At 36.4% G+C, this 121,897-nt stretch overlaps 1 protein-coding gene and 1 pseudogene across 2 annotated transcripts; both read right to left on the bottom strand.

Moving 5' to 3' along the window:
- Positions 1-18,109: 18,109 nt before the first annotated feature.
- Positions 18,110-18,555, bottom strand: LOC132440328 (small ribosomal subunit protein uS10-like; annotated as a pseudogene).
- A 4,784-nt stretch (positions 18,556-23,339) lies between these two features.
- LRRC69 (leucine rich repeat containing 69) lies at positions 23,340-116,474 on the bottom strand. 2 transcript variants are annotated; one of them, XM_059994882.1, is made up of 8 exons: positions 116,292-116,474; positions 102,893-103,019; positions 101,281-101,353; positions 98,410-98,605; positions 95,659-95,730; positions 48,791-48,892; positions 42,641-42,820; positions 23,340-23,450 (listed from the first exon to the last, which is right to left on the bottom strand). In XM_059994882.1, exons 1-8 carry the CDS (start codon positions 116,472-116,474, stop codon positions 23,340-23,342), a joined length of 1,044 nt encoding a protein of 347 aa, XP_059850865.1. The 2 variants fall into 2 exon arrangements, with proteins under 2 accessions (XP_059850865.1, XP_059850866.1); XM_059994883.1 differs by lacking the exons at positions 95,659-95,730; positions 98,410-98,605; positions 101,281-101,353; positions 102,893-103,019.
- Positions 116,475-121,897: the final 5,423 nt, after the last annotated feature.

Genomic DNA, 121,897 nt, shown 5'->3' with positions numbered 1-121,897 from the left:
TGGATAAGCAACCAGCACATTGGTGAACAAAACTAAAATTCCATGCCAACTTTTCAAGGTCTTTGAGGGGAGGACTTAGATAAGTAGAGTACCAAGGACAATGTCTGGCATATGGGAAAAACACTGATAAATGTTAGTTGTTAGCGCCTATAAATTTCTTTCATTAGTTGCTAAGACGATTTGAATAATGTATTTCAATAGTTTTGAACTGACTTTTTAATATGCCTTAATGCATTGAAAGCATAAAGTAAGAAAACCATGTATGTCTTACTTCCTATCATTATTCAGTTAGAATGGAATATTTTCTTCTTCTGGGATGAACAATCTTATCCAGTTTATATTTTTTGTAAACCAGCCTACTTAGATTCCAAATAGAATAACAAAACAAATCTATTTCTATCTGCCTTGCTTGAAATCAAAATTCTGAATTGGACTATGACATTATTTATCCTCCCCCCAAAAATGGTCACATATCCCTGTTTAGTTTGAAGATCTGCATGTCAACTCCATTCTTCCTTTTCAGACTCTAACCTTCGTCATGTCCTCAAGGTGATCCTGAAATGCCTAAATTCTTGACTTTATCTTCTTGTATTTATACGTTCTACATTCTGAAAATGATTAACAAAAAAGCCATCCATATCCTGGGTCAAACAGATGAATTAGTTCTTCAACTGAATTACTGAAATGAGTTCAGAAGAATTCTGAAGCAGTGCATCCACCATGCTCAGCAAGAAAATTTGCATAAATCTCTTAGTGATATATGCCATGGTTATTGGTGGGAGTGTAAACTTAACATTATTGCTCTAGCAGTTATTAATCTAAATTAATTCTTTATGAGAGCCAGGAGAAATATTTTCATCTATAAACTGCTTTTAACAAATTGACTGGGGGTCTCAACTCAATCTATAAAAACAAGGTTTTACTGTACCTAGAAACTTAAAACTCGTGTGAAGTAAGAAGTGATGAATATGCTTCGTAGCACAAGTATTTATGCCTGTCAATTCTTTCAGCTGTCTATAGAGAAGGGATTACTTTTGGTGGACAGCCTATTAACCTGTACTTAAAAGAAAAACTCCACTTAATTAAATTTATACTCCAAAAGTCTCCAATCCAATGAACAGTCTTATTATTTGAAGCCAGTTTTAATTGGTTGCTTTAAAAATTACACTGGATGATCAGAATGTTTTCTGATACATCTCCATGGATTATTCATTCCCAAGGAAGTCCCAAGGATGAGGAAGAATTATACTTCAGGAGACTTAACATAATTAGGATTGTAAAACCAAGAACAATAGATTTTAAAATTCAAGGTCTAAACTTCACTTCTGGAATTGATTTCTGAGATTAGGAATAAGGTAGATTGTATGTATTATCTTTCTCACATTCTAATCAGCATCTTAAGCAGATAATGCCCAAAACAGTGAATGTAGTGAAAGTACCTATATCACATTCAGCAATAAAGCAATTTCTGAATCTGATGACCCATTTCATGTATAGGAGAAAAGAATTACTTTCATATCTAACCTCCATTCTCATGGACTAGAAGATCACTGTCAAATATTGACCAGCTGAAAGCAGAGAGATTATCAACTTATTCACAAGTCCAGAAAAGAAGAACCCCACCACAGAATATGCCTTTTACTTCTGGCAGTCCCAGGATAATCATCAGTTAAGGGGATGAAGGCAAGAAAGATGAAATACAATTCTTTTACTGTCAATCTTAAATCCTTTTGAAGAATCCTTTTCCTTTTGATGGTAATAATCAGATTGAAAATCAAAAGAAATAGAGAGATGCAAGAATGTAGCAGATGTAGAAGCCACGTAATACAGCAGAAAAATTGGAGGCCAAAAAATGTCAAAGAAGAATGTGTTTATGTGACTGAGTATATTATATGGTGATGTCATTACTACAATGGAGATACAATTCTCATTCTACAATGAGAATCTGAGACTCTATCACAAGAAGAAGGTGATGATTCATCCATGAGAAAAAATACAGAGAGACTAAAATAAAGAATTAGAGATGGAACACCATCAAATAGAGAGGAAAAAAAAGAAAGTTGAGGGCTTAGAAAAGTATGGAATTTAGCAATTAGAAAGCTGTTGAATGAGTTTGGGGAGAAAAGTTTTATTACCAGTTGCAGTTGTTTGAAGAGTAAATGGGTGATAAGAAAATAGGGTCTGCTCTTTGAAGAAGTATAACCAAATAGGGTAGAGAAGAAGCTTGAGGTTTTTTTGAGGTACAAATCTCTAATCACTTTTATAGATGGGAAAAAGACATGATAGTGAGAAAAACAGTGAAAATGAGACAGGGATTATGATAACAAATGGAGCAAGTCTGAAGAGAAGCAGGAAGCAAAAGGATAAAGGATACAGATCATAGGATCATCCTCTAAAAGGACAAATATATATTCCTCAGAAATGGAGGGGGAAATAGTGAAGGGAGAGAGTCCAAGATAGAAAGGGAGAAAATTGAGTGAGTTTTGTTAAACTGCCCCAAGTTAACTGAAATAATAGATAAGGTAATGTTGACAGATTTAGCAAATTAAAATACAGGAGACCTTAAATTTGCATTTCAGATAAATAAGAAATAATTTTTATTTTTAATATAGATATGCCCCATGCAATATTGGGGACATATTTATACAAAAAAATGTATATATTTATTGTGTACCAGAAATACAGATTTTTGTATGGGACATACTTATGCTAAGAAATCATTTATCTGAAACACAAATTTAAATGGGAATCCTGTGTTTTACCTAGCAATCCTAAATTAAGGTTTCCTCCTGTGAATAAAAATATTAGTAGGTATACCAAATAGACCCAGAGTTTCTTCACAGATATGAGTTTCCAAGAACACCTTTTAAAAAGTACTTTGTGATGACCTAGATGAGTGGGATGGGTGGCGTGGGGGTAGGAGGGAGGTCCAAGTGGGAGGGGATATATGTATACCTATAGCTGATTCACTTCATTGTACAACAGAAACAACATTGTAAAGCAACTATATGCCAATAAAAAAAAGTAATGGAAAGGAAACTGTATTATGTTTATGTTAAACTCACCCTACTGTTTTTCCATAGGCCCTCTTATTTTGATATAGACAACTTGATTGGAAATACATACCATCACAGAGCTCAGGTTGTAACCTATCACTAAGCTTGCTGTGTGACTAAAGGGGCCAGAGAAGCTGTCATACAATGTTTGAATTTCAGTTCTGCCACTTCTTAGATTTGTAATCTCCTACAAGTTTGATTGAGAGAAGGATTAAATTAAAGTACAAAGGTCATCACAGAGTTGACAAATTTTAGACATTGGTCTTGTGGTGTATGGTACTAGGAGTAGCAGCAGCAGTAGTAGTACTTAGTAGTTTGTTTTATTATAAGCGTGTGTATATTTTATATAATAGATAGTACTGTCAGAACTATTTGTAATAATGCTGATGATCAGTATTAGTCCAATTTCAGGCTAATATAAACAATAGTGCTTCCTGTATAACTTGTGTAGCTAATGGAGCTTCCTGCACTAACTTGGTGAAGCAACAGTGTCACCTAGTGGTTGTCAACAACGAACGATTACGAACACCTGGATAAAGGTTGCTAGGGCAAAATCTGCACAGAACTTAACGAATTTATGTCAGTGATGACTTTGATGGTAATTGATATTTTTCATAATATATTACATCAAAGTCGTCTCACTTTGCATTAAAATGATGCACACACTACCTACAGAAGAGTATTGGCTATCTGCTGCTTTTACCTACCTTCACCTAACAGTCTAACATACTTTGTTAAAGAAACAAATTCCTGCTGCCCAGGATGTTTTAATTATAAAATTACTCCTAGTTTTTGAACTTCTCACAGCATCTCCTAACTCTACTATTCCCTGAAAACCTCAGCAGAAGGGGAGGAGATGGTGGGGAGAACTGGAAATATGAAGCTTGAGGCCTACTTAATTACCAGCTTCAAATTTATTTTCCATCTATTCAGGTTAGAGGTTTCTCTTTTCTTTTGCATGCAGTCAAGAGGATCTATGATTTTCTTTGGGAAAAGAAAAGATGTTGCTTTTCTAAAACTCAAATTAAGATATAAATATTCAATCACAAATTTTGTTTCTATATTAGCTGGGGACCAGTGTCTACTTCAGTTATATTTTATAGCTTCTGTCCTGAGGGCCTCTCAAGGAGATAAGAGATTTATAGCTCTTAGGGTTATGTATGTAAGTAAAATTTTTAAGAAGTAATGAATAATGCAGCTTGTGATCACTTCCAAAAATGTCAAGAGAATTAAGAATCCAAAGTAGCCTTTGGGGGAGATTTTACTCTGACCCTACTTAATCTACTTCTTATATGAGACTATTATAGAAGTTCCAAACTAGAATCCCATGGACTAGTGGTCAACAGATGGTTAAACTAAGTAAACATTGCATTAAAACTGGTAATATATCAACTCAGATATGACTCAAGAGTTATTAATCAATGACTACTAGAAATATTTCCTGAGTTTGTGAGAAATACACACACACACACACACACACACACACACACACACACATTTCAAACATCCGTTAGGAATCATTCCTTTTAAAGAACCAAACTTTCTTAGATATACATTTTAAATCCCCAAAGATTCTTAATTATCAAAATATTTCTGTGGCTCCCAGACTTTTCACAGTTCTTTCTTCCCCAGACTCCATCCAAAAGCTTTCATAAATATTTCATGACTGACATTGTTTCACAATGTTCCTGGACTGGTGGGAATTATGACTTTCTCTTTTTCTCCTGATAAGAATGAGTAAAAATATTCACATGGATAATTTATTAGAAAGAACATGCCACAGTCCCTAAAACCAGTCCTAAACATGAGCAAAAATCCTGTAAGATTTCTTTCCATCTCCTCTAGTTGTTCCTTCTCCTCTTGATGGTTATTTTTAGGACTTAGGGGGACTGAGCTATCAATACCAGAAGTAGATAGCTTAGATACAATTCTATCATGCAGAAGTCCTAGGTATAGCAACAAGGCCAGAGCACTTCATCCCATAAAAACCTCCAACTCCAGCATACCTGGGAAACCACTTCACTAATTCATGTCACGTCTATTTGCAGGACATCAATGACTGCTACTAGAAGAAAAGCTAAATTTGAAGTAACAGGAGATATCACAGAATCCCCTTGAACTAATTTATGAGTTAGTCAAGGAAAAGAATGACATGCTCTCCTTGAATGTATGTACTGCTTATCTGAATATATCTGAGAAAACCAACTAGCAACACGATGACTGTTTGTCCATAACATGTGTATTTATTGAATAAGACTGTTTTCAATCATGGTCATTTACCATCTGAAAAAAATACAAGGTCTCATTCAGGTTTAGCTGTCTTATTTAAGAGCACCAAACACTTAAAAATTAACTTCTGAATTCCTTCATTAGAATTGAGAATGCGCCAGGTATTTTATGCAAATGAAAAGAAGGCAAAGATATGTGCCCTTCACTGCTAAGTCTCTCTGCAACATTTTCATAAATAATAGAGGAGCCACCCAATTTTAATAGATTAAAGAACTATGACATATACGTGTGTGTATACATACATATATAACTGCTTTAGTAATGACTTAATGATAAGCAACTATTCTACATAATCTATTACTTAATGATAAGCAACTATTCTACATAATCTATTACTTAAGGAATCTATAAGAATTTCCTAATACACAAACCAACTAATGAAGATTTGGGGAGCCACTATGAAAAAATAACAGGTTTAAAACTTTCAGCAAGAATTTTTAAATAAATTTATTATAAGGCCAACAGAGTTTATTAAAACCGATTAATTTATAAGCTAGTGACCTCCAAAATATATTCTTGACCAACATTCCACACCTATAAGGATGGTGGTCACACTGTGAAGAGAAAAAAACAAAAACAAAAAACAGGTACTCTGAAAATTTCAGAGAACTGAGAATTACAGCCATACCTCTTTTTATTGTGTTTCACTTTATCGCACTTCACAGGTATTGCATTTTTCACAAATCTATCAGCACCATTTTTTCTAATAGCATTTGCTCACTTCATGTCTCGGTGTCACAATTTGGTAATTCTTGCAATACTTCAAACTTTTTCATTATTATTATATTTGTCATGGTGATCAGTGATCTTTGATGTTACTGTAAGACTCACTGAAAGTTCAGGTGTTGGTTAGCATTTTTTAGCAATAAAGTATTTTTTAGTTAAGGCATGTACTTTTTTTTAGACATAATGCTATTGCACACTTAATAGACTATAGTCTGGTGTAAGCATAAATTGTGTTTGTTTTTTTATTGAGGTATAGCTGATGTACAATATACAAATTTCAGGTGTACAACTTAGTGATTCACAAGTTTGAAAGGTTATATTCTACTTATAGTTACTATAAAATATTGGCTATATTTCTTGTATTGTATTATATATTCTTTTAAATTATTTATCTTATATGTACATAGCAGTTTGTACCTCTTAATCCTCTACCCCTATTTTGCCCCTCCCCCATTCCCTCTCCCCACGGGTAACCACTAGTTTGTTCTCTATAACTGTCACTCTGTTTCTGTTTTGTTATATTCACTCACTTGCTTTATTTTTTAGATTCCACATATAAGTGATATACATTATTTGTCTTTCTCTGTCTGATTTATTTCACTAAGTTTAATACCCTTCATGTCCATCCATGTTGTTGCAAAGGGCAAAATTTTGTTCTTTTTTATGGCTGATTAGTATTCCATTGTATGTATATACTACATCTTCCTTATCCATTCATCTGTTGATGGACACTTAGGATGTTTCCATATCTTGGCAATTGTAAATAATGTTGCTATGGACATTGGGGTACATGTATCTTTTCAAATTAGTGTTTTTGTGTTTTTTTTTTTTTTTATAAATACCCAAGTGTAGAATTGCTGGGTCATATGATAGTTTAATTTTTTAGTTTTTTGAGAAACCTACATACTGTTTTCCATAATGGACACACCAAGTTACATTACCAACAACAGCATATGAGAATTCCCTTTTCTCCACATCCTTGCCAAAATTTCTTTGTGGTCTTTTTGATGATAGCCATTCTGACAGGTGTGAGGTCACCTGTGGTTTTAATTTTCATTTCTCTGATGATTAGTCATTTTGAGTATCCTTTCATGTGCCTGTTGGCCATCTGTATGTCTTCTTTGGAAAAATGTCTATTCAGGTCTTCTGCCCATTTTTTAATCAAGTTGTTTGTTTTTGATGTTGAGTTGTACAAGCTGTTTATATATTTTGGTTAACTCCTTATTAGTCATATCATTTGCAAATATTTTCTCCCATTCAACAGTTGTCTTTTTGTTTTGTCAATGGTTTCCTTTGCTGTGCAGAAGCTTATACGATTAGGTCCCATGTGTTTATTTTTGCTTTTATTTCCTTTGCTTTAGGAGACAGATGCAAAAAAATATTGCTATAATTTACATCAGAGAACCAAAAATTTTTGGTTCTCTGACATAAATTGTCTAGAACCAAAAATATCTCCAAGGTATGCCTATATGTATACCAGTTGAAGAGAAATTAAACTAAGTTAAATATGAAAATGAATTTCAGATTCACAGCAAAATTAAATCCATTCTTTTCATTGTCCCAGTCTTCTATATCTGCCATCTAATCTATTTGGAATAAGCAGATGTTTCTGAAAACTCAGATTTAGAATATCATCCTTAAGGGTGTTGGAGAAGAAAAGAGATAAAGGACAGAGTAAAGGAGGGTCACAGGGCTAAAAGGCAATAACTGCACTTAAGTGTTTAAAGAACAGCATTTGTGTAGCAGCAAGGAAATTAAAGAGATATGTTGTAGAAATTCTGGTTTTCTGGAAGACTCTATGGGCAAGTTACAGGCATAGTTGAAATAAAACACATTGAACTAAGCTAAGAGTTTAGGCTTTTCCACTGACACACTGTATGATTTTGAACAAGTTACTTTACCTTTTCAGGCTTCAGAAACATATTTGTTTGAAAAGCAAGATGTCAGGTTATATGCCCCTCTCCCATGTTTTCTGAGGGGAAAGCTGCCTACTGTTTTTCCACACTGTCTCTTCAGTGATCAACTTCTTTATTCCTTTTTCTCTTCACATTTCCTCTTCTTTCCTTCTGGGGCTCACTCTGCTTTACGGTGCTTCACAGTCCTCTTAATGAAAGGGTCAATCTGATGAGTCTTAACTAGGCTAAAATAAATTATTCTTTGTTTCAGATTTGCTTCTTCATCAGGCTCTCAAAAGCATACTAAAAAAGCAAAATTTAAATACAATCAGTCATGAAAGCATCTTGCAAATCCAGGGTATTCTCCAGCAACTTGGGAATATTCCCAATATACTTCAGCTCTCCCAATGAGCACTGAGCAGCATTCTTGGCTAGAGTTTTCACACCTTAATTTGTCAGTAATCACCAGGTTTAGAAATACATAGCCCTTCTTGGAACCACAGGACCAAAAATAATTTCAGGAGATCACCTCGTTCAATCATCTGTATTGTCTAAACGTTTTTCCCACTAGACAAATCAACATTTTGTATACATTGAAGCTACACAGAGTTGTATCATAAGCCTGCTAGGCATAGGCTGTGCCTGATATTTTATATAATACTTAGAGTCCTGTGAGTGTTAATTCAACAAGCACTAGCACCACAAAATAAACAAATTTAGCATGCCTGGCAACATCTTCACTACTTTCCCCCCTCCTTGTCACCTACTCAAGCATTCTGGCACTATGGTTTCCCCATGCCAAACCACTGTGATTTCCTTAGATGCTTCTGAAATTCAGCAAGACATGCTCAACTAGAACTGATCATGGGACATACACCCTGGAAAATATATCAGTACTAAGCAAATAGGAATCCCCTTAGCATTGTAAGAAAAATAGTACAGTGGAAAAATATTTTTCTAACAAATAATTCCTTTCATGAAATGAGAAGTTTGGAATTAGTGGTAAGATAACTGGTATCTGTTACATGAAAGATTCTCTCACTTTCTCTAAATACCTCTCTAAAAATATAATGTATCAGAATTCTAGTTCATAACACAGATCCTCATATGAACAAAAATACAAATAACATATTACGAACAGATTCACTTGGTTAGATAACCTCTGAAAGTGCTTAAGTTGAAAGAATTTAATTCCATGAATATTTCTATCAGGTAGGTACTCACATATACTTTTAAAATACATCCAGGACAGTTAAGATGGTGGAGGAGTAGGAGGATGTGGAATTCATCTCTTTCCATGGATGCATCAGGAATACACCTATAGATGCAACAATACCCACAGAACACTGGCTGAACACTAGCAGAAGACCTTGGACACGGGAAAGGACTATAAATATCCCTGCATAACTGGGCAGGACAAGAAAAAGAAAGGAGAAGGAGGAGGAGAGGAATTGGGATGGGACCTGCACCCTGGCACAGGGGAACTGAAGCAGAGGAGAGATTCCCGAATTTGAGGAAACCTCTTTCTGATAGGGAAATCGATTGAGAGAGAAGGGAGGCATTTGAGGCTGCTGGAAGAGGGTGAAGCAGCCAATCTGTGGCAGACGTGACAGAGTGAGAACTACACAGATGGTCTGTACCACAGCCCTATGTACCCTGGACTGGGATGTGTGTTCACAGGTGTGCAAGGGGGCTGGGAGCTGGAGAGTTGGGATTGGAGAACAGGCCCACGGTGAGAACTGCTGTTGGCTGTGGGGAGACAGACTGAGGGGATGGGAGGGAGGAAATCCATAGCAAGGAATGCCTATGGAGGCAGACTGGACTGCCATGGAAGCAGGCGCTACTGCCGAGTCCCACGCAGGGAGAAGAACCACTATTGTAGCCTCTCTCTCCCCACATGCCAGAGCCTGCATGGACAATAAAAGCAGCCCTCTCAGGGCTGGCCCTCACACGCCGGCTTCAGGGCAATAAAAACAGCCCCCTCAGGGCTGGTCCTCATGCACTTATGCCAGGAGCTAGAAAAGACCCTCACTAGGGCCATATCTCTTGTGCCTGTGGCCACCAGCTTCCCTGAATATTTGGTGCATCCCAGGGCTTCTGTGATCCAAGCAGTCATACCACCTCTGCACCCTGTTCTCACTGGGGTAGACCCAAGATCTCCAAGGCAGCCTCAGGACCAGACTCCTCTGGGTGGACCACACACTGAGGCGGGGATAAAACCAAAGCTGAACCCCAGGGATGGGGCGACTAAAGAAGGGGATCAAAAATCTTTCCATGAGCTTCACAAGCTGCAGATTAAATCCCCACAATCAACTAGGTAGACCCTGTGTCTACGTAATATCTGAGTAGACAGTGAGTGTTCCCACAAAAGAAAACAGTCTAGCTCTGGCAGCTGAGGACTTTGGAGGCAAGTACACGCAGGAATTGGGCCGGATCAGAGTCTGAATGGTCCCCACAGGGCCCACAGCAGGTCCAGAGACGAGCCTGGAGGCAGAGGAGGGCCTCTTGGGGAGGCAGAAGTGGGTTGTGGCTCACAGTGTATGCAAGGACACTTACAGCTGAGACTCAGGGAAACATAATTATTACTATTCTTTTTAATATGTGTTGACTCATTCTGCTGTTGGTTATGGCTTTTTTTGTTTGTTGTTTTACTTTTTTTATTTAGTCTTTTGGGATCTTTGTGTTTTGTAACATCGTTTTTATTTTTTTAATACATATTTCTATTTTTACTTTGCTTTTCTGTTCTGTGTTCTTTTCCCTTATTTTTTTCTTCTTCTTTTTCTTTAACTTATTTTTTATACTTCCATTTCTACTTTGCTTTTGTGTTGTTCTGCGTTTCTTCCCTTTTTTAAAATTTTAATCATTTTTATCAGTTTCTTCAGTTTCTGTGTTTTATTCTTCAGTGGGCACACTGCTTTGGTTCTGTTCTTAGGTTTTGTGTTTTTGATATTTTTTATTGCAATTGTTTGATTTCACTCTTGGGTTCTTCTGCTTGTCTGGTTGTTCTCTTGCTTTTTGTTTTATTTGGTCCTGTTTTTGTTTCTTTTGTATGTGTGTGTGTTTCCTTGTTTCTGTTTTTGTTTATTTGATTTTGTTTTTACCATTTGTCTGGGGATTGGTTTGTCATTTTTTTTTCTTTAATATTATACTTTTTAAATTTCTATTTCTACATTGCTTTTCTGTTGTTCGGTCTTCTTTCCCCTTTTTCTTTTTCTTTCTTTTCTTTAATCATTTTTCTCAGTTTGTTTTGTTTCTTTGCTTCATTCTTTAGTTGGCACTCTGCTTTGGTTTTGTTTTGTGGTTTTGTGTTTTCGTTAGTTTTCTTTTTAATTGTTTGATTTCATTCTTGGGTTCTTTTGTTTGTCTGTTGTTCTCTTGCTTTTTGTTTTATTTGATTCTCTTTTATTTCTTTTTTGTGTGTGCGTGTTTCCTCGTTTCTGTTTTTGTTTGTTCGATTTTACTTTTTACCATTTTTCTGGAGTTCTGTTAGTCTTTAAAAAAACATTTTTTTAATCCCCTTTATTGCCAGGACAAGCAAAATGTGAGGTCTTGGTTCCCCAACCAGAAGTCGGGCCCGAGGCTCTGGGGTGGGAGAACCAAGTCCAGGACATTGGACCACTAGAGAATTCCCAGCCCCAGGGAAAGAGCTCACATGGAGGCCACTATCTGACCCCAAGACCCAGCTCCACTGAACTGCCTGCAGCTCCCAGTGCTGGGCGCCTCACACCAAACAGCAAACAGGACAGGAACACAAACCCACCCATCAGCACACAGACGACCTAAAGTCACACTAAGCTCACAGACATCCCAAAACACAACCTGACAGGGCCCTGCTTATCAGAGGTAAAAGACTCAGTTCTACCCACCAGAATACAGGCACCAGTCCCTCCCATCGGGTAGCTTACACAAGCCACTGGACCAACCTCACCACCAGGGGCAGAGAACAGAAGCAAGAGGAATTACAACCCTGCAGCCTAGGGAAAGGAGACCTCAAATACTATAAATTAGACAAAATGAGAAGAGAGAGAAATATCTTGCAGGCAAAGAAGCAAGATAAAAACCCATAACACCAAATAAATGAAGAGGAAGTAGGCCAACTACCTGAAAAAGAATTCAGAGTAATGATAGTAAACATGATCTAATCTTGAAAATAGAATAGAGAAAATACAAGAAACATTTAAGAAGGACGTAAAGAAACTAAAGAGCAAACAAACAGTAATGAACAACACAATAACTTAAATTAAAAATAGTCTAGAAGGAATCAATAGCAGAATAACTGAGGAAAAAGACCGGATAAGTGAACTGGAAGACAGTATGGTGGAAATAACTGCCGCAGAGCGGAATAAAGAACAAAGAATGAAAAGAATGCAGCACAGACTCAGAAACCTCTGGGACATTAAGCACACCAGCATTCAAATTATAGGTGTCCCAGAAGGAGAAGATAAAAAGAAAGGGTCTGAGAAAATATTTGAAGAGATTATAGTCAAAAACTTCCCCAACATGGGAAAGGAAATAGTCAAGTCCAGAAAGTGCAGAGTCCCGTAAAGGATAAACCCAAGAGAAACATGCAGAGACACCCATTAATCAAACTAACAAACATTAAACACAGAAAAAATATTAAAAGGAGTAAGGGAAAAGCAACAAATAACATATAAGGGAATCCCTCTAAGGTTAACAGCTGATCTTTCAGCAGAAACTCTGTAGGTCAGAAGAGGGTGACAGGATATATTTAAAGTGATGAAAGGGAAAAACCTATAACCAAGATTACCCAGCAAGAATCTCATTCATATTTGATGAAAAAATCAAAAGCTTTATAGACAAGCAAAAGTTAAGAGAATTCAACACCACCAAACCAGCATTACAACAAATGCTACAGGAACTTCTCTAGGAAGGAAACACAAGAGAAGGAAAACACCTACAAAAACAAACCCAAGACAATTAAGAAAATGATAATACAAAAATACATATCAATAATGACCTTAAATGTAAAAGGACTAAATGCTCCAACCAAAAGATACAGACTGGCTGAATGGACAAAAAAAGATCCATATACATGCTGTCTACAAGAGACCCACATTGGACCTAGGGACATATACAGCCTGAAAGTGAGGGGATGGAAAAAGATATTCCAGGCAAATAGAAATCAAAAGAAAGCTGGAGCAGTAATTCTCATATCAGACAAAATACACTTTAAAATAAAGACTATTACAAGAGACAAGGAAGGACACTACCTAATGATCAAGGGATCAATCCAAGAAGAAGACATAACAATTGTAAATATTTATGCACCCAACATAGGAGAACCTCAATACATAAGGCAAATGATGACAGCCATAAAAAGGGAAATTGACTCTAACACAATAATAGTAGGGGACTTTAACACCCCTCTTACCCCAATGGACAGATCATCCAAAATGAAAATAACTAAGTAAACACAAGCTTTAAATGACACATTAGACCATATGGACTTAACAGATATTTATAGGACATACATCCAAAAACAATAGAATATACATTCTTCTCAAGTGCACATGAACATTCTCCAGGATAGATTACATCTTGGGTCACAAATCAACCCTCGTTAAATTTTTAAAAATTGAAATCATATCAAACATCTTTTCTGACCACAATGCTATGAGCCTAGATATCAGTTACAGGAAAAAAGAAACTGTAAAAAGTACAAACACACAAAGGCCAAACAATACTAAAATAACCAAGAGATCAATGAAGAAATCAAAGAAGAAATCAAAAAATACCAAGAAACAAATGATAATGAAAACGTAATGACACAAAACCTATGGGATGCAGCAAAAGCTAAGAGGGAAGTTTATAGCAATACAATACTACCTCAAGAAAAAAGAAAAATCTCAAATAAACAATCTAACCTTACACCTAAAGCAATTAGAGAAACAAGAACAAAAAAACCTTGAAGTTAGCAGAAGGAAAGAAATCATAAATATCAGATCAGAAATGAATGAAAAAGAAATGGATAAGATCAGAAATAAATGAAGGAAACAATAGCAAAGGTCAATAAAACTAAAAGCTGGTTCTTTGAGAAGATAAACAAAATTGATAAACCATTAGCCAGACTCATCAGGAAAAAAAGGGAAAAGACTCAAATCAACAGAATTAGAAATGAAAAAGGAGAAGTAAAAACTGACACCACAGAAATACAAAGGATCATGAGAGACTACTACAAGGAACTATATGCCAATAAAATGGACAACCTGGAAGAAATGGACAAATTCTTAGAAAAGTACAACCTTCCAAGACTGAACCAGGAGAATTAGAAAATATGAACAGGGCAATCACAAGCACTGAAACTGAAACTGTGATTTAAAATCTTCCAACAAAGAAAAGCCCAGGACAAGATGGCTTCACATGTGAATTACATCAAACATTTAAAGAAGAGCTAACACCTATCCTCTCAATATCTTCCAAAACATAGCAGAGGGAGGAACACTCCAAATGCATTCTGAGGCCACCATCGCCCTGATAACAAAACCAGATACAGATGTCACAAAAAAAAGAAAACTACAGACCAATATCACTGATGAACATAGATGCAAAAATCCCCAACAAAATACTAGCAAACAGAATCCAGCAGCACATTAAAACTATCATACACCATGATCAAGTGAGGATTATTCCAGGAATGCATGGATTCTTCAATACATGCAAATCAATCAATGTGATACACCAAATTAACAAATTGAAGGATAAAACCATATGATAATTTCAATAGATGCAGAAAAAGCTTTCAACAAAATTCAACACCAATTTATGATAAAAACTCTCCAGAAAGTGGGCAAAGAGGGAATGTACTTCAACATAATAAAGGCCATATATGAAAAACCCACAGCAAATATCATTCTCAATGGTGAAAAACTAAAAGCATTTCCTCTAAGATCAGGAACAAGTCAAGGGTGCCCACTCTTGCCACTTTATTGAACAGAGTTTTGGAAGTCCTGGCCACAGCAATCAGAGAAGAAAAAGAAATAAAAGGAATCCAAACTGGAAAAGAAGTAAAGCTGTATTGTTTGCAAATGACATGACACTATACATAGAAAATCCAAAAGATGCCACCAGAAAACTACTAGAGCTAATCAATGAATTTGATAAGGTAGCAGGATACAAAATTACTGCACAGAAATCTCATGCATTCCTATACACTAACAATGAAAAATCAGAAAGAAATTAAGGAAACACTCCCATTTACCATTGCAACAAAAAGAATGAAATACCTAGGAATAAAGTTACATAAGGAGGAAAAGAACTGTATGCAGAAAACTGTAAGACACTGATGAAAGAAATCAAAGGCAATACAAACAGATGGAGAGATATACCATATTCTTGGATTGGAAGAATCAATATTGTGAAAATGACTATACTACCCAAAGCAATCTACAGATTCAATGCAAGCCCTATAAAATTACCAATGGCACTTTTCACAGAACTAGAACAAAAAATTTCGCAATTTGTATGGAAACACAAAAGACCCCAAATAGCCAAAGCAATCCTGAGAAAAAAAACAGAGCTGGAGGAATCAGGCTCCCTGACTTCAGACTATACTACAAATTACAGTAATCAAGACAGTATGGTGCTGGCACAAAAACAGACATATATATCAATGGAAAAGGATAGAACTCCCAGAGATGAACCCACACACATATGGTCACCTTATCTTTGATAAAGGAGACAAGAATATAGAATGGAAAAAAGATAGCCTCTTCAATAAGTGGTGCTGGGAAAACTGGACAGCTATATGTAAAAGAATGAAATTAGAACACTTCCTAACACAATACACAAAAATAAACTCAAAATGGATTAAAGACCTAAATCTAAGGCCAGACCTTATAAAATATAAAACTTTTAGAGGAAAACATAGACAGAACACTCTATGACATAAATCACAGCAAGATCCTTTCTGACCCACTTCCTAGAGTAATGGAAATTTTAAAAAATGTAAACAAATGGGACTTAATGAAACTTAAAATCTTTTGTGCAGCTTAGGAAACCATAAACAAGATGAAAAGACAACCCTCAGAATGAGAGAAAATATTTGCAAAGGAATCAATGGACAAATGATTAATTGTTCAAATATACAAACAGCTCATGCAGCTCAATATCAAAAAAAAAACAAATAACCCAATCCAAAAATTGGCAGAAGACCTAAATAGACATTTCTCTAAAGAAGATACAGATTGCCAGCAAACACATGAAAAGATGCTTGGCATCACTAATCATTAGAGAAACACAAATCAAAACCACAAGGAGGTATCACCTCACACCAGTCAGAATGGCCATCATCAAAAAATGATGAGGGTGTGGAGAAAATCGAACCCTCTTGCATTGTTGGTGGGAATGTAAATTGATACAGCCACTATGGAGAACAGTATGGATGTTCCTTAAAAAACTAAAATTAGAACTATCATATGACCCAGCAATCCCACTACTGAGCATATACCCTGAGATACCATAATTCAAAAAATATACATGTACCACAATGTTCATTGTAGCACTATTTACAATAGCCAGGACATGGAAGCACCTAAATGTCCATCGACAGATGCATGGATAAAGAAGATGTGGCACATTTATACAACAGAATATTACTCAGCCATAAAAAGGAATGAAATTGAGTTATTTGTAGTGAGGTGGATGGGTCTAGAGACTGGCATACAGAGTGAAGTGTCAGAAAGAGAAAAACAAATACCGTATGCTAACACATATATATGTAATCTAAAAAAATGGTACTGTTGAACCTAGTGGCAAGGCATGAATAAAGACACAGAATCTAAAATCCTGCTTTCTGAAGCAGCTTTGCTCTTTTAGCTTTTGTAGCTCACTGATCCACCACCAACCCCCATGTTTACTTATAGTGTTGCCATCTTCACTCACTCCAATGCTGTACCTAGAAACCGGGCACATGTCCTGGACTCCCTTCCACCATAGGGGACTTCTCTGGACCCTCAGGACACCCACTGAGTGGGATGAGAATTATTTAAAAGTCTCCTCGTTAATCCTGGTGTGCCAGGTCTGGTCTAGGTCTCAAGGGCCCTCTTGAACTCCAATAGCTTCAATAACCTTCATGAGATATGGAGCCCTGTGGCCTACAGAAGGCTCCCAAAGTTCCAGCAGCAAGTGTGCAGAAAATCTGTACAAGGACTTTCTCTGTGCCAAGAAGCAAAACAATTCTTTAGCAAGTGCAGGAGACTTCCAGCCATTTATTATCTCACAGCTGCAGTCTAGAAAATAACCTACACAACAAGGATCATGCAAAGAGCTATTTTATGAAAAAATGCCAATGAAGGTTCCAAGTGTTTATTTTAGAGATTTTAGAAGACTTATTCAGCAAAAAAATTAAATCTACCTTCATTTAAAACTTTCTCAGTAATCTCCATTAACAAATATGATAGTATAAAAGAAAACAATGTTTTTCAACATAAATTTCAAAAAGAGCAAATATCCTTAATGGCTTATTGCTTTGATTATAGAAAAACAATTATCAGTGCTTTAGCTAGATCTATTGATTTTTTTTAATTAATTAATTAATTAATTAATTTAATTTTGGCTGCGTTAGGTCTTCATTGCTGCATGGGCTTTCTCTAGTTGTGGTAAGCGGGCGCCACTCTTCATTTTGGTGCACATGCTTCTCATTGCAGTGGCGTCTCTTGTTGTGGAGCATGGGCTCTAGGCTCCCCAGCTCTAGATTGCAGGCTCAGTAGTTGTGGCGCAGAGGCTTAGTTGCTCCATGGCATGTGGGATCTTCCTGGACCAGGGATCAAATCCATGTGCCCTGCACTGGCAGGTGGATTCTTAACCACTGTGCCACCAGGGAAGTCCCAAGATCTACTGATTCTTTACCCACTGGATTCAACTAACATCATTCTGAAAACTTGTTAGAGCTCTTCAGTAATTACATAGAGAAAATCTATCTTGGATTATGTAAACAAAGGAAACACAGAAATGTTAATAATCAGAAATTATTCTTGAATTATTACTAATCCTAATTTTTTTTCTCTTTGAAACTACTTCCTCACAACACAGATAATAACAATGTATAACAGTAAAAGAGACTTGAGTTTCTCTTTTTTACTTTTTTTTTTAACAACTGATTATCAATTTATTTAAAATGTTGATTTAAGCATCTGCAGTGGTGACTTCAACCTCGACTCCTGGCTCAATACTGATGGACGTGATCTGCTTGAAGATCTCAGAAGGACTGTGCAGGTCAATGAGTCACTCGTGGATCCTCAACTGCAAACGATCTCAAGTCTTAGAACCTTCACCACAAGGAGTTTTCCTTGTAGTTATTCTCAGAGTCTTGGTAGGCATCCGAACGATTCTTCTCCTTAGCGTCTCTGATCAGTTCAGCACATACCTTCTCCAAAGACTTCAACGTTGCGGTTAGTGAGGGTGATTCTAATCCAGTGAATCGCCACCTCTGGCTCCACGGCAGTCCGGTATCTGTAAAGCCATGGCTGTGGCATGGCTTCCTGACCAACTTGTTCCTCAGCGAGGGCAAACAGCGGTGAGTCAGGAGCATGAGTGGGTGGCCTGAGGCTCTGCTGCAGCAACGACCGCATCTTCCTCCAAGAGCTCTCCTGTGTCTTTATGAGGCAAATGTGAGTGAACCAAAAAACTTCCAGAGAAGAGAAAAAATGAAAAATATTAAATCCAAAAAATTCACTAAAAGTTAATGCTCCAATTTCTTCAATTTTACTTGAATAAATAAAGCTTGGTTGTAATTGTTAGAAAATAAAAATACTTTGCAGTGTTTCAGATTCCAACATTTTGGAAGGATTATAGATTGGCAAGAAGAGACCACAAACTCACATGCATACAGACACCCACATTTATGCAGAGTAAGATTAATTTCTGATTTAATTAAATAATGATTCAGAACACAGGGTTGTCCCACAGGGCAGAAGCAGATGCATCCTCCCCAGTCTAGTTCTCATGGTGACACTTGATGCATGACCATGCATCCAGCAACACTAAATCTCTTGATCTCAGAGTCATGCTTTCTCTTTAGCACACATTCAGTTATTTGATGCTTTCCAGCATCATCCTGAACTTTATGCCTTTCAAACACTCAATTGATTCCTATTCATTATACCCACAGGACTCATTCCCTCACTTGTTTCTGATTATTTATCAAATATTACTTTATCAGACACAGACTACCCTGTATAAAAAGTATTCTCATAATTTCTCTATCTCTCGAATCTTATTTTACTTCTCTTCAAAGTACATATCACCATATTATTTTCCTGGTTTTATGGTTTGCCTCCCCCACCCCATCAGAACATAAGCTTTCTGAAATCAGAGACCCTGTCAGTTTTGTTCATTGCTATGTCTTTAGAACAGAAAACAGTGCCTGGTAGACAGTAACCCCTCAATAAATATTTGCCTAATACATGAATAAATAATTTGTGAAGAAGAGAATCAACTCTATTTTGGATATATTGAAATTGAAGAGCTTGGAAACATGGGTTAAAAATGAAGAAAGATTTAGCAGCTACCCACCTAGGTGTGATAAATGAAGCTAAATGAAACTGATAAGAGTAGGTGAGTTCCTTCAGGTAAAGAAAAAGTACTAAGAGAGAATAAAATGGGACTAAGTAGAGAAATCTCATAGAACCCTTGTTTTTGAATGAAGGTATAGAAGAGAATTCAGTTAAAAGTATGGGGAAAAGGCCATCAGAGAAATAAAGAACGATCCTAAGGCATACAGTTCCAAGAGGCAGAAGATGGTCAATCAAGCCCAAACCTACAGAGAAGAACAGCCAGATAAGGAGCAGCTGGATTGGTAGGAAGTCACTGATGACCTCTGAAAGACCAGTTTTGGAATAGGGCAGAAACTAAGTCTCAGTGCCTTGAGATATGAAGAGGATGGGGTGAAAATGTGGAGGCAGAGAGTCAAGAGTCTCTTCATCTCCCCTGAGCTTCAAGAGTACCTGATATATTTGTTGAATAAATGAGTACATAGATAAATGAATACAGTTTTCTCCCCAGAATGAAGACAGCACATAAATTGCCGCTGAAGTCATGAGATTAAAATGGTAAACAAAACACTCTTTTCAACAACATAGGTTGTATAAAAATATTTCCCTAATCAAAATCAATTTTCTCAGTAGTTTTCCCTCAATAAACATACAGTTTATTCCTGTAACTCATTTTTAAGTGAGCTCCTATGACTTTCATTTGTACCTTGTTTTTTATTTTTGTTTAAAATGTATTCTTGGTTAATGGAGCCTTTAGAAATTTACCTCGAGGTCCCGACTCTGTCTCAGTGGGGACTGACCCTTGCTTTCTTTGGAATTGATAGCCTCTCAGCTGTGCTCCATTGATTTAGCTTCCCAGGTATGCCAGAGGCCACCCTGATGCATGAAGGAGTATGTCCTGAAGTGAACTAATAAAGGGCCTAGTTAAGAAGGTAACATGGTAATAAAATACATGTAAGAAGAGAAATCACTCAGCTTTCCACAAGAAGAACCACCAAATAGGTACATGAAGAAACATATTTCTAGTGGGGTTTAAACATAAATTATAATTAAATTTCTTGCTTTTCTGAACCCACAGCAAACTTATCTTAATCTGTCCCTGGGGTTCTCAAATAAGAGTGTGCATCAAAATCACCTGGAGGAGCTGTTCAACCACAGACTGTTGGGCCATACTCCCCCAGTTTCTGATTCAGTGGTCTGGGGTGGGGACAAATAATCTGCACTTCTAACAAGTTCTCAAGTGATGTGGATGATGCTGGACAGAACCACACTTCCAAAAACTACTGGTCTATGCAAACTGTATATATATTTTCATAAGAATTTTTCCCCTACTTTCCTGTTGTCCTTCAGAGAAAAAGAGTCTAATTCTCACCCCAGCACTACTTCCCTGGTTTCTGTCAGTTTCTCTTGTGGAAAAAAAATTTTAAAGCTTTAAAAGCAAGAACAAAGTGATGTTAGGAGTAACCAAGCCTGGGTTTTCAGCTTCTACTCATTTTTAAGTGGAATGAAGGTTTTATCTTAGTCAATAAGACGTTAGTGTCCCTTAGGAAAAAGAAGTGGTGGTATGACACTCCTGATTTCATATTACACTACAAAGCAAAAATAATTAAAACCTCATGGTATTGACAGAAAAACATACACACAGATCAGTGGAACAGAATTGAGAGTTCAGAAATAAACTCACACATAAATGGACAGTTAATTTACAACAAAGGAGCAAAGAACATACAATGGAGAAAGGATAGTTTTTCAATAAATGGTGTTGGGAAAATTGGACAGCCATATACAAAAAATGAAACTAGACCACTGTCTTACATCATACACAAAAATAAACATCAAGACTTGAATGTGAAACCTGAAACCATGAAACTCCTAGAAGAACACATAGGCAGCACACTCTTTGACACTGGTCTTAGCAACATCTTTCTGGATATGTCTCATCAGGCAAAGGAAAAAAAAGCAAAAATAAAAAGGACTACATCACACTCAAAACTTTTGCACAGCAAAGGAAACCATCAACACAATGAAAAGACAACCTCCAAATGGGAGAAGATATTTGCAAATCATATATCAAATAAGGCGTTAATATCCAAAATATATAAAGAACTCATAAAACAACAAAAACCCTGATTTAAAAATGGACAGAGGATCTGAATAGACATTTGTTCAAAGAAGACGTACAGATGACCAACAGGCACATGAAAAGATGTTCAATGTCACTAATTATTAGGGAAATGAAAATCAAAACCACAGTGAGATACCACCTCCCACCCATTAGAATGGATATTATCAAAAAGGCAAGAAACAAGTGTTGGCAAGGGTGTGGACAAAAGGGAACCTCCATGCACCGTTGGTGGGAATGTAAATTGGTGCATCTGCTATGGAAAACAGTATGGAGGTTCCTCAACAAATTAAAAATATGTATGTGTCACACCCAATCTTCCAATTTATCCCTCCCCATGCCTCTTACTCCCCAGTAACCATAAGTTTATTTTCTACATCTGTAACTCTACTTTGGTTTTGTAGATAAGTTCATTTGTAGCCTTTTTTGAGATTCCACATATAAGTAATATCATATGATATTCGTCTTTCGCTGTCTGACTTACTTCACTCAGTATGAGAATCTCTAGGTCCATACATGTTGCTGCAAATGGCATATATATACAGTAGATAACTAATAAGGACCTGCTGTATAGCACAGGGAACTCTACTCCGTACTCTGTAATGGCTTATGGGGAAAAGAATCTAAAAAAGAGTGGATATATGTCTATGTATAACAGATTCACTTTTCTGTATACCTGAAAATAACAGAACATTGTAAATCAATTATACCACAATAAATTTTTTTTAAAAAATTACAAATAGAACTATTACATGATCCAGCTCTTCTACTTCTGGGTATTCATCTGAAGAATATAAAAACACTGGTTTGAAAAGATATATACCCCCTATGCTCACTGCAGAATTATTTACAATAACATATATATATATATATATATATATATATATATATATATATATATATACTACTCAGTCATAAAATATAAGATGCAATCTTTCCATTTGCTACAACAATGATAGACCTTGAGCATATTATGCTAAGTGAAATAAGTCAGAGAAAGACAAATACCATATGATTTCACTCACATGTGGAATATAAAACAAGCAATAATAAAATAAAACAAGCAAAACAAAAACAAACACACAGATACAGAGAACATATTAGTGATTACCAGAAGGGAAGTGGGGTGGAAGAGGGTGAAATGGGTAAAGCGGGTTAACTGTATGGCAATGGATGGAAACTAAACTTTTGGTGGTGAGCACACAGCAGTGTATACAGAAGCTGAAATATAATGTTGTATACATGAAACTTAATGTTACAAACTGTTACCTTAATAAAAGAAAGAAAAAAAAGATGTTAGTGACACTTAGAAAATAAGAACTCAAATGAAATCATACAAATATAGTTGAACTATCTAGCACTAAAAAGTGATTCCTTTTCATTTGCAAAACATGCATAAAATAAACACTTGTCCTCATCAAAGTCCTTAATACTATTTAGAAATGGAGGGTGGTATTCATAAAATGACAGAAGAAAATAATACTCATTTTCCACATTGATCTTTATTTTTCCTTTTTTATTTTGTTTTTAAGTCAAAGAAGAAACAGCACACTTAGAGTCTAAACAATCTAAAGGTAGACTGTAATGCTTAAATTGGGACCTTCACAATTAAATTATTTTTCTTCCTTTACTCAAGGTACTGACAAAGAGAAGAGCATGGTATCCTAAGTAGGGCATAATCTGACTGTGCAGAGCTGATGCGGCAAGTCATGTGAGGCTCTAAATGAGCTTCTTACCTGCTCTACACTTGAGCAATTCCAAAGACATTAGGGTCACGTTGATTAAAACATTTGTAAGAACAAATTAATATTTGAAGTGGTACCAGCTGTAGATTTCTGCTTATTTTCCAGTTCTAAAAAGTAAAGATTAAAAATAAAATTAAGGCAGTACTCAATAAATATTTTTGAATAAAATAAATATTAACTATCTCAGAGATTTCAGAACATTGGTTTCTAAAGAACACACTAAAGTATTTATGCTTGATTTGCTCTTTTCCCACACACAAATAAACTTAACTAGCTAAGAAGGGCATACACAACACTAAACAAAATTCAATGATAAAAGATTATCTATGCTTTCATCCAAAGATATTATTACATTGCCTAGCTGTAAAGTGTTTGGGATGAAGGTGAAAAAATATACAGAATCCACACAAACCTGATTCTGATCTACAGGGATGTTAAGTTGATCAATCAGCAGAGACTAATTGAACACTCAGTAGACATCTCAGTTTTACCTGTCTAGCATCCATTTCTCATGGAAATTAATCTTGCTAATACTCTGTTCATTGTCTGCAATGTTCATTAAGATCTTCACTGGCTGGGTTTCAGGCAAGTTGACCAATATATGACTTAAGTTTTTGTACTTAAAATATCTCTGATCTTAACTTCTCAATGTACAAAAAAAAGACAGTCAAAAACCCTGTCAGCCAACTTAGTATACATGTCCTGACCACTATTTTGAAATAATGGCAACCTCAAAGCTTACTATTTATATGTTTTATAAACAACTTTTGAAGTTGTTTATAAACAACATAGCTCTCAGAGAGAGAATCCAAAACAGAGTCACAGTTTAATTTGTTGATAATGCTACTTAGTTTTATCATAACCCACTGGGCTATCATCATCACAATCCACAGTGAGAGATTTCATTATTGTTCTGTTCACTCTTCCATAAAAGAACTTTGAGGGCCTATTCAAAGGTTCAAGCACCTAAGCATAGTTATTAATCCATCCTTGAGAGAGTAATAACCTTTCAGCTCTGGTGATAAATCAATGGGGAGCCAAAGTCATACATCATATCACATTTACGCCCACCTCCAAAAGTGACTAGGAAGGGCTCAGAGAATACACGGCACTATTCTAACAAGTATTTTGGATGAAGGTGAAAAAATGGAATCTCTACAAATCTGACTTCTTTCCTAGAAGTTTATGTGATCAACCAGGAAACATTTACTGAAATTCCCAATGGGCATCTTGTTTTTGCCTGTCAGCATCCATTTCCCATCTGTCAGCACAAAAGCCCACCTTTTCCTTTAAGGAACTACCCATTCTCCAATTTCAGTGCAAATGTCATGAAAGAGAGAGGGCAACTGATCCCACCCCCCATCTCAAGACATAACCATGTAACTCAGGCCGAGTACATGACCCCAAACCAATAATCATCAGCCCCAAAGCTTTCCCTGAATCTACTGAGAGAAGGAAGCTCTTCCTCTACTACTAGAAGGCATACTTTAGGGAGCTCTCACCTGAGAGCAAAGCCAAGACGAAGGAAAGCAGGAGGACAAATTCTTGATGAAAAATTTGGATACCTGATCCAGCATGACTAAATATTTAGCCAGACCCATCCCTGGACCTTCTTCATTACTTGAATTAGTGTTCCATTTCTTTAACTTGCAACCAAGAGTTCTGAAAAATTACAAGCAACCAAAAACCTGCACCCTGTTAGACAAAGTGGCAAAGATACAAAGATATATAACAAACAATTCCTGCCTCTTAGAATCTTTCAGCATCTAGTTGGAAAGATAAGACATAAACACAAAAAATAACTAGAGGGCTTCCTTGGTAGCACAGTGGTTGAGAGTCTGCCTGCCGATGCAGGGGACACGGGTTCATGCCCCAGTCCAGGAAGATCCCACATGCCACGGAGTGGCTGTTCCCGTGAGCCATGGCCGCTGGGCCTGCACGTCCGGAGCCTGTGCTCCTCAACAGGAGAGGCCACAACAGTGAGAGGCCCACATACCACAAAAAACAAACAAACAAAACAAACAAAAAAATAACTAGAAACATAAGGCTCAATACAATGATAGGTTCTATATGAGTACAGAGAAAGGAGACACCACCACAAGCTGCATATTAAGCAAGACTTTACAATATAACAAAATGGTGAACTAGATGTTGAGGGATGTCCAGGATGTGGCTACCTGGAAAAGGTACGAAAGGACATTTAGAAAAGGTGAACTATGAGAGCAGTAATTCAAGAATGTGCTTTGGTAACTGGGGAAAAAATACAGTATAAACAATAAATGGATCATAAAATGTTGAGTCATGGGATATCAACAATAAACATATTAGTCCAGGGACAAAAAGAATTCATAAGTAGTTGTTCAATGATAGACACATTATGTATAATATTTCAGATCTACTTTATATGAGATCATATTGATTAATTAGATTATAATGGCTTAATGTTAAAATTGTGCTTGAAGAACTAGTGACAAAAGCCAAAACCTAAATGTGGCCTTTTCCTTTTCTGTATACATAGTAGATAACCCTCTCATCCAACAAGCTATTCTTGTCCACTACTGTAACCCATCTCATCTAGAACTAAAGGGCTATTAAAATAAACCATGCTACATGAACTTCACTCAACTTCTGTTTAAGAAACTAGGACAGAGGAGGTAAAAGACAAACATATACCAAGGAATTAAACGTGGCCATACAGCTATCAGATTTGCTTTGTCCAGTTTCTCCATGAGGTGAAAAGTTTATAATAGAAATTACTAAAGGCATTTTCTATTTCCACTGTGGTTTTAGCTATTTTCCCTTGGGTCATTAAGAAATTGTATGGGCAGTTTCCTTTGGCTCTTGTTGCAAGCAGAAACACAAAATGTCTGTGTCCCTCATTCTCCTACTTGAGGGTATTATTGTTTAGTTAATTAGAATACAATGTTTTATTAAACTTTTTTTAAATTTGTGGTACCAATCTGTATTTATAGTTGTCACATTCATGGTAATCTTTGTATAGGTTCAAACATTTTGACTGCTTCAAGCAGTCATTCACCAGTTACATTAATATTTTTTGAAACATCTTTATTGGAGTATAATTGCTTTACAAAGTTGTGTTTCTGCTGTACAACAAATGAATCAGCTACATGTATACATATATCCCCATATCTCCTCCCTCTTGCATCTCCCTCCCACCTTCCCTATCCCACCCCTCTAGGTGGTCACAAAGTACCGAGCTGAATTCCCTGTGCTATGTGGTTGCTTCCCACCAGCTATCTATTTTACATTTGGTAGTGTATATATGTCAATGCTACTCTCTCACTTCGTCCCAGCTTACCCTTCCCCTTCTCTGTGTCCTCAAGTCCATTCTCTACAACTGTGTCTTTATTCTTGTCCTGTCACTAGTTCTTCAGAACCATTTTTTTTTAAGATTCCATATATATGTGTTAGCATACGGTACTTGTTTTTCTCTTTCTGACTTACTTCACTCTGTAGGACAGACTCTAGGTCCATCCACCTCACTACAAATAACTCAATTTCGTTTCTTTTTATGGCTGAGTATTACTCCATTGTATATATGTGCTCAATTTCTTTATCCATTCATCTGTCGATAGACACTTAGGTTGCTTCCATATCCTGGCTATTGTAAATAGTGCTGCAATGAACATTGTGGTACATGACTCTTTGAATTATGGTTTTCTCAGGGTATATGTCAAGTAGTGGGAGTGCTGGGTCATATAGTAGTTCTATTTTTAGTTTTTTAAGGAACCTTCATACTGTTTGCCTTAGTGGCTTTATCAATTTACATTCTCACCAACAGTGCAAGAGGGTTCCCTTTTCTCCACACCCTCTACAGCATTTATTGTTTGTAGAGTTTTTTCATGATGGCCATTCTGACAGGTGTGAGATGATACCTCACTGTACTTTTGATTTGCATTTCTCTAATGATTAGTGATGCTGAGCATCCTTTCATGTGTTTGTTGGCAATCTGTATATCTTCTTTGGAGAAATGTCTATTTAGGTCTTCTGCCCATTTTTGGATTGGGTTGTTTGTTTTTCTGATATTGAGCTACATGGGCTGCTTGTAAATTTTAGAGATCAATCCTTTGTCAGTTGCTTCATTTGCAAATATTTTCTCCCATTCTGGGGGTTGTCTTTTCATCTTGTTTAAGGTTTCCTTTGCTGTGCAAAAGCTTTTAAGTTTCATTAGGTCCCATTTATTTATTTTTGTTTTTATTTCCATTTCTCTATGAGGTGGGTCAAAAAGGTTCCTGCTGTGATTTATGTCATAGAGTGTTCTGCCTATGTTTTCCTCTATGAGTTTTGTAGTGTCTGGCCTTACATTTAGGTTTTTAATCCATTTTGAGTTTATTTTTATGTATGGTGTTAGGGAATGTTCTAATTTCATTCTTTCACATGTAGCAGTCCAGTTTTCCCAGCATCACTTATTGAAGAGGCTGTCTTCTCTCCATTGAATATTCTTGTTTCCTTTATCAAAGATAAGGTGACCATATGTGTGTGGGTTATCTCTGGGCTTTCTATCCTGTTCCATTGATCTATATTTCTGTTTTTGTGCCAATACCATACTGTCTTGATTACTGTAGCTTTGCAGTATAGTCTTAAGTCCATGAGCCTGTTCCTCCAGCTTTGTTTTTCTTTCTCAAGATTGCTTTGGCTATTCAGGGTCATTTTTTTTTTTAAGAAGATGTTGGGAATAGGAATATATTTATTTATTTATTTATGCTGTGCTGGGTCTTCATTTCTGTGCGAGGGCTTTCTCTAGTTGTGGCAAGAGGGGGCCACTCTTCATCATGGTGCACGGGCCTCTCACTATTGCGGCCTTTCTTGTTGCAGAGCACAGGCTCCAGACGCACAGGCTCAGTAGTTGTATCTCACGGGCCTAGTTGCTGTGTGGCATGTGGGATCCTCCCAGACCAGGGCTCAAACCTGTGTCCCCTGCATTAGCAGGCAGATTCTCAACCACTGTGCCACCAGGGAAGTCCTCAGGGTCTTTTGTGTTTCCATAAAAATTGTGAAATTTTTTGATCTAGTTCTATGAGAAATGCCATTGGTAGTTTGATAGGGATTACACTAAATCTGTAGAATGCTTTGGGTAGTGTAGTCATTTTCACAATGTCGATTCTTCCATCCAAGAACATGGTATATCTCTCCATCTGTTTGTGTAATCTTTAATTTCTTTCATCAGTGTCTTATAGTTTTCTGCACACAGGTCTTTTGCCTCCTTAGGTAGGTTTATTCCCAGATATTTTATTCTTTTTGTTGCAATGGTAAATGGGAGTGTTTCCTTAATTTCTCTTTCATATTTTTCATCATTAGTGCATAGGAATGCATGAGATTTCTCTGCAGTGATTTTGTATTCTGCTTCTTTATCAAATTCATTGATCAGTCCTAGTAGTTTATGGTAGCATCTTTAGGAATCTCTGCATATAGTATCATGTCATCTGCAAACAGTGACAGTTTTACTTCTTTTTTTCTGATTTGGATTCCTTTTATTTCTTTTTCTTCTCTTATTGCCATAACTAAAACTTCCAAAGCTATGTTGAATAATAGTGGTGAGAGTGGGCAACCTTGTCTTGCTCCTGATCTTAGAGGAGATGGTTACCATTTTTCACCATGGAGAATGATGTTGGCTGGGAACATATTTTACCAAAGGCCATTATCAGCTTTGTATTGAATAGGAAACTTTGCATGTGATTATTCTCTAACTTAATAATTACTATTTCTGATATAATATCTCTCATGGCTATTAATTGTTTCCTGGAAATTTTACTGAGAAAAATGGACTCATCATAATTCCTTGGTAACATAGTTTTCCATCTAGAGTCATCGAACTCAATAATGTTATATGAGAAAAGAACGTCTCTAATACCTTATCTCTTGATACCCATTTAAGTTTCTATTTTCATTTGTGACATCATCTCCAGTATGACATATATTTCTACCAGTATAAAATATGTCCATTTGAAATAAGCTTTTACAAAGGAATTACAACACACATTCTTATAGTAGACATGTCTTCACAAACCTCAATTAACAAAACCTCACAACTCTGTCAAAGATAATTACTGCTTTGGTCATTGTTTACAGTTAGAAACTGAAACACTAAAAGATCCTTTCTGTCAAGCAAAAGTCAGAGAAGAGGCAAAGGAGTTGGTCTATGATTAGACATACTTTTATATCTTTTTACCCAAAGCTTTAAAATGTGAAATGCTATATAAAGTCTAATTTTCATTCTTTACTCTTTACAGTGAAATGCATTATTTCCTGAAACAAATAAACATATGATTATAATCTTCTTGCTATTTTATGGAAAAGTAGTCTTGTGCTTTAAGTTTGAATATGCATGTTTACTAAGTTTTATATTTGTTGAATGGTGGAATTGAGAGATGTTTTTAAAATATGCCTAAGTGATAATCACTACCATATTTTAAACTTTGAGAAATCAAAAATTAACTACATATATATTTATATCATACAGTATATCATTTATATCATACAGTATAAAGTAAATCTTTGGATAAAGTTTCAATATTACATGAAGCACAAGGACTAGGAAAGAAGAGATAGATGGTTTCCTATTTTCTCAATAAAAGTTATAATGGTAGGCAGGATAAAGGCTCCCCAAAGATGTCTAGGTCCTGTGACTACATATGTTACCTTACATGGAAAAAGTTAATCACACTTTGCAGGTGTGATTGACATAACTTAAGTATCTTGAGAGCAGGGGGTTATCCTGAATTATCCAGCTGGACCCAATTTCATCACAAGGATCATTAAAAATGGAAGAGGGAGGCAGAAGAGAAGGTCCAAGGGATGGGGTCTGAGAAGAACTAGATCTGCCAATGTTGGCTTTGATAATGCAGGAAGGAGACCATGAGCCAAGGAATGTGGGTAGCCTCTAAAAGCTGGAAAGAGTAAGAAAATGGATTCTCCCCTGGAGTCTCCAGAAAAGAATGCAGCCCTTTGATTTTAGCTTTGATTTTAGCTCAGTAAGACTCATATTGGACTTCTGACCTACTAAACTATAAGATAATAAATTTTGTTTTTAAGACTCCAAGATTATAGAAATTTGTTACAGCAGCAATAGAAAACTAATACTAGCATCATGTTCCAAATTAATACTAGCATCATGTTCCAAATTAACAGGACCAAGAAAGGCATGACTATGAGAGCCCCTCTTCCCATTACGGAATCAAGGCACTCTGGAGCTAGAAGAGACTTTGGTCTAATCACTTCATTGTCCAGATGAGGAAACTGGTCCAGATATAATGACAAGTAAGGTGACTTACCTTAGACCTCATAGTTCGAGGCAGAGACATGACTAGAATATAATTTCACTAAATTCTAGATTATTTTTAGTCATAGTATGCTTCCCAGCTTCTTTCACCAATGTAGTGTTTTGATTATAGTTTAATAATAATTTGCAGAACTGTTTGCAAGAATGAACAGTTATTGGAAAGTGCACATATTTTCAAATAAAGCATAGAAGAAGCATATTGCTTTGCTGTTCTGGTCTATCTCCAACTGATGGCTAAACATATTCACTTGAATTATCCACCCATCAATTGAAACTCAACAAGTCTAAAATGAAACTTGAGTTCCTGTCTCCCAAATCAGCTCCATGTGGAATCTTCTGGTTTTCTCCCTCACACCCTCTGAGGTTTCCCACATTCAATCAATCGCCAAGTTCTGCCATCCTTCCTCCCTCATGGTGCTTCCTTTCCTTGCATTTCTACTGCTATCCCTTATACCCCACTAGGCAAGCACTCTAACAGGTCTCTGTTCCTCAGTTTCTCTTCTCTTCAAACTACAATTAACCCAGCACAGTACGGCCAAATGATTCCTTCTAAAGTACATCTTTTTTTTTGTATCATTGACTTGTCCCCACACATTCAGGAGGACTCCGTTTCCAAACAGGATCAAGTTCAAACTCTTTATTCTATCCTTTGACAGGTTCATAGAATTTGACCCTAATTTTTTTTTTTTGTCTTTCTCTCACTCCCAGGCAAAAACAAACTTAATTGATTTACTTCCTTATGAACATGACTCATTCTCCAAATTGTTCTCTTCTCCTAAAATATTTTCTCAGCTTCCTTCTCCATGTATCTGAATTCTATCTATGTCAAGGCCCTGCACAAGTTCCAGCACCTGCCTGGGCACTTCCTAGGCCTGACAACCTACAGCGATCTCACCTCACACTTTGAAGCCCTAAAGCAATTGGTCTCATTTTACATTTTGTTTTTATAACTAGTGTCTTTTACATCTTTACAGAGTTTAAACTCTTGAATTTTAGCCATGGGGACAAACTAGGTTCCCTATTTATTTGCATTGTACTTAGCACCCACAGTTCCCTGCTTTAAACAGGTTCTCAAATATTTATGGAATGACTGAAAGTAATTTAAAAATACAAGATGAACATTCAGAATGACAATTCCTCTATTCCATCAGTGATAAGCGCCAGCAATGAGCACTCCTCTAAAGTTAACTGCTCCATTTAGGAAGTGTAGCCATACATTCAGGATTGCCTAGGACAGTCCTGGCTTCCTGATGATTTTCCAATTATTAATAATGTTGTCCACCTTCACTCTCAAACACCTCTTGACTTAGATGATACATTATATATGGTAATTCCACCCTTAGGGTAGTTTGGACTGTAGTAAGGGCAGAAACCAGAAAGAAAATCCTGCTCATGTTCCAGCCACCCATCCAGCTATGCAGCATTCACTCTACTACAAAGTGATCCTGCTCTTCATCACCATCTTGGCATAATCAGTGTCCTCTGAATTTCACGTGGGAGGTTCAAACATTTTGGTTATGCACAGCTTCAGGTAAATGCGCTGCAGTGAATACATCTTAAGATTCTTTAGCAGAAAAAAAAATCATATATACTGAATACAACTGTTAACTCTACCTAGCAGTTTAAGAACAAAAGGGAGAGTTCCTTAAAGGGAAAGGGGAATTCAGTGAATTCCCATAGAAGTAGAAGCAATCAAGAGACAGTGTGCGAGATCATTTATACTCTAATTGTTTTGCTGTTTTCTGAATAAAATGATAAGAATCATTCATGCCATCTCAATTTTTCTGAACAATAAATACACATTATTTTCAAGATTGTTTAGAATTAGAAATGTGATGCCTTCTGATCCTCTAGGTGTTCAATTTACATTAAATTAACTAACCATTGCATGTTTAAGACCTACATTTATTTTCACAGTTGACTGGTTGAAATGATCAGTTTCATAAATGAATGTCAGTGGTATATAAACAGTAATAACTTTTTATTGCAAAGTAAGATTTTGCTCTGTAAGTAGTGAGTAAAATTATTAAATGTAATCTTATGTTTCATTACTGACAGCTTGTCATAAAAAAGGAATTAAGGCTGCAATTTTTCATTTATTTTCATAAAGTAGATCAGCTTTTTCACTCATTTATAGTGAAACCTACTCAGCCTAATCTCTTTTGAATGAAGTTTTAATTACATTACATCATTCAATACAGGGCTGAGAGTTCATGTTCCATACTGTTCCCTCCCTAAACTCTACAACTTTAAAGGAACCTAGGGAAATGTTACATTCAACTAGAGTAACTACGTGAAATGAAAATATCAAATTCATATATTGGGCACTGGATCACTCAAGTATTTGGAAAGAATTTTATGAGACTATTTAGTAACCTCTAAGTCACTGGTTCAATTATGACCCAAGTTGGTAGTAACTAAAAAGGATTAATTTTTGTTGCTGTTTTGAAGCATTATATCATTAGTAGTTAATACTTAAATATCAATTATATTGAAATTATTCACAATTCTGTAATTGCTAAGGACTAACTGAATGGCAAGGGCTATAACATTTGAAAAAGACAAAAGCATCTGAATGAATTATGGTAAAAGTTAATATTTGAGATTGTGTAAAATGTTTCATCAACTATTTCCAATCCTCTTCTCACTAATTCATAAGATAAGCATGGCATAATTTCACATTCACCTGAATAGAAGCAATTACAATTGGATATTTTGTTGTGTCTAGCCTTTTATATCGAGAACAAAGTCCCATTTGTCATCGTGTCTCCCTTCTTCAACTGTGCCCTCAGATAACAAACCCATCAGAGACAGAACATTCTGTAAAGCACAACAGGGTAACTAGATGTTGGCCTTATCAAATTGGGTTCTTCCTTCATGCTAAACTCTAAAGCTTAGCATCCTGAAAAGATAATAAAAAGCTGAATTTTTTTTAACAGAAAGGGAGGCTTCTAGGCAAACTAGTCTTTGTATACTCTCCCTTTACTTAAATAGAAAAATAGCATAAAATCCTAAATGTATGTAAAAGCAACTTTTTAATAACATGGTTAATCTGATTATCATCTCTATGTATTTTCTGTATGTTCTCACTCTAGAAACAGGGAACTAAACAACTCCATTAAAATAATGTTTCACAGAAACAGACTCACAGACATGGAGAACAGACTTGTTGTTGCCAAGGGGGGTGGGGGCGAAGGATAGACTGGCAGTTTGGGATTAGCAGATGCAAACTATTATATATAGAATGGATAAACAACAAGATCCTACTGTATAGCATAGGGCACTATATTAAATATCCTCTGATAAACCATAATGGAAAAGAATATGAAAAATAAAAAAGAAATATACACATATATATATATATATATATATATATAACTGACTCACTTCACTGTACAGAAGAAATTAACACAGTATTGCAAATCAACTATACTTCAATAAAATAAGTTAATTAATTAAAAATAATATTTTGATTGCCAAGCATCTAGTAATATATATTCCAACCTAAATTTTTATCCAATTGTTAGCCATTTTTAAATATCCTTACATTTATTTAGCATAATTTATAAATTCATACTATACACTTATTCTAATTGTAATTCCATTGTCATGGAATTACATGACACATTTTTTCACTACATATACTTACTGTTACTTGTTTAACTTTTTCGATTATTTTAAAGGTTAGAATCAGTGATTGTTTCACAGCAATTTTCCTTTAGAAAATTTTCTTCTCCCCAATTTTCCAACACTTCCATGTACTCTGCCTGTCAACTTATCTAGGAATATAACTCTATATTTTGAACTATTTTCTCTTTCTACACTGAAGATATTATGTTATCTTTTTTCTGGAATCTGCTTTCAGTTCATTGTCATTTCTTTGTAGGTGATCTATTTTCTTAAAATTTTACCTTTTGCTCTAAATAGCTTCCCTTTGGTAGTGTACATTTTTACCAAAATGTGTCTAGGTATGGATTTATTCTTATTCTACCTGGCACTCAGTGTGCTTTTTCAATGTGAGGGATCAAGTCTTTCTTCAATATTTTAATATTTTATTCCGTTAATAAGAATTCACACCCAGGTGTCTGTTTCTTTCTTTTTTTAATTGAAGTGTAGTTGATTTACAATGTTGTGTTAGTTTCAGGTATACAGCAAAGTGATTCAGTTATACAAACATAAATGTCCATCTTTTCAGATTCTTTTCCCTTATAGGTTATTACAAAATATTGAGTAAAGGTCCCTGTGCTATATAGTAGGTCCTTGTTGGTTATCTATTTTATATAGAGTAGTGTGTATATGTTAATCCCGAACTCCTGATTTATCACTCCCCTCACCGCCTATCCCCTTTGGAAATGATAAGTTTGTTTTCTGTGTCTGTGGGTCTGTTTCTGTTTTGTATATAAGTTCATTTGTATAATTGTTTTTTAGATCCCACATATAAGCAATATCACATGATATTTGTCTTTCTCTGGCTTACTTCACTTAGTATGATAATCTCTAGGTCCATCCATGTTGCTGCAAATGGCATTATTTCATTCTTTATTATGGCTGAGTAATATTCCATTGTATGAACATACCACATCTTCTTTTCCATTCATCTGTCGATGGATATTTAGGTTGCTTCCATGTCTTGGCTATTGTTAATAGTGCTGCAATCGATGCAAAAATACTCAGCAAAATCCCAGCAAACCGAATCCAACAATACATTAAAATGATCCTACACCATGATCAAATGGGATTTAGCCCCAAGATGCAAGGATTTTTCAACATCTGCAAATCAGTCAGTGTGATATATCACATTAATAAATTGAAGAATAAAAAACATTTGATCATCTCAATAGATGCCAAAAAAGCTTTTGATAGAATTCAACATCCATTTATGATAAAAAAATACTCTCAAGAAAGTGAGCATAGAGAGAACATAATAAAGTCCATATATGACAAACCCACAGCTAACATCATACTCAACAGTGAAAAGCTGAAAGCATGTCATCTAAGATCAAGAACAAGACAAGGATGTCCACTCTCACCACTTTTATTCGACATAGTTTTGGAAGATCTAGCCATGGCAATCAGAGAAGAAAAAGAAATAAAAGGAATCCAAATTGGCAAACAAAAAGTAAAACCATCACTATTTGCAGATGACATGGTACTATACACAGAAAATCCTAAAGATGCAACCAGAAAACTACTAGAGCTCATTAATGAATTCGGTAAAGTTGCAGGATACAAAATTAATACACAGAAATCTCCTGAATTCCTATACACTAACAACAAAAGATCAGAAATAAAATTCAAGGAAAAAATACCATTTACCATCATATCAAATAGAATAAAATACCTAGGCATAAACCTACCTAAGGAAACAAAAGATCTGAACTCCAGAAATTATAACACACTGATGAAAGAAATTGAAGATGACACAAACAGATGGAAAGATATACCATGTTCTTGGACAGGAAGAATCAATATTGTCAAAATGACCATTGTATCCAAGGCAATGTACAGATTCAATGCAATCCCGATCAAATCGCCAATGGCATTTTTTATGGAACTAGAACAAAATTTTTTTTTAATTTGTATGGAAACATAAAAGACCCTGAATAGCCAAAGCAATCTTGAGAAAGAAAAATGGAACTGGAGGATTCAGGTTTCCTGACTTCAGACTATACTACAAAGCTACAGTAATCAAAACAGTATGGTACTGGCACAAAAACACACACACAAAAAATAGATCAATGGAACAGGACAGAAAGCCCAGAGATAAACCCACACACCTATGGTCAATTAATCTATGACAAAGGAGGTAAGAATAGACAATGGAGAAAAGACAGCCTCTTCAATAAGTGGTTCTAGGAAAACTGGACAGCTACATGTAAAAGAATGAAATTAGAACATTCCCTAATACCACACACAAAAATAAACTCAAGGGCTTCCCTGGTGGCGCAGTGGTTGAGAGTCCGCCTGCCGATGCAGGGGACACGGGTTCGTGCTCCGGTCTGGGAAGATCCCACATGTCACGGAGTGGCTTGGCCCATGAGCCATGGCCGCTGAGCCTGCGTGTCCGGAGCCTGTGCTCCGCAACAGGAGAGGCCACAACAGTGAGAGGGCCACGTACTGCAAAAAAAAAAAAAAAAAAAAAAAAAACCTCAAAATATATTAAAGACCTAAATGTAAGACCAGATGATATAAAACTCCTAGATGAAAACACAGGAAAAACACTCTTTGACATAAATCACAGCAATATCATTTTGGATACTTCTCCTAGAGTAACTGAAATAAAAACAAAAAATGGGATCTAATTAAACTTAAAAGCTTTTGCACAACAAAGGAAACCATAAACAAAATGAAAAGACAACCTACAGAATCTTTTGGGATTTTTTAACCATTATGTTTTTATCTCATGCTATATTCTTATGCCACTGTGTTGCAGTTTTTATAATGCACTCAGACATATTTAATTGATTAAAATGTATTCTTACTTTTAATTTTTAAAATGAAATTATGTAGATACAAAATCTCTTTATTCTCCTATTCTTTCTTCCATCCTTATTGTTTCTTCAGTGATGACTAATGTTAAGCTGTGCACACACTTGTGTGTGTGTGTGTGTGTGTGAGTGTGTGTGGGTGAAATCCTGAAGGAAAATTCTTCCATTTATGTGGTCTGAATACCAGTCAGTCTATGTTCCACTCCACAAGTCAAGAGAAGAAAAGCCTCATATCTCTTTCACATGATAGTCTTTTAAACATAAGAAGGCAGCTGTTTGAATAATTGTATTGATATCACCATCAATCAATGAATTTATTTACACTTTCTCTTATGGTTCAAAATAAAAACGTGCATGCAATCTACAGTGCAGCAAAAGTGACCTGAAGGTGGTATCAGGAGGTGTAAACTAAAGTTCTAATTCTGTTATTTCATAGATATTAAATTTGTGAAGAAACTATTTAACTAACTTAGTTGCCTCACCTGCGAACGGAGACAATGAAAAATAAGTCACAAAGTTAATAAAGAGGACCGGGACTCACATCACTCAAATGTCACCTTCTCAGAGAAGTTTCCCTTAAGCCTTCTGCTATAGGCTGAAGGTTTGTGTCCCCCACAAAATTCCTATATTGATATCGTCATGACTAATGTATTAGGAGGTGGGGCCTTTGGATCCAGCAGAAGAAAAAGTAAAAATAATCTTATTTCTTGCACATCTGTCTTTGATAGCTTTAAAATTTGTGGGCACTCTACCTGGTTTTGCCCCTCCCCCACTGATTGCATTTTCTTATTCTCCTTTGCTGACTCCTGCTTCTGCCCACCCTTTAAATACTGTTGTTTTCAAGGGTTCTGTCCTTCTGGCCTTCTCACTTCACTGTGTAAATTTCCTCAGGCATGGCTTCAAGTGTCACACTTACATAAACAATCTTTTAATCCAAATCACCAGCTCCAACCATTCTTTGTCAAAAAACAAACAAAGCCTCATCTTGCTACTCCACTGCTTCAACAACTATAAGTAGCTGAATTGTATCCTTCCCAAAATTCATATGTTGTAGTCCTAACCCCCAGTACTTCAAAATGTGACTGCGCTTGGAGATAGTCTTTAAAATGGCAATTAAGTTAAGATGATGTCATTAGGGTGGGCCCTAATTCAATATGACTGCTGTACTTACAAGAAGAGGAAATTTGGACACACATTTGTAGAGAAGGGAGATAATATGAAGACAGAGGGAGAAGACAGCCATCAACAAGCCAAGGAGAGAGACCACAGAAGAAACCAAGCCTTCTGGCACATTGGACTTGAACTTCTAGCTTTCAGAATTGTAAGAAAATAAATTTCTATTGTTTAAGCTACTCAGTCTATGGTACTTTGTTATGAGAACTGTAACAAACTAATATAGTAGCTTTTGAAATTAAGTTCAAACTTTACATACAAGAGCCATCCTGATTTCATACCTTTCTCTAACCTCATCTCCCATACTTCACACTCAGTGAGTTCCCTGTACTCACTGTACAATTTATTTGTACAATATTACCTTTGAACAGGCAGTTCCTGCACCTAAAATGCCTGTCCACTGGTTCTTTATCTATTCTTATGCCTCCCTGTCATTCAAAGCACATTTACAAGCAATGCCTATTAAAATAATTTTAATGTGTATTAGGTATTCTCCAAGTACCAAGCACAATCACTGTGCTAGGACTCAGGGATACACCAGAGAATGTTCCCATTTAATTGAGATTCCTTCTTCTCATGCACCCTGTGCACACCTCTATCACGATACCTATCACAAGAATATAATCATTCTATCTTGTCTAAAGGTATTGATTTTTAAGAATACCCTTATTAAGTAGCTACTATGTACTACCTTTATTAAGCACCTGCTGTACTAAGCACTGTCTACCTCATGTCTCACTCATAACAGCTCCATGAGAGAGGTACTATTTTTATACCAATTTTAGAGATGAAAACTTAGCTTCAAAGAGGAAATTAAGGTGACACAGGTGGTAAATGGTAGGGCTGGTCATCAAGCCCAATTTGTCAGATTTCAATTACCTTACTATATCACTTCTCCTAGGAATATGTAAGTTCCTGGAGGGCCAGAGCTATTATAACATTGCAATTACCCTACTTGAAATGAGACTAGCAGCTCATCAGATGATTTTGACTTGGAATCTATCAGAGCAAGAACATCTTTCCCAAGAAAGATATTCATTGGGAAAAAATGAACATGGCAAGTTGTTGAAGGTGTTCATGTCATAGCCAGTGAAAAGTAGAGTGTTTTGGAAACTTTTGCCAAATAATATGACGTGTTATACTCATTAGTGTAATAATTTACTCCAGAATATAGATTGGAATATAACAATCTATTCCAGAAGGTGATGTGAATAATTCACAGATAGGTTACATAAGCAATCAAGATTACAGATGTATTCCCATCTTGAGAACCAACATACATTTCAATTTTCATTTTCCACTGATGGTCTCTCTTATCTCTTGGTGTTTAATGTCCAACTGGTTTAACTTTTAAATTTCTCCTCAACCATTATCTCACTTTGACATTATCCCTCATTGGCAACAGCTCTGCCAGATTTTTCTCTACAATACATTTGATGTAACATATTAATAACCTAATAGAACGCAGGAGCTGGTATTAAAATCCAGTTCTTGGGCTTCCCTGGTAGTGCAGTGGATAAGAATCTGCCTGCCAATGCAGGGGACATGGGTTTCATCCCTGGTCTGGAAAGATCCAACATGTCACAGAGCAACTAAGCCCATGTGCCACAACTACTGAGCCTGTGCTCTAGAGGCCATGAGCCACAACTACTGAGCCTGCACGTCACAACTACTGAAGCCTCTGTGCCAGCCCACACTCTGCAACAAGAGAAGCCACCACAATTAGAATCCTGTGCACTGCAATGAAGACTAGCCCCCACTCGTCACAACTAGTAAAAGCCCATGTGCATCAATGAAAACCCAACACAGCCAAAAATAAATAAATAAAAGAAAAAGTTAAAAAACAATTTTTTAAAATCCAGTTCTTGTGATTCATCAGTCATTCTTAGAAATAAAATATGTACCAAGCACTCTGCTAAGCTCTCTCTATATAATGGATGCCCATTCTAACCACTCCTATTCAACATACTACTTGAAATCCTAACCAGAACAGTCAGGCTAAAAAATAAAATAAAAGGCACCCAAACAGAAAAGAAAGAAGTAAAACTATCTTTGTTTGCAGATGATATGATCTTATATATACAAAGTCCTAAAGACTCCTCCAAAAAACTGTTAGAACTAATCAACAAATTCAGTAAAGTTGCAGAATACAAAATCAACATACAGAAAGTAGTTGCATTTCCATACACTAACAACAAAATATATGAAAAATAAATAAAGAAAACAATCCCATTCACAATAGCATCAAAAACAATAAAGTTCTTGGAATAAATCTGAGGAGTAAAAAAATCTGTACATGGAAAACTACAAGACTTTGGAGAAAGAAATTGAAGATGACACAAACAAATAGAAAGATATCCCATGTTCATGGATCAGAAGAATTAATATTGTCAAAATGTCCATATTATCAAAAGCTGTCTATAGATTCAATGCAATCTGTATCAAAATTCCAATGACATTTTTCAAAATTTCCAATGATATTTTCAAAAATAGCAAATATAATCCTAAAATTTATATGGAGCCACAAAAGACCCCAAATAGCCAAAGCAATCCTGAGAAAGAAGAACAAAGCTGGACATATCATACTTCCTGGCTTCAAACTATACTACAAAGCTACAGTAATCAAAACAGCACAGTACTGGCATAAAAATAGACACATAGACCCATGGAAAAAAAATGAGAGTCCAGAAATAAACCCCTGCATATAAGGTCAACTAATATTTGACAAGGAAGCCAAGAATACACAATGAAGAAAGGATACTCTCTTCAATAAATGGGTTGGGAAAATTGGATAACTACATGCAGAAGAATGAAATCAGAGCCCTGTCTTACACCATTCACAAAAAAAGAATTTGAAATGAATTATAGGCTCAAATTTAAGGACTGAAACCATAAAAGTTCTAGATGAAAACATAGGGGAAAAAACTCCTTGACATTGGTCTCAGCAGTGATTTCCTGGATATGACAGCAAAAGTACGAGCAAAGAAGCAAACATAAATAAGTAGGATTAAGCCAAACTACAAAGTTTCTGCACAGCAAAAGAAACTCAACAAAATTAAAAGGTAACCAATGGAATGGGAGAAAGTATTTGCAAATTATATACTTAACAAGGTGTTAATATCAAAATATAATAAGAACTCACACAACTCAATAGCAACAAATCTAACAACCCAATTTAAAAATAGGCAGAGGAACTGAATAGACATTTCTCCAAAGAAGACATACAAATGGACAACAGGTATGTGAAAAAGTATGCAATATCACTAATCATCAGGGAAACGCAAATCCAAACCATGATGAGGTATCACTTCACGCCAGCTAGAATGGCTATCATCAAAAAGACAGGAGATAACAAGTGTTAACAAGGATGGAGAAAAGGGAACCCTAGTGTACTGTTGGTGGAAATGCAAATTTGTACAGCTACTATGGAAAACAGTATGCAGGTCCCACAAAAAATTAAAAATAGAACTACCATATGATCCAGCAATCCCACTTCTTATTATATATCCAAAGAAACTGAAATCGGGATTTAGTAGACATATCTTCACTCTCATGTTCACTGCAGTATTACTCACAATAGCCAAGATATAGAAACAACCTAAGTGTCTGTTAACAGATGAATGGATAAAGAATATGTGGTGTATATATATATATATATATATATATATATATATATATATATATATATATATATATATAAATAACAATTGAATATTATTCAGCCAAGGAACATAAGGAAATCTTGCCATTTATGCCAACTTGGATGGACATTGAGGGAATTATACTAAGTGAAATAAATCAGACAGAGAAAGATAAACACTGCACAATAACACATATGTGGAATCTAAAAAAGACAAACTTAGAGAAATAGTAAAGTGGTAGTTACCAGGGGTTGGGGGCTGGGGGAAATGGAGATACTGGTCAAACTGTAAAAACTTCCAGTTATAAGATAACAAGTTAGAGGATCTAATGTACAGCATGGTGATTATGGCTAATAATACTGTATCACATATTTGAACATTGCTAAGAAAGTAGATCTTAAATGTCCTCACCACAAAAAAGAAATGATATCTATGTGACAGGATGGAGATAGTAGCTGATTCTATGGTGGTAATCGTTTTGCATTTATAAATGTATCAAATCAACACATTGTACACCTTAAACTTACACAATATTATCTGTCAATTATATCTCAATAAAGCTGGGAAAAAAACCCATTATATCATCATAGAGGTCAATTCTTAGATACAAATGAAGTTAGTACTGGTCGACTTAGATAAGGACAAAGAATAAGAGGAGGTCTTATGCTCATATTCACACAAAAAACACCATTTACCTTTGATGGAGGAAAAAACTCAACACATTCCAGCCATGTGGTTAAAAAGGACTTTCCACATATTGCACATTTTCTTCCCTGTGAGATTATGTTCCTGACCTGTGGGTACCATTCTATGGCTTGCATTAGGAAAGGATCCTTTTCTGCTAGCTGATGCATTATAAATCTTGATGTTATTTCCTAGATTAAACAAGAATATGGTTCCTCAGATTATTCTCAAAATAACTGGTTTATATTACATTGATTCCCATTTCACTAATTTATATTTTTGGCTTATTCCTCAGTTTCTGTTAAATTAGTTTTCAGTAGTATATATAATGAATTATATTGTCAATGACTGGCATTGTAAGTTTAGTGTTCAACATTATATGAAAAGGAAGTTACTTCCATTGTAATATCTCTATGTCTCTGACATACAGGAATTCAAGTTACAATAAATTTACATTATTAGATAAAGTTTAGGTTCAAATTTTGTACCTCTCATTACAATAGGCAAGGACAATACAAATATTCAGACTGGACCCAAAAACTGAGTCTGTCATATTTACTAAGTTCTAAACCCTTACTACTTAAACTGTAGATCATGGATCAGTAGAATCTGAATCACCTAGAAACTTATTAGAAATTCAGACTTTGCTGCACTTTCAGACCTACTGAACCAGAATCTGCAGTTTAGCAAGGTTCCCCGGGTATTCTGTATGTATTCTGTATGTATGTTAAAGTTTGAGAAGCACTGGACTAAGTTATCTACTGCATTGTCTGAATTGAGACAGACTGGTAAAGAGTACAGATTTCTATTACCCAAATCTCTGAATTCGGTATGTATTAAACCTACCCACATAAATATTTCCAGATACTTCACTTTAGATAATAATAATATTATAATATTAAATAATAAAAGGGGTGGTGAGGATGGTCACGATGACCATCAACATCATCAGCTTAAAGTAAAAATATATATATATATATAATACATAACTATATCTTCACTGACCAAGCAAACAAAATAAACATTTGATTTACTCCATTAAATGCCCCTCATTCTTTGTGCCAATAGCATGAAGTTCTGTGTAAATGTTACAAAAACACTGCATGAATTTTAATGGTGTATAAGACTTTTTTCCTGGCCAAAGTGAAAGATTTCCCAGTGGTATTAAGGTAGTACACATCAGGTTCTGATAGGAATCTTTGGAAATACATACCTACATACATACATATTGGGTTGGCCAGACTGCTCATTTGTTTTTTTCTGTAAGATGGCTCTAGTAGTGCTTAGTTGTCTTTAACTTCATTCAAAACAGTTTTGTTAGATTGTATTGTGACAGCTGTCATATCAGCGTGCATTTAAAATAAAACTTACCAAAATTGGTGAGTTTTTGTGTAGCCATTTTAATACTGAAGATGGAAGACAAAAAGCAACACTTTCAGCATCTAATGCTTTATTATTTCAAGAAAGGTAAAAATGCAACTGAAATGCAAAAAAAGATTTGTGCAGTGTATGGTGAAGGTGCTGTGATTGATCGAACATGTCAAAAGTGGTTTGCGAAGTTTCGTGCTGGAGATTTCTCGCTGGACGATGTTCCACGGTCAGGTAGACCAACTGAAGTTGATAGCGATCAAATCGAGACATTAATTGAGAACAATCAACGTTAAACCACATGGGAGATAGCTGACATACTCAAAATATCCAAATCAAGCATTGAAAATCATTTGCACCAGCTTGGTGTTGTTAATCGCTTTGATGTTTGGGTTCCACATCAGCTAAGTGAAAAAAACCTTCTTGACCATATTTCCGCATGTGATTCTCTACTTAAATGTAGCAAAACATTCCATTTTTAAAACAAATTTTGACAGGCAGTGAAAAATGGATACTGTACAATAATGTGGAATGGAAGAGATCACGGGGCAAGTGAAATGAACCACCACCAACCACACCAAAAGCCAGTCTTCATCCAAAGAAGGTGATGTTTTGTATATGGTGGGATTGGAAGGGAGCTTCAAGAAAACCACAGTATTAATACTAACAAGTACTCCTCCCAATTAGACGAACTGAAAGCTGCACTCAATGAAAAGGTCTGGAATTAGTCAACAGAAAACACATAATCTTCCATCAGGATGATGCAAGACTGCATGTTTCTTTGAAGACCAGGAAAAGACTGTTACAGCTTGGCTGGGAAGTTCTGATTCATCTGCTATAGTCACCAGACATTACACCTTCAGATTTCCATTTATTTCAGTCTTTACAAAATAGTCTTAATGGAAAAAATTTTAATTCCCTGGAAGACTGTAAAAGGCACCTGGAACAGTTCTTTGCTCAAAAAGATAAAAAGTTTTGGGAAGATGGAATTATGAAGTTGCCTAAAAAATGGCAGAAAGTAGTGGAACAAAACGGCGAATACATTGTTCAATAAAATTCTTGGGTAAAATGAAAAATGTGTCTTTTATTTTTACTTGAAAACCAAAGGAACTTTTTGGCCAACACAATACATACAGACATAATTTTTCACTCATCTATCCCAATTAAAATCTTTTAAATAATAACAAAATCCTATAAATTCCTGTGTCTCTTTCCCTTATTTCTCTATCCATTCCACTTAACAAACATCTGGGAAAGATGCCATTATACAAAAACAGCCCCGAGCATTGGTTCCTAACTGCCTGATCCTTCAACAGCATAACCTCCTACACACTTCAGCTTATTCTCGGGGATGGTTACATAATGAGGTCATCCTTTCTGAAAGAATTACCCTTTCACACTAATATTACAGGACTCCTAAATTAGATGTTTGTTATCACTCCTCTCTCTACTTACACAAAGCATAGGTTGTGATTCTGAATGAAACACTGATTTTAGAGGTAAGTTTTATCTACCAGAATTCAACGGCTAGTCTCACTATAAAGCCTCAGAAAACTAATAGACAAGAATTCAAACCCCAAAATAGCAGGTGGTAGAATTTGCTGAAGTACATGGAATGAATAAATAGGTCATAATTCATACAGTTCACTTTTTCCATTTATGATTTCTGGAACCAAACATGTTTGTCGCACTCAGTATGTCTCTTGACAACTCTTACATTACCCATTATTTATATCCTTCTCCTACTTGCTGCCAATGTGTTGCTGTGGAAGAATGACATATATCATTGAAATATAAAGTTATTACTTGAAAATACAAGTGTATATAAAATAAGATACTTTTGGCATGAGCAATAGTAAATTTCAGGAAAACTCGTAAAGATACATGCAATGCAGTTTTTGAGGATACACAACTTAATGATGGCCTAATCTCGGCATTATTTAAAAGTCAAGAAATCTTCTATGATAAATAAATTGTTCCTTTTAAATAGTTTATATGCTATTCTGTTAGAGTATTTGTTAGATAACTATATGTAGGTCAGAGATTATTTCTATGTTTAAACCATCATAGATTAAAATTAGTTTCGGGTGTTTCTTTTATTTTTCCTTACATATGATGATTTCATTTGAATTATAAAATTATCCATATACAAATTATATTTATATAAATATAAAAAATTATAAAATGTAAAAACAAATGTGAATCCGTAGAAGGAATATTGAACTTTGGAACTATTATATGATCAATTGTTACTGTATGATAGGCACTAAAATGTAGCATGAAGAGCAAAGATACTGAGTCAGAGTCAGATAGATAAATAGGTACAAATCCTGGCTCTGTGACCTATTAGTGTGACCCTATTTGGACAAGTCCTTAACTTCTCTGATCTTGGATACCTCACCTGTAAAATAGGGATTTTTTTTTCCAATACTATCACATAGAGTTCAGAGAATTAAATTACATAACACAGGTAAAAAAACTCAGTCCGGCATCTGCTGATGCAGTATATTCTAGCTAATATTTTGTTATAATGTAGTTATCAATATTAAATTTTAGTTCACAAATCTCTGAGGTGAGGAAAAGTCTTTAAAAATCCTTAACTAATGCAGAGCCTGAAACAATCCCTATAGTTTTTTGACAGCCCAAGTAATTTAATCAGTAACGTTAACCAAATATCCAGTAGAAATGGCTTTTACTTTAAGTACAAATATAAAATGTATAATAAATTTATCGCCTTTCTAAGAAAAATTCTTAGAGATACTTTCAAAAATACCCAAGTCATTTATATACTGTAAGTAAAAATCATTACTTCTACTAAATAAACAAAACAAAAACCCAAAACTGTTGTGTTCCTGGGTTCTTAGTTTTGAAATGAGAAGGAAGAAATATTACTCTCTCACCCTGCTCCTGGGTCCCAGGCACAAGGTAACATTCTTGCTCTCAAGTGCTCCCTGTAAGACACCTGTCACATTGGGTTAACTGCTCATCCAGTCCCCTCCACAAACCAGAACCTCTTCCAACCAGAGACTACCCCTGTTTCCCTTTCCCTCAGTTTCTGGCAGCCCCTTTCTGAGGCAATACTGCAGCATGGAGTCTGGAGCACAACTGCTTAGAATGGCATCAGCATTCCAAAACTTACTAGCTCTGTGAACTTGGACAAGTTATTTAACCTCTCCAAGTCTCAGTTTATCTATAAAAGGGGACAATAACAGTACCTACCTTTCAAGCGTTAATGGAGGACTAAATTAGTTCATTCCTGTTACGTGCTTAGAACAATGCCTTGCCCATGGTAAGCATAATAAATGTTAGCTGTCTATTATTATTTTTATTATTTTACTACTACTATTCTGAAATACTTGATTCAAGGAGATAATTAGGTTACAAGTAATTAAACAAATTAAATACTTCAGTTTTTTAAATTATTTACAATTAAAAGTCAAGTAAGTTTTTTTTGACTTGAGAGTGGGAAATAATACTGTTTGTGGAAATATAGATTGATTCTCTGGAAAAGAATTTGGAAAGAGCTAATCAGACTTTAAAAGATGAAAGTTCTTTGGCCCAGGAATTTCACTCACAGGGATAATATAGACATAAGAAGAGGACAGTCATCGTATCCTTGTTTATAAAGACCCAAAAGTTATAAAATTATTAATAATCTAAACAGCCAACAGTAGGAAAGTAGTTTAAAATATTATGGTGTAATCATATACCAGAATATTATTATGTATTCATCAAAAAAGATGTCATAGGTATATTTCTTATTGATTGGAAAGATATTCACAATATTTTGGGTAAAAAAAGCGAGTCTCTAAATAGTATGTGGAGTTTGAAATCATCTTTGATAACAGAAATTTCAGGATTTATGGAAAGTTCTAGCAGAATAAGTGTCAGAGAGAACAGTGATTGTAACTCTGCATATTGGATTTCTGAGTTTTTTTTTTATCAATTTCTATTGCCTTTTTTCTAATTTCTCTAAATAAGTTTGTATTACTTTTATAATAAATTTTTAAATAAGTATGGCATTATAACTAATATTTTCTTCCTCACTCATCTGTATTTTCTACTTTTCTGTATTAAACATATATTACTTGTGCAATAAGGGGGAAATGTTATTTTTTTAAACTAAATTGTCAAACAAGGTTGGTTGTTTCCTGTAACCAGGAAACTTGAATCCTATGCAATTCTTGAAAGTTTTAAGACAATTCTGCATGTTCAGCTACAGACCTAAAAGGACCTGAGGAGTCCAAATTCACGATGGAGACTCATACTCAAATGTGGAAAGATCTGAAATCTTTAACTCATCTATCACTAAAATACTCACAAAGAAAGTCTCGTAATGTATTTCCCTATTCCTTCCTTTAATATCATCAACTTGTTGACTAAAGGGAACACAGTTTCTGGATCATATTCATTTATCCACTAGGAGTGGGGACAAGTGAAAAGGGGATGGAAGAGACAAAACACCCCAGTAAGAACTAATCAAATATATCCTTAGATAATACTGAAAAAATACTTGGAGGTTAAAGTGAAAACAAATTCCTTTGTTTTCAACAAAATGTTTTCATCCAATAAAATGTTTAATGTCTCTGAATTTGGTCACTCTGGAAATCAGATAGGATTACAATGCATTCTGCAAGCAAGTCAAAAAGATTATGACTAGGGTCCACAATGCCAATGGATTATGGTTGTATGGATCGTTCGCTGGCTTGGCAAGAATGCTTTAGAAGAAAACTCTTTAAAACTTAAATCATGGCTTTAGTTTGAAGACCTGTGTGAATGCTATAAGGCTTCACCTGTAGACTCCAGATGTCCTCGTGTTTTACAGCATTAACCGGCTGCTTCAGGAACAGTGGGTTTCCCTCACAGTAGAACTCCCTCAGCTTCAGGTCTTGAAACTTTCAAAACAAAATAAAAACTTCACTACACAACAAAATAAACTTCATTTCTGAGCCTACATCTTCAATAAAATTAGACTAAAATTACTTTATTTATGACATATTCCACATTAGTATTTTAACAGCAGGGTGTACTCTAGTTATTAGAAGCATAAGAATCTTTATGTTGGCATGGATGGCAATGACCTTAGAGGTCACTGGTGACATCCCCCATACTAGACAGCTGAGAAAAGTTGTTCAGGATCAGAGAATTGTTAGTAATAGAAGAGAGGTTAATTAATAAAATGCTGGGAACAGTTTGCAAATAATACGTTTGTTAGGAACCAAGTATGAAGAAAAATAACACTCTAATATACACCAAAATCTAGGTCTCAAATACTGTCTTATGATCCATTCATTTATGATCAGTGAGGAAGGTAAGGGAAACAGAGGAACATCAAAAAAATATCATTATATTGAAGTACAGTTGATTTCTCTGTTGTGTACAATGAAAATAAAAAAGAAAAATATATAATTCACAAGGATATTGAATCTTCTATGAAGAAAACCTAAATTCAGCTGGATTCTACCCCTTCAGTAGAAAACAAGTAATTCTCTTATGTTCATATTATATCTTTTTGAATTATGTTTTTCTCAGGGTATATGCCCAGCAGTGGGATTGCTGAGAAAACCATAATTCAAAAAGACATACGTACCTCAATGTTCATTGCAACACTATTTACAATAGCCAGGACATGGAAACAACTTAAATGTCCATAGACAGATGAATGGATAAAGAAGGTGTGGTACATATATAGAATGGAATATTACTGAGCCATAAAATGGAATGAAATTGGGTCATTTGTAGAGATGTGGATGGACCTAGAGACTGTCATACAGAGTCAAGTAAGTCAGAAAAAGAAAAACAAATATTGTATATTAATGCATGTATGTGGAATCTAGAAAAATGGTACAGATGAACCTATCTTCTGGGTAGGAATAGAGATGCAGATGTAGAGAACGGACATGTGGATATGGGGGAGGGAAGAGGAGGGTGGGACAAACTGGGAGATTAGGATTGACATATATACACTACCATGTGTAAAATAGATAGCTAGTGGGAACCTACTGTATAGCACGGGGAGCTCAGCTCGGTGCTCTGTGATGACCTAGATGAGTGGGATTGGGCAGGGGGAGTGGGAGGTCCAAGAGGGAGGGGATATATGTATACATATAGCTGATTCACTTCGTTGTACAGAAGAAACTAACACAACGTTGTAAAGCAACTATATGCCAAAAAAAAAAAAAAAAGAACAGGATAAAAAAAAAAAAAACTGTGCCAGCAGAAAAAAAAAAAAAATTACACCTTGACTCCCTTGAGTTCACATGACTTTGAGCTCATGTGGTTTTCAAAGTTAAACTCATTTAGGGAGTTACTTTTCTGAGACTTAGTTTCAGCTGTGAAATGGAGACAATAAGACCTATCTTCAGTGGTGTGCAGATAAAACAGTTCTCTGGAAAGAAAAAAAAAAAAGCCCTGATTTGTGGCATGCTTTGATTCTATGGTGTAAATACTCCTACCATAGCTGATTCCAGTCACTGAACACAGAGTTGGGAAGAGATGTTGAAAATTGGTTCTTGTGAGCCAGGATGAGGTAGCGGCATTACACCACTGCACCTCACAGTTATGGAAGAGTTAGAGATTTCCTTGACTTCAGCCATGGTTTGAAACACAGCACTCAACAAATTAAAAATAATTGATTTAAAACATCTTTCCAGGGCATCATGTCATCAGGTCTAAATGTCTCACGAAATTTCTACAACATAGACAAGGTTTAAAAATAAAATAAAGAGTTTAAGGCTACATTGGAATCACCTACAGACATTCTGACTTTCTTAATTCAGTTTCCTATGTTATCCACCAACAAGGAGCAACCTAGAGAGTTGAACCTAATGGTAGCCACAAGTCAGTGCTGGGTGTGCTGAAATGAAAAGAGCACTTCTTCTGCTTAATGGAAACATCATTTTTTCCTTCTGGCTCTAAAGAATAACATTCTATAATTTATACCTTAACTCACATTCCTTTTATAAAAATATGATACAAACTTGACTAACTTGGTATCTGCAAAAGCATTAACATATGTGAAACTCATTTCAAAGTTGACCACAGTTCAAAGGGCATACGTTTTTCTTTAGGGGTCATGTTTCTCTTCCTTCAAATCCTATCACTATTCTTCCATCAAACATGGTAGTGAGTTACCCAGCTTGCTAACTTACTACACATAATATACCAGAAAGAAATTATCTTAATGAAAAGAAATTAATAAAGAAATTCATTAGCATGTGTTTTGCAGCAGGTAAGTTTCAATAACCTGAAGTCACACAATCTCTCAAAGTCCACTCTGAATATTCCCCAGAGCAACATTTTTTAATACCTTCTCTATATGCACTACTAGGTTTCCTGCCAGCCTAGCTTCTTAATAGAACAATATTCTCTGCTAGTCTCATCACTCCAGTAGCATAATCTCTTCTGCTAATAAAACGTTGTTACGGGGCTTCCCTGGTGGCACAGTGGTTGAGAGTCCGCCTGCTCATGCAGGCGACACGGGTTTGTGCCCTGGTCTGGGAAGATCCCACATGCCGCGGAGCAGCTGGGCCCGTGAGCCATGGCAGCTGAGCCTGCGCGTCCGGAGCCTGTGCTCCGCAACGGGAGAGGCCACAACAGTAAGAGGCCCGCGTACCGCAAAAAAAAAAAAAAAAAAAATGTTGTTACAGCTTTTCAGAGTCTCTTTGCACAGGCTTACTCAAACTACCAGTGTTATGGGTTTAATATCAACAGGAACAATTTTGTCCCTCCCGCCCTCTCAGGGGTCTATGGATATTTTTCATTGTTACAACTGGGGGAGGGGGCAGTATTACTGGCATCTATTTAGTAAATACCAGGGATGCTGCTAACCATCCTACAATGCACAGGATAGCTCCCACAGCAAAGAATTATCAGTCCCAAAAGAGGGTTGAAGTTGGGAAAACTCTGGTTTAGAGGTATAAGGTCATAAACATTCACTGACCATTTATCTGGAAAGGGGACTTGCAGCTGAAGAGAAATGATGGTTCAAATGAGGGTTTTTATTTTTTTTAACGTGAAGACTTGATCATGTAGAAGATAAGTACCAACATAGAGAAATTAATTTAGAGGAGAAAGGAATAATTGAAAGAGTAACGATCAGGTGAAGAACACAGAAAGACTTTTGAAAATTAACATCTTTGAATTATCCTCTCCTCCGCAGCCAGAAGATGCAGGCATGAATGAGTTTGAAGGTGTGGAATTGGATGTGAAGGAATCAGACATGATCCCTTCAATTTTGTCTTTGAAATAGAGAATAAGACCATTTGCTAATTGAGTTGTGAAGCAAGGTGTCGATATGGAAGGAGGCATGAAGAAGGTGGTGAAAGTATCGAATAGGTTTTGGAAAATGAACCTGGCATGCAACAATCAAAAATATTATACAGGGGTGCTGAGGGAACACACATTTGTGGCAATCCCTGTCCATAGATTGTGTGCTCTCCTTTAACACCCAGCAGTCTAGATACAACATTAAGAATCTGCAGAAGTATATGTCAGAAAGCAAGGGCATGAGCTCATACATATTAAAAAGTAACTGAATTGGACTGGGTCCTTTATGGTTTAGACCAGATAGAAAAAGAAATAGTACGAAGTTTCGATGGACTATGAGTAAAAGAAGATGTAGAGCGACATGAAGTCTGTGATCTAAAAGGAAAGATATGGCTATAAAGCAATAAGAGAGCTGGAACATAGGAGGAACCAGGGGCCAAACTGCCATGCTGGACTTTAATTCTTCATATTTAGAGCATCTGAAGATGATGTTGTGATCTAGACATGACTGTGATGGTGGTTTGCTGAACTGAAGACCTGAAAAGCTCATTAAAATCAAGGAACTTTGAGCCTAAGTTGTTTATATTGACCACCTTTACAAAACAACTTCTTGAGTAATGTTCTCAAATATTTGGCTGCCTACTGCACAACTCCAGATGGGAGTCCCACAATCACCATAAATTCTAACATTCAAAAGTTGAACACTAATTTCCCCCAGTTTTCCTTGCTCCTTTCCCCACATCAAATCTCCTGCCATGTCCTGTCAATTCTACCTTCTTAAAACTTATAGAATTTATCCTTTCTTTCCATCCTCCTATCCACCCACCTCCTCGCCACATCTGCACAATCTCTTCTCTTACTCCCTGACCCAGCCACTAACCCCTCTGGCTTGATTGAGGCCCTCATCTTACAGGAATTATTGCAATAGTACTTATACTGGTCTCAGTGCAAACTTTTGCTGCCAAAGTGGTCTTTTAAAATGAGAAGCTGGTCAAAATACAACCTTGCTTAAAACTTTTCAAGGCTCCCTTTAGTCCATAGGATAAATTCAAAAGCCCTAGTATATCATACTTGGTTCTTCTTGGCCTGTTTTTCCAACCATATATCCTAGTAAGCTCTACTTTCACCCTTATACACCAGCCATCCTGTAGTACTTAGGGGTCTCATAAGAGGCCTGTGTCTTAACTTACAATTATTATTCATGCTGTGCCCATTACTCAGTCCACTCCTGGATCATCTCTTCACGACTAAAATATCACCCCTGTAAGCTTCTGCAACTTCTATCAAATGTTTCTATATCTCCTTAGGCCTAATTAATCATACCACCTGTAAATACTATGAGACAATCATTGTTGAAAAGTTTGTCTTCATCTCTCAGGTTTAGTCTCTTTAAGAGCTATATCTTAAGTGACTATTTAATGCTAGCTCTAAATTCAGTACCTAGTACATAGCTGAGGCCCAATAAATAATCAATCACACACAACTCTCCCCGGGCACTCAAGATTTGCAAAGACCTTCTTCTCCAGACTTGGTCAATTGTTATAAGTGTTCCTGCAAAGCCCCAGGACTCAGGAACAATATATAAGTTCAGCAAGCCCTTCTATTGCTTCAGGCCAGCCTTAAGTAATGAGGGAGATCAGAAGGGGGCTAATTTAGGAAGAAATTTGTTAATGTAAACAAGGAGAAGGGAGGCTGAGATTTCACATGAGCTCAAAAACAGAACTGATAAATAGGTGATGGCAAATAACCATGGACCCTTCAGACCATCTCAAAGCTCACAGGGTTACACTTTAGCAAGAATTGGAATTTATAAATATGCTAACAGTTGACTTGTGAGGAGAGTAAGGTTTTAAGTGTTGGGACTATGTCATCCAAAAACATATAATTAGCAATTCTAAAAAAAGCACATGAATAAGATCTGTGACCAATGAGAAATTCAAGAAAATGTATGATACACTTGATATCTAATCAGAACTGTGGAGTGATTCAGCTGATGATATCATTTGAACATAAGGAAGCCAAAAATTCTGTTGTGGGAACTCCTCTCTCACACACTGTGCATGAGTGGGAGGGAAAATAGGCAGAAAGTGACCTAAAATAAGAATCCTTCAGTATCTGCTGGATAGTTGACCCAAGAGAAGACCCCCGGGGAGTTGAAGAGAAGCTGCCAAGAGAAATCTGGAGGGAAGGAGATAACTTGAACCCCCAGGATCTAAACATACACACACACACACACACACACACACACACACACACACACACACACACACATACACACACCCCTTCCTCATTCTGGTGGCTAGGGAGAAGCAGCTGAAGGCCCTTAAGCTCATGCTTCTCCCTGCCTTCAATATAATGGGCCTTATAGCTGATGGGACAGTAGCTCCAGCATCCTCTTCAGCCTCTTGATTTAAACATTGTAAAAAGGAAAATTGATCTGGGAGGACTTATTTGTTATTGCCTCACAATCCTCATCCATACCTGCTTAAGACCCCACTTCTATCCTTGAACCACCTGAGAACCGGTAACTGAAGAGGCCTCTGCTTCCACTCTGCCCTGTATGTTCCACCTCCAACAGTGTGATCTTACAATGTAAATCAGATCACAGTAGTACCTAGCTCAAAACCATCCAGCACTACCTTGCTCAAAACCATCTCATTTCTCATTCAGAATGAAATGCAAAGCCCCGAAGCTGGCCTACAGGACTCTGTTATGATTGGACCCTGTACAATCTCTTTGACCTTATATCCTACCATTCTGCCTATCCCTCTTCCTTCCCCTCCCCTTCCCCCTCCTCCCTCCTCCCTCCTCCTCTCCCTCCCTCTCTCTCTCCCTCTCTCTTTATTTCTCTCTCCCCTCTGGCAACATTGGCTTTCTTTCCAAGCGTTTTTTGCCTTGGGATCTTTGCACTTCCCTCTTCTTGGAACACTTTTGTCTCAGATTTGTCCATACCATTAACACTCAGAATAAAATGAAATCATATGTTTAGCAGTTTGAGAGGGGAAATATTTATGACCCAAGGATTTGATAACCAGACAAGTTTTCATTAATGTGCAGAGGCAATGGAAAGACACTCTCACATGCATGAGCTATGTACCTTAACCAAAGAAAATTACTCAAGACACAGTAACTGAAAGAGAGTAACAAAAACCAAGAATTTGGGTAATACATTCATTTTGCCTGTCAAAATGCAAAGAATAAAAAGTCGAACGCACACTGCCCCAATACAAACAAGATTGGGGCAATCTGTTTTTTGCAAAAAAAGAAAATTTGCAGTGTCATTAAAAAGTGTGAAAATTGTTTTTACTCTTTGTTAATTCTACTGATAGGAATTCATCCAAAAAAATATTTGAAATGGGAGCAAATATGTATACACGATATGTGTTTCTCAGAATTATTTAAAATTTTAAAATCCTTTCCTATATTAAAAAAATGTATGATAAGTTATATTACACATGTAATATTCAGGTATTCTGCTTTTTCATTCTCTATGTCTAGCAAAACCTAAGCCTGGGTCATCCATGCCATCAGCTTTCCCTGTCTCTGTACACAAGCAAATAAGTGCTGTTTGCAGTTACACCTTAGGGCAGGCTAGAATCACAATAAATTCATCTTCATCAACTTCCAATATGCCCTCAGTGATTGCTGGAAATTCTCCTCTAGTCAACACAACTCCATGTTTTCTTTGTTGGCTCATCTTTCTTTGCCCAACCATGAAATAGTTCTCCCCTGAGCCTAGCACATTCTCTTTTCACTTTATTTTTTTTCCCTTGGCAATCTTAACCATTTCCATGACTCAATGAAATCTCTATGCCAATGACTCTGGTTCCACACCCTACAGCCAACTGTTTACTCAAAATCTTCACTTGGATGTCTTAAATATATGTTAAATTCACTGTGTCCAAGATTGAACTCATGATCTGCCCTCCTAGAGTTGGTCTTTTTCCAGTGTTTTCTATCTTAGACTATAGAAAGTTCACAAGCCCATCACTGTTTCTAAATTTACCTCGTAAATGTCTCTTGAATCTGTTCAGGTCCTTCCATTCCTAATCATATACTCTTTGTGGAATTTGAACCAAGAAACATGGAAATTTGCCATTTAGCTCTGGAAACTGGAACAGAACAACTATTATGGCAAGGAGCTGGAGAGTCCACAGTGGGCTATGTATAGATTGATGTTAAAGGGGAACAGAAACAAGGTATAAGTAGAGCAAGCATTTGGAATATGGCTACATTATTCCAACAGTATAATAAGTGTGATGAACTAACAGTTCATGCTGCTAAGAATCCCAGAAGATTGTTGACCTGAGAACCACACACTTGCTTCAGTATCTCTGAGCTCTGCCCAGCTTTACCATATTCCCTGCTTGAATCCCCATGAGATCCTCCTTACTCTTCCTTCTGAAACTTTAATTAAACTCCATTTAAAATGCAGCCAAAGAACCAAAAGAAAACATGCACATTAATTTCAACATCATAGAATTCTCTTGCTCTACCATCAGCAGATAGACAATTCTAATGTCTCTGAATTGCTCAAAGTAACCTTCTTATGTGCTTTTCTGTGAATCCTCCTTTGCAAAACACAAAAATCTACCTCTTCCTTCTCTAAATCTAGATAAGACTTCCAAACTTTAGTCACTCACTCTTTAGAAGCAATCTTCTTTTCAGGTTTTGAAAGCAAAATATATAATTAGTACCTCTCCACTGGATAGGGGAGCCATATATCTAGAGACGCTTTTTCACCCATATTTCTAAACCTCACAGACCTGGTTACAGAGAAAAAGCAGAAAGTAGTAGTAAGCAAACTATAAAAGGCAGTAACAAAGAAATCAAAGTTCCCAACCCCTGCCCTGGGATAGTCTATGATTTAAACTGAAAAATTCCACTTTAAAATTTAGTCAGACCAGGCAACAATTCAGACCACTGAACTAGAAGAAAGATATTCAGAGTTTGTGAAAGCTGTTTATGGTCTGAAAACCAATTGTGAGATCTTTGATCTTCTATTTTTTTATTCTGACAGGAAATTAAAGTTTGAGTGACCAGATTCATAATGGGAACCTCAGAAAGAACGTCAGTTTGTAGCTTCTCCCTTGGTTTCCAAATGAGCCCCAATGTTGTTTTAAATAAAGCCTCTCAAAGGCATAACACCTTTAATTCCTCCTGATATATCTTTGTTCTTCTTCATTCATATTAAATATCACTGTTTCAAGGGATTCTTGACTGTTTTTATTTACCTTCTCTTAAGTGACTGCTGTTTTAACCAAACATTCTTTTCTTTTAAGCTTTTCATATAACTTCATCTATACTTAATAGTAGAATAGAGAAAACACTGGGCTCCAATGCTGGGGACTGGTTTCAAATCCATTTCATCCACACAACCCCTCCATACAAGTCATTCAAATATCTGAGCCTGTTCTCCATGTATAAATAGATATGATAATATCCATCTCACTGGATTTTAAAGATCAAATAAGGAATGTATTAAGTACTTGGTAAACTATGAGACATCCTAGAAAAATGAGGTACTACGCCAGCATGTAGTCCATTGTCTAAAGTAGGCAAGTCATATTTATTACTTTTCTCTCAACAGAAGAGTCTTGTTAGGGTCAGCCAATATTTTGTCTTCCATTTTTCTCATTACTTTGCTTCATTTAAGCTCTACCAGACAAGGATAAAGGCAATTTCATATGCTGCAAATCTGATTAGCAAACTGATACGTGTACTTCTAGTTTCAAGATGGCAAAACTAAGCACATTTAACACTCTTCCTCTCCCAAGCCAAATCCTAGAAATGATAAGAAGATAACTTTCAAGAAAATAAATAACCACTTAAAAACAGGATGATAAATTCTCACAGGAAGAGAAACTATGTGTAGACAGTATCAAGTGAAGGAGGAAGCATCAACCCAGGATGAACATGGAAGCCAAAGGAAGAATTCCTACAAAGAAATGGAATTGAGGTAACTCAATACACAGAGGTAGTAGAGGCCTCCAGAGAAGTATGGGATAGTAGAACAACAAACAGCAATATTACTGTACTCTTTCAGAAGCAGGAAGACACTGTGAACTCACCTACCCACTCTCATCCTCATGGCCACACTCTACCTCCCACTCCTATAGCTCCTTTCCCTGAATCCCACACACCTATAGCCTGGTGAGAACAGTGCTTTGAATAGAGAAAGGTGGAGGAGCTTCAAGACAGCAGAGGAGTAAGACATGGAGATCACTTTCCTCCCCACAAATACATCAAAAATACATCTACATGTGTAACAACTCCTTCAGAACACCTACTGAATGCTGGCAGAAACCTCAGACTTCCAAAAAGGCAAGAAATTCTCCACATAACTGGGTAGGGCAAAAGAAGAAAAAGAGACAAAGGACCTGCACCTCTGGGAGGGAGCTGTGAGGGAGGAAAAGTTTCCACATGCTAGGAAGTCCCCTCACTGGAGGAGATGGGAGGGAGGGGAGCCCTAGAGGTGAGGGCAGCAACAGGGGTGTGGAGGGAAAGTGGAGAGAATCCTGCACAGAGGATCAGTGCCAACCAGGTCTCACCAGAGTGAGACGCTTATTGGTTCACCTGCCGGGGCGGGTGGGGGATGGGTGCTGAAGCTCTGGCTTTGGAGGTCAGACCTCAGGGAGAGGACTCGGGTTGGTGGCATGAAGACAGCCTGAGGGGTCTAGTGCACCACAGCTAGCTGGGAGGGAGTCCGGGAAAAAAACCAGGCCTGCAGGAGAGTCAGGAATCTATCGTTGTGGTCTGCATGAGGAGAGGGGTGGGCCCGCCATAGGAGCTTCCTGCTCCGTGTGCTCACAGACAGCTGGGCACCACCTACGTGACCTCCAGAGGTGGGCACAAACCATGGCTGTTATCTCTGACATGAGAGGGGGGCAATGGCTGCCACCGCTGCCACCAAGTGTCCTGTGTGTAAGCACAAGTCACTGCCCACACCTTCCCGGAAGCCTGTGCAGCCCACCACTGCTGAGGGTCCCAAAATCCGGGGCTAACTTCCCTGGGAGAACGCAAGGCGCACCTCAGGCTGTAGCAACTTCACACCAGCCTCTGTCGCCACAGACACTCCCTGCATATCCCAATTGTGACTGCCGTATCCCTCCCTCCCCTCCCCTGGCCTGAGAGAGCAAGTGAGCCCTAATCAGCCGCTGCTTACACAGCCTCTTGCCTGGGCAGGGAACAGACACCTGAGGGTGGCCAACAGACAGAGGCAGGGCGAAAACCAAAGCTGAACTCCAGGGGCTGTGGGACCAAAGGGAAATCTCTCCATGCAGCCACAGGAGCAGCAGATTAAACCCCTGCAACTGGCTTGGTAAAGCCTGCATCTGTGAAATATATGAATAGACAATGAGTGTTCCCACAATCGAGGCTGTGGACTTTGGGAGCAACTGTGGACTTTGGAAGCAATTACATGGGGGAGGTAAGGCCAGATCAGAGTCTGAGCTGGTCCCACAGTGCCCACAGCAGGGCCAGAGACCTACTTAGAAGTATTGGAGGATTTCCTGGGTAGGCAGGGAATAACAGTGGCTCACTGTGGGGGCAAGGACACTGACAACCAAGGCCACAGGAAAATATAACTACTATTACTATTATATATACTTTCTCTTTTTTTTCATTTTGTTCTATTATTGTTCTTTTTTTTATTATTCTTTTAATTTTTTAATTTACTTTTTCTTTTCTCTTTTATGCTTTTTTAAATTTTTTTTTATTTTTTGCAGTACGTGGGCCTCTCACTGTTGTGGCCTCTCCCGTTGCAGAGCACAGGCTCCAGACGTGCAGGCTCAGTGGCCATGGCTCATGGGCCCAGCTGTTCCGAGGCATGTGGGATCCTCCCAGACCGGGGCATGAACCCGTGTCCACTGCATCGGCAGGCAGACTCTCAACCACTGTGCCACCAGGGACGCCCCCCTCTTTTATGTTTTTATTTTTTAATATGGTTTTTATCTTATTGTTTTCCTATTCTACTGTACTTTTTCATTATATTGTGTTTTTTCCTTGTTTTTCTTTTTTCCTTTGTTTTGCTTTCTTTTTGTCTTATTTTTAACTAAATTTTACATTTTTCTATTTTTACTTTACTTCTTTGTTGTTTTCTATTTATCTTTTTATTTTCCTCTTTCTTCTGTTTTTACTTTTTTTTTTATCATTTTTGTGTTTCTTTTATGCTTCCTTTCCTTTTTTTTAGTTTGCTCTGCATTTGATTTGTTTTAGATTTTTTGTTTTTGTTAGTTTAGTTTTTAGTGTTTGTTTTCATTATTGGCTTTGTTTATTGGTTTGGTTGCTTTCTTCTTTTTTGTTTTCTCTTTTTCTTTTTCTTTATTTCTTTTTCTCAGTGTGGGTGTGTGTTTCTTTACATGTTTTTGTCTGTTCAGTTTAGCTTTTATCACTTGTCTTGGGGTTTTGTTTGTCTGTTCATTTTCTTTTCTTTTTTTTCTCTCCTTTTCTTTTCCCTTTTCTTCCATGCCATGCAGCTTGTGGGGTTTGGTGCTCTGGGCCAGGGATAGGGCCTGAGCCTCCAAGGTGGGAGAGCGGAGTCCAGTACATTGGACCACCAGAGAACTCCCAGCCCCATGGAATATTAATCGTTGAGAACTCTCCCAGAGGTCTCCATCACAACACTAAGACCCGGCTCCATGCAATGGCCAGCAAGTTCCAGAGCTGGACGTCACATGCCAAACAACTAGCAAGACAAGAACACAACCCCACCCATTAGCAGACATGCTGCCTAAAGTCATACTAAGCTCACAGACACCCCAAAACACACTACCAGATGCGGCCCTGCCCATCAGAGGGACAAAATCCAGCTTCACCCACCAGAACACAGGCACCAGTCCCTCCCACCAGGAAGACTACACAAGCCACTGAATGAAACTCACCCACTGGGAGCAGACACCAGAAGTAAGAAGAACTAGGAACCTGCAGCATGTGGAAAGGAAACCCCCAAAACAGTAAGTTAAAATGAGAAGACAGAGAAATATGCAGCAGATGAAGGAGCAAGGTAAAAACCCACAAGACCAAACAAATGAAGAGGAAAAAGGCAGTCTACCTGAAAAGAATTCAAAGTAATGACAGTAAAGATGATCCAAAAATCTTAGAAATAGAATGGAGAAAATGCAAGAAACATTTAACAAGGACCTAGAAGAACTAAAGGGCAAAATACAGTAATTAACAACACAATAACTGAAATTAAAAGTACTCTAGAAGAAATCAATAGCAGAATAACTGAGTCAGAAGAACAGATAAGTGAGCTGGAAGATAGATTGGTGGAAACATAAAAAGAATAAAGAAAAAAGAATGAAAGGAATGGAGGGCTCTCTCACAGACCTCTGGAACATTAAGCTCACTAACATTTGAATTATAGGGGTCACAGAAGAAGAAGAGAAAGAGAAAGGGTATGATAAAATATCTGAAGAAATTATAGTCAAAACTTCCCCTAACATGGGAAAGGAAATAGTCAGTCAAGTCCAGGAAGTGCAGAGAGTCCCACACAGGATAGGAGAAACACGTCAAGACACATATTAATCAAACTATCAAAAACTAAATACAAAGAAAAAATATTAAAAGCAGCAAGGGAAAAGCAACAAATAACATACAAGGGAATCCCCATAAGGTTATCAGCTGATTTTTCAGCAGAAACTCTGCAGAGCAGAAGGGAATGGCAGGACATATTTAAAGTGATGAAAGGGAAAAAAAACTACAACGAATATTACATAGCCCAGCAAGTATCTCATTCAGATTCAATGGAGAAATCAAAAGCTTTACAGATAACCAAAAGCTAAGAGAATTCAGCACCACCAAACCAGATCTACAACAAATGCTAAAGAAACTATTCTAAGTGGGAAACACAAGAGAAGAAAAGGACCTACAAAAACAAACTCAAAACAGTTAAGAAAATGGTAATAGAAACATACATATCGATAATTACCTTAAATGTGAATGGATTAAAAGCTCCAACCAAAAGTCAACTGGCTGAATGGATACAAAAACAAGACCCATATATACACTGTCTACAAGAGATGCACTTCAGACCTAGGGACACATACAGACTGAAAGTGAGGGGATGGAAAAAGATATTATATGCAAACGGAAATCAAAAGAAAGCTGGAGTAGCAGAGCTCATATCAGATTAAATAGACTTTAAAATAAAGAGTGTGACAAGAGACAAGGAAGAACACTACATAATGATCAAGGGATTAATCCAAGAAGAAGATGTAACAATTATAAATATATATGCACCCAACATAGGAGCACCTCAATACATAAGGCAAATGCTAACAGTTAGGAAAGGGGAAATCGACAGTAACACAGTAATAGTGGGGGCCTTTTTTTAGGGTGCATTTGATCTTCATTGCTGCATGCAGGCTTTCTCTAGTTGTGATGAGCAGGGGCTACTCTACATTGCAGTGCAAAAGCTTCTCATTGTGGTGGTTTCTCTTGTTGCAGAGCATGGCTCTAGGCACATGGGCTCAGTAGTTGTGGCTCATGGGCTCTACAGTGCAGGATCAGTAGTTATGGCGCACGGGCTTAGTTGCTCCTTTGCATGTGGAATCTTCTTGGACAAGGGCTCGAACTTGTGTCCCCTGCATTGGCAGGTGGATTCTTAACCAGTGCACCACCAGGGAAGTCCAAAGTTTTTATTTATTTATTTACTGGCACCAGGTCTAAGTTGTGGCTTGGAGGCTCCTTAGTTGTGGCATGTGAACTCTTCATTGCAGCATGCATGTGGGACCTAGTTCCCTCACCAGGGATTGAACCCCAGCTCCCTGAATTGGGACTGTGGAATCTTAACCACTGTACCACCCCATTTACACCAATGGACAGATCATCCAGAAAGAAAATTAATAAGGAAACACAAGCTTTAAATGATACAATAGACCAGATTGATTTAATCAATATTTATAGGACATTCCATCCAAAAAAAGCACATTGCACTCTCTTCTCAACTGCACATGGAACATTCTCCAGGATAGATCACACATTGGGCCTCATATCAAACCTCAGTAAATTTAAGAAAATTGAAGTCATATCAAGTATCTTTTCTGACCACAGTGCTATGAGATTACAAATCAATTACAGAAAAAAAAACTGTAAAAAACAAAAACACATGGAGGCTAAACAATATGCTAGTAAATAACCAAGAGATCAATGAAGAAATCAAAGAGGAAATCAAAAAATACCTAGAGACAAATGACAAAAACACAACAACCCAAAACCTATGGGACACAGCAAAAGTAGTTCTAAGAGGGAAGTTTAGAGCAGTACAATTCTACCTCAAGAAACAAGAAAAATCTCAAATAAACAACCTAACCTTACACCTAAAGGAACTAGAGAAAAAAGAACAAACAAAACCCCAAGTTAGTAGAAGGAAAGAAATCATAAAGATCAGATCAGAAATAAATGAAATACACACAAAGAAAACAATAGCAAAGATCAATAAAACTAAAAGCTGGTTCTTCGAGAAGGTAAAAAAAAAATTGATAAACCTTTAGCCAGATTCATCTAGAAAAAGAGGGAGAGCACTCAAATCAATAAAATTAGAAATGAAAAAGTTACAACACACACCACAGAAATAGGAAGCATCATGAGAGTACTAAAAGCAACTGTATGCCAATAAAATGGACAACCTGGAAGACATGGACAAATTCTCAGAAAGGTATAATCTTCCAAAACTGAACCAGCGAGAAATAGAAAATATGAAAAAAAAATCACAAGTACTAAAATTGAAACTGTGATTAAAAATCTTCCAACAAACAAATGTCCAGGACCAGATGGCTTCACACACGAATTCTATCAAACATTTAGAGAAGAGCTAACACCCATCCTCCTCAAACTCTTCGAAAAATTTGCAGAGGAAGGAAGACTCCCAAACTCATTTTACGAGGTCACCATTTCCCTGATATCAAAACCAAACAAAGATATCACACAAAAAAGAAAATTATAGACCAATATCACTGAACATTGATGCAAAAATCTTCAACAAAATACTCCCAAACAGAATCCAACAGCACATTAAAAGGATCATACACCATGATCAGGTGGGGTTTATCCCAGGAATGCAAGGATTCCTCAGTATATGCAAATCAATCAATGTGATACACCATATTAACAAATTGTAGGAGAAAAATCATATGATCATCTCAATAGATGCAGAAAAAGCTTTTGACAAAATTCAACACTGATTTATGTTAAAAACACTCCACAAAGTAGGCATAGAGGGAACTTACCTCAACATAATAAACACCATATATGACAAACCCACAGTCAACATTGTCCTCAATGGTGAAAAACTGTAACCATATCCACTAAGATCAGGAACAAGACAAGGTTGCCCACTCTCACCACTATTATTCAACATAGTTTCGGAAGTTTTAGCCACAGCAATCAGAGTAGAAAAAGAAATAAGAGGAATCCAAATGGGAAAAACAGAAGTAAAACTATCACTGTTTGCAGATGACATGACACTATACATAGAGAATCCTAAAGATGCTACCAGAAAACTACTAGGACTATTCAAGGAGTCTGGTAAAGTAGCAGGACATAAAATTAATGCACAGAAATCTCTTGCATGCCTATACACTAATGATGAAAAATCTGAAAGAGAAAGTAAGGAAACACTCCCATTTACTATTGCAACAAAAAGAATAAAATACCTAGGAAGAAACCTACCAAACGAGATAAAAGACCTGTATGCAGAAAACTATAAGACACTGATGAAAGAAATTAAAGATGATACAAACAGATGGAGAGATATACCATGTTCTTGGACTGGAAGAATCAACATTGTGAAAAATGACTATACTACCCAAAACAATCTACAGATTCAATGCAATCCCTATCAAACTACCAATGGCATTTTTCACAGAGGTAGAAAAAATATTTCATAATTTGTATGGACACACAAAAGACCCTGAATAGCCAAAGCAATCTTGAGAAAGAAAAACGGAGCTGGAGGAATCAGGCTCCCGGACTTCAGACTATACTACAAAGCCACAGTAATCAAGACAGTATGGTACTGGCACAGAAACAGAAATATAGATCAATGGAACAGGATAGAAAGCCCAGAGATAAACCCACACACATATGGCAGAGATAAACCCATGCACATATGGTCACCTTACCTTTGACAAAGGAGGCAAGAATATACAGTGCAAAAAACAGAGCCTCTTAAATAAGTGGTGTTGGGAAAACTGGACAGCTACATGTTAAATAATGAAATTAGAACACTCCCTAACACCATACACAAAAATAAACTCATAATGGATTAAAGACCTAAATATAAGGCCAGACACCATCAAACTCTTAGAGGAAAACATAGGCAGAACACTCTTTGACATAAACACAGCAAGATCCTTTTTGACCCACCTCCTAGAGAAATGGAAATAAAAACAAAAATAAACAAATGAACCTAATGAAACTTAAAAGCTTTTGCACAGCAAAGGAAACTGTAAACAAGATGAAAAGACAACCCTCAGAATGGGAGAAAATATTTGCAAATGAAGCAACTGACAAAGGATTGATCTCCAAAATATACAAGCAGCTCACACAGCTCAATATCAAAAAATACAAACAACCCAATCCAAAAATGGACAAAGACTTAAATCGACATTTCTCCAAAGAATACCTACAGATTGCCAACAAACACATGAAAGGATGTTCAACATCATTAATCATTAGAGAAATGCAAATCAAAACTACAATGAGGTATCACTTCCCACTGGTCAGAATGGCCATCATAAAAATATCTACAAACAATAAATGCTCTAGAGGATGTGGAGAAAAGGGAACCCTCTTGCACTGTTGGTGGGAATGTAAATTGATACAGCCACTATGGAGAACAGTATGGAGGTTCCTTAAAAAACTAAAAATAGAACTACCATATGATCCAGCAATCCCACTACTGGGCATATACCCTGAGAAAACCATAATTCAAAAAGAGTCATATACCACAATGTTCATTGCAGCTGTATTTACAATAGCCAGTTCATGGAAGCAACCTAAGTGTCCACTGACGGTTGAATGGATAAAGAAGATGTAGCACATATATACAATGGAATATTACTCAGCCATAAAAAGAAACAAAATTGAGCTATTTGTAGTTAGGTGGATGGAGTTAGAGAATGTCAGACAGAGTGAAGTAAGTCAGAAAGAGAAAAACAAATTCTGTATGCTAACACATATATATGGAATCTAAAAAAAAAATGGTTCTGATGAACCTAGGGGAAGGACAGGAATAAAGTCGTAGACCTAGAGAATGGACTTGAGGACATGGGGAGGGGGACTGGTAGGCTGGGACGAAGTGAGAGAGTAGCATTGACATATATACACTACCAAACGTAAAATAGATAGCTAGTGGGAAGCCACTGCATAGCACAGGGAGATCAGCTCAGTGCTCTGTGTCCCGCTAGAGAGGTGGAATAGGGAGGGTGGGTGGGAGACACAAGAGGGAGGGGATAAGAGGATATATGTATACGTATAGCTGATTCACTCTGTTATACAGCAGAAACTACCACACCATTGTAAAGTAATTATACTCCAATAGAGATGTTAAAAAAAAAAAAACACACATGCACCCCAGTGTTCATTGCAGCACTGTTTACAATAGCCAGGTCAGGGAAGCAACCTAAATGTCCATCGACAGATGAATGGATAAAGTAGATGTGGTACACATATACAGTGGAATATTACTCAGCCATAGAAAGGAATGAAATTGGGTCATTTTAGAGATGTGGATGGACCTAGAGACCATCATACAGAGGGAAGTAAGTCAGAAAGAGAAAAACAAATATTGTATATTAACGCATATATGTGGAATCTAGAAAAATGGTACAGATGAACTGGTTTGCAAGGCAGAAATAGAGACACGGATGTAGAGAACAAACTTATGCACCCCAAGGGGGGAAAAGGGGGTTGGGGTGAATGGCGAGATTGGGACTATCATATATACACTAATATGTATAAAATTGATAACTAATGAGAGCCTGCTGTGTAGCACAGGGTACTCTGCTTCACTTTGCTGTACAGTAGAAACTAACACAAGATTGTAAAACAATTATACCCCAATTAAAAAAAAAGAGGGACTTCCCTGTTGGCTTAGTGGTTGGGAATCTGCCTGCCAATGCAGGGCACACGGTTCGAGCCCTGGTCTGGGAAGATCCCACATGCCGTGGAGCAATTAAGCCCGTGCGCCACAACTACTGAGCCTGCGCTCTAAAGCCTGCGAGTCACAACTACTGAGCCCACGTGCCACAACTACTGAAGCCCGTGTGCCTAGAGCCCGTGCTCTGCAGCAAGAGAAGCCACCGCAATGAGAAGTCCGCACGCGGCAGTGAAGAGTAACTCCCGCTCGCCACAAATAGAGAGAAAGCCCGCGTGCATCAACGAATATCCAACGCAGCCAAATAAATAAATTTATTATAGAAAGACTAGAGGAAAGGTGAGATTGGGCCCTGCGGGGCTAGCAACACCAGGGAAGACTGAGGACCTATCAGAATGCAGTATACCTGCTGGAATATCCAACCATTTTTGCACTCTCAATACACTGACCAATGCAAGCTCCTGTAAGAACTTTTTCTTCTCCCATAACTTGAACTGAAAAGACAGCTGGCAGTCTTTCAGGTAATCTCGAGTGTCTCAAATTAAATAAGCTGAAAATTGAAAAATGAAATTACCTGATAATCAGTGTGCCAATATCATTAGAGATAACAGATGCAAGAATTTATACCAGGAAATAAAACTAATAGGACAGGACTGTAAAATAGTATAATTAATATCTTCAAACTAGATATGTGAAACGTTGCTTGCTCAAAGGAAGAATAAGAACCAATTTTAAAACTTGGAAATGCTGAATTATATAAGCTTTCTGAATCAAAATTTGGCAATATTTATCAAGTCAGTAAAAGCATGCACAAGTTTTGATCCAGCGACAACACTTCAAGAAATCTTTCCTAAGGAAGTAATCAATGCCCTGTACAAAGGTTAGCTACAATGGCATTCATTGAAGCTTTTTTTTATTGTGGCAAGAAGTTTGAAATAGCCTACCTGTCAAAAAATAGAGGACTGCTTAAATATATACAATATCAATGCTATGCAGCCATTAGAAATAATGATATAGGAAAATACTTTAAACCATGGGGAAATGTTTACAATAAAAACTGAAAAGGCATGTTATGAAACACCTACGTGAATAATACACTAATACAATAATATTAATAACACTAACACATTAACATGTGTGAATACTCCATTTTGGGGAAAAAAACTATATGTGCATGTGTACACATGCATTCACAGACTTTAAAAAAAAAAACCTGGAAGAACAGGAAGAAATAAACCACAGTGAAAAGAAATTTTTAAATGTTTTTCCAGGAATGATATAACTTACATTATCCTAATTCTGATTACCAATCTGCAAACCTTCAGAAGATAAATTTGGGAATGGCAGCAACAGACACAGACTCATCCTATACTGGGTTAAAAGACTGGAAATACAACTACCCCGAAGTGAATAAAATTTTCCCAGGGCTAAAACTATTTCAAGGATTTCAAGAAAGCTATCTCAACATCTGTGGTGATTCTAAGATTTTCTCAGAAGTTTGAAAACTCTCCCACGTATCTTGCCCATGAAGTATAAAAGTAGGAATGTAAGAAATACTTTGTCAAGTCCTGTGCTGGTTCAGCTCATACATTTCAACAGTAAGGGTCGGAGCTGACAGCACCCCCCAAGGAGGTGAAAATTGGTTTGGGGGGAGGAGATAAAAATATTACATATTACAATGGGTTGTGGCCCTCAAAGCTCAATACTGCCTGACAGTATAAACACATATACAGTATATATCTGGTACTAAAATTTAATGGGGTTGGGGAAGGGCTATTAGGGGGAAAAATGTCTAAAATGCTCCTGGAGGTGAGGAGGACAATGAAAAAAAGGCTGAGAAACACTGGTTCAGCTTTAGAACATAAAACTCAAATTCTTTTTTTTTTCTTATAACCTCTCTCTTGGTTAGAACTTAGAATAAAAGTATTCACTACTTTTATTTTTTAATTATACATGTGCACACACATACATGTACACATGTTTCTTTGTGTTAGAAAGCTCTACCATTTGCTCTTCAATAGCTCGCTTCTATATTGAACTTTCTAGACCAAAAAGAATATTTTATAAAGTGCTAGATTTTTTTCTAAGCATTGTATTGCTTTTTGTTTGCAAATATGTGTTTAAAGCTTTGAAGAAGTGTACACTTATAGCTATTAACATTACCCCAAGATCTTAAAGTTTTTTAAAGTTGACTCTGGAATCATTCACATTATTATGACTCCTGTAATAAAGCACAAATTAGGGGTTAAAAATATTTAACCATTTTTTATCACTTATTGAGTCCTTTATAATATGAAGAATATGAATTAATTAAGATATATTAATAAATTATAATATTGAGTATGCATTATAATATTATCTTCATGTTTGTCACTTTATAGTCTCATAATAGCTGATAATTCTCAATCAAGTCCAAGCAACTTAGAGAAGGAAAGATCTAAGTTGGCGAGAGGTAAGAGAGATTAGTGCGAACCAGATAAGTCTGTCCAATTTTACTGGGAAAATAAAAGTTTTTCTAGAAGTCTCACCCAAAAGATTTCTACTTATTTTTCTCTGGCCAGAGCTATGACACATGGCCACTCCCCCTGTAAGCAGTTCAAGAGAAGAAGGTTGGAGATGGGGGCTTCAACCAGCTACCCAAAAGCACTTAAGTCTCTTTGATTACATATCAGCCCCTCAAAGTGCCTTTCTTGACAGTACCACTTAGAGTAGCAGACCCCTCCTTTATGTCCTGATTTGTTCTTGCACTGTTGTAAGCACTCAGAATAAAGAGGTGCACAAAACACACAAAATGTCCTCTCCTGGGCTTACAGTGCCCTATGTGTTTTCTTTATAAACTACCTAAAATTATAATATTTTTGTTTACTTGCTTATTATCTGTCTTCCCTCCTAGAATGTAAGCTCTAATAGGGTAAGGAGTTTGTTTTATTCAACTCTGTCTTCAGATTGTCTAGAACAGTTCCTGGCATACAAAAACATGCAAATGCATACTGAATAAATGAAATACTGAAAGAGGAAATTAGGCTTGGGGAATTTAAGGGTTTCTACCCAAGATTAGACAGCTAATAAGTGGCAAAGCTAATATTTTAAGAAACTCTGACACAAAAGACATTATCTTTTAAAATTCATACCAGATCCTCCTTAACTCAATCAGCAGTGCCAAGGCTACTACTATTGATGTGCTGACTGGTATTGGCTCAGGAGAGCTAATTATGAGCATCAATTTGCAACCTAGCTTTAAGTGATATCATGTTGGTAACTTGAAACAGTCTATTTTGGAAATATTTACTCCCAGCAACTGGCAGATTCCACAAATCAGGGCTCCCTTCCCTGACCAGAGAGCTGGTTACTAAACATTTGCCAGCAAACCACTGGATATTTCCTTCCCACCCCACTTCCTTGTCTCTATTAATGCTAAAAGCACATACGTGAGCTATCCAGATTTCTCTCCCTATGAGCAGTCTTTATTTGGCTGCTTCTGTGGAACTCACTGAGTTTTCAGCATGATGCCCTTCTTTTGCTTTCCCAAATTTCCAAATCTCTAAATCTTTGAACAAGAATCACAGCTCAACCAGGGTGGAGCAAATAAAAACTAAAAATTGTGACTATTCAACAAGCAAAGCGGGCGAGGTCACTGGGATATAGGTGGGGAAAGAGAGCAACAGAATTTATAACCAGCTCTGTGTCTATGAAAATGGGCCGGAGCAGAACCTTTGAAAGACAGCTCATGGTTGGCAGTCCTGGGCTTACTCCAAGGAGGAGTTAGGGCTGGACTGACTCTATTTGTTATTCCCCAAAAGACATTCAATGGAACTTGTATTCTAAAACAGTGAATACCTGAATAAAAATTATATGGGAGTGCTGTAAAAGAATTTCATTAAGTGGCTGCTTCCACTCTAATATTAAACACTAGATATATGTTTGTTTTATTTTATCTTATTCTTGCTTTACAGAGTATGTCTTTGATCCAGGAACATAGATTATAATTCATCTTCCTGCCATACAGTTTTTTTTAAACTTCTAATATTAAATTAGATTTTCAACAATATTCATCCGGTGTTCAATTTTTTCCCAACCCTTTTTCCCATTCATTCGTTCACAGTCTGGGTCAGATTGACCCAGGTATATGTAAGGAATATGTAAGGAACCCTAACCCTAGGAGAAAAAGTAGGGGAGGAAGCAATAATTACACTTTCTAGCACAACTTATCTTAAGACCTCAACATCATGGTGGCAGTCTCATATCACTGTAATAGTGTGTATGGGGTGGGAGAACATTCTTGTGCTTTGATGGTGATAGGCAAAGATAGGAATTAGGACTAAAATAACACATAAAGCACTAGTTATGTTTCTGGTGATTTATATTTGCTAGCACAGTCATTTATCATAGCAGCCAGTATCATCTGTATTAATATCCCATTTTTTTTGGATAAGGGAACTAAAGTTCAGGGCTTTAGAAAACTTGCCTATAGTCACACAACTAGGAAGTTCCAAAACTGGAATTCACATACAGCCCATGAAAGTTCATGTGTCTTCTACTACACAATGCTGCCTCCAGTGAAGACAGCACACTAGCTGCTCTTCATTCTGTTATGACCTAAAAAAGAAGTCACTACCAAAACCTTGACTCACCACATTTCCCTTGGAAAGCTAACTTGTAAATCCACCAAGAAAAACCTATCTTCTTCTATGGTCAACTCAGGTATCTCTTGCAGTGGCCTGTTATCTGTGGGAATCATAGGAAATCAAACATAAGTGTCAGAGCCAGAATTCAAAGCCAGGCTTGTCTGGTTCCAGATTCTGTCTGTCTGCTGTTTTTACCCATCATGCTTTTCCACTAATGTAAAAAAGAAAGATCAAAATATATCCAATAGGGCTTCCCTGGTGGCGCAGTGGTTGAGAGTCCACCTGCCGATACAGGGGACATAGGTTCGTGCCCCGGTCCGGGAAGATCCCACATGCCGCGGAGCGGCTGGGCCCGTGAGCCATGGCCTCTGAGCCTGCGCATCCGGAGCCTGTGCTCCGCAACGGGAGAGGCCACAACAGTGAGAGGCCCGCATACCGCAAAAAAAAAAAATATATATATATATATGTATATATCCAATATTACATGGAAATGGAATACTTATTAACTGCATGTGTTTATTAGAGTTGTGCATGTGACTTGATGCAGCTGTAATTCTTGGGACAGAGATACACATGGAAGAAAGTCTCAAGAACAGATAACCACTCAAACACTTGGAAGAATCTAGCCACCAAGCGATTTTAAGAGATTAGCACCAACACCCTACTTAAAACATAAGAAAGGGAAAGTAAGCAAAACTTTTATATTTTGAAACAAAAAACTACAATATCAAAAGCCTCACAGTCTTCCCACAGTGACACATTCAACTTTCCTCAGTGTCACCTACTGTCTTCACACCTTTGAGTCAGTTCCGTGACTTCCACTGCACAGCTTAATTGTCTAAGTCTTCTACTAACACAGTGTCTTCTGTTTGTAATTATTTCCTTGACTTATAGCTCTGCTTTCTTGTTAAGTGTATCCTCCTAGAAAGACACACCTGCAATCTCTTTGAAGTTCCCCTTTATGCCAGGAATGCCAGCAACAGACTCTCAGATATGGTGTCTGAAAATACTGTCCAGCTCCAATATCCTTTCTTCCTCTCAACAGTTAAATTTAGAGGTTCTTTTTGCAGGGGGGACTCCGGATGCTACCAACTGTTCCTCCTAATTACCAGGCACAAAAAGTCTGTTTCAGCAAGAGCTTTCAGAGTCAACTGCTAATCTCAACTCCTCACCTCAAATGAACCTATGTTTTTAGTTCTCCTAAAGAACACATTTCCAGGAGTCTTGACTTCAGTTTTCTAAAGTAAGCTAGAGACTATAGGAGTATAGGGGGCTAGGCAGCAGGGGAAAGAGGGTTCAGAGATCAGTCCTTTCTCTGGCTAGTTCAGCTCAGCCATGCCTTCCAAAATAATTAAAAGAACATACAATCTTAACAAACAGGAACAATATACGATAATCTGGCATGGTATGTTTCTAAAAGTACTACTAGTAATTAAGTATATTTTGGCTTTGAAGCAATCTAGGTTTTAATTTCAGTTCTGCTATATAATGTTGGGAAAAGTACATTAATCTTTTCCAAAGCTCAATTTTCTCATCTGTAAAATGTCAATAGTAATAGTACTTAGTTTATAGAACTATAATGAGGATTAAATAAGATGATGGTCCTAAAGTAATTAGCACAAAACCAACCACATACTTTTCAAAGAATATTATTTATTATTGTTTGTTTTTATATAGTAACTTTTACATATCTCCCTTGGCATATTACTGTTTCTAGCAAGCATCTGTGACCTAGGTAGATGAAACTCTCACTAACAATCCCGAGTATATCCCTCTTGTGATGGCCTTTGCCTATCCCTGATGGTTTTTCCCTAATTATCCATGGAATTTTCTTGCCAGAATTTCCTAAAGGAAAACTGCACTAGTTCTAACAAAAGAATGAACTATGTGCCTTCTGGGCCTAGTTCTCTGACACTTCTGGGTAGTTGTCTTCCTGATAGAGAAGTGACTTTTTCCCTTTTTTATGTTCTAGAACCTTCTGTCTTTACTGTCACTAATCACTATACCTGTTTCACCATTATGCCTTCTCTGCACACTACAGTGTGTTTTTCTGCTTAATGGCACTTAGAGGGAAAAGCAAGAGAAAGCTAAATTTTTGGAGTAGCAGGCAGTTTTCCATAAATTTATTTGATCCTCACTTCACAAAAATCCTGGGAATAATGATAAAATTGATGCTCCTCCCTCCTACCCTGATTGCTGATTACAAATAAAATGTTCTGAAACGCCATGCAATTTTATATAGAGAGCTTTGAAATTCTTTTTTTCTTAAACATCTTCATTGGAGTATAATTGCTTTACAATGGTGTGTTAGTTTCTGCTTTAAAACAAAGTGAATTAGCTATACATATGCATACATATATCCCCATATCTCCTTCCTCTTGCGTCTCCCTCCCACCTTCCCTATCCCACCCCTCTAGGTGGTCACAAAGAACCGAGCTGATCTCCCTGTGCTATGTGGCTGCTTCCCACTAGCTATTTTACATTTGGTTGTATATATAAGTCCATGCCACTCTCTCACTTCGTCCCAGCTTACCCTTCCCCCTCCACATGTCCTCAAGTCCATTCTCTACATCTGTGTCTTTATTCCTGTCCTGCCCCTAGGTTCTTAGGGATACCTTCTCAGTCAGAACTTGAGTTTTTATTTTTGTTTGTCTTTTAATATATTCTCAATTATCTTCCAAGAACTTTAGATGGTTTATTATATAAAGAAGACCTATACATTAATGTCAATAAAATTAGAGTTCAAAAATATAGGAAAAGATGATTCTAAAACTGTAATCTCTAAATTTTGTTCTGAACTTCTTGGCATCCAAGTCAAAAAGATTATTAAAGGGCTTCTATAATTTTTAGTATCTTTTAAAATTAAAAAGGAAATAGAACTTTAATAGAAATGTAATGCAGCTATTAAACAGAGATTTACCTTAAGTAAGTCTGGAAGACAGGAACACAGAGTCCTCTGGAGGATAAATGGAGCAGGAAAGCAGTATCTGACCAAGCAAATAAAGTAGAAGTTTAGGGACAAAATGCAGATAAGTGTTCTCACACCAAACAGAAGATTTATTGAGACCTTCTCAATGCTTGTGACTTATGGGCATTATAAGAAGAGTAGGAAAATCAAACAATGGCTAAGATCATGCCATTCAGTCACTTACTCATTCAACAAATATATATTGCATGCTTACTATTTGCCAAGCACTATTCTAGGCAATAAGGATATAACAATGAATAAACAGGAAAGTGTCCTGTTCTCATGGGAACTACATTCCATTGGGAATAAAAGAATGGAGCATGAAGACAAACAATAAACATATAAACAAATAAATAAATAAACATATTTATAACAATAGTAAGTGCCATAAAGAAAATTCATAAACTGTTTTAACAGAATGATGAGATAGATGGCTACTTTGTTGGGTGGTCAGGGAAGATTTTTCCGAAGAGTTAATATTTGACCTGAGACCTGTTGTGATACAAAAGAGCCAGCAATAGGAAAATCAGAGAGAAGATTATTATTTCTCAGAGAGGCAGGAGAGAAGGAGACAATAATGCCACCAGACCTAGACCTAGTACCTATGCGTCCAGAACCAGACCTAGTACCTATGCCACCAGAACCAGACCTAGTACCTATGCGTCACCAAGAGAATGATTTGAGCCAGAGTAAGAGTGTTTTGCAACTTCAAATTTTGATACCTGTAGAACAGTCCTAGAAATGAGCAGAGGTTAGTGCTCATTAAAGAAAAGGAAATGTATAGGTTATTGAGGAAGGTAAGTAAGTTTTTCAGAATGAAGTTACTCAAGTTTTCTCAGTATCTTAATGAAATCTATCAAAAATGCCCAATTCTCAGTAACGGAAAACAAGGTAACTCAGACAAAACCTCCCAGTACATTTTACATAAGTAAAAATATATTAAAAATCTTCTTAAGGGCATCAAAGAGCTAATAAGACCATCAGGAATAACCAAGACAAAATCTAGGAACTGACAGATATCTTGAGAAATGAGTCCTACATTTAAAACCACTTTACCACACTGAGACCAGAAATGGATTTTCACATAAGAATAAAAGTAAATCAGCCCCCCACAGATAGAAGCCCAGCTTTGAATTTTCTAGGTGACTCTTAAGCATTGAAATTAGACTAAAGTAGTACCAAATTATTGTCTCCATCTTACTAAAGAGGTATCATATTGCTTCCACACGGCAAAAGCAAATGAAAACTTCTCTAGGAAGTTACATCTGAAGTCTCAAGTTATTTTCAAAAATAATGTTTCAAATACAATGTCCAGGATGCAATCAAATCTAAACAAGCATATGAGAAGAAAATATGGTGCACTGTGTTGAATACTGTCTCTCTGGAGAACTCTGATATGGATAAATGAAACTTCACAAATAACAGAGAACAGAAATCAACCCAAAAATACTCTCTGATATTGGATCTACCAGACTCAGATATTAAAACAAATGAAGCAACTGACAAAGGATTAATCTCCAAAATTTACAAGCAGCTCATGCAGCTTAATAACAAAAAAACAAACAACCCAATCCAAAAATGGGCAGAAGACCTAAACAGACATTTCTCCAAAGAAGATATACAGAGTGCCAACAAACACATGAAAGAATGCTCAACATCACTAATCATTAGAGAAATGCAAATCAAAACGACAATGAGATATCATCTCACACCAGTCAGAATGGCCATCATCAAAAAATCTAGAAACAACAAATGCTGGAGAGGGTGTGGAGAAAAGGGAACCCTCTTACACTGTTGGTGGGAATGTAAATTGATACAGCCACTGTGGAGAACAGTATGGAGGTTCCTTAAAAAGCTACAAATAGAACTACCATATGACCCAGCAATCCCACTACTGGGCATATACCCTGAGAAAACCATAATTCAAAAAGAGTCATGTACCAAAATGTTCATTGCAGCTCTATTTACAATAGCCCAGAGATGGAAACAACCTAAGTGTCCATCATCGGATGAATGGATAAAGAAGATGTGGTACATATATACAATGGAATATTACTCAGCCATAAAAAGAGATGAAATTGAGCTATTTGTAATGAGGTGGATAGACCTAGAGTCTGTCATACAGAGTGAAGTAAGTCAGAAAGAGAGAGACAAATACCGTATGCTAACACATATATATGGAATTTAAGAAAAAAAAATGTCATGAAAAACCTAGGGGTGAAACAGGAATAAAGACACAGACTTACTAGAGAATGGACTTGAGGCTATGGGGAGGGGGAAGGGTAAACGGTGACAAAGCGATAAAGAGGCATGGACATATATACAATACTAAACGTAAGGTAGATAGCTAGTGGGAAGCAGCCGCATAGCACAGGGAGATCAGCTCGGTGCTTTGTGACCGCCTGGAGGGGTGGGATAGGGAGGGTGGGAGGGAGGGAGACGCAAGCGGGAAGAGATATGGGAACATATGTGGATATAAAACTGATTCATTTTGTTGTGAAGCTGAAACTAACATACCATTGTAAAGCAATTATACTCCAATAAAGATGTTTAAAAAAAAAAAAAAAAAAAAAAACAACTACACTTAACATGTTCCAGGAAATAAAAGCCAGGCTTAACAATTTCAGTAGATAACTGAAAAATATAAAAAGTAACATAGTAGGGATTTCCCTGGTGGTCCAGTGGTAAAGAATCTGCCTTACAATGCAGGGGATGCGGGTTCAATCACTGGGCGGGGAACTAAGATCCCACATACCACGGGGCAACTAAGTTCATGTGCCACAACTACTGAGCTCACATGCCTCAACTAGAGAGCCTGTGTGCCACAAGCTACAGAGCCCACGCACTCTGGAACCTGCTCATCACAACTGGAGAGAGAAAACCCTCACGCCACAACTAGAGGGAAGCCCACACGCCACAACGAAAGATTCTGCATGCCTCAACAAAGATCCCGCATGCTGCAACTAAGACCCGATGCAGCCAAAAATAAATTAAATAAATAATTAATAAATAAATCTTAAAAAAAAGTAATGTAGTAGATTTGAAAAAGAACCAACCAGAAATTGTAACACTGAATAAAACTGAAATCAATAAAATTTAAATAGCACATTAGACACAGGTGAAGAGTAAATTATTAAACTGTGAAATATATCAGGAGGAACTATCTAGAATGAAGCACAGAGAGACAAAATGATCAAAAACAGAGAAGGGAAAGATAAGACAAAAAAAGATAAAGTGAGAAGTAATAACATATAGGGAATTAGAATTACCAAAGAAGGAGAGAGGAAGGCAGAGCAATACTGGAAAAGACAATGACTAAGGCTTTTTCAAAAATAATGAAATATATCAATCTACATATTTAAGAAATCAAATAAATTCCAGGCAGGATAAATAAAATGAAATTTACACCTACACACATCATAATTGAAGTGCAGAATATAAAGATAATGAGAAAAATTGTAAAGCTGCCAGGAAAAGAAAAACAGATTAAGGAGGAAAAACAGTAGTGTTTGCAGCAGACCTATCAACATCAAAGATGGAAGCTAGAAGATAGTGAAATGAATTTTGGAATTAGTGAAATATAATATTGTCAATTCAGAATTGTATACCATGTAAGAATTATTCTTCAAGAATAGGCTAAAATAAAAATAGTTTAACCCAAACCAAAACTGGAATAATAAACCATCAGTAGACTCATTCTAAAGGAAAGGCTAAAAAATGTAATTTGAGCTGAAGGTAAATATAGGATCCCTAAAGGAAGATTGGAGATACAGGAAAAAATGAATAACAACAAAAATGTTAAACCTGCAGATAAATCTAACTGAATATTATTTGTGTAAAATAATAACAAAATCTTTGGAAATACAAAAAGAATTATAATACACACCAAATATCAAAGAATGGAGGTGAGTAAATAGATTAAAACTGTCATAAAGTTCTTGCATTGTCTAAAATGAAGAGTATAAGTATCAATTAATAATTAACTTTCATAAAGCAAGTAATTTTTTTTTAAATTTTAGGGTAGTCAATTAAAAAAATAGTTTGTACAAAATTCCCTTAGACATATTTTAAAATGGATTTGTAACAATATCCAATCATTTCAAAAGGAAAGAAGAAAAGTTAGAAAAAGGAATACAGAACAAGTGGAACAAATTAAATATATATAGGAATAAATTGATTTAGTCCCAAATAAATCAGCAATTACATTAAACTCATATGAACTAAATGCTGCAATTTAAATACAAATATTATCATGCTGGATTTTAAAAAATGAAGAGTCATATACTATTTATAGGGAATATATCTAAAACCTAAGGATATAAAAAGGTTGAAAGTAAGGAATTAAAATAGATGTATCCTGCAAATATGAATCAAAATAGAGCTGATATAGCAAATTAATATAAGAAAACTAAACTTTAAAGCAAAAAGCATTAGCCATATTCAGAATATATGGGCATGGGCCAAGGCATCAAAATTTTAATAAGCACCACTGATTCTTATGTACTCTAAAATCTATTTGATAATGATATATTTTATAAGAATTATAGCCTGGAAAACCATAGAAGAATAAATAGTAAATCCCTAAAACCAGGGTTTCATAGAGCTTACATTTACATTGTTGATGGGGGTATGCGGAGGAGGGGTCAACAGAAAGGACTCAACATCTAAATGAAAACCAATGTCTAAATAGGCTTCATAAGAGCTGCATTACTGGATTTCAATCAAAGCCTTTCTTTACAATTTTTCTCATTTTTTATTAGGTTTACTCCTTGAAAAATATTGGCACTCATTTTGAAGTCATTTAAACTCCACTTTTATCACAAAGCATAAAAGATAGCAGCTCTGACTCTCTTTATGAGCAAATAACCTTAACCTCCCTTTCTCCCAACAAGTGAAGTGGGTGTAGCTTAAATTTTGGAATCCCCATTTTGAAGATAAGCAGCGTCACTTTTACTTCTTGAATCATTTTCTTTATATACTTGACTAGAAGAAAAAAATTTCCAAGAATAACTAAATGATAGCTAAACACTGTTCACCAACCACCATAAATGTGGAATAGGGTCCTTTGAAGCACTTACAGGCATCCAGGACCAGCCTGTCTTTAATTCCATAGCACATATAGAAGTTGAAAGGCAGAACCCAGATTATTTAATTTAGCTAAACAGGGAAAAACATTTATACCCCCTAACTTAGATTTGTTTTAAGCCCTCAATTTTTGAATCAGAGTTTTAACAAAACCCTCATGGCATCCAGGGTAATATTTTATGGATTTTCTCTATGTTTTTCATTTCGAAACATCTATCTCATGAAATTTTAAAATTAGAATGGCAAAAGAAGCAATCACATATAATCCAACACCCTTCTCCTTGCCCACCGCACCCCCCCCCATATAAGAAAGCAGAAAACATGATCTCATTCTCGTAAAAGTAGTGACAGGCGAAGCATGTATTCAAGTTTTGGAACTCACTAATTCTATATTAGCTAAGCTTACATCACTTACATAAAACGATAGAGCCCACAAGCAGTTTTCATTAGTCAAGCATTGACTTGTGTCCCATTTTTTAAAGGTAATTGAATGTTGTTTTAAATGTGTATCTCCTAATAAACTGAGTCACTGAAGGCAGCACTGACAAGGAAAAATATACTATTTTCAAATTAAAGTCAAATTTTAGAGAGGATGTAATAAGCTTCAAGGATAAGGTATAGTCTTCCTTAATATTCAACTGAGACAGAAAATAAACTATAGACATGGAACAAGAAAAAAGTTGATCTCTAATGTTGCTATTCAAAAGAGGCAGAAAAGCAAAGGGGATGGAGGTAGACAACTGGAATATCTCATGGCTATTTGAGCAGAGTGAATACTTCAAACCAAATCACTAGAATGTGGAGATATTTGGAGACGTTCTTGTCCACAGCTTTATGAATGTTTCCCTGAATATCACTTTTTTTTTTTTTTTTTGCGGTACACGGGCCTCTCACTGTTGTGGTCTCTCCCATTGCGGAGCACAGGCTCCAGACGCGCAGGCTCAGCGGCCATGGCTCACGGGCTCAGCCGCTCCACGGCATGAGGGATCTTCCCAGACCAGGGCACGAACCCATGTCCCCTGCATCGGCAGGCGGACTCTCAACCACTGCACCACCAGGGAAGCCCTCCTGAATATCACTTTTATACTTGCAAAAGAGTTTCAAAAGTCTTGATAGAAATTTTGGTACGAGTCAAACATCACAATTTCATTTTCCCAAGTGCCTTTCCCACAACTGTCTTGGGCTTTTGACCACTCAAGGACATTTTTGGTTATAGACATGTTGAAACTGTATATAACAATTCTCAAAGTGTCCAGTCTATTTCACAAAAATATTTATCTTAATCCAAAGCTAAATGACCTCCCTGTGTGTATGTGAACATATTTTTGTGTAACTGCTCATACTTGGAAATAATTCTACTGAAGCCAGTTGAGATCATTTGGAAACGATGAGAATCATACAAAAATAAAATGGCTTTCATCACTTGACTTTGGATTAAGCACAAAAAAGTAAAGAAGCAAAAGGCACTAGAACATTTGTGAAATATTTAGGCTTTAGAAATTAGACAAATATGAAGCCAAGAGCAACACTAAACCAGGTTCTATAGGGTGCAGTGGTTAAGAATCCACCTGCCAACCTGCAGGGGATGCAGGTTCGAGCCCTGGTCAGGGAACTAAGATCCCACAAGCCATGGAGCAACTGAGCCCATGTGCCACGACTACTGAGCCTAAGCTCTAAAGCCTGTGAGCCACAACTACAGAGCCCAAATGCCACAACTACTGAGGCCTGTGTGCCTAGAGCCCATGCTCCACAACAAGAGAAGTCACCACAATGAGAAACCCATGCACTGCAATGTAGAGTAGCCCCCGCTAACCACAACTAGAGAAAGCCCACACGCAACAACGAAGATCCAGTGCAGCAAAAAAAACAAATAAATTTATTTTTAAAAAAAAGTCTACAAATAACAAATGCTGGAGAGGGTGTGGAGAAAAGGGAACCCTCCTACACTGTTGGTGGGAACACAAGTTGTTACAGCCACTATGGAAAACAGGGGAGGTTCCTCAGAAAAGTAAAAATAGAATTACCATGTGATCCAGCAATCCCACTCCTGGGGCATACACCCTGACAAAACTATAATTCAAAAACATGCATGCAGGCTTCCCTGGTGGCGCAGTGGTTGAGAGTCCGCCTGCCGATGCAGGGGACACGGGTTCGTGCCCCGGCCCCGGAAGATCTCACATGCCGCGGAGCGGCTAGGCCCGTAAGCCATGGCCACTGAGCCTGAGCGTCCAGAGCCTGTGCTCCGCAATGGGAGAGGCCACAACAGTGAGAGGCCCGCATACTGCAAAAAAGACAAAAAACAAAAAACAAAAAAACATGCATGCACCCCTATGTCCATAGCAGTACTATTCATACAATAGCCAAAACATGGAAGCAACCTAAATGTCCATTGACAGATGAATGGATAAAGAAGATGTGGTACAAATATACAATGGAATATGGCTCAACCATAAAAAAGAATGAAATAATGCCATTTGCAGCAACATGGATACAACTAGAGATTATCATACTAAGTGAAGTAAGTCAGAAAGAGAAAGACAAATACCATATGATATCACTTATATGTGGAATCTAAAATATGGCACAAATGAACCTATCTACAAAACAGAAACAGACATAAAGAACAGACTTGTGGTTGCCAAGGGGAAGGGGGGTAAGGGAGGGAAGGACTAGGAGTGTGGGATTAGCGGATGTAAACTATTATATATTGGATGGATAAACAATAAAGTCCTACTGTATAGCACAGGGAACTATATTCAATATCCTGTGATAAACCATAACGGAAAAGAATATATAAAAAAAGGAAAGTCTATGTGTATACCTGAGTCACTTTGCTACACAGCAGAGGTTGGCACAACTTTGTAAATCAGCTATACTTCAATAAAAAAAATCAATCAGCATTGCTTATGAACAGAGAAACCATTTTGTTTATTTTTTTTACTTTTAGTTTTTATTTTCATTTTGAAACAACATTAGAATAACAGAACATTGCAAAAGAAGTACCAAGAAGTCCCATAAACCATTCACTAAAATTCCACAAATGTCACTATCTTACATAGCACTGTACATGGCCCAAGCCAGGGAATTATCAGATACAATACTATAGGTTGTACTAATACACAGGCCTTATGCAAATTTCACCAATATTCCCACTAATTTCCTTTTCCTAGTCCAAGGTTGAGTCTGGGGATCACACAATGCATGTAGTTGTCATGTCTCCATAGTCTCTCCAACCTGTGACCATTCCTCAGTCTTCCCTTCTCTTTTATGATCTCCACATAATTGATCACATATGATCTTCAATAATAATTGTCTATTTTTTTAACGTCTTTATTGGAGTATAATTGCTTTACAATGGTATGTTAGTTTCTGCTTTATAACAAAGTGAATCAGCTATACATACACATATATCCCCATATCTCCTCCCTCTTGCATCTCCCTCCCATCCTCCCTATCCCACCCCTCTAGGTGGTCACAAAGCATGGAGCTGATCTCCCTGTGTTATGTGGCTGCTTCCCACTAGCTATCTATTTTACATCTGGTAGGGTATGTATGTCCATGCCACTCTCTCACTTCATCCCATCTTACCCTTCCCCCTTCCCATGTCCTCAAGTCCATTCTCTATGTCAGAGAAACCATTTTAAATTAAAAGTATTCAAGGAAGGAAAGGACATAGAGATAAGTAGTAGGTGACAAGTTGTGTAAAGGGTCTAAGAAAAGGAGAATTCAGTTAACAAGGGGTCCTGTTTTCAGCGGGATCTCATTTGACAATCAGAAACCAAGTCAGCCAGGAGGAAGGGGGAAAGGATGAGACAGAAATAAACAGAGAATCAAAGGTTAAGATCCAGGGAAAGAGGGACCTCTTTCAGAGGGATAGTTTATTAGTACTACTTTGTTGATTAAAGTAGGCCAGAAGAATGTATTGGACTGTAGAGGAAAATAACCCCAAATAGTGTGCTGCTAACAGAGACTGCACTCCCCCCCTCCCCCTATACCCTTGCATACAGAACAGTTTTTACCCTGCAAATTGCAAGTTAGAACCTTGCAAGTGCTCTCGTGGCTTTGAAAGACATCCCTGCATTTGGGATGGATTCAGCAGCAGGTAGCTCAGACCAAACTTTAAAATTAAAAGAAAATAACATTTAATATCTATCATGGGCCAAGCATTAGTAAAGGATTTATATATGTTATCTCATTTAATCATTTGTTTGTTCTATATTTGCTAAGCACCAACTGTTGTGTCATATACTTTCCCAGCAATGTTATGATACAATTGTTTATTACTATCTTCAAGTTACAGAGCGAAAAGGAGGGGGGGTGCAAAGAGTAATTGACTTATGCGCTCAGGGTCACACAACTGGTAAATTGATAATCTAGGCATATTTAATTTTTGTTTGGGAACAGTATATTCAAATCTTCTCTTCACCCAAACGATTTGTGCTTCTAGGAAAGTTGCTTACATTTTTTTTTCTCTCCTGTGTTTCTCAAACTGTAAAAGGGAAAGTGCTCACACTATTCTCAAATTTGATTTATGATAACTCTGGTGTTTCCTGAAGGAAAAAAAGGAGCACTGATGAAATGGACTAAGTACTATAACCATTATCCTCCTTAAATAATCCCAACATAATTTTTCTCATAAAAACACTATGTTCCCACACAACTTTAGGATATACAAATACTTTAGATTCTTAACTCTGACACAGAATCTGTTTATGGAGAGCACAGATTCAAATGAATATTGTTAATATGAATTTGAAATTGAAAGAGCAGCAACTTTAGAAAATGTAGCATTGGCTGTGATTTATATCTTTTAAGAACATTTCTTCAATGTCTATTCACCACAAAGTGCTTCTCACAAGTTGTCATATTTATACATGTCCTTGTAAATGTTTTAGCTAAACCTGAGTTTCACTTCTAGATCCAATGTAAATAGGAAACTTTATGAAGACAAAACTCAGAAACAACTAAAAGTTACATGGTAAAGATTTGGCCTTGCCAAACTTTCTCCAAAATAAAACTTAGTGTTTAAAGTCACATGCTAGAAACCTCTCCAATTTTTAGATTGATGAATACATATTTAAGAGGTTATATAATGGCATATATGCACCAACTACATCCAGAGTGGCTGAAGAGGATTCAGCTTCCAACTTTATAGGCATTCCTTGTGCTCACATACCAAAATCCTAGTTTCTATGTAAAGTACTTTCCAGAGTACACAAGAATTCTATAGTTCCTTGAGTATCATTTTAGTCAAGGACACAGGGAAATCTTCAGAACCCAAATACTCACTGAGATGAAAGAAATGTCTTATTTATTTGTGTAACATAACAGGGATTGCCCCTGCCTGTCACTCCTGAGACAAAAAATAGATTCCTCAGCATTTATTTTCTCTCAGAGGCAGGCTTCTAATATGGGCTTGCAGCAAAAATCTTGAGTGCAAGTCCAAGCACTACCACAGCTCTATACGTCAGACCAGTGGCTCTCCAAGTGTGGTCCACAGGCTTAAAGCAATAGGATCACCTAAGAAATTAATGGAAATGAAAATTCCTGGACTCTCCAAACTACTGAATCAGAAACTCTAGGGGTAGGGCCCAGAAGTCTCGGTTTTAACAAGCACTCCAGAGATTTTTTTTTGGGGGGGGTATAGTTGTTTTACAATGTTGTGTTAGTTCCTACTGCACAGCGAAGTGAAGTAGAATTCCCTGTGCTATACAGCAGGTTTTCATTAGCTATCTATTTTATACATATTAGTGCACATATGTTAGTCCCAATCTCCCAGTTCATCCCACCCTCCCCCTTCCCCCCTTGGTGTCCATACATTTGTTCTCTACATCTGTGTCTCTATTTCTGCCTTGCAAACCAGTTCATCTGTACCATTTTTCTAGATCCCACATATTTGCATTAATATACGATATTTGTTTTTCTCTTTTTGACTTACTTCACTCTGTATGACAGACTCTAGGTCCATCCACATCACTACACATAACTCAATTTCATTTCTTTTTATGGCTGAGTAATATTCCATTGTATGTATGTGCCACATCTTCTTTATCCATTCATCTGTCGATGGGCACTTAGCCTGCTTCCATGTCCTAGCTATTGTAAATAGTGCTGCAATGAACACTATGATACATGACTCTTTTTGAATTATGGTTTTCTCAGGATATATACCCAGTAGTGGGATTGCTGGGTCATATGGTAGTTCTATTTTTTAGTTTTTTAAGGAACCTCCATACTGTTCTCCATAGTGGCTGTATCAATTGACATTCCCACCAACCGTGCAAGAGGGTTCCCTTTTCTCTACACCCTCTACAGCATTTATTGTTTGTAGATTTTTTTCATGATGGCCATTCGGACCAGTGGGAAGTGATATCTCATTGTAGTTTTGATTTGCATTTCTCTAATGATTAATGATGTTGAGCATCCTTTCATGTGTTTGATGGCAATCTGTATATCTTCTTTGGAGAAATGTCAATTTAGGTCTTCTGCCCATTTTTGGATTGGGTTGTTTGTTTTTTTGATATTAAGGTGCATGTGCTGCTTGTATATTATGGAGATTAATCCTTTGTCAGTTGCTTCATTTGCAAATATTTTCTCCCATTCGAGGGTTGCCTTTTTCTCTTCTCTATGGCATCCTTTACTGTGCAAAAGCTTTGAAGATTCATTAAGTCTCATTTGTTTATTTTTGTTTTTATTTCCATTTCTCTAGGAGGTGGGTCAAAAAGGATCTTGCTGTGATTTATGTTATACAGTTTTCTGCCTATATTTTTCTCTAAGAGTTTTATGGTGTCTGGCCTTACATTTAGGTCTTTAATCCATTTTGAGTTTATTTTTTGTGTATGGTGTTAGGAAGTGTTCTAATTTCATTCTTTTACATGTAGCTGTCCAGTTTTCCCAGAACCACTTATTGAAAAGGCTATCTTTTCTCTATTGTATATTTTTGTCTCCTTTATCAAAGATAAGGTGACCATATGTGTGTGGGTTTATCTCTGGGCTTTCTATCCTGTTCCATTGATCTATATTTATGTTTTTGTGCCAGCACTATACTGTCTTGATTACTGTAGCTTTGTAGTATAGTCTGAAGTCCGGGAGCCTTATTCTTCCAGCTCTGTTTTTCTTTCTCAAGATTGCTTTGGCTATTCAGGGTATTTTGTGTTTCCATACAAATTGTGAAACTTTTTGTTCTAGTTCTGTGAAAAATGTCATTGGTAGTTTGAGAGGGATTGCATTGAATCTGTAGATTGCTTTGGGTATTATAGTCACTTTCATAATTTTGATTCTTCCAATCCAAGAACATGGTATATCTCTCCATCTGCTTGTATCACCTTTGATTTCTTTCATCAGTGTCTTATAGTTTTCTGCATACAGGTCTTTTGTCTCCTTAGGTCAGTTTATTCCTCGTTATTTTATTCTTTTTGTTGCAATGGTACAAGTGAGTGCTTCCTTAATTTCTCTTTCAGATTTTTCATCATTAGTGTATAGGAATGCAAGAGATTTCTTTGCATTAGTTTTGTATCCTACTACCTTACCAAATTCATTGATTAGCTTTGGTAGTTTTTTTGCTAGCATCTTTAGGATTCTCTCTATATAGTATCATGTCATCTGCAAACAGTGACAGTTTTACTTCTCTTTTCTGATTTGGATTCCTTTAATTTCTTTTTCATCTCTGGTTGCTGTGGCTAAAACTTCCGAAACTATGCTGAATAATAGTGGTGAGAGTGGGCAACCTTATCTTGTTCCTGATCTTAGTGGAAATGGTTTCAGTTTTTCACCATTGAGAATGATGTTGGCTGTGGGTTTGTCATATATGGCCTTTATAATGTTGAAGTAAGTTCCCTCTATGCCTACTTTCTGGAGATTTTCTTTTTATCATAAATTGGTGTTGAATTTTGTCAAAAGCTTTTTCTGCATCTACTGAAATTATCATATGGTTTTTATCCTTCAATTTTTTAATATAGTTTATCACACTGATTGATTTGCATATATTGAAGAATCCTTGCATTCCTGGGATAAACCCCACTTGATCATGGTGTATGATAGTTTTAATGTGCTGCTGGATTCTGTTTGCTAGTATTTTGTTGAGGATTTTTGCATCTATATTCATCAGTGATATGGGCCTGTAGTGTTCTTTTTTTGTGACATCTTTGGTTTTGGTATCAGGGTGATGGTGGCCTCATAGAATGAGTTTGGATGTGTTCCTCCCTCTGCTATATTTTGGAAGAGTTTGAGAAGAATAGGTGTTAACTCTTCTCTAAATGTTTGATAGAATTCACCTGTGAAGCCATCTGGTCCTGGGCTTTTGTTTGCTGAAAGATTTCTAATCACAGTTTCAATATCAGTGCTTGTGATTGGTCTGTTTATATTTTCTATTTCTTCCTGATTCAGTCTTGGGAGGTTGTGCTTTTCTAAGAATTTGTCCATTTGTTCCAGGTTGTCCATTTTATTGGCATAGAGTTGCTTGCAGTAATCTCTCATGATCCTTTGTATTTCTACTGTGTCAGTTGTTACTTCTCCTTTTGCGTTTCTAATCCTATTGATTTTAGTCTTCTCTCTTTATTTCTTGATGAGGCTAGCTAATGGTTTATCAATTTTGTTTGTCTTCTCAAAGAACCAGCTTTTAGTTTTATTGATTGTTGCTATCACTTCCTTCATTTCTTTTTCATTTATATCTGATCTGATCACAATGATTTCTTTCCTTCTCCTAACTTTGGGGGGTTTTTGTTCTTCTTTCTCTAACTGCTATAGGTGTGAGGTTAGGTTGTTTATTTCAGATGTTTCATGTTTCTTGAAGTAGGATTGTATTGTTATAAAATTCTCCCTTAGAACTGCTTTTGCTCCATCCCATGAGTTTTGGGTTGTTGTATTTTCATTGTCATTTGTTTTTAGGTATTTTTTGATTTCTTCTTTGATTTCTTCAGTGAGCTCTTGCTTATTTAGTAATGTATTGTTTAGACTACATGTGCTTGTATTTTTTACAGTTTTTTCCTGTAATTGATATGTAGTCTCAGAGACTTGTGGTCAGAAAAGATAGCTGATAATGATTTCAACTTTCTTAAATTTACCAATGCTTGATTTGTGACCCAAGATATGATCTATCCTGGAGAATGTTCCATGAGCAATTGAGAAGAAAGTGTATTCTGTTGTTTTTGTATGGAATGTCCTATAAATATCGAGTAAGCGCATCTTGTTTAATGTGTCATTTAAAGCTTGTGCTTTCTTATTTATTTTCATTCTGGATGATCTGTCCACTGGTGAAAGTGGGGTGTTAAACTCCCCTACTATGATTGTGTTGCTGTTGATTTCCCATTTTATGGCTGTTAGTATTTGCCTTATATATTGAGATGCTCCTATATTGGGTGCATAAATATTTACAATTGTCATATCTTCTTCTTGGATTGATCCCTTGATCATTATGTAGTGTCCTTCTTTGTCTCTTGTAATAGTCTTTATTTTAAAGTCTGTTTTGTCTGTTATAATATTTTGTTCTATACTTCACATCAAAAATAAACATCATATACCACCTGATGATGACCATTAAAACTTTTTCTCACTTTTGTCAGGTCAACTTTTTTTCAAATGACTGCAGTTTGAGAAATAACCAGTCTCCTGAGGGAAACAGGAGCCAGAGAAAACTCTTTCTTAAAGATAAATATATATATATATATATAATTGCTTCAAGGTAACTAAAAAACTCAGTGACTTACTTTTCTCCCTGTTGAAATGGCTGAATCATAACTACTTCAGACTGAGTTTTCTATTCTTTCTTTTAGAATCTAGAAAGAGGTTGGTAACCCTTTCCTCCTAGAAATCCCTCTATAATATCTTAATCCAAAGCCCTTCTGCAGCAAATCACAGTGTGGGTTTTTTTTTCTCCATCATTAAAAGTTAAAAAAAAAAGTTATTAAGGCAGCTGGTTGCTGTCTCCCTTCATATAATGAACTCAACAATGAAATTAGCACCTACCTACCTCCCTTCTCTTTCCAAGATAATTAATGCCACTTTCTTTAATTTTTCTACTTTTAAATTTCTGTCTTTATATTTTTCTTATGATCTCTCTAAGGCCCACTTCAAACATGAAATCCAAAGTTCTTACAGGACAACATTCATATTTGTTTACTTGTCTCCGCAGAAATTCCTGAGGATAGAAATTCTTCAAATCTTCATGACCAAATCACAGAAGAGAGTTTAGCTTGGTTGAACTGAATTGTCATATAAGCCTCACTTAGGAGAGTTATATCTCTCACACATACAGGTGCTAGATAGAATACTAAAACTCATTGTTTTACCCAGATATAATGAGTTGTTCTACTCAAATATAATGAGACATACCCCCAAAATGTATGTCCACCTAGAACTTCAGAATGTGACCTTATTTAGAAAGAGGTTTTACAGATGTAATTTGTTAAAATGAGAGTATACTAGATTAGGGTGGGCCCTAATCCTAGGGCTGGTGTTCTTATAAGAAAACAAAGACATGTTATTTTAATGCCCAGTTTGTGGTACTTCATCACAGCAGAACTAGGAAACTCGTAAACCAAGCATCACTATTTCCCCCTATCTGAGCAACTGGCAATGTTTCCTTATGGTTCACTATCCATCACAGGCCATGTCTCAAAATTGTTACTCCCCCCAAAAGAGATACAAATAAAAGACATTTTGTTTCAGATCATCCTTTTCCTCAAAGGCTTGTTCATTCAAAATCCACATCCAATTCCATCAATATAATAAAAAATGTAAGGAAAAGTGAACATATGATTAGAAAAGGTAAAAGGGCACCCAGTCATTAAAAGTCACATATTTTAAGAACTTTCATTTAAGGAAAGTGCTCAATATATAATGTTAAAAGAAAAAACAAGATACATATTTCTTATGAAATATGCTTTCAATTTTTTAAGTGCACATATAAAAATAAGATACTTGAGGAAAAAAAACCAGCAATAAATACTCTTTGGGAGACAAACCTAAAGCTACCTTATATTTGGCTCTTTCTATCCTTGTTTATTTTCTGGATTTTCTACAATGAATTAATTACTTCTATGATCAGAAAAATGTTATTTACACAGGTTATTTGAAGACAAGAGAACTAAATGGGAGAAAAAAAAATTTATTTAAAAAAAAATCTTAACAATCCCTATTCATCCAAGAAGCACAGGACACTTTGCAAACTATTAAAATGAATAAGTTTGACATGTCTTAGATAGGAATTGGATATCAAATAATTTTATCTGAGGCACTGAAAATTTCCTCAAATTGTGCAATGGCATATCAAATCAAGAAATCAGCCCCAGAGTTTTGTTTTCTCTCTATTGATCTTTCTACTACCAATGACACCTTTTACATACTTGGATGGTACTTCTTTAAAAAGAAAATTCAGGGACTTCCTTGGTGGTCCAGTGGTTCAGAATCTGCCATCCAATACAGGGGACACGGGTTCAGTTCCTGGTCGGGGAACTAAGACTGAGGGCCACAACTACTGAGTCTGCATACCACAGCTAGAGAGCCCACGTGCTGCTACTACAGGGCCCATGTGCTCTGGTGCCTGCACACTACAACTAGAGAGCCTGCACACTATAACTAGAGAGAAGCCCACATTCCACAACTGGAGAGAAGCCCACGCACCACAACTAGAGAGGAGCCTGTGTGCTGCAATGAAAGATCCCATGTGTCACAACGAAAGATCCCGTGTGCCACAACTAAGACCCAACACAGCCATAAATAAATAAATAAATAAGAAAATTTATACTGGGAAATTAAGTATCATGAAACCAATCCAGACATACCATAACGTGAAAAACGTATTATTCATTATTAACCACCTTCTTCAGTGCCCACATCCACACACTTTCTTTTTTCCATATATCTAATTCCAAAAATGGCACATCTAATCTCATTCAAATACCTATGCCCAACTGAAAATGTATCATCCTCTTCTCAAAGAAAGACACCAAAATCATGTCCAGTTTCTGAATTGTGCTCTGAGTTTAAGATCTCCATGGGCTGTGAATTCCTCTTGGTGGGTTTCAAATGTGGCTCCTCACGGTCCAGCAAATGGTAAATGGTCCAGCTAAATGATGAATGTGATCATCCCAACAAGCTCACAATACACAGGAAAGGATAAACAATATCATTATCACCAAAAGATCTTCCATGTGAAAGATAGAGAAGGAGAAGGGCCATGGAGAGGTGAAGTGACTTCCTGCTCTGTATTAGAATGAAGTCCTTAGGGGACAGCCTGATTTTGAGGACCTTCCTGCCACACCTCAAGGAAGCAGGAGGAAGACTCCCTTTCTGGAACTACATTGCTTTGGCACCTCTCTGCCTGTTGGCATATTTTGAAAGGATGGTGATTACCTTTGCTTAGGAGCATTTATGGTTCTCTTTTCAAATGCTGGCACTTTCTGGCAATAAACTCCCTTAAAATTCTTTAAAATATATATATATGCTTTAACAGACTTTTCTAAAGAACACACATGTAGACATCCTGGAATGGATACTTTTATTATTATTCTGTATTTCTTTGTTGTTTGAAACTTTAAGGAGAATGTATAATTTGTACAACTTTCAAAAAAAGTTTTAAGTTTAAATCAAGAAGAGAAAAAAAGAGATAAGGAAAGAAATTAAAGTCTCAATGTACTAGATCTGACTACATGGTAATAAAAGGACCAATGCACTTCTAATACAGCTAACTCACTATCTGATCATGATGGCATTTTTCTTAATAATCTAGAAATTCTTTTTATTCAACACATATGAACAAATAATTATAACAGTCCCATTGTCTTACTGCAGATCTCCATTTAATGTATACTCTTATACAAAAATCCTGGTGAAAATTCAGTTTCAAATATTTAAAAGCCATATGAATAAAAACTAAATTTCTGTGAAACAACTGCATTTTCCAAATAGCACACCAAGTTTCAGGTCATAAAATAGCAACAGACTTAAATAAAGCCCTATTTAAAAAAAGAAAAAGAAAAAGAAAAAGCAATAGCTGTAAACAATAAGCCACTTAAAGAAACTTCTACAGAGCACATTTTCAAATCTTTGGGTTAATACTACACTTCAGGGCAATAGGTATATGGAATTGCCTTTTGCTTTTCTCTCTGTTTTTATGTATGTTTGAAAAATTTTATAATAAAAATAAGTTTTTAGAACATGCACCTCACAAGGTTAATTCTTCCTATTAATGCTAGTAGACAGAGGATGATCACTATAATTATACATATTAGTAGTATTTCACTATTGGTATATATTGTACATACAACATATAATCATTAGAGCTTCCATTCCTTGAATGCCGACTGTGTACAAAATGCTTTAAATCATTATGTAACTTAACAACCTTCCTAAGGTTAGTGGTATTAATATACCCATTTGACAAATAAAACAGCAACTCAGAGAAGTTAAGCCACTTGTTAGAGATTACAAAGTTAGTAAATAGAAAATTAGAACTTTAAACTCATGTGTATATGGCCCCAAAGTCCATGTTCTTCATTTCTATACTATGTTGCTTCCTGAAAAGGATGGTCTAATTGTTTTTAAAGTGCACTACCATTATTTTGAAACTTACTCTCTTTCACTGATAATCATGGCATAACCTAGAGTCAGTCATTTATCCTCTGTGTTCATCATTTCCCCATTAGTTGTCCCATCTAATAAAATGTGGAAATTTTATTAACTTGAACCAGTTGGACCAAAGCTCAGATGAATTCACAGAATATCTTACTTCAGAGTTTTCAGAAAATTCTGAAATAGATGTTACAAAGGTGATACTAATTCAGATTCTGCCAAAATTACTCTAAATTAATGGGATCTAAATAATGGTGTTTTATCAAAATTGTAAGTACAGAATCACTGTAGAAGAAACTGTGAATTCACGATACTACGAAGGCAAATACTGAATGTAGTTTAAGAACATTATTTTTATTTATTTGTTTAACATTTATTCAATTGAAATTTAAGACACTGCAGGTATAAAGGTTAAAAAGAGTACTCCTTTCCTCTGTAAGATTACAGTCTAATGGGAAGACAGACTTAAAAAGAATTACTCTACTTTGTGGTATGTACAAATTATAATGGTACCAGAGAAGAATTAGCATCAGAAGGCTGCTTTGGCAATCAGAGAAGGCATCATAGGGCAGAAAAAGAGAACTAAGACATGAATAATATCTTGTAGCAGGATGAAAAAAATCTTGCATCATTTACCAGGTCAACATTAACAACATCCAGTGCTTATTAAACATTCAAAACTGTACTTTTGGAAAACAGTTTGGCAATTCCTTAAAAAAAACTAAAACATGGAATTACCATATGACTCAGCAATTCCACTGCTGGGTATATACCCAAAAGAAGTGAAAGTAGGGACTTGAACAGATATTTGTACCCCATGTTCACAGCAGCATTATTCTCAATAGCCAAAAGGAGGAAGCAACGCAATTGTCCATGGGCAGATGAATGAATATACAAAATGTGGCATATACATACAATGGAATATTATTCAGCCATAAAAAGAGGGAAATCTGACACAAGCTATAACATACAGATTTTGAAGGCATAATACTATGTGAAATATGCCAGTCACAAAAGGACAAATATTGTATGATCCTATTCATATGAGATTCCTAGAGTGCTCAAATTCTTAGAGACAAGAAGTAGAATGGTGGTTGCCAGGTGTTAGAAGGAGGGAGGCATGGGAAGTTATAGTGTTTAATAGGTCCAGTTTCAGTTGAAAAGATAGAAAACTTCTGGAGACAGGTGGTGATGATGGTTATGCAACAACATGAATATACATAGTGCCACAGATCTGTACACTTAAAAATGGTTAAAATGGTAAACTTTATGTTATGTATAATTTACCACAAAAAAAACTCTACATTTTTTCTAAAACACAGAAATTACACTCATTTTTCCTATTTGAGTCATCTTCAGTGTAAAATATTGCTCAGTGGGTAAAAAGGACTGAAATCTCAATTTTGTGTTGATCAATCAGAAAAAGTAATTAATGGACTGACAACTATTTATTGAATACCTTGTGGATTGATGGGCTTCTAATTATTACCTTGCAGTGGAAACATGCTCATGCCAACATGAAAAACTGCCTTTTCTTTCCCAGAAGTTAAAAGTTGCTAAGACCAACTGCTTCTCAGTTATTTGAAATAAAGCAAAGTCAAAATTCATCTCCAAATGAAAAAAAGTGCATTTTTCTCTGTTTATGGCTTAAAAACAACTAATAGTGGTGTCTCTTTTGGATTAATTGCAAGGGATAAAAATACGCTCTGAAACGTAATATTTTCAAAAAGTCTGAGGTGACCAAAAACAGTATATGATTAAAAAAAACACTTAACCATAGCTAGTATATTAAAATATTTATGATAACAATCAGAGTTCACTCAGTTCAAACAAGTTCAGCAGGCACAAAGGAAGAACACAAGCAGAACACAAAGGAAGGAATGGGAAAGAACAGGTCTTGAAATTCCAGAACAAAGCAAATCTTTGAGTTATCTGTATAATTCAAGGTTCCAATTAATATAGGTTTTACTGGCTGCCTATTTTTCCTATTCCCAATAGCATAAACAAAATTATTTTTCAATTATATTTCAAGTTGACTCTACTTACTCCTGGTGGAAATATCTGAATAACATTTCCAGCTATGTCTAGGATTCTTAGGTTGAAAAGATCACAAAGTTCCTGTGTCAGGAAACAAAAGAGGGAGAGAGCTTTTTAAAAGTCTAATATGTAGAATCACAAACATTTCTTGTAAGTTTAAACTTGATGAAGTTGACCACCTTTCCTAATTACCTGGTCAATTCTTCAGTATATCTCCCCAGGGAGATCACTAGGTCTGGATCACCAGATTCTTTCAATTCTCCATTTCCTCTGACCACTCCAGGGCAACATACATGGTGACCAAGAACTAGACTATTTGTAGTAAATATCTGTAGGTTCAAATTCACCTCCAACACTTACTATATATCTATAGGCAAATTTCTTAATCTTTGTACTTTAGTTTCTCCATTTGTAACATGGAAATGTTAATGGAAGCCACTATCTTCAATATGGATGCTGAATGCATTAAATAAATTACTAATCAAAAGTGCTTACTAAAGGGCTTAATACAAAGTGAGCACTTAGTAGACATTTCTATCATTAAAACAGAAAGAACCTTTGGGAGACAGAACACAGACGTAATCTTAGAGAGCTATATCTATCAACAATTCCACTGGTATTTATTTCACATCTACCTTTTGTGTGGCATTGTGCTAACACAACCTTTTCCTTATAAGGGAAATCTGTTAGTCTAGCCACATGCCCGATGTGACTGGATGGGCATATACCCTCATATGCATGTGTGCAGACATACACATAATTTATAATGTACCAGAAAATGATTCATAATATGTTTAGTAACAAAACAAATGAGTATTTTCTGTAATGTCTTATCATTTATAATTCAGACCAAAAAGAACAATGATAGACTGAAACGTATTAAATGTACAAGGACATAAATGATTATAGGCATTCTTTACATGATAATTCAGGACAGGACTTACTAGCATTCAAATTTTTTAAAGTCTAAATGCCTTGGGTTTATAAAATTGTGGTAAGACTATTGATTTGAAATACAGACTTTTAAGTTAGACAGACATGGATCTGAGCTCTTTTTCTGACTTTTGCAAACTATGTTCAAGTCACATAACCTCTTTGATCTTTATTCTAAAATGGGCATAATAAGAGATACATTATAAAGTTGCTATGAACACTAAGTAATGTAATGCTTCATGATGATCCTATTGCTGCTGTTATTGCTTTTCCCTCAAATGAGGGAGACATGCTTTTAATAGGTTTAATCTGTAATTCCAAGACATTTTCTTACTTGTTTATAGTAAGTCAAATTTTTAAGGAATATAAAAATAAAAATTTTGAAATATACTTATTTATAGCCTATACCTTGGTATATTTTTACATATCACATTACAGGGTGCACAGAACTTTTAAAGGGAATATATTCTTTTTTAAAAAAATTATTCATTTATTATTTATTTGGCTGCATCGGGTCTTAGTTGCAGCGCAGGCTGTTCATTGCAGCACACGGGCTTCTCTCTAGTTGTGGCGCACAGTCTCCAGAGCACACGGGCTCAGTAGTTGCAGTAGGCGGGCTCTCTAGTTGTGACGCGTGGGCTCAGTAGTTGCAGCACACAGGCTTAATTGCCCCACAACATGTGGGATCTTAGTTCCCCGACCAGGGATCAAACCCGCATCCCCTGCATTGTAAGGTGAATTCTTAACCACTGGACCACCAGAGAAGTCCCAAGGGAATATCTTCTTGAGAGAAAAGTGAAACAGTAGGAATTAATCTGCTTTTTTTATTCCTCAAGTTACTGTATGACATGCATTTCCTCCTATCAAATTAATTCTAATTTGCATAAGTAAGGAAGGTAAACCCATTGACAGGTTCTTAACAGGAATCGGTACTCTTAAACTGGGAAATTTGAGGAGAGTTTAATAAAGCCACTATTTATAAAAGTTTGACAGGGTTCAGGGAAATCAACGAGGTTCCCTAAACCAAGAAAGGTAGTTCCCTAAAACCACAAGGTTCCCAAAAGCTAGCAACAGCAGGGAGTTCTTTAATACCACAAGCCTAAAGAGTCAAGGGAATGTAATAATGTCCATTGAGATTCACCTGACATTTGCTATGACCCTCCAGAAAAGCATGCAGGCAACTCACAGCACCCTATTAGAGAGAACACCAGGGGAAAACTATATGGTACTCAATATCCCCCTGCCCTTTCACCTCCTGCTACTGCCCCTCATTGGCCATATCCTAGAGGAAGCCTGAGGACAAAGGAGCTCATTGATGCCCATACGGGTCAGTCTCCCAGGCACAGAGCAGGTTGGAAAAGGATGGAGAGTGGATGTAAAGAAAAAATGGAAGATATCTAGCACATGCTTGAAAACCTAAAAGTACTAATATTTTGTGCTGTATATAGAGTTGCCAGATAAAATACAGGACACTCACTTAAATTTAAATTTCAGACAAAAAAATAAGATTTTTAACACATATAAGTATGTCCCATGCAATATTTGGAACATACTTATACTAAAAGAAATTCTTCATCGGTAATCTGAAATTCAGATTTAAGCATTCTGTATTTTTATTTACTAAATCTGGCATCCCTAGCTTTGTGAAAAAATCCAAGTTATAACCTTCCTTTGTCATAGGGATTTGGGAACTGATTATACCTAATCAGAGGGAAAGCAAATGACCTCTTGTACTCAGATGCCCAAATCTATTCTACAACTGCTCCTTATCGTGGTGTAATGAGTTCTTCACCAACAAAAGAAAATTTGGTTCCATCTTTTGCTTACCTCTGGCAAAGATTCAATGTTGTTCCTGACCAGAAGAAGCTTCTGGAGCTTCTTCAAGAAATTAATCTCTTTGGGTATACAAATGAGCTGATTGTAGTTAAGTTGAAGTTCAGAAAGATTCTTAAGGAAACAAAGTTCTCTAGGAATGCTGGCTAGCTGGTTATGATTTATACTCAGATATGTAAGGCTTTTTAATCTAAAAAATAAACAAAGTGTATGAATGAAATTCACAAGAATAAGAAAGTCCATTGTACAGACCCCACTTATCAGAGCCATGTATCAATTCATATTTTTTGTAGCTCACCTGAGCTTTTCTTCAGTCAAGTGTTCACAACTACTATGAATCATTTGAGCATAAAAAAACTTTGTTGTAATTTAACTTTTAAAGATTTTTATAATCAGATGGTTTATGTTAAAAGTTAAAATTTTATCTAATCAAAACTTATATTTAAGAAAAAAAATTCTATCTTTATTCTTTGTACATATACAGTAGCTATACTGAAGAGGAAGCCAGAGGACAAAGGAGAACATATACACACACATGGATATAGACAGGTATAGATTTAGATATAGATTATACATCCTGTACCACTTAGTTGCTGCGGAAGATGCAAAGACAGATCAGCCACAAATTCTGCCTTTATGTATATCATTGTCTAGAAGGAGATATTAGATAGAGCCATAAAATGAGGATAGAAAATGCCAACAAACAAGGAGAAAAGGGTTAAGATTTGAGTCTGTAATTGCAGATATAGTACCTGAGGTCCCTCAGAAGCATTTCGGAAGAAACAACATTTTGAACTTGGCCTTGAATAATAGAACCTGTAAAATTAGGGCAACAGGAAGGCATAACAAACTGAGAAAATATTAGTGTTTTGAATAAAGAAGCAGGAACAAATTAGCACTATTGAGCACCAACTATGTACTTGTGCATTAAATTTAATCTACAGCACAACCCTAAGGCTGGAGTTATCACCCTTAATCCAGAAATGAGGAAAATAAAGGATCAGAGGCAGTGAATAACTTGCCCAACTTAAACATCAGAAAACCATGTCAAGATTCAAATGCAGATGTGTCTTCTTGCAAAGCTAAGAATGAAGATTTATAATGCTCTTAAGCTGTTGAAGTTAAATTAGTAACATAATGAGGTGACATTTCTAGACAGTTTAAAATGGGGGACTGTTGCTTACAACAATAGTCAGTGCTAGTAAAAGAGATTTGGAGGAAGATTCTATGAATTCTATCGTGGAAGCCATGTGAATACATGAGACTGACAGAAAGAATAACAACTACAAAAGAGCAGAAGGAGATAGAGAGGAAGCAGATGGAAAGATTCTTGAGAAATATGAACATCTGACAAACAAATGAAAACCAAAGGCACCCAGAGAAGGCATGAGCAGAAAAATAGATGAACCTGGTTAACAAGGAATTTCTAAAGGTATGAGAGGAGAGTATTTCAAAATTAAAAAGATAGTCAAAATGTTAAAGAGAGGTACTGCAAAAACAAACAAACAAACAAACCTACTAGAACTAAAAGAAGGGTCACAGACTACAAAGTCACTATTAAAAAAATCTACTTTATGTCTATATTGTAGCCACAAACAACTGAAAATAAAAGTTTTCAAAATTCCATTTACAATAACATAAAAAAGCACTTAAAATAGTTAAGGATACATTTAACAAAAGACAATATTGTACTTTGTTCTCCAAACAGAGCTAAGCTTACTAAATTGTGAAATCATAACATGTTATAGCTGCAAGAATTTCAAAGTTCATTTCCTCACAATTCTTCCTTTAGAGATGAGAAAACCAAGGTCCAAGACAGTTAAATTACTTGGCCAAGGTCATAAGGCTAGTTGCACAAAGTTATGACCTGAACCTAGTTCACCAGATCTTCCAAGGTGTCCTTTTTTCATTACATGACCAACACATAAATCACTTGATAAGCTGAATGAGTGAAAAAGTAAGCAGACAACTATTGGCATTTTCATTACCATAAATATTCCTCTTCTTCATAAATTAGATAGCTTCAAATTTTTTTCTAGTTGCTCTGATTTAAAACATTACTTTTTCTGTAAAAATCTATCTGGGGAAAAATACATTAGCTAGAGGTATAGACAAGTAAACTGGAATAGACTTTAGGTGTTGCAGAAAGCCCTTTGTTGAGAACTATTAATAGTTTTGTATCCTTTAAAAATCTGGATGTTCTTATGTTGTAATACATCTGTTTCTGTTTGACAGGCAATAAAGAGAGTCTCCAAAGTAAACCTGAGTAGGGTTCTGTCTCCATCTGTCAGAAGAAAAGCCCAAGAGGGTGTTTTGCCTGCAAAAGGACAAGGCCCTCAGCTGGCTCCAGAAAGTCACTGTAACAGCAGCCCATCTGTGCAAATGTGCAGGATAAGGAAAAATAGCATTTTGTTTTTGTTAATGATAATAAAATGTGTTTTTTTATGAAAATGACATGTTGGTTTTAAAGTCTTTGCTTTCGTATTACCTTTTCCATCAAGCTGAAAATGTTTTACAGTAAAGTTTAATGTCCCCAATTCTGTAACAGAGCAAGCTCCAAGAACCCCCCAGTTAGGAAATCAATAACACAATCAACTTTAGAACTTTGTTTCAAACCCTCACTTTTATACTTAGACTACCAAGTCATGCTGTTTCTCATTTCTCTGAAGTGTTTAAAGAATCGTCTGCTTAAAATCAGTAGCTTGCCTCAGTCCTTCAGGTGCCTCTTTCCTATGTATAAATCCCACAAGGACTAGAGGCTAAGCATACCATGTTAAAATGACCAGGATGGGGAGAAATGGCAGTTTGGGGGTGGGGGCATGGTGGGGAGTAGTGGTAACCAGCTCTCACTAGAAACAAAATTACCTGCTGATTTCTTGAGGAATCCATGTAAGCTGATTGTTGTTCAGATTAAGCAGGATCAAATTTTGTAAGCCATCTGTTAGAAAACAATTTTAGTCACTTTAGATATCCGTTAGAAAATAATTTTTAGTCACTTTTCTGTACACCTTTGTTTTCCTTCTGGTTTCTTGCCTTGGCCAAGGCTCTTTGGGTTGCTGGTAACTGATACCCTCTCAGATTAGCTTAATCAAAAAGGCATAATTTATCCCAGTTAGAAAGCTAAGTCTTGGCACCTGAGGATAGAGGGCCAAACTCACCACAAACTGGAACCAGAAACTATTATAAAAGGCACTGGAACCCAGGGTTTTAGTTTTGTTTTTGAAACTCAGAACCGTAGTCCCACAAATGTTTGTGAAATGCATGAATGACGACCAAAGGGTCTTCCTGACAAGCCGAACTCATCCACCAAACAGGAAAACCGCATGGGAAACCAGCCCAATGCACCACGGCCCACAACTCCCTGGCGAAGAGGGTGAAGTGGACGTAGAGTGTGTTCAACTCTATTCCAGAGCCAGAGTCTCCTTGAAGTGGAAGAAGTAGATGGGCGCTGGTGCGTGAAACAGCTACTTGCTGATCTTCACCGGAGACTGGAAGGAGCTGGGGAATTCTCTTGCTGTATTTAGTGGGGAGCAGGTCCTCTTGGGTCACCAGCTTCTGCAGGGAGCTCAAGACAAAGTCGACGTACTAGGGGACTATGCACTTGAGTTTCATTTTTTGTGGAAAAATATTTCTGCAAGATACATGAGCTAATATTTTAAAGTACTTTAAAGAGATAGTACCAGAATCTACCTGTGCTCTTTCCTATATACCTCTAACCGAGGGCCCATGAAATAATACCCTTACTAAATGCTGCTCAATGATAACAATGATAATATATAGCACCCATGCCTCAAAAGTTCACAGAACTTTATAAATTCTATTATATAGTTCTAATTTTACTATTGGGGACACAAAGTAGTAAAATGCCTTACATGAGTTAATGAACCTATAAAAATTATCTGGATCTCTGTCATGTGTTCTGTCCTTAAGCATACTCTACCCATATTAAATAGGAAAAATGTCATATTAAATGGAGAAATTATTAGTTTAAGGGAAACACAAAGAAAAAAATAAAAAATGCCATTTATTGAATCTCATATCTTTTCTTTAAAATTCTCCCCAAGTTGATTTATGCTTAACATCCTGAGCAAAGATTGTGACTTAGTGTTTGAGACAGTGTAAAAAGTGTAAAGAACAAGGAGAGCTGTGCAGAGCTTTTCTTGATTTGATTTTCAACTAGTTTTCTCTCTGGGCCAGAGAAAGGGTGCCCAGATTTGAGAGTCTAAATGTACACTGATTCTGAAAAGGGGAAAATTTACTAACACTAATGCTTATTTATTTTCTTAGATCTATATGTAAAGAAATATATAATATGGTAGTCGGGAAAAAAGTTGTTCCCCAAATTCCCTAATTTCAAGTGTAAATATCTCCAACCAAAAAAGATTAAAACATGAAATTCCTTTTTCCCTTTACTTTCAAATTGTTCAATATAAGGAAATTAAGTTTGACACTATAATTATGCTCGTCTTTGACTCACCACATACTCCAGATGCAAATCTATGAATCTTATTTCCAAATAAATGGAGCTTCTTCAAGGATGTAAGGTATTTCATCTCTTCTGGAACTTCTTCCAAAAGGTTGTTTCCCAGATTTAGTGCTGTCAACTGCAAACATATAGAGATTTAATGAACTCGTACATTATCCACTTTACCTGAGAAAAAAGAAATAATTAAGCCCCTTCGTTGAGATACATACAACCTAAAAAAATCAAATAATCTTAATTATTTCACATGTACCTAAGATTATCTATATAAATAAAGGTCATTTGAGTTCATGTTCAAACAGTTTATGTTAATTTAAGCACAATTTAATTCTCAATTAAAGTACTTAACTTCATTAAAATTGTATTACAAACCATTTCACGGGTTCTCAAAAACACAATTAATGATCCATTCATAAGTCACTTGAGCAACTCAGGAGTATCCTAACATTAAAAATTCAGCAAAGGGGCTAATTTCCTGAAATCAGAAATTAGCTGAAGATCTGAGGTCCTTCTGTCATACTAATCCCAAATGAGCTTTTTCACTTAGGCCAATAAGATTTCTATAATACATGGATGGGGGTGGGGTGGGAGGGTGGCCTTTAACATCACTCTGTGATCACAAAGTTCATAAGAGAAACTATTGACATGATATGGTAGGGTAGGGAAGATCTGCCCTATGTACCTACTAACATCAGATTGGTCAGACATAGGAAGGATACATGAAAGGAGTTAGAAAGATCCTCTAGATCCTCTAATCCAGGGGTTCCCAACACACTCCTATTTTAAGGAGGAAGATTCGAGTCAAATCCCAAAGGAAGGTTAAGTAAAATAAAAGCATACAAGTAACCACTGGACTTAGCAACATGAAAGTTATTGGTGACCTTGATAACAGGGGTGAAGTGCTGAGGAGGAAACTGAAGTATGCTGTGGAGAAAATGTGAGAAAGTGAAGACAATGACTAAAATACAATTCTTAAAGAACTTTTGTTATGAAGGGACACTAGAAAATTAGGAGGGAGCTGGAGGGTTTGTATTTTGTTTAAAATAAAATATAGTACAGCTTATTTATATGCTGATGAAAATAATCTTATAGATAGTGAGAAACTAATGATATAAGGACAGGGATAATTGCAGAATCAAAATCCTTTAGTAGACGAGCAAGGATAGGATCCAAAATACAAATGGGTGATAGCCTTGGATAAGAGCAGGGACTTCCCCCTGAATTTGTTCGATTCTTCCTTAACCATTTCCCTCGGGACATAATTTCCAGACCCTTTACCATCCTGGTTACACTCTAATTTTTCTAAGTACTCCTTTCTAGAAACATGGTACCTAGAGTGAGACAGGAAATGTGATCTCATAGCATAGATCTGTTGGGACCATGGAGTCTGCCTCAGGCAGATGACTACACTTCTGTTGCAGCCTAACATGGCTACAACATGCACTCTTTCAGAAATGGGGCACATGGTTGGTGCATAATTAATTTTGTCTGTGGCCAAGAAAAAACTACTCTCAAGGAGATAACTCGCATCCTGAACTTGTGCAATTGAATGCTTTTCTTAACTTAAATGTAGGAATTTACAGTTATCCCTGTAAAAATGTCATCTTGTTGGTTTTGGCTCAAGAGACATAAGTGGATGTGATGCTGTCACTCTAAATTCAGAATCTGAACTAGACAATGTCAGTGGACAAATGAGATCTGTTTTTCCCCTCCCCACTTTGGTTAATGCACTCATCTTTCTCATAATCATATGGTAGCCAAACTTTGGAATCACCTAGAACTTCTCTCTTGCCACCTAAATTCAATCAGTAACCAAGTCCTATTCTCAAAATGCCTCTTAGATGCAACTTTTTCAACTCTCATTGCAATTACCCTAACACTAATCCTCATTACTGCCTGCCTATGGCATTACCTAACTTAAGAATGTAAAGAACGGGCTATTTTATCATTTAAACTCCTTTTACCTGTCCTACTGGATTATATATAAAGAGTTGCCCAAATAATCAGTCCATGAGGAATTTCCCTACTTAGTATGTCCTAAATGTTTCTTGTCTCCCTGTGGCCTTTTCCACATCTTTGTATGCTTGTCCCAAATAGTGTCTGTGTATCCCAACTCGTCCTAAATTTGATTTGATTTATTTAATTGCATTGGCCTACTCATACCTCTAAGTTATAACCTGTCTGTAGCCTGCCTTGAAATGGACGTGTGTGTTTCCTCTTACATTTTGGATATGAGGTAAGCATGTCAGTGACCATTGATGCCTTTGGGTTATAGACTCTAGATTTAATGTGTAGCAATCTTTGGATAAAGAGAGAAGAGGATAAGAAGTTTGAGAAGAAAAAGTACTGATTAACTTATTAATACTAATGACTAACATTTAAATAGAATTTAATATATGCCAAATACTGTGCCATGCAACCTTGTACATTGCCTCAGGTGGACTTCAAGTTACCCTTAATTTACAGAAGAGGGATCTGAGGTACAGGCTGTGATTTATGGTGAAATAACATAGCTTCACTCAATGGCCTATACTCTTAATTTCTACATTACACTATTTACTTTAAACTGTTTTTAAAAAGAATTTATTGTTGCTCAGAATGATCATATATATGGACATAATATATACATTCATTCATACATACATACACCCATTACACACACACAATAGAATTGTATGCAGTATATGGATTTCTCATTTTAAATATTCTTGTTCTGTGGGTTACACCATTTAGTCAGTATTTTGCAGTAGGCAAAAGCACAGGCTTTGGAGACCATCTGCTATGCAATATACTCACTATGGGATCCCAAGAAAGTCATTCAAATTCCTGTCTCCCTTTCTTTTCTTTAAAATGGAGATACTAGCATCAACTTCTCAGGGCTGCCTTAAGGATTAGAGACAATATAATGAAGTACCTGGCAAATAGTGGATATTATGAAACACTAACTATAATCTTTTAGACTCAGGAGAAGACCATGGAACAAGATGTTAGACATACATGATGCTAGGAATGCTTCATATAGTATATATGTTGACACTTTGACTCAGTCTTCAATTTTTAAACCTGTTTTCTTAATGATTTCTAACTCCTTTTTTCAAAGATTTCTAAATTCACAGCCACTTATGAATGATATTTTCAGGAAAGAGAAAATTATCTCTGTTATTCTGTTGGCCACAGGAATAATGACTTTCTGTTAATCAGTTAATTTTGCTGGAATTTTTTTTTATTATTTCTACAGTGATAATGTGGTCAGGATTCTCTTTCCATTAAACTATCACTATACCTTGGTTCTCCAAATATTATAATGGATTTCTGTGTTTAATGCTCCCCCTTGGAATATATCACCTTCTCCAGGAAGCCATCTTCCTTTTGTAGTTGCATAACACTGTGTACTTTCTATGGCCAATTATTATCTTCTGCTGTGTATTACAGTGACTCATGTATATATCTTACCTTTACTATAAAGTTGGAAATTTTGCAATGATAGGGTATCTGTAATTCATCCAGCATTCAAAAAACAGTGTCTGGAATACAATAGCTGTTCAATAAATGTTAGTTGAATGCTGTCTGCTTAGATCATTTCTTTAATAAGCTAATGGTTCAAACTGTGAAGATACTCATTATGGCTCCACACCATTTGTCTTTTTTCAAAATCAAGTATCTATTGAGCTCAGTCAGTGCCAATCTACCCAGCTGGATTCACTTCCTTCTAATGGGCTGCATGCCTTCTTTATTCTAACCATCTGCTCATTCTCAATAACCCCTATAATCAATTCAATGTGATACCTATCATATGTATGCCTAGAACTTGGACCAGGTAACCTAACATTTAATTATGCTGTGCTTGTAGCTATTAATTATCACTAGAAAACTCTATGCTATTTATTATATCTTTCAATTACTTTTTTGACTTTTAAAATGATTTCCATGACTAACTTGGATAAATTTTTTTTTTTATGTAAAAAAATACCAGCTCAAATGTCCATTTTTATCGGGAAGTCTTTCTAAACTAAACTATGGCTTGGTGATACCATTTTGGAACAAACTGTTAAATCATTCACCTGTAACATGTACAAATATGTTTGAGCTGGTATTTGAAATATTAATCCTTAAATTCCTTAAAAGACAGGGAATATTTCCATTCACTGTACCTAAATAGTACATAACATAGTGTCACATGCTGTAAACTACTTAATAAAATAATTGAATCAAATTAATAAAAGAAAAATAAGACATTTACATTTTTTAATTAGTTATGTATATGGCCAAGGTATGTGGGACAGGGCAGCATTAAGGCTCATTCTACTAATTCTTTTTTTTTTAATGGACAATTTTTTAAAAATTTTTATTGGAGTTTAGTTGATTTACAGTGTTGTGTTAGTTGCATGTGTACAGCAAAGTGAATGTTATACATATACATACATACACTCTTCTTTAGATTCTTTTCCCATATAGGCCATTACAGAGTATTGAGTAGAGTTCCCTGTGCTATACAGCAGGTCCTTATTAGTTATCTATTTTATATATAGTAGCGTGTATATGTCAATCCTAATCTCCCAATTTATCCCTCCCCCCCTCCACCCTAGCAATCATAGTTTGTTTTCTACATGCTTATTCTCGGGTAATTTCAAAACTATTATTTAATTTTTCAGGAACTTTGTGTGTGTGTGTGCAGTACGCGGGCCTCTCACTGTTGTGGCCCCTCCCGTTGTGGAGCACAGGCTTCGGACGCGCAGGCTCAGCGGCCATGGCTCACGGGCCTAGCCGCTCCGCAGCATGTGGGATCTTCCCGGACCGGGGCACGAACCCGTGTCCCCTGCATCGGCAGGGGGACTCTCAACCACTGCACCACCAAGGAAGACCTTCTGCCCATTTTTTGATAGGGTTATTTGTTTCTTTAATATTGAGCTGCATGAGCTGTTTATATATTTTGGAGATTAATCTTTTGTCCATTGATTCGTTTGCAAATATTTTCTCCCATTCTGAGGGTAAAAAATCACCAATTTTGATAAGTTTTTTTTTTTAATGCACGCTGATATTACAGCTGTCACAATACAGTCTAACAAAGTTGTCTTGAATGAAGTTAAAGACAACTAAGTGCTACTAGAGTCATCTTACAGAAACAAAAATGAAAGAGCTGTTTGGCCAACCCAATACATCAAGTCAGATTTCTCAAAACAATTATAGTTTCAATGGAAATAGTTTCAAGGTCCATCTAATCTCTAGAGAATCCCTGTGACCCCTAAGACCTGTTCCCTTAGAACCCAAAATTAATCCCAGTGTCATGAAATTGGCACGTCCTACTCAACAGTATTACAAGGAATCTCTGGCATTCACAGCAGAAGCATTAACAAGGCATTACCTTTTAGCATCCTGTCAGAAGCTTCTAAAGGAAAGACTAAAGAAGCAAGGATAAGAGTTTCAAATCTTGGAAAAGGGGAATTGCAACACAAAACTCATTCAAGTAAAATGTAAAACTTTCAAGTGTTTGGAAAAACTAAGCATTTGGATGTTTGAGTTGGGGTAGAGGCTAAAATTTTCTGAGTAACCAACATGGTTAAGACACTATACATGAGATAAATCAAGGGAGGCACAGAGAGATTATGTGCTCAGTTGGCAAGTCAGAGAAGAGGGTTGGGGCTCTTCTAGACATCTGACAGCTAGAGGAAGAAGCAGAAGTTCCAGTAGGGGTTCAAGAGGCTTAATGCAGACTTGGGCATAAAAGCAGAGGCAAAGGAGGAATGAAAGTAGTGTAGAGAGAAGGAATTCACTAGGTGTCTGTGTGCCAGGACAGGATACAATAAACAAGTATAAGAAGGCCCTGTTTTTATAGCAAAGCCAGGCTTAGAAAACAGGAGGCGTTACCTACTTGATGGAGGAAGAGCGCATTTCCAGTGGATGGGACAGGGAAAGGACAGGCTTGATGCTGACAAACAGTACAAACAATGTCAGATCCTTTCTCTCTGCCAGACTTAGTGAGACCCAGAATGCCCAAGGAGGAAGAGATTGGGAAAGTTGTTGCATATGCTTTTCCTCTTGTGTTCCTCTGCATAACTCCCATCCTTCAGATCTTATCTCAGTTGCACTTCTCAGGTCTACCTTCCCTGATTTCTCTGACTACAACTCCTCATAACACAATATAATTCTTCTTCATGACACTTTTCACAATTATAATTTTACATGTATTTGTATATTTGATTACCTTTTTCCACTAAACCTGAGAGTTGGGACACATGATGTTTTCATTCCTTTTTGTATTATCAGCATCTAGCAGAGTGCTAGTCTACTACTAGCAGGTACAATAACTATTTGTTAAACATAGAAAAGAAGGAAGGCATGAAGGGAGGGAGGGAAGGAGGAAGGGAGGGGCGTGATTGGGTTAGGGGGTCATCCAAAAGGACAGTAAAAGTATGAAAAGGAGAGACTAGGGATGCAATAACAATTTACAGACTACCCAACTCTGCTTAGAGTTGCCTTTATTTACTGTCAATTGTTTATGGTCAAATAAAAAGCTATGGCAGACCACATCTTTGTCCTGGGCAGCTACACGTGTGAACCACTTAAGGTGAACATTGCTGTACTGCCATTGGACTTTATGATGCATGTCAACAATGCTGTACACAATTAGAGATAATGGCTATTTGTTTCTTTGGAGATTTTAAACCTATCATGATAGCTCTGTGTTTGACTAAGTTGGACTTTGAAAATGGCTTACATCCCATTTCACTCAAACTGACATTCGATGGTTTACTAAGTGCCAGGCACTAGGAACAAGACAAAGGTCTCCACCCTCAAGAGTTATAATAAAGTGCATCTTTGAAAATTGTTGATATACCAGCACTTCATTAGTCCTAGGCCAAATGCATTCACCATAAATTATAAGACATTAATCCATTTTTATCATGTCATTAGAAGTGAGTGAAAATTTCCAGTTTCATTAGTCAAATTAGCAAAGAAAAAAAGAATAGAATTTGTATTCTCTAAAGAATCTCCTTCCATTTTATCATTGTTGCTAGTTAGACCACCATAGCAACTCTAATTTATTTCAAAGTTTCATGTTGCTAGTTAGACCACAATAGCAACTCTAATTTATTTCAAAGTTTCAGTGTCAGGCATTGAGCTTACATATATTAACATTTAATTTAATTCCCAAATGAAGACAAAGACCTTACTTTTTTTTCACATCTGTGTCCTCAGGACCACCATAGACACAAGAAGATGAATGGTAAATATTTGTCAAAAGAATGGATATCTAAACAAATGAAGAGTGGGAACAATTCATGTATTGTTCAAACCTGCCACCTTTAGGCAATCCAATTTTTGTTTTTAGGAACTATAAATTGAACAACACACCCTGGTGAATTTCACACTAAGTGTATAGAATAATAAGACAATACAGCTGAAAACAACCTCAAAAGAGACCTCAGGGCTTCCCTGGTGGTGCAGTGGTTAAGAGTCCGCCTGCCGATGCAGGGGACACGGGTTCGTGCCCCAGTCCGGGAAGATCCCACATGCCGCGGAGCGGATAGGCCCGTGAGCCACCGCCGCTGAGCCTGCGCGTCCGGAGCCTGTGCTCCGCAACGAGAGGGGCCACAACAGTGAGAGGCCCGCGTACCGCAAAAAAAAAAAAAAAAAAAAAAAAAAGAGAGACCTCATTTTATACATGTATTCACTGGTTGACCTTGGCAAATGACTTAACCTTTCTGAATCATAAATTTTATTAACCATATGAGAGTGATAATTATAACTTCCTTGAAAATGAACAAAGAGTTTCCTAGCATTGTGCCTGGCTCTCAGTGTATGGTGGATGCCGTTATTCCATTTGATACCATTTTGTGAGTGCAAAAATTTTCTAAGTATTACTTTTGTTTTAGGAAGTTAAATATCAAGACTATTTTAATGCTGTGCATTCTGTGGCAAATATAACCCAAAAAATCAGTATATTGGGGCAAACTGGACTTCCTATAATGATAAAAGAAAGACTAACCCAAAAGTCAAGCAGAGTATAGACCCAAAAGAAAAAAAAAAAAAAGATAGGGGGAGTTTCAATCATTATTGAAAGCACAACCTGTAGCACCACAAGAAAGAATTCAAACTAACTTTTAAAAAACACATTCGGGGATTTTATAGAAAATTGTTAGAGTAAGAATCATGATCATCTTTGAACTATGACATAAGTATCATCAAGATATGAAGACCACAAGGATACTTGGCAGCATTTCAGCTGAATGCCGCAATGCACCCTGCCTGCTTTATCTGCTATATTTTTCTCCTTAGCACTAATACTACCTCCCACCTGTTTTGCATGTTTCTTTCTTGCATCTCTTCTGACTAGAACATAGCTCCATGAAGGCAGGTATTTTCATCTGTTTTTTTTTTTAATTGCCAAATTACCTGAGACATAGATGGTGCTCAATACTTAAGTGTGGCTTTGAATAAATGAAGGCAGAAATTGAGACCCAGTGAGATTAAATATCTTATGTTTAGTTGGTGAGTGGCTGAAAAGGTTGAAGTATCAGGACTTGCAGACACTCTTCCAGGGCTCTTTGCAGCTCTCTAAGCTCTCTCTTTTCTGAGAGTTTTGTCTTCCCTTTCTATTAGCAGCTGGGAGAATGAGCAGTATTTCTGAACTGTGTAAATAATCTCTATCCATCTTTTGAGGGTTTCTAGCACATTTTATTCAAGCTGCTTCTAGAACTCCCATTATAAAGGGAAAACAGATTTTCTTCAAAACTCCACAACATTGGAAACTCTACATGAAAAAAATAGCTAGTTCATAGCAGTGAAACAATAATGCCATTAGCCTGAGTCTGACTTGTAAAGCACTTTAAAGATAGACCACAAGAAGCCTAGTTTCTAATCAGTTGAATTCTTCTTTAAAAGTAAAATGTGACTTCTTCTTTCAAAGTAAGGGCTGAGCTGAGCCAACACCCTGTTTAAGGAAATTGAATTGGGAAGTCAAAATTTAGGATCTCTCCTAAATAGTCAAAGGATGAGGAGGAGAGTAATGCGGGAGCCACAAGAAGACAAAGTGATGATGATCAGACTCTTCGGCTTTTTTTCCTGAGGGAGTATAATTTACAATCTGTAACTTTTTTACTAAACAACTATTAAACAGGAGAGAAGGATGCACATGTTTTCAGATATGCAAGAGTTCAAAAAATTTAATTACCACATACCTAGACTAGGGTGCTATCTGGAGAGTTATTTCTACAAAATAAGTGAGTAAACCAAAAAAGAGGGAAAACATGGTTCTAGGTAACAATGGGTCCAAGTCAGGAGCCGCAAAGGGATATCCGGGCTGACAGTATTCAGCAAACCTAGATAGTAAGCAGCTTAAATTGGGGCAGGAGGACAGAGGCTCCTGGAAGGAAGTTACTCAAGGAAAAAGCACATTTGATAGGGTATGTAATATGATCACATTTAAAATAAAATGAGGCCATGATAAAGGCAAAGGCACAAGAATAAGTGAAAGACAATTAGAAACCCCAAGGAAACAAAAATGGTATATGAGGAAGAAAATATAATCATAGTATATTAATTGGTTCCATATAAATGAGATTTACTTATTAACAGTATATGTTTTAGAATTTTAGAATTCTCCATGAGACAAAGATTTAATCATGGTGATAACTGAATAGATTATAAATACTATACATCTCATAAAAGTAAGAAGTTTATAATTTGTGAAGAGGAGGAGGGAAGGAGAGCTGAAACTGGATTACAGATGCCAACATTGCCATCTTACCAAGTGGGGAATAAAAAGAGATTGTAGTTGATGAAGAAAGAAACAAAGGTTGGGAGATTGGGATTGACACATACACACTACTATATATAAAACAGATAACTAATAAAAACCTACAGTATAGCACAGGGAACTCTACTTGATACTCTGTAATTACCTAGATGGGAAAAGAATATAAAATAGAGTGGGTATATGTATATGTATATGTATAATTGATTAACTTTGCTGTCAGCAGAAAATAATACAACATTGTAAATCAACTATACTCCAGTAAAAATTAACTTAAAAAAAGAAACAAAGGTGTAATAATATTAAATATAAAAGATAACTATGGAGAAACTAAACATATTAATATAAATATATTTGGAAGATGAAGGAGTGTGATATCTAAAATGGACAAATCAAGAAAACAAAAAAATTAAAAGTGGTTATAAATAGAGGTCAAAATTGTGGGTGAGAGGGAGTGGAACAGAAGAGAGTTACTTTTTATTATAAACCTTTTATATTATTTGATTTTCTTAAAACAATGCACTGTTACTTTAATGGAAAAAAATTCAAGCAGAGGTGGAGAATTGGCTCTTGGTTCAGTCAAATTTTAAATTCCTTTGCAAAGAAACTCCTCTATCTCATTAGAAAAGTCCATATCCCAAGGATATCCACTCTCACCACTATTATTCAACATAGTTTTGGAAGTCCTAGCCATGGAAATCAGAAAAGAAAAAGAAATAAAAGGAATACAAATTGGAAAAGAAGAAGTAAAACTGTCACTGTTTGCAGATGACATGATACTATACACAGCGAATCCTAAAGATGTCATCAGAAAACTACTAGAGTTAATCAATGAATTTGGTAAAGTTTCAGGATACAAAATTAATGCACAGAAATCTCTGGCATTCCTATACACTGAAAAAGAAAGATCAGAAAAAGAAATTAAGGAAAAAAATCCCATTCACCACTGCAGCAAAAAGAATAAAATACCTAGGAATAAACCTACCTAAGGAGGTAAAAAACCTGTACTCAGAAAACTATAAGACACTGATGAAAGAAATCAAAGATGACACAAACAGATGGAGAGATATACCATGTTCTTAGATTGGAAGAATCAATATTGTGAAAATGACTATTCTACCCAAAGCAATCTACAGTTTCAGTGCAATCCCTATCAAATTACCAATGGCATTTTTTACAGAACTAGAACAAAAAATCTTAAAATTTGTATGGAGACACAAAAGACTCCAAATAGCCAAAGCAATCTTGAGGGAACAAAATGGAGCTGGAAGAATCAGGCTCCCTGACTTCAGACTATACTGCAAAGCTACAGTAATCAAGACAATATGGTACCAGTACACAAACAGAAATATAGATCAATGGAACAGGATAGAAAGTCCAGAGATAAACCCATGCACCTATGGTCAACTAATCTATGACAAAGCAGGCAAGCATATACAATGGAGAAAGGACAGTCTCTTCAATAAGTGGTTCTGGGAAAACTGGACAGCTACATGTGAAAGAATGAAATTAGAACACTCCCTAACACCATACACAAAAATAAACTCAAAATGAATTAAAGACCTAAATGTAAGACCGGACACTATAAAATTCTTAGAAGAAAACATAGGAAGAACAGTCTTTGACATAAATCATGCAAGATCTTTTTTGACCCACCTCCTAGGGTAATGGAAATAAAAACAAAAATAAACAAATGGGGCCTAATAAAACTTAAAAGCTTTTGCACAGCAAAGAAAACCATAAGCAAGATGAAAATACAACCTTCAGAATGGGAGAAAATATTTGCAAATGAATCAACAAAGGATTAATCTCCAAAATATATAAACAGCTCATGCTGCTCAATATTAAAAAAACAAACAACCCAATCAAAAAATGGGCAGAAGACCTAAATAGACATTTCTCCAAAGAAGACATATAGATGGCCAAGAGGCATATGAAAAGCTGCTCAACATCACTAATATTTAGAGAAATGCAAATCAAAACTACAATGAGGTACCACCTCACACAGGTCAGAATGGCCATCACCAAAAAATCTAGAAACAATAATTGCTGGAGATGGTGTGGAGAAAAGGGAACCCTCTTGCACTGTTAGTGGGAATGTAAACCAATACAGCCACTGTGTAGAACAATATGGAAGTTCCTTTAAAAACTAAAAATAGAACTACCATATGACCAAGCAATCCCACCCCTGAGCATATACCCTGGGAAAAACATAATTCAAAAAGACACATGCACCCCAATATTCATTGCGGCACTATTTACAGTAGCCAGGTCATGGAAGCAACCTAAATGCCCATCAACAGATGAATGGATAAAGATGTGGTACATATATACAATGGAATATTACTCAGCCATTAAAAAGAAATGAAATTGGGTCATTTGTAGAGACGTGGATGGATGTATAGACTGTCATACAGAGTGAAGTAAGTCAGAAAGAGAAAAACAAATATCATATATTAATGCGTATACGTGGAATCTAGAAAAATGGTACAGATGACCGGGTTTGCAAGGCAGAAATAGAGACACAGATGTAGAGAACAAACTTATGGACACCAAAGGGGGAAAGCAGTGTGGGGGGGGTGGGAGATTGGGATTGACATATATACACTAATATGTATAAAATAGATAACTAATAAGAATCTGCTGTATAAAAATAAATAAATAAAATTCAGGGGAAAAAAAAGTCCAAATCTGTTCTACAAATGCACTTTTGGAAGTTATTATTAAAGGGGGAGTTTTTGAGTATTACCATATTTCTTGGAAAGATATGGCCACAGACTACAAACTCAAATAATTTTGGAAACCTAAGAGGAAATGAGGTAGGTGAAGGTAAGAAACTAGAGTTTTGTTTTGTTTTTTTTTTGTAACTCTGAACTCAAAAGTAATGAACTATAATGAACTACAATGACTTGGCTGGTTATAAGGTTGTTTCAGTGCTGATGACAGTTTAGAAGTGAAGAAAAAGAAAACTGCAAAGTTAATATCCCTTGCCTTCTCCCAACCTCAAGATTTTAGCAGCTGGAGTTTCACATTGTTCAGCAGAAATGTTTAACACAAGCATCTGGGATTCATCCTGTTGCTCTTTAAGGATATTCTTTATTTAAAATACTAACCTTCTTTTAAAGACTACTTCAGAAAAAATGAATGTTCCCTCCTTCCCATTTCCTGCCAACACTCCATTTCAATGTTCAGCCTGCTCCAGGAAATTGAAAAGAACTCCTTTCTTACATCAGAAATATCTCTTCATTCCATATGCAAAAGCTTCAGGATGGTCCCCAGGGTGAACAGCATCTCCAGGATCCTCAAACCCACTTCCAGATGGAACCCCCAAGGTAGACAAGTAGATCCAGGCTCCCCACCCCTTTCCAGATGGCAGCCTCCAGAAAGATGAGTATAGCAGAGACCTAACCCTCTGATTCCAAATGTGGGTCATAGAACACATGGATAAGTTGAAACATCTTCTCTCCCTACCATATGTAATTCACTAAGGGAGAAAGCCTTCTGATCCCTTTCCAGCAACCATCCACATTAGTCTCCAGGGAGCTAAGTCTCCAGAGACTGAAGGCTTCTTGTTTTCTCAACTCTTTTCTCTCCTCCTATTTTCCATCCTCAATTGAAAAAGATAATGCTGTTCCTCACCTGGGTCAAGGTGCTTATCTCTGGGCACACTTTGGGGATTCGGTTATTCTGAAGGTGTAGAGTCTTCAAGCCAGGCAGTTTTTCTAACATTGAGGGCATCTTTGTCATGTTCTTTCCATTTAAGGTAACAATTTTAGTGCTTTTACCACCCTTCAGTGCTCTTATTAACAACTTTTCAGCCATGGGCTTGGAAGAGAAATAGCTTCCTTATTACACATCTTTAGAACCTCTAATTGTAGAATTGGTGTGTCATGGAAACAAAAACATTCTGAGATCTACCATGTTGAAGGTGGGAGGCATTAGATAGTTTCCTGTGTAAAAGGTACGGAGGGAAAATAACTGATTCTGAGTTTGGGGTAGGAAATGTACAAGATGAGCCTAGAATATCTTGTGCCAGAGACAAAAGTTACCAAGGACTAATGAGATCACATCAAAGGACAGAGAAGCCACTTCTAAGGGCTCCCACTAGTCTAAAATGGGAATATTTGAGTATCAGAAAGAATGATGAGTGGACCGAAACATCAAAATAATTAAAATCTAAGAACTCATAATGGTATTATAAAAATAAAAGAAACCCATTGACTACCTTGGGACTTGCTAGGGAACCAACTCATAAGACTGAAAAATGATAAAGGAAAAAAAATGAAGCATTTATTCTGCTTTTCCAGTACAAACTGCATTTTGGTGTAACCTAATAAAGTTCTTACTCATAGAAAAATAGAAGCCAATAAATGAGGAAGAAAAAAAATGATTTAGAAAAAAAATCACCATTTTGGTAAATCTAATGAAATAATGGATATACGTAAAGATCATAATTGGGTGCTAAAAGCATTAGGTGAAAGGTAGATGAGGAAATTTGCAAGTAAGAAATCAGGCTAATAACTTAACCTACTAATCAATTTTAGCACCACTAAAATTGAGACAATCATATATTGTTTTTAAGTCTCATGATGTCATACAGTAAAAATTACACAGTGCCACCTATAAAATATTCTTGCCTAAAAACTGAATCTGAGTTTAATCATGCTTCTATATCGAAATACCATTTACAGAAAATATGAGGACTAGAAAACAAGCTAAATTAATCTCAGACAAGCAGTCAGCCAAATCTAGAACACGGGAAATTCTGCAAGGCAAATGACACAATGTTTAACCAACAAATCAATGTCATTAATAAAAAGAAGGGGAAACTGTTATGAAATGAGACTTAAGAAAAGTAACAGCCAAATGCAATTTGTGAATCTTGTTTGGATCCTTATTTGAATAAAAATATTTCTAAGTCGACTGAGGAAATTTGATCATGGACTGGGTATCAGATGATAGGAACTGCTACTTCTGTTATGTGTAATAATTACATGGTGGTAGTATTTTTTTTAATGTACCTAACATTTAGAAATGCATCTGAATTTTCAAGTGAAAAGCCATGATGTCTTGAATTTTTTTTTTAAATAAGCAGGGCAGAAACGTGGGTGGAAGAAACAGATCAAATAAGATTGACCAAACATTGGTAATTATTGATGCTCAGTAATGGGTACATAGGGGTTGATTATACTATTCTTATTATATTTTGTATAATATTGGAAAATTTCCAAGTGAAAGATTCGGACAAAGACAAAAGAGTTAAGGGAGAGGAGATGAAGCCAATGATATTTGATTAGAACCCCATTTGGGCCAGTTATGAGGCTTGGAGGCATTTGGGCTACATATGTATATCACATTTAGACTGCTGATTTTCAAAAACATGAATACTGTAAAATGTATTCCACATTGAAAGTAGTCAGAACACAATTCCATCTTCCATTGTAATTCACAAATCCCTTTATTCATTCATTCAACAAACATTTAGGAGTAGCTACTATGTGCGACACTGTTCCAGACACTGGGGATAGAGGAGTGAATTAAAATGACAAAAACCCCTCTCTCAATGAAATTACATTCTAGAAAGGGGAGAAAAGAAAGCAAGATAAATAAGTAAACTTAGTACATTAGATGGCGTTGGGTGCTTAGGAAAAAATAATAAAAACAGGTAAAAAAAAACTAGGAAGTGTGGGAGTGAGGAGTTTGCAAGTTTAGGATGACCTGAGAAGGCTTTACTGCGAGGGTACTATTAGAGACAGGAGCTTTTCCAATAAGAGGGCAAAGCAAGTGCCAAAGTCCTAAAGAAGAATCATTAAATTTATAACAGGCTATTATAATGAACATCAATATTATAACAGTAAAAAAAGAGGTGCTGATTAATAGATTTCCAATTGCTAAAATGATAAAATCATTTTTCAGATACTTAATCACTGCTCTTTTTATCTCTTCCAAACCTATCTTCCAATGTCTTTGTTTTGATATTCTTTTAGTTTCCTAAGAACAATCATGCTATTACTATCTAAACAAAGTGATCATAAAGCTTTGGTTCTTTTTTTTTTTTAAAATGTCTCATGGACACTCATCTCCTCTAAAGTAACACTGTATGGCCTGTACCGCAGCTGACACTATCTAAACACTGGTGATTTCTTCATGCTTTAAATGGGTAAAGAGGCCACCACAATCGAATACTGCTTTTTTATTAATTTGCTTAACACAGAAAATCTGGTAAACATTCTTAACTCCTCCTCCTGTCTTACTTCCAATATGCAGTCAATCCTATTAATACTGCCTGTTCCAGTTATTTATTGCTAAATAACAAACTGCTGTGACACTTAATGGCTTAAAACATTTATTTTAATGTTCAATGGGGACAGCTTGTCAATGTTCCTCTTGGTGACAGCTGGGGTCTGGGGCAGAAATTAAAGGCTCATTCACCCATATCTGGTGGTAGGTGCTGGTTGTTGGCTGGAACTTTAGGGCAGTTAGCCAGAACACCTACTGTAGCCTCTCCTATGTGGCCTAAGCTTCCTCCCAACACAGTGGCTTGGTTCTAATGGAGAGCATCCCAAGAGAGAAAATGGAGCAGAAGTTATATTGCCCTAGCTTCAGAAGTCATGCAGCATCACTTCTGCCACATTCTATTCATTAGAAACAAGTCACTGAGGCCAGCCCATATTCAAAGGAAGAAGAATTAGACCCAGACTCTTGATGGTAAGTAGACATATCTTAAAACCCAAAACAGTCTATCCCCGGCCATGAGTTACATACATTCCTCCAACACACAAAATAGAGTTGCCTTCTACCAAGAGCCCACCTCCCCAAAAGTTTCAGTTATTTAAAGCATCAAATCCCAAAATCTTGTCATCTAAATCAGGTACAAAGTGAATGTGGCTTCTCAGGGGCAGTTCCTTAAGTCCAGCTCAAGTACAGTTCATCTTGATCTGAAGACCTATGAGCTAAAGAGCCAAGATATCTGTCCCCACATAACCAGAATTTAACAACTGGTGAAACATGGAACAGGCAATAGACAGTTCCACTCAAAAAAGGAGAAAATTAGAGGCACAAAGCAGCCACTGGATCATAGCAATTCTGGAACCCAGCTAGATATATGTTGTCAGTTCCTTGATTAGGGCTCTTGAATTGTTTTTCTCTTTCCATAAAACACAGCCCATGTTTGCTGAATTTCCTCAGACTGCTTCCTGTCCATAGAGGAGTCCAAAGGCCTCTCCTCATTTTCTTATTTTTTTGTAACAACTTTGAATTATAATTCACATATCATACAATTCAGCCATTTAAATGTATAATTCACTGGTTTAAGTATATTCACCAAGTTGTTCAACCATCACCACAGTTTTACAATATTCTTATTACTCCAAAAAGAAACCCTGGATCCTTTAGCAATCACTTCCCCATTCTTCCCGTCCACCTAGCCCTAGTAACCACTACTCTCCTTTCTGTCTCTATAGATTTGCCTGTTCTGGGCATTTTATATAGATGAATCATATAATATGTCTTTTATTCAACATAATGTTGTCAAGGCTCATCCATGTTATAGCATGTACCAGTACTTTAGTCCTTTTTATTGACTAAAAATATTCAATCATATGGCTATACTATATTTATCCACTTATCAGTTGACTTACATTTAGATTGTTTCTACTTTTTGGCTATTACAAATAATGCTATGAACATTTGTGTACAATTCTCTTGGGCATATATATAGGAGAGGTCATATGGTACCCTTTGAGGAACTGTCAGACTGTTTCCCAAAGTGGCTGCATCAGTTTATATTACTACCAGCAATGTATGAGGGTTCATCTTTTCACTTTATACTGTCACTTTTGACCCAAACTGATACAATCCCTTTAAAAACTTTGTATATTTGCCTTGAAACAGTTCATAATTCACTCCATCAGACAAAAGCAACACCCCAAAATCTCTTTGCAATAGCCCTTCTCTATTTTGGGTTCCCATGTGAAACTACTGTTGGACAATAGCCTTAAGAATTTTAGAAGCTCTCTCACCTGTTGTTTAGAAAATGTCTTTAATCTTCCTGAGGTCTTAACAAAGCGTTTTACAGTCATGCCTTTGGCTTCATCTTTGGAGTTCATTTTCGTGACAGTTCCCTATCTGGAATTCATTCCTTAATTTTAGCATCATTTACTGTCTGGAGAGGCTAGGAATGAGAAAGTTTTGTTTTGTTTTTCAAACCCCAAAATTCGTGGCTCATTTATATTTAATAATTTGTCATCTTGCTTGTCTTTTCTGTCATTTACTATAGGCAGCTAGAAGAATCCAGATAGTTCCTTAGGTAGATCATCCAGTTGATGAGATATACTTCTTATTTTCCATGTTAATGCTGCTGGCATCACTGCTAAACTTTCTTCTACTATGTAAGAGAAGTCACCTTTCTTCCAGGTTCCAATAACATTTTCCTCATATTCCTTTAAACCCTCACCAACAGCCTCCTGGACTGACAACAGGCCCCTGCTAACAATCTCTTCAAGGCCTTTCTTACTTACACCTGAGGCCCAGTCCCAAAGCCCATTACGTGGTTTAGATAATTTGTTATAGCAGCAAATTCTGTATCAGGGTTCAATCAGAGAAAAAGACCAACTAGGAATCATATAGACTTTGACCTTAGGTAATTATAGAAGCTGGTTAAACCATCTGTGTAGGTCTGTTGCTTTTGTGTCTGGTGCTATGCCTGCCCCAGAACTGAGATGCTTAAGGAAATATCCAACAGAAGTGGGAGAAGCTACAGGCTCAACTGTTAGTTCACACTAGTGAAGTGAGCCAGTAGACTAGAAACAGGATGCGTGATATTAACACTAGATGCCTCCAGTTTTTCCAGTTAACATTGTAAGCTTTCCAGTTAACATTGTAAGTTTTCCAGTTAACATTGTAAGTACATAAGTTTAAGGTGTACAACATAATGCTTTGGTATATGTATATGTTGCAAATATTACAATAATCACATATTTATCAAGTGCCCATTACATGCCTAGGCAGCATTACAGCACTGTGGCATGGGGGACATAGTAAGGAACAAGATAGGTCATTTCTTTCATGAAGCCAACATTTCAATATAATAAATGCTAATTTAAATAAATACACAAAGTGGCAAAGAATCTGATTTGTTGGTTCAAGGAAGATTTCCTGCTGTTGACTGCTGAGTCCAGTCATAATGTGTTTAAAAGGACTAACTAGTTGATGAAATAAATGTGAGGGGGGAAAGAATTTAAACA

The sequence above is a fragment of the Delphinus delphis genome, chromosome 17 (genome assembly GCF_949987515.2).
Source record: "Delphinus delphis chromosome 17, mDelDel1.2, whole genome shotgun sequence".
In the NCBI taxonomy this organism is placed as follows: domain Eukaryota; kingdom Metazoa; phylum Chordata; class Mammalia; order Artiodactyla; family Delphinidae; genus Delphinus; species Delphinus delphis.
Note: the sequence above shows the minus strand (reverse complement) of the source record. Positions and strands in the feature narration are given on the sequence as shown.

Excerpts from the sequence above, each read along its gene's own strand:
- LRRC69 (XM_059994882.1), bottom strand. The coding sequence starts at position 116,474 with ATGGCTGAAAAGTTGTTAATAAGAGCACTGAAGGGTGGTAAAAGCACT. Across the intron at positions 95,731-98,409 it reads ACATTGAATCTTTGCCAGAG|GAACTTTGTGATCTTTTCAA; the intron begins GTAAGCAAAAGA and ends TTCCTGACACAG. Across the intron at positions 23,451-42,640 it reads AGTTTTTTCCTCCATCAAAG|AACTGGAAAATAAGCAGAAA; the intron begins GTAAATGGTGTT and ends TTTACTTTTTAG.